The sequence below is a fragment of the Emys orbicularis genome, chromosome 4 (genome assembly GCF_028017835.1).
Source record: "Emys orbicularis isolate rEmyOrb1 chromosome 4, rEmyOrb1.hap1, whole genome shotgun sequence".
Lineage (NCBI taxonomy): Eukaryota > Metazoa > Chordata > Testudines > Emydidae > Emys > Emys orbicularis.
Window position 1 is genome coordinate 30,242,892 of NC_088686.1, and position 144,179 is coordinate 30,387,070.

General features: G+C 42.6%; 1 protein-coding gene across 1 annotated transcript; it reads left to right on the forward strand.

Annotated features, from left to right (window-relative positions):
* Positions 1–37,969: 37,969 nt before the first annotated feature.
* On the forward strand, positions 37,970–115,713 carry PRIMA1 (proline rich membrane anchor 1). The gene is made up of 4 exons (XM_065404456.1): positions 37,970–38,062; positions 46,751–46,901; positions 84,674–84,803; positions 115,617–115,713. Exons 1-4 carry the CDS (start codon positions 37,970–37,972, stop codon positions 115,711–115,713), a joined length of 471 nt encoding a protein of 156 aa, XP_065260528.1.
* Positions 115,714–144,179: the final 28,466 nt, after the last annotated feature.

The window sequence follows — 144,179 nt, forward strand, 5'->3', positions numbered from 1 at the left end:
TACTCAAGATAGTTAAGTCCAAAGCTGACTGTGAAGAGTTGCAAAAGGATCTCATTAAACTGGGTGACTGGGTGACAAAGTGGCAGATGAAATTCAATGTTGATATGTACAAAGTAATGCACATAGGAAAACATAATCCCAGCTATACATACACAATCATGGGGTCTAAATTAGTTGTTACCACTCAAGAAAGATCTTGGAGTCATCAAGGATAGTTCCCTGAAAATATCCACTTAATAGCAGCAGCAGTCAAAAAAGCAAACAGAATGGTAGGAACTATTAGGAAAGGGATAGATAATAAAACAGAAAATATCATAATGCCTCTATATAAATCCATGGTAGGCCTTCACCTTAAATACTGTGTGCAGTTGTGGTTGCCCCATCAAATGTGAGGGATCATTTGAAAACTCATAATTTGCTGATCATTATTGTCCTGGTAAAATGTGTGGCATCATTGTGTATAAAGTTATAAGATTCTACTCTATGATGTTACTAAGACATGTTCCAAACCTGGGGAGCAGTCACAAACCAGTTCCCCAGAGACAAAATCAAATGGACCATCACCTTATTAAGTGACCATTCTTTGGCAGGAAAGAGGGTGTGAGTGATAAATCCACATCTTGACGAAGAAACAGCTTGGGGTTCCAGTCCACACAGACTTTGTCTCCTGAATCTCAGCTGGAGATGCTTCCTCTTCTTTTAGAATAACTATAAGAAGGGAAAGCAGACCCCCAAATTATCTCCCCCTTTATCTCTACTCATGGCATCAACACTTGATGAACAAAGGAAGCATCTTTAGACTAGGGGAGGGATCCTGACTGAAAGAAATTCAGCCAGTATGATTGCCTGTAACATGTGGTAAGAGAGACCTTTGCTTTGAATTCACTTAGCTTGTTAGGTTAGGCATTAGTTGCATTTTGTTTTTATTTTCTTGTAACCAATTTGGATTCTTATGTCTCATTACTTGTAGTCACTTAAAAAAAATCTATCCTTCTGTAGTTAATAAACTTGTTTATTGTTTTATCTAAAACTGTGTGTTTGGATTGAAATGTTTGGGAAACTCTATTTGAGATAACAGGATTTGTGCATATCATTTTCTATTAATAAAATGACAGACTTCATATGAGCTTGTATTGTGCAGGAGAGGGCTGGGCAGTACAAGACGTACATTTCTGGGGGAAAGTCTGGGGCTGGGAATTTGCTGGTGTTGCTCTGCAGTGTAATTCATGAGTGGCTGGCTACAGCACTCATACAATATAATGGGGAGTAACTTACATGCTGGAAGCTATGTGAGAGCAGACCAGGAGTGGTAGTATAACAGCAAAGCAGTGTAAAAGGCACCCCAGGGTGGAGAACGGAGAGGTCACAGCTGTTCATCGGTCCAGATTGTCCCCTAGGTAATGTCACAATAGACAAGGTGATAGAGAAAACTGCAGGCACGCAGTAACTCTTCTGTGAGCTGCAGAGAGAGGGTGCATTCAGGGATGCTTAAGCCAGCTCATTTATTTGAGTTTCCTACCATCTGACCAGCTCCAGAGAAGCATGGGTCTCAGCTCCTTCTTTCATATTTAGGACCCAATCCAAAGCCAGTTTAAGTCAATAGAAGAACTCCCATTGACTTCAATGTGCTCTGAATCATGGCTTCAGCCTAGCCATCTTTGGGTCAGTGTGCAGCTGATTTACTCAGCCATATGGGGATTTCTTGCCTGTTGCTGTCAGGATTTAGCCCTTAATTTGCTCTCCTTCTCTTAGACAATCAACAGCATGGAGACAGTGAGGCTCGTTATACTGTTAATGCTGCACATATTTTTCTTTTAAAATTATTAACTTGGACTTCCCAACCTGACCTCATTGTTTCATTAAATTGTCTCTGACCTGGGCTCAGATTTCAGTTACACTTCAGTAAAACCTGGCATGGCGTCTAGGAGAGGACAGAACAGCAACCTGAGATGAAAGTGGCCAGTTAAAATACTTAACACCTCGACCGTGGCTCTTGTAGAGATCAGGGAAGGAGAAGGGATGAAGATGCAGACATAAGCATCATTGAAAAGGGAAACAGAACAACAGTACAAAGCTAGTACATTTAAAACAACCTGGGATCGCCCCCAATATTTTTAATAGTAGTTCCTTATATTTATACACTGCCTTTCCCAGAGCACTTTAGTTGCAATAATACAAGGCTGTTGAAATGCAGGCACCACTGGGGTGCAGATCTCAGCTAGCACACAGCATGTTGCAGAGGGGCAATTTTGGGTAAGGACACAGGCATTTTTCACAAAATGTGATGGATACTTTACAAAAAACCTTTCTGCTGTCTGTAGGGTGACCACGCATCCCGTTTTGGCCAGGACAGTCCCTTTTTAAGCCTGGTCCTGGCTGTCCCAACTTTTTTGGCAAACGTGGGCATTTGTCCCATTTGCTCTTGCCAACTTGATCAGTTGGGGCAAATGGGACAAATGCCAACTTTTGTCAAAAAAAGTGGGATGCAGAGGAATGTTCTGGGGGGCGAGCGGCAATGCCAGCCCCACACAGGGGGGAGGCAGGACTCGGGCAAGCAGCAATACCAGCTCCAGCCTTGCGCAGGGGGCAGGCAGGGCTCAGGCGAGCAGCGACACTAGCCCTGCATGGTGGGAGGGGAGGGTTCGGGCTAACCCCACACAGTATCCCGTTTTCCCTTTGAGAAATATGGTCACTCTAGCTGTGTGTGGACTTTAATGTCTCAGCCGATAACTCCACATATTAACCTGCATGGTAAATGTTTCGTAATCACAGCAGTGAAGCAAGAAATAAAGCTTTTTTTATAATTAGAAATAATAAATATAAAATCCCATCATACAGCATCAAGAAGTGGAAAAGAGCACAAGCCCAGTGTTTTTATTCCCTCTGCAGGTCACCTTTCAATGAAAGCATCTGGAACTTATGATGAAAGCCTTGTTCACTTTGATCTTTTAAAAGTCTTAGATAGTCAATGGGCAATATTTATTCCTGTCTTTAGTAGTGTTTGGAGGAGTTCAAAGAATTTGGACCCTTTCCCTCCACCGTTTTCAGGCATGTTTTTAACCCTGGACTATAAAGCCACCATCTCAAATGCAGACACCACATTCTGATCAGAGAATGTATTTACATCGCTAAGAGTCTGACAGTGCTCTGAAATGAGAGCGAGCTTGAAGCTCAGAGGCTACAAAGCATGACTGGTTTCATTGCAAGAGTGATGAAGGCCCCTAGAGACACATTGTATTTTGGTAAGAGAATTCTATCACCGATATGTTCCATGCAGGATTATGCTGAAATAGATCCATAGAACATGCTGACAGCATGTCTCAAGCAAGAGTGGAAGAAGGAGCATTCATTTCTATAAGAGGAGATCTAATTTTGGTTGCTCTCTTGTATATACAATACAAACCTTCATCCTAATCTAACACTTAGGTCCAGATCCTGGGCTCTATTGGCACTGCAGCTCTGTAAGAGGCGGTTAGAGCGGGTACTAAGCCATGTTTATGCTATATTTTTCATCCCAGAACCCTTGGGCCATTGAATTCAAGACAAGTTTTTGCCAGTCACTTTGCTGAATTCCAGAATCACACTAAACGAGGCACATTCAGCCATAAGAGGCCTGTGGTAGCAACTAATAACTACACCAATTAGGAATTAGATAGGGTGGTCTCATAAGGATCTGTGCTCTTTGAAGTTCTGGCTGCCACTGGAAAGATAAATAAATGCAAAGCATGTCATCGTAGCTAATAACTCCCTGAGATAGAGGTTACAATTATGTAATGAGAGTTAGCCTACATTTCAGCGATGACTTGCCATTAATTTTTCCTTTCTGAAAGGTCTTTTATGATTGGAAAAAGAAAAGAGGTGACAGAATAAAAGCGTATGACCTACCAGATTGCTTCATTAAGGTCAGCACTGACTAAGCACAGCTGGATTTCTTATTTATAACGAGCTGCTAATTCTTTGAAAAAAATAAATGATAAAGTACAGGCTATAGATAGTGCAAAAAGTTTCCTGAAACCTAGCAAAGTTCAAAGGACTAGAGTGAAACTTGGACCACACAGCTACGCAAGGGAGTAAGGACTGAGAACTTCCCTTTCACATGGGCCAGCCAGAGACATGAACCTTCGTCGGAGCGTAACTGGATATAGAAATGGGGCTGTGGGTGAAAAGGATGAGTCAGCTGTCATACATACGTGTGGAAATGCCACTGTGATTGCAACAGTCCGGTACCCTGAAGCACTTGCAAAGACCAAGCCAGGGATCTAAAAACCAAACCCACAGTGCAACCTGTATTAGCAGGCTGTGCTACTGTTTATTGTGACTCTGTTCCAGAGGAATGCAGGCTTTGTCTGGGTTGCATGAGAGAGGCACACCTGAGTCCAGACTGTCCTGTCACTCACTTGTCTGAGTTTTAAACTCCATTTACAACAGTAGAGCTACTCTGGATTTTCATCAGTGTACGTATGTGAGAGCAGAATCAAGTACCTGTTATTTAAAAATCATATACACTTGCCTGTAGGACCGGACCCATCCCTCCTTAAAAAACAATTTCTCTCTAATGAACTCAAAGATGTACAAATTAAGGGCCTAATCCCAAAACTCTTGAACCTTGAAGAATCCATTGAAATCAATAGGCCTGACCCACCATGATTTTACTTCAATATAACTATATTGAAGTCAGTGGAGTTACATTACAATGGCATAAAAATGGACTAATGAAGTGGTGAATCCAGCCCTATGAGTTGTGCAAAGATTTACTATCAGGCATAGATCTGTGAGTAAGCCCAGTATAGTCAGGGAGACTATTCCAGATAATAAGCACGTCTGGTAGCAAGTGTTTGCAGGTTGGTACTCTGGGCCTCATGTTTAGAGATATGCAAAGATAACCCAATGCTAATTTTTTTTAAATGAAGCTAAATATTACACAAGGCTTTCCACTGCCAGCAGATGACATCTACAGCAATTTGGCTTCAGAGAAACAACATTTAAGGTGGAAATTCTGCTGAGCACAGTCAGGAAAGGAAATGACAGCTGGTGCCTGAAAGGCTGGGAAGGGGGAACATGTTAAAAACATTGAAATGCTTTTCAAGGTTGTCAGCATAAGCATGAAATGAAAGTCAACTAACGAGACAGCCAGTGGCAGAGTCATTAATGTCAGTCACTAAATTCAAAGACTTAAGAAAGTACCCAGAAAATTAACAAGTCTGTGCTTTCATAATGCAATAGGAGTGAGCCAAGCTACTGACAAAGTGTTGGTTAAAACAGTTAGTGTGATGATCCACATGGAGGTTGATTTATACAAGGAAGATAAGACTGTAGTTTTCCTACTGCTGTTTCATTCTAAACTCCCTCTGTTACATGTCTCTTCTTCTGAAATTTAAGGGGGAAAAGTGAGTTGAATATGTCTGTGTGGACCTGACTGGAGCAGGAACAAACAGAAGAACCTGTCAGCTTTACACAGCACAAGAATTCCCCCAAGCTGACCTAGAAGGGCAGATTTATAGTCCCTTTGCACCACAGAAGAAGCACAAAACGACCGTATGTGGGCTGAGGCTTTGGGCCCTTATTTTAAAGAGAATTGCAAAGAACATCTGTAAAGCAATAACACTTCACATTTCTCTGGCACCTTTTCACCTGAGGCTGTCAAAGTGCTTTGGAAACTTTAATAAATTCAACCCCCATAAGAGAGATGATGACTAAGTATTAACCCCATTTTACAAGGGAAGAAACAAAGCAAAGACTTTGTTTTGCTCAGTGTCCAACCATCCAGGCTTTGGAATGAGTGGTTACTCCTAGGTTCTATCTCCAGCTTTAACCACTAGACCAAACTAACATGTAACTGATATTTCCCAGTATGAAAACATCTCTTGGTAATCCAATGTAACTTGTAAAATATACAGTCCATATGCATCTGACTGCTCTTGTATTTCATTACATGTTTTCAGTGAGAAATTTAAATGGGAGTTCATCATTTATAATGTTACATCATTGTGAGATTTTTTTAAAGTCAAATCTAATTAAATGACTGTCAACATCAAACAAGAGGTTTAACCTGTGATTCATCTAAGGGTTTTTCTCTGTCAGATTTGCAGTTACACATATTAAAAAAATTGATCCACTTACATACATTTTGCTGTCATTGAAGTTATACAGGTTATAAATTCTGAACAAATAGCTAGACCTTCAGCATAGCCATACCAATTTCAAAATGTCAATACTTAGGATGATCCTTCTTTTTTTACTGGTAATGAATTTATCTGTTCCCAGGACCCTGCCACTTTAATCTGTGAGATTCATCCTTCATGGCACACATATTTTATAGCTCATTAAGAGATTGTGTAACAGGAGTATTCGTTTTCTGAAAAGAATGATTTTGAAATCACTTTAACTGTACAGTATGAAAGACCCCTCAGTACCAGGGGAGTTCTCTTCTATAACCCTTCTTCTGGAAACAGCACAAATTCTATGGCCAAGATTTGATAAGTAATTCTGTGTGCCTCACTTGTTGGTGCCTTAGAGGGGTCTGATTTTCAGAGAATGGGTGCTCAACAAGTTGGGCTCTCCAATTATATTGTATGTATTTATGTGTACAGTCTGCATGTATACTGTGTAGCAGTTATAAAAATACACTCACATTCAGACTAGAGCTGGGCCTGAACTGAAGCCCCAGGACCAAACACTCCTGACCTTTGTGGGATTCCAGAATAGGAACCTGGATCCTCTTTCCTTCTTACCTTGAACAGAACCAAAACACCAGATTGAACACCCCTAAACTCTAGTGACGGATGGAATATAGATTTACATGTTATCTGAGAGTTGTTAAAACCTCCAGCTCCCCTACTGATTTCCTGGGGCATTGGTCCTCAGATGACTCAGGGGGAAGAGAGTTACCTATTGAATTACCAGGAGCATTTTCTGCAGCAGCCTGGGTTTTCCAGGCAGGTCATTCATCCAAATACTAACAAAGCCCAACCCTGCATCCCTGCTTAATCTGTGAGGTATACAAGGATCACATCACAGCAGAGGGTGACACTGCTGCAAACTGTGTATATGTTCATTGTATAACGAAGAGATCTTTGCATTATTTGAATCATTAACATTGTGTGTTCTTAGAAGATTCCATTGTCCCTTCATGCTTGGTGGCTAGCTGGGAGGTGATATGGGCACAGAGATAAAGCTGTTAAGATGAACTTGGGCTCAACTCTCAGTTCCATCCAAACTAAACACAGCATAGGATCTTGGGGGGAGAGAGAGGCACAGAGGGACGTTTATCACCTTTGTGCTTTTCCTGTTCTGGATCTGGCCTCTACCATAAATTACAGCAGCCTCAGATCTGATTTCTCTTAAAACTTCATTGACGATGGTTCCAAGGGACCTGTCCGGACACATACCTTTTACCCTAGTCACACTTCCCACACAAGGGGCCATGAAAGGGATGATGGCATAGAGCCATTTTGTCAGCTCTGTGCTACCTTCTATGACAGAAGCATTCACTGGTGGCCAAGTTTGCCAGAATACAGCTCGTTTCCACTGCCATAACGTCACAGACAATTGGGCCCTTTCGGTTAAGAGTCCACTTTGGATGTGCAGGCCAATATTTGTGCTTTTGAGTTCTTTTAGGAGTATATATAAAGTGATGGCTTTTTTCCATCCTTAGTTCTATTTTAACTTTTTTTTTTTTTGCCTATGATATATAGTCAGAGTTCACCTGATGAGATAGTACACAAGATTTATAAGAAAGCTGCTTTCCTGCCACATGATAATAAATTCTCCCTAATCCTGAATATATATTAGACATAGAGCAGGGCCTTCAACAAGTTTTATAGAGCATTAGTGTCAATGGTTTAAAGAGAATTGGAAAGGAAAAATAAAGTGCCATCAGCAAAGAAAAATGCAAATTGTTCACTGAAAGGAAGTTTGCCATGGGAGTTACATACGAAATAGACTTTTGGTTCAAAAGTCAACAAAATGCTAAACGCTGAAAAAGATAATATTGATCCAAAATATTCTAAAATAGCTGGATCCAAACAAAAGCTCAGGTAAGAGCCATTAATGAAATGAAAGCAAGACAAGATTTTCTCCAATTAAAAAAAACAAAACCCCACATACACTCAAGTACAGGAAAGAGCCTGTCTTTCCTTTAGCAGCAAGGGTGATTTGTAATGTGAATCTAGATGTGAATATAATATGTGTACCATTGGAACCCTTTGTGAGCGGACTCTCTTCTTGTGTAACAGTGCTGGATTTATGGTCCCCTAGTCCTTTCAGACTACTGGGCCTGAAAAAAGAGATCCTATTTTGTAGCAATTTCATATAGTGTCTCCTGTATCACTTTGCATAACTTTCTAAAGGATCTGATTAACCAAAATGCCCATGTAGTTCACTTCCTACATTTTTACCAATCAGTAGAGTATTAATAAGCTGCCAGGTGAGATTACAGAACCTCCTGTTGAGCTACCGAATGGAAACTGAGCAAGCTAAAAATATTTGGAGAGATTTATTTGATTTCTCCACATGACATCCTCTATAATCTATCATTTCGGCTCATGCTTATTCTGTTTTCCTCATGGTTTTATTTTAGAGGGAGGCTTTTCTTTCCGTACTTTTACTCTAAGCACATCTTGGAGCTGGAACCATCCTGAACCCCATGTTTAACAGATCATATGTTTATCAGTGTCTTTTTGCCATCTGATGATCCAGGAGACATTTCCAATCATGCTGCTGAAGACAAATGAGCTGAAATCAAAAATACGTAGGTGATGAACAAGTAAGGCTACAGGCTCCTATTTTGTGTGTGTATAATATGTATATGCATAAATGCTGGTACTAGGGGTTCTGGGGATGCTGCCGCACCCCCGTCTTGAAATGGTTTCCATGATATACAGGGTTTACAGTTTGGTTCAATGGCTCTCAGCAACCCCACTATAAAAACTGTTTCAGCCCCCCTGTGTATATGTACACGTACACACAACCCTAGCACACAGACTCATTCTTTCCTGACAAGCTGCAAGAGAAGACTCCTTCTACTTTGCTAACTTGCAGTGAAACAAATCTTTCATGTAATGGCTAATTAACTTAATCCCAACAGGTCTCCAGGACTAGACAGCTTTCTATGCAAGTGTCTTAAAACAAAATGAAACATGCCATTTTGGAGTAGTCATCAAAAGCAGTTGAATAAAATGGATGTCTGAGGATAAAACCAATACGTCTTCAGTATTTCAATATTCAAGACGGGAGACATGACAAGTTTAGGAAGTTACAAGCCATCAGGTTTCCATCATATCCTGCCTCCAAGTGGAAGTGATCAGTTAAGTTGTATTGAAAACTTGTTTATATGTAGCAGTCTAATAGGAAGCAATGTAGTATACTCAAAAACTGCAGATCCCTTTGATCTCTTCAGCTTTTGTATAAAGGCTATAACAGGGTTCAAAAAGAACTAGATAAATTCATGGAGGATAGGTCCGTCCATGGCTATTAGCCAGGATGGGCAGGGATGGTATCCCTAGCCTCTGTTTGCCAGAAACTGGGAATGGGCAACAGGGGATGGATCACCTGATCTATTCATTCTCTTTGGGGCATCTGGCATTGACCACTGTCGGAAGACAGGATACTGGGCTAGATGGACCTTTGGTCTTACCCTGTATGGCTGTTCTTATGTTCTTAAAGCAGTGGTTCTCAACCTATTTGCCATTCTGGACTGCATCCAATACTACCTCTATGTCTCTGAGGATGTCACATGGGCTTCAGCTCTGTACTGATTGGGCCACAGGTTAAGAACCACTGGTATAAAGACTTCCACATTAGATATAACAGCAGCCCCTGGAGTTGGTGAATGTCACACATACACTAAAAGCAACCATTTTGAAAAAGCATGTCCCTAGCTGCTCAAACCAGAAAAAAATGCAAAAGCAAAATACTTTTATAAACATGCAGCTAAAGGACAAAGCTCTGCTGAAAATGCAGTTTCTACAACAAATTAGTTTGTGGCAAAGAAATAATTTAGCACAGAGTGAATTTCAAAACGGATACTAGAGGTGAGTGTAACATAACCACAATAAACATATGCAATACTATTAGTAACTGTCTAATGGTAAAGTAAAAAATATTAGGATTATTCATGTAGCAAAGCCAGACTGGCATGTGTGTTTAAGGACAGATACCACACAGCAGACAGTGAAATGGTGGAATGGGAAGCTCCATATGTGCTCGGGTTAAAGTAAAGTCTGCAAATGCACATGATCAAGTAGGTGTATAACTTGTCTACTAAATAGGACATAAAGGATATCCTAAAAGAATGTTATGTAGGGTTTAATGGACTAAGATGCATTAAGGATAATACCTGACCTGATATAGGACCCATTAACATCAATGAGACTACTCATAATGCATCAAATTAAGCATGTGTGTAAGTTTTTCAGGATTGGGGCCTTAAATATTATCTATACATCAAGACATACATCCAGTAGTGGTGGTGGCAGTGTTTTACCACATCCATCCACCTAGAACCTGAGTGCCTGAGCATCTCTCATACGGTAAAGTTAAAGTGAATCATTTATTAACTTAAAAATAAGGGCTTGTCTACATTTACCAGGGGATCAATGCATTGGTGGTTGATTTAGCGGGTCTAGTGAAGTCCCGCTAAATCTACCGCAGATCGCTCTCCTGTCACCTCCTGTACTCCACCTGAACGAGAAGCACAAGGGGAGTCGACAGGAGTTGCTCCCGTTGACATAGCGTAGTGTGGACCCCGTGGTAAGTAGATCTAAGTACGTCAACTTCAGCTACATTATTCACATAGCTGAATTTGTGTAACTTAGATCGATCTCCCCATAGTGTAGTCAAGGCCTAAGTATTTGTATTAAAGTATTTTATAAAACTACATACTCCAAGAGCTTGTGTTTTGTGAGAACACAATGGCACAAGGTAAAATTGCAGGAGCCTCAGAACTAATAAAAATATTAAAAATATTATTACTAATAAAAAATAAAGGTAGTCCTAAATATTTGCATGCCATAGGGCATCCATTCACCTACTTATAAGTACCTCTGACTAGCCTGTTCTTGTGGTCTCCTAGCCACCAACACACACAGGCCATTTCCCTTTCATCCTGTATGCTTTTAATCTTCAGTTTCCAAGCACAAAAGAAAGAACCACACCCACCTTTTTTTTTAAATATCCTGGGACCAACACAGCTACAACACTGCAAAGAAGGAACCCTAGGTATACAGCAGACAGAGGCTTCCACACAACTCTCTCTCCTCTTCCCAGCTCCCTCTCTACGACCACTCTTTACCTCCCTGTTCCTCCCAATTATTGAGCCAATTGCCTCATTAGCCCAGCAATTGCCACCCAGGTATCAGTGATCCCAACAGAAACTGATTATTTGACTTCAGTTAAAACTGCAAACTTCCCAGTGCTGCAGCAACCGCAGATAGCCCCTGTCACATGGCATTTTGAAACTGGCATGACTGTGCTATTGGTCTAGTTATGTGTTCAGAATTATATTTTCTAGCTTCAGCTATGCAGATTACACACAGGACATAAAACATCAAGTAAAATTCTATACAGATAGGCTAAGATTTTCCCAAGTGACTAGTGTTTTGGGGTTCCTCCATTTTTGGGTTCTCAACCTGAGCCTAATTTTCAGAGGGCAGGTTCTCCGCACTTTCTGAAAATGAGGCATTCATAGATTCATAGATTCTAGGACTGGAAGGGACCTCGAGAGGTCATCGAGTCCAGTCCCCTGCCTGCATGGCAGGACCAAATACTGTCTAGACCATCCCTGATAGACACTTATCTAACCTACTCTTAAATATCTCCAGAGATGGAGATTCCACAACCTCCCTAGGCAATTTATTCCAGTGTTTAACCACCCTGACAGTTAGGAACTTTTTCCTAATGTCCAACCTAGACCTCCCTTGCTGCAGTTTGAGCCCATTGCTTCTTGTTCTATCCTTAGAGGCTAAGGTGAACAAGTTTTCTCCCTCCTCCTTATGACACCCTTTTAGATACCTGAAAACTGCTATCATGTCCTCTCTCAGTCTTCTCTTTTCCAAACTAAACAAACCCAATTCTTTCAGCCTTCCTTCATAGGTCATGTTCTCAAGACCTTTAATCATTCTTGTTGCTCTTCTCTGGACCCTTTCCAATTTCTCCACATCCTTCTTGAAATGCGGTGCCCAGAACTGGACACAATACTCCAGCTGAGGCCTAACCAGAGCAGAGTAGAGCGGAAGAATAACTTCTCGTGTCTTGCTCACAACACACCTGTTAATACATCCCAGAATCATGTTTGCTTTTTTTGCAACAGCATCACACTGTTGACTCATATTTAGCTTGTGGTCCACTATAACCCCTAGATCCCTTTCTGCCGTACTCCTTCCTAGACAGTCTCTTCCCATTCTGTATGTGTGAAACTGATTTTTTCTTCCTAAGTGAAGCACTTTGCATTTGTCTTTGTTAAACTTCATCCTGTTTAACTCAGACCATTTCTCCAATTTGTCCAGATCATTTTGAATTATGACCCTGTCCTCCAAAGCAGTTGCAATCCCTCCCAGTTTGGTATCATCCGCAAACTTAATAAGCGTACTTTCTATGCCAATATCTAAGTCGTTAATGAAGATATTGAACAGAGCCGGTCCCAAAACAGACCCCTGCGGAACCCCACTCGTTATGCCTTTCCAGCAGGATTGGGAACCATTAATAACAACTCTCTGAGTACGGTTTTCCAGCCAGTTATGCACCCACCTTATAGTAGCCCCATCTAAATTGTATTTGCCTAGTTTATCGATAAGAATATCATGCGAGACCATACCAAATGCCTTACTAAAGTCTAAGTATACCACATCCACAGCTTCTCTCTTATCCACAAGACTCGTTATCCTATCGAAGAAAGCTATCAGATTGGTTTGACATGATTTGTTCTTTACAAATCCATGCTGGCTGTTCCCTATCACCTTACCACCTTCCAAGTGTTTGCAGATGATTTCCTTAATTACTTGCTCCATTATCTTCCCTGGCACAGAAGTTAAACTAACTGGTCTGTAGTTTCCTGGGTTGTTTTTATTTCCCTTTTTATAGATGGGCACTATATTTGCCCTTTTCCAGTCTTCTGGAATCTCTCCCGTCTCCCATGATTTTCCAAAGATAATAGCTAGAGGCTCAGATACCTCCTCTATTAGCTCCTTGAGTATTCTAGGATGCATTTCATCAGGCCCTGGTGACTTGCAGGCATCTAACTTTTCTAAGTGATTTTTAACTTGTTCTTTTTTTATTTTATCTGCATTTTTAAGTTGTCTCAGGTTGGGCACTCAAAAATTGAGGAACCCCAAATCACTAGTTGCTTTTGAAAAAATTGGCCCTAATATATCAGACCCAGACATGTGGAAGATCAATCTTAGAGCAGTGTGACCAGTATTCCAATCCTGCTGGGAAAGGGTTAAGTTGTTTCTGCTGACTCACTGGCATAAGTGATTTATTACCATATCTTGATATAGGGGAGGTGAAGTGGCTTTCTGTGGAGAGAAGATTTTAGGTGTGGGGTGAGCAGTCCTAAAGGAGGACCTGTAGGAGCAACCAGGCTTGGGGAGAACTTTAAACTGTTTCTTATATTATCTTATTGTTGTTCTCCTTTGTAATGATGCCAAACCTCAGGAAAATAACCTCAGTGATTTTGAACTTGACATATTGTGACAGTGGTTGCAGAGCATGTTGGGAAAGGTACCTGCTTACACATGCCTACCCTTCCACCTAAAATGTTGGTGATATTGAATGAAAATGTGCACAGGGCCCTGCACAGATACAAGCTTCATTTGTTAATAATAGCCCTGGATTCTGAAATGAAAATCAGTAGGTGAGGAGACTGCATGACCAGGTTTCTGGGGATATCACATCTCCACACACTGTGCTCAATGCACTTTACTTTTTAAGTCCTAGCTTCACAGGAATTGATGCTAGGCAGAGACTAAAAGTGAACTTCTTAAGTGTTTAGACAAACTTAAAGAACCCAGAGCAAGCAGTAGGACATTTTGTTTCAAAAAGATTTATCTCTGCTGCGTTGCTAGAGCAATAAATATCCTGCAAATGAACTTCATATTCACTTATAAAATAAAATCCACATTAATCTCAACTACTGGAGACAACAATAAATTGAACAAAAGTGAATCAGAGCTGAGAGACTTTGAAAACAACCACTCCATCACAAAGGACATGCACCTGGCCAACTGTCACAACAATGTTGTTCATGTTCAGAAATTAAAAAGCCCTGGAGAATATTCTCTGTTAGGTCACATTTAACTGGTAGGATATAAAACTTCAGGGTTCTGCTGGCAGTGCCTGCCTGGAAGCAACTGTGGAGAATAACTATCAACATCTTCCACTCTGAGGAGATTTGTAGTAAAACTCAACCCTTTTGTCACCATGGGGCAAAAAAGTAAGTCACTGCAGGGAGGGAAGTGGAACATGGAGAAAGGAGCAGCAGATTTACCGTAAGTCCTTACAGTTCAATAAAATCCAGTGCGTTCATCCACTGTCTGCTGTATGAGTCATGGATATGTTTATGGTATGTGTGAGTTATGCTAGCTCTAGCTTTATGCAGCCAGCCTTTTGGGAGAATTACATTATTTAAGTCTTCTATAAATAACTGGCACTAAGTATCCTTTGTTGGGTAAAAGGTCAATACTGTTCAGCTGACGGCGAATGTTCAGTTTAGTCCAGAGAACCTCCAGCATAGCTAGACGGGTAGGGCTAAATTTGAATTTCTTTAAAACACACACAACCCCAATATAGTTGATGGATTTGCATTAGTATAAGCAAAAGCCGAATTTAGCTCTAAGATTTGGGGGGGGGGGGCAGGGAGGGCAAAGGTAGGAAGGAGAAAGAATGGAAAATACACTGATATTTTACAGGTCTTTAGTAATTATTTTTATATTAGATTATAAAACATGGGGACATCACTTTGCTGTTCTTAACTCAAAAGTATTCATTGAATGAGTCCCCATTTCAGAAAAGTACATAAGCACGTTGTGACCCTAAGAGCATCCCTATGCCAAAAGACAAGGGGATCCCTGGTATGTAGCAGTGAGTTTCGGCTGGCCTGACCCGCTCAGTGTACCCCAACTCACTATTGTTGTAATATGTTGTCATGGAGTGTGTGGGAGTCAGGGCCCTGTAGCCCCCACTTCTTGCGATTCACTGTGACTCTCAGCCAGCCAGTAAAACAGAAGGTTTATTAGATTACAGAAACACAGTCTAAAACAGAGCTTGTAGGTACAGAAAACAGGACCCTTCAAGTCAGGTCCCTCTTGGGGGGTGGAGATCCCAGACCCAGGTTCTGGGCCTCCCCCCCATGTCCCCAGCCAGCTCCAAACTGAAATTCCCTCCAGCAGCCTCACCCAGCCACACACCCCGGCTCCTCCTCCAGCCTTTGTCCAGTTTCCCAGGCAGAAGGTGTCACCTGGCCCCAACCCCCTCCTGGGCTCAAGTTACAAAGGGCAGCCACCATCCTTTACGTGCTGGCCATCAAGTGTCATCCCTCAGTGAAGTCACACCCTTATTTCCCATCACCATCTAGACAGTAAACTAGTAAAACTCCCATGTAACGTTACCAGGTTAAAACTCCCTATTCCCTACTCCGTCACATATGTGTCTAAAATGTGTCAGATAATGTGTCATTGGAAAAATTATGGTGTGATGGATGTACGGTCAACCCACAAAGGAGTATGCAGTTGTGCTGAAATTATAACTAAAATGGGGAAGTTGATAAACAGATTTTTTCCAGACAAAGGAAAGAGGCCAACACAATCAAATCAGGTGTGGCCAAATTCAGTGGGCTATTCATTTTTATTGGTGGTGGTGGGAAGTGATCCTTTGCACCCCCCCCCGAGTGACATAAATTACACTGACACTTACACTGTGTGGACAGCGTCATGTTGGTGGGAGAGCTTCTCCTGCCACTATAGCTACTGCCCCTCGTTGGGGTGGATTAATTATGTCGATGGGAGAATTCTCTCCCATTGGCATAGAGCAGCTACACAAGAGATCTTACAGTGGTGCAGGCTGACATAAGAAATGTGCATTAAAGCATATTATTACAGAGGAATGGGAGATAGGTTTTAAACACAAAAGTTCCCCCTGTCTGGGAGATTGTATGAAATTCAAATTACTGACAGAAAAGATCTGTGCGATACAAATGATAGAGTATAGGACCTCATGTCACAACGATAGAGATCTCCTTTCACAGTGGTGTAAATCTGGAGCAACTTAATTGAAGTCAGTGAAGTCACATGAGTATAAAACTGGTGTAAGTTAGATGAGTAGGTTGAGTCAATTTTTAGGTGGTTATAGAAATTAGTTTAAAATGTGATGAACTGCTTAAATTAATCATTAAGGGAAAGCGAAAACACCAGTCCTGCAAACACCTATTCATAAATGTAACCTATCACACATGAATTACCTCATTGAAACCAGTGAATCATGATAATTAAAATACTTTTGAAGAGCGGCGAGGGTTGAGGACTCTTGTGGCTAAATTTATCTGATCTGTAATCATGGTCCAAAAGCATAAAATGAAAGAACAAGATCTTTATATACAGAAAACAGTGCATCTCTCTCTCTCTCTATCCACCTCTCCTCCAGAACATATAGGAAAGTGTAGTATTAACATGATATGGTTGGGCAGGAGTAACATGCATTCTGAACATTAGTGTCCTCTGAGTTTCTGAGCAGATTTAGTGTGAAGTTGTGCCAACTCAAAACAACACAAAAATAGCATTTACAGTATTCAAGTGCAGGATAAGGGTACGGTAAGGACATTGGTGTTCTGGTAAGGACATAATCTGTGATTATTTTATTCAGTTATATGCTCTGAAAGTAATCACCCACAAAGCAGGAAATTAACCACTCTTTGTCTGACTAAGATCTCCCACAATGAAAATGAAGCACAGGGAATACTGTGCACTAGAATGGCTCCTAGTCTAAGATACCCTTCCAAAGGGAAGAGACCCTGCAAACAGCTCCGTGTGGCAGACCCAAGTGCTTCCATGGAGTCCCACTGAAAGCAATGGGACTCTGCATGGGTGCAGGGGTCTGCCTTGGGAGAGTTCATTGCAAGATCAGGTCCCAGTTATGGTCAGGTTCACAGCTCTAGTTTAGACAGGCATTCAGGGAACCAGTCATCTCCACTTCACTATGCCAGATTTACAACAGTGGATTCATCCTATTGAAAAACTGGTGCAACAGTGGAGAATCAAGCCCAGGATTTCTAATATACTCAATAAAGTTTCTATAGGCATAAAGAAATACATTTATGTCAGTCATTTCAAAACCTAGATGCTGTGTTGCTGTCATTATCATCCTATTTACTTAATGTGAACTGTAAAATAATTGCTACGGTGATGTCTAGACAAGCAGCATAATCTCCGAGCCAAATTAGGCTGATTTTTCCAAGGAAAGCTATTCTGACGTAAGATTACTTATAGATCTTATTAATACTAATGACAGCTGGTATGTTATATCCCTTTCCTCTCCTATTGTCTGTCTTGTCTGTTTAGTCTGTAGGCTCTTGGGACAGAGGCTGTCTATTATTCTCTGTTTGTACAGTGCCAAGCAGAATGAGGCTCCAATCTTGGTTGGTCCCTCAGCACTACTGTAATAAACTCAATTAACAATATTAGAAGGGCACATAAAGTTGCCATGTTAACTCTGGATTCAGAGAGAGCAAATTGGAAGCATCTGTTTGCAAATGGGGAAAAATTAGCTTTGGTGAACATTTTTGTGCCTACTTGCTAAAAATGACTAGGTGCCATCCATGTCTATGGATGCATCCATGTATATCCCAAGGGTTACTCCTCACCAAGTACTCAGCAAACTAGTCCATAATCACTTCTATAATTTAGTTTTAGATTCCACTGCAGCAGCAAAAGTCAAAAGGATTAAACCAGAAGGATGGTCTGTTGACTACAGAGAAATATTGTATGCAGATGTAGATTATTCATGGCTGAGTCACAAAAACATGTATTCACATTCCAAACCTGATAAATCTGTCATGATTTAAAGTGCTGACAATATAATGCTTTGCATTTATTTAACACCTTTTCATCAGAGGCTCTCCAAGTGCTTAGGATATACTGGGATGAATTCAGAATAATGGCAGTCTCAAAAGAGTGCTTCAAGGTGTATTGTACAGCATCAAACCTCAAATCGGCAGCTGAGGGTTGGGTGACACATCTGGGTATTAAAAGAAGAAATAACCTAAGGGGCATGATAAAAGTAAAGCTAGGTTTGGTGATCAATAAAATAAGATTGGATTTTGAAAGATGGGAACAGATTAAACTCTCTGTGAGGGAAAGTGAGCAATATAAAGATGAGCACTCTGCTAGATCATTCTCTCTCTACTAGAGAACATTCCAAAACTACACTTCAAAGTTTGGGTGTGTTTGGGTGGCATATGTAAAATATAACGGGATTGTCTTTAGTAAGGACCAAATGCTGCTGCTTTTACTCTCATTAAGTAGCACCTTAATCCCTGAGTAATTATAGGACCAGATTCTGCTACCTTTACCCTTCTTATTACTATTATTATTGTTGTTGTATGTATTTGTATCTCTAGAGCTAGGCATTGTACAAACACATGGAGCTGGATTGTGAACTCTTGACGTTGATGAGCAGTTATTCCTATGGGTTGTCCTGCTGACCTCAATGCGGCTATTTCTGTGATTCACAGCCCTGTGAATAAGGGGTTCACAATCTGGCCCTGAGTAAAAGACAATCCCTGCCCAAAGAGCTTACAGTGTAAGCGCTAGATTCTGACCCCTTCATTCACACTGAGGAGTGAGTACCTCACTCCACAGGTAATCCCGTTGCTCCGCCTACCCACATCTTCAGTCGGAGTCTATAGCAAAGCACAGCCCTGGCTCTCTGGATACCCTGAGCAAGTGGGCAGGTAGGTGTTAGAGTGGGTGAAGATGCCCACGTGTGAGGAGGGAAGGAAGCTGCACCCTTTAAGAGCTGCAGTATTTGCCTTCCCCTCTTTCCCATAGTGTATAAGGAGGAACTGTGATTCTCTGAGGTGTCTGGCCCTGGGGTGGAGCAGTTACACACAACCCCTTATTCGGGGCTGATCCAAAAAGCTCAGTCTATCCCTATGTAAGTTGTTACTCTCTTCTACAAAACATACTAATTTGTTAAGATAGCCCAGGGAAACGAACAGAGCAGGATCTGAACTTTTAAAAAATTAATAACACAATAGGGAGCAGATTGAACTGAACTGCTTTAAAACACTGAAGATCGGAGGCTTAGCTTCTTCTAGCAGAAGATATATTTTTAACATGCAAAAGACTCCAATGGCTGGTGCAGGGATCAAAGCCAAAGGTGTGTCAAAACTGTAGGATGGTGAATTCTCATTGATGGAGAGAGACTTGAAGTGGGAAGGTCCTAGTATTTACATACCTACTTCTATGAGGTACAGCCCGGAAAGTGATTTTGAGCTACTGTGACAATGTGTGATACGAGTGATGTTTCAGTCTGTGTAATTTATGTCTTGGTGCATGAGAACATCCAAAGCAGGGACCCAGTGTAAAGCAAAGTGTCTTTGCTTTTTTTCTTACACTTCTACATTTCCAAACACACTGTTGTCAAGCCGCGTCAAGAATGTAATTGGTGATAGGCACACTGTATCCTGTGTACATACACTGGGGCGTGCAAGTGCAATTGATCTGAAGGGTGAGAGGTGAACCTAGATTCACTGAAAACTCCCTTAAAACTATATGAAACATCTGGCTTGAACCACAATAACAAAAGCAATGGAATCCGTATATAAGGCTGGCGGTTTGTCTTACCTTTCAGCCTCTGTGCCCATCTGTTAGCATTAGCATAGAACTCACATATACTGCACTATGAGCCTAATCCAAAGCAAGGTGAGTCTTTCCATTGAATTCAATGGGCTTTGGATCAGGCCCACTATGTGCTGGTTTATAAAACCAGTCTGGGGACCCAGATTGCTCAGGCATTTGGCAGTGGGAGAAAGAACCTTTCACTTCTCCACCACTAGTTAAATATTTATAATATTTTATAACATAACAATGCTTTGAACTTCTGTAGCAGCTTTCATCCAGGGACCTCAAAGTGCTTTACAAACATTGATGAAGGAAGTCACACCTGAGGTAGGTAATTATTTAGATCCATGTCACAGACAGCAAAACGGGGAGAAAGAGGTTAGGTGAGTGAGTGAGTGAGAGAAAGAGAGAGAGAGAGTGTGTGTGTGTGTGTGCACGTGCACATCATTTTATAGAAGTCATATTAGTCCATAAATAATTATTTATTATTTATTACTGGTCTACAATTTTTGAGAAGTCGTCTGCTTCAGAGATAAAATGTGCTATTTATTATGTATTTTGATGTGCTGAATTCAAATATGACAATTAAAACAACTGATTGGCTACTGTTTCTAAGATATTTAAGTTTTTACATTTGATGTCTATGTATATTGTGTAGATAGTAGAGTTTTAATCATAAATTGTAAACCTAGGTCTTTTCATGTGTTTATGGTTGCTTTACATGATAATATTTCACCTGTCCTGTTTATGTAACACTTTAAAAATCAGCAAAAGGGTTATATAAATAAAATTTATTATGAAACAAAAGGCAAAAAACTATTATGTACATAGTTTAGTCCTATTCAGTATCTACTCGGTGCTTCTTGGCTTGTCTCTTGTATTCATTAAATGGAGCATCTCTTGTCACTGTCCAGCAATAGTCTGCAAGCATTGATGGGCTCCATTTGCCCTGATAGCGTTTCTCCATTGTTGCAATGTCCTGGTGAAATCGCTCGCCGTGCTCGTCGCTCACTGCTCTGCAGTTCGGTGGAAAAAAATATAGATGAGAGTGCAAAAAATGTATCTTTAGTGACATGTTGCAACCAAGGCTTTTGTATGCCTTGAGGAGGTTTTCCACCAACAACCTGTAGTTGTCTGCCTTGTTGTTTCCGAGAAAATTTATTGCCACTAACTGGAAGGCTTTCCATGCCGTCTTTTCCTTGCCACGCAGTGCATGGTCAAATGCATCATCTCGAAGAAGTTCACGAATCTGAGGACCAACAAAGACACCTTCCTTTATCTTAGCTTCACTTAACCTTGGAAATTTTCCACGGAGGTACTTGAAAGCTGCTTGTGTTTTGTCAATGGCCTTCACAAAGTTCTTCATCAGACCCAGCTTGATGTGTAAGGGTGGTAACAAAATCTTCCTTGATTCAATAAGTGGTGGATGCTGAACACTTTTCCTCCCAGGCTCCAATGACTGTCGGAGTGGCTAATCTTTCTTGATGTAGTGGGAATCTCTTGCACAACTATCTCATTCGCAGAGAAAACAGCAGTACTTTGTGTATCCAGTCTGCAGACCAAGCAAGAGAGCAACAACCTTCAAATCGCCACAAAGCTGCCACTGATGTTGGTCATAGTTTATGCACCTCAAAAGTTGTTTCATGTTGTCATAGGTTTCGTTCATATGGACTGCATGACCAACTGGAATTGATGGCAAAACATTGCCATTATGCAGTAAAACAGCTTTAAGACTCGTCTTCGATGAATCAATGAACAGTCTCCACTCATCTGGATCGTGAACGATGTTGAGGGCTGCCATCACACCATCGATGTTGTTGCAGGCTACAAGATCACCTTCCATGAAGAAGAATGGGACAAGATCCTTTTGACGGTCACGGAACATGGAAACCCTAACATCACCTGCCAGGAGATTCCACTGCTGTAGTCTGGAGCCCAACAGCTCTGCCTTACTCTTGGGTAGTTCCAAATCCCTGACAAGGTCATTCAGTTCACCTTGTGTTATGAGGTGTGGTTCAGAGGAGGAGGATGGGAGAAAATGTGGGTCCTGTGACATTGATGGTTCAGGACCAGAAGTTTCATCCTCTTCCTCGTCTGACTCAAGTGAGAATGATTCTGGTGCATCAGGAACCAGCAGTCCTTCTCCGTGGGGTACTGGGCGTATAGCTGATGGAATGTTTGGATAATGCACAGTCCACTTTTTCTTCTTTGACACACCTTTCCTAACTGGAGGCACCATGCAGAAGTAACAATTGCTGGTATGATCTGTTGGCTCTCTCCAAATCATTGGCACTGCAAAAGGCATAGATTTCCTTTTCCTGTTCAACCACTGGCAAAGATTTGTTGCACAAGTGTTGCAGCATATGTGTGGGGCCCACCTCTTGTCCTGATCTCCAATTTTGCAGCCAAAATAAAGGTGATAGGCTTTCTTAACCATAGTGGTTATACTGCGCTTTTGTGATGCAAAAGTCACTTCACCACAAACATAGCAGAAGTTATCTGCACTGTTCACACAAGTACGAGGCATCTCTGCTCACTTTGGCTAAACAGAAATGTGTCCCTTTGCAAAATCAAACACTGACAAATAAGAGAGCACGAAACTGTATGATTTCTAGAGCTGATATAGGGCAATTTGTTCAGCAGAGTGATGTAAGCTTCGTTATGATTGCATCATCCATGACTTCTAGGAATAACATGATGCAATTCATATCATGTATGACGCAATACCAGCTTCAGATTGCATCATTCATTGTTTTGCCTAAAAAGCAAGTACTGTCCAAACCCAGTCATAGATTTATTCATAGATCCAGTCAAAGATGTATTTTAGTCATTTCTGGTTTAAATTGAGATCCCTTCCCTTTATAACTCACTTATCCTCTGCCATTCCCAAGTCAAGGGTCGTATATACTGACCCAATAGCATATCTTGAAAACTAGAGCCAATCAACAATTTTAAGCATCATTTTCGTTCTCAGTGACCCAGAATTAGTAAAGTTTGACTACATTTATTTCAGAAGCATTTTGGCTGTAGAGCAGTGATCTTATTCTGAAATGCTACTGGCATGACTTCCCCTGAGCGAAGCAATAGTGATGGGGTTCTCGCTACTAACTGAAATGTAACGGATTAGACAGCCACGAAAGATAGTTTATATACTGAGAGAAGGGGCAGGACAAAAGGGAAACTCTGAGATATGGCCAAATATAGCCTTCTGTATGCTGGAAAATCTTTGGTATCTCTCTCCTTTCTCTTGAGATAAACACACAGACTCTGAGAAAATACCCTTGAAATGTTGATAATGGCCAACTGGATTGAAAAACATTCTGTTGTGTTGACATCGGCACCTTCAAATATATATCATGCAGTGACTTATAGAGAGGTAACACCTTGTGACAGCTTCCATTACTAACAGCTGGAAAACAGATGGGTCTCCCTTCCAGAATGCAGACAGAACTGTAATATATTTTCTGAATGGAACAGAAGTGCTAGATATTTCTGAGACAAAAGACAAAGGGAATGCCAGCTCTAAGGACCAAATGCAGCCCGGCTGCAGCAAGTTGGCACAATTGCTGCTGAAATCAGTGAAAGTTGTGTCTGGTTACATGGGGCTGAATTTGATGCTAAGAGTTTGATAATGTCAGATTATAGAGAAATATCATTCCCTTCCATGCCAAAACTTGTGGAAGGGGAAAAAGTGACTCAGTAAACTCAGTGTGGTTCCAGATGCATTTATCTCCTTGGGTCTGGAACTAGCAGCTATGTGGACGGAGGAAGCAGAGCAGTAGGTAGGTTTGTGGCTTTGGCCTGCTAACCACATACAGACCAAAAATACACAGGACAATCCCTTAGGATCTTGGGAATTCCAAATATTGTGCTGGTCTCCTCCACACTACTCCCACCTCTACCACCTTGCAGCATGGCTTGGTAATGAGCTGTGCTGCCAACAGTGGCCCAGCATTAGTTTTGTAATATCTTCCTGTTAGATACACAGTAATAACAGATCAATAGTCTGTTATAAGCTTGTAATGACGTATGACCCCAGCTATTTGGATATGTGGCTCTTAACTCTCACCCTGGATCCATGTAAAGTATTAACCATAGTTCTAGCTCAGCAACAAGATCAAACTTGTATTTATTTTTCTGCCATTAACAAACATCAAGCTACAATACTGTATATAATGTCACTCACCGCTGACTACAACAGATGTAATTTTGGTTGATCATGTTGTAATGGAAGCAACATAATGGGAGCTGATGCCACTGTCTAAACAAAAATACACGGTGGATTCTATGGCTATATGAAGAGAGACTAACTTAGGACTTGATTCTGCCCCCCTTCCTCACAATGAATAGTACCTTACTCCATGAGTAGTCCCATTGGAATCAGTGAGGATAGTCACAAAGTAAGATACTACTCAATATGGGTAAGAGTGGCAGAATTTGGCCTTTGATGTGTACATCTGGGCTAAGTGACAAATGAGGAAGTGATGGAGACATGATAGTTGCCTAAAGTAGTGTAGACACAAAGGCTGTGTCTACAGTTGGCTGGTGTTAACAACAGAGGGAACTGTTTGATAACATTCCCTGTATAGACAAGGCTACAGGCTCAATCTCCCTGCATAGCACCTTCCTCCATATCCAGATTTAGTGAAGTCAGTGGGAATAATTGTTTCATAAGATACTACTTAATAGGAGGGAGGATGGTAAAACTGAGTCTTAAGACGGAAGAGTCAGTTTCGGGTAGTAACAAGGAATGTGGTACTGGGACGAGAGTCAGAAAAGTAAAAACTAGAGTTAATGGCAGGACAAACATCTTGGCTGTGAGCTCTAATAGCCAGAATCCTTCACTTGAGACATTTAGAACTAACTGGGACACCGCACACAAGAATGCGTTCGAGGAAACAACACTGCATTGGCAGGGGATGGACTTGGTGATCCAATGGGTCTTTTCCATCTCTGGCTTCTAGGATTTATGAAAAAAAAAGCGCTTGTGTTGTTCTTAGTTCTCTTGTGCCTAACTTGGCAATTCTCGGAGGGTGATGTATGCACTCCTCCCCCGCCATGTCCGCAATGTATTGTTTTTATATTGTAGTCGTGCCTAGGGGCTCCATTCAAAGATCGGGGTCCCTCTGGGCTAGGCACTGTACACACACAATAAAATGATAGCCCCTGCCCGAAAGCACTTACACTAGAAGTATCAGATGAGAGACAACAGCCGGATACAACAAACTGGCAGGGGAGCACAAGGTAACAGAGATGGGCTTAGGACAGGGTTTGGGGTGAGACAGAATCTGCATACAGCACAATAGCGGCAGGCCACAGGGCTTTAGCCCAGCCTCTCTGCAACTGTCCAGCCACTGTCTCTACCTATAACCTGGAATAGCAGCCTCTGCCCTCAGGCAAATCAAACAGCTCAGCCCATTCTCTAGTGGTCGCCTGGAGATTGGCTTAATCAGACACAGAGCACAGCCTAGCTCTCTGGTGCACAGGCATGCAGCTGTCCCCTTCCTCCCTGCATTTGGCCATTTCTCTTGCAGCCCCACCACACTGAGTAGTTGTGGCGATTTTGCAGCATGGTGACTTTTGTGCAGACCTTTCATAATGGGAGGAATCCCACCCAGAGATAAATGTGCATGAGCTGTGGAAGAACTGCAGGAGACAGTGTATATACAATTGCAAGATGGGTGCAAAGCAATTTTGTAACCTTTTCTTTAATGGTAGTTAATATAGTGACACATTATTGCTCAGCAAGTCTTAGGCCAGAGGTCCCCAAACTGTGGGGCACGCCCCCCAGGGGGGCACAGAGGAACGTGCAGGGGGGGAGTAGCAAGGCCCAAGCCAGTCCCCACTGGGGACGGGGTGGGAGCACCACCCAGCCACACTCCTCCCCCAGCTCTGCTCCAGCCCCTGCCCCCAGCCCTGGCCCCAGCTCCCGGCCCACACCCCAGCCTCAGCCCCCGACTGTGGCCTGGCTGCAGCTTCCGCTCCTGGCCCCAGTCCCACCCCCAGCCTCAGCCCCCAGCTGTGGCTCCGCTCCCGGCCCAGCCCCAGTCCAGGCCCAATTACCCCTGTCTGCGCCCCCCTCAACCCCCGCATGGGAGCCGTAACCCCACTCCAGGCCCCAATTCCCACGGGGGAGGGGCGCGGACCGGAGCAAGGGGGTCATGATTGTGAAAAGTTTGGGGACCACTGTCTTAGGCTATGGCTACACAACAGCTTAAGTTGACATATGTCCTTCAGGGGTGTAAATTAGCCACCATCTTGCACCACATAACTTATGCCAATTTAAGTGCACCACTGCAGCTGTGCCGCTGTAAGCTCTCTAGTGTAGCCAGAGCCTTACTGAACACAATAGTCCTCTCCTTCTTCCATCCTGTAGCAAATTACTTCCTCTCGAAGCAGTCCGCTTGGTTTTCTGGAATAGATTTCAGTCGCTTTCTGCACACCTGTAACAGAAGTAACAATTCCCCAGCAATAAGTGGAGCCCTCCCATCTCATCTCTAACACAGAGACACACAGAACTAGGTATCAAAATGGAAGGATTGCTGTCCCCTGTTTTCAGGCATATGCTGTGAAATGAAACAAATGAAGAATGGTGAGAAATAATTTGCAACGCTGCCTTTCAATTGAGTGTTTGATTACTTTTATTAATTATTGAATAATTTCATACATTATTCAAGCTTTTCCTGTAGTTTATAGTATCATCAAAAAAAAACCCCTTACGTAGTGGAATCAATCAGCCACCACAATGTGTTCCTGCCTCCTGTATAAATGGTGTGGATGGATGTAGGCAGAAAGGGAGTCTTTTTCTGTGGTGAACCTCTATTCCACTGGCTATTATTTTTCTTGTTTATTTGTGTCTCGACCAGTTCTGTCTGAACAACTCTTCCTGGGTTATTCCCAGTAGTTCTCCTAACTTTGCTTAGCAGGAGTATGGTATATAATTAAAAGCAGTATAAATCAGACATATATAGATACAAACCAACCCCCCTCCTCACTCTTTCTCTGTGTATCTTTACAGGATTTTATTCCAGGACTCTCATCATTTTATCTGAGCACCCAGAGCCAAACACCCCCGCACATTTTGGAATCTGGCTATGAATCCAGATGTTTGGTTGGCCCCAATCACAATGATGGGCTGAGCTATTTATCCCTGAACTTTGCAGAAGGGGAGGGTATTTAAAATCTGGGTTCTAACTTTACAGGTTGGGCCCCTTCTCTAATAAAAATAGAAGTAACGTGTAAAGAAGACATGGACAGAAAGGGAAAGAAATGAATTATGAAATGGATTGTCTTTAAAACATAGTAATGAGAATGTTATTCTGTTTCCCAGAAGTATATGACTGTGCAAGGGACAAATGGATTTAACTTATTCCCATTTTGCTTCCTCCATTGTCTTTGGAGGACAGCTCACCATGGGAGCTGCTACTCCTACTTTTTCAATGGCCATGGCCATTATTTCTGCAACACATCTGAAAAGCGATCAAGCCAAGTAATCCCCCCTCTAGCTAATGGCAGGAACTTAGAGTACCAGGTAATTTGCTGTCTTTTGAGAGGAGAGGGCATCACTTTCACTTTTTTCATCCAATGCATGTTGAGTTCCAGATGAGAGAGTCGGATCCTAAGAATCCTTAGGGCCTGAGCCACATTCCTTCAATAAGCACTGGATTAGGCCCTCAGTGCTGCTGTCATGTCACATTAACAACCTTTAGACCAAATTCTCCACTAGATTCTAGATCACTCATAGCCATATGAAAGGAACCATCTCAAGTAGCTCAATCATATACATGCTGGTGATAGAAATCCCCCTGGCTTGTTTTGGAGAGGATTCTGACTCCTAGGGGGTCAGTGAAGAGACAGCCAGGAAAAGGATTTTATTGAAAAGTAAAACTAGAGACTTTGATTTCCTTTTAATGAGTTCTGCACCTGTGGCATCCGCAATCAAATGTGCAGAGCTTCTTGCATGATGCATGCAGGTGAAACTGAACAAAAAGGAGCCAGTGTTGCTGGGCCGTGTCGGTCCCTAGAGAGACGAGGTGGGTGAGATAATATCTTTTATTGGATCAACTTCTGTTGGTGAGAGAGACAAGCTTTCGAGCTACCCACAGCTCTTCCTCGGGTCTGGGAAAGGTACTCAGAGCATCACAGCTAAATACAAGGTCGAACCTTTCCCAGACCTGAAGAAGAGCTCTGTGTAAGCTCAAAAGCTTGTCTCTCTCACCAACAGAAGTTGGTCCAATAAAAGATATTATCTCACCCACCTTGTCTCTCAAAAAGGAGCCACATAGATCATTATCTATTCCTCTGCGAAAGGTGATTCCCTGTTCATGCTCAATGTCTGGACAGTTCTATTTGCACTGTCACATGATTAAGCTTACTCAGTCTTAGCCTTATCAGTTTCAATAATAATATAGCCAATGACCATCCTACTTTTATTTTTCACTTATAACAGCCTTAACTATAATTGACAAATGAAAGCTTTAACAGAGTGATGCAAAATAAACAAATAGGTATTTTTACTTAGGGCTGGGAAAGATTTAACTAACTGATGTTTAGTAAGTTATATCAGCTAATTACAGAATGTTCATAGCCAGAGGAATAAGTACAGGCCATTATGTACTATCAATTTTTAAAGCAGAGGTCTGCAATGTAATTGATTAGGAGTTCTGCCTGAAAATTAATGACATAATCTAGCCCTATGTTACTTTTATCTGATATCAGATCTTAGAGAGGGAACTGCAGATAGAGAGTGTGGTGTGTGTAAGCAGTGTATGTGTACAATCATTTACAAATGCAAACGGTGGGTATTCAATCCTAGAAAGTAAAAAGAGGCGAAAGTTGGGCAGGAACTAACACACAGAAAAGAAAGGCAGTATCACACTATACATTATCTTCTGGTTTGGAAGTAATTCAAGATATCGGGACTTCTTTGGGTGCTTTTAATAATTAATGGCACAATATTTTCCCTTTAATAAATAAAGAGCAATGATACTCTAATCGGATCCATTTGCTGAAGACAACAAATCGTGACAAACTACTGAAGGTGGACAAGCAGGATGCGTGTTTTTGCACTTAACCAAGCAGCATTTCATAACAACAAATCGGAAAATGCAAGACCACACTTACATGCAGTGTAGTCATAGCACAGTACATTTTTCACCATGAACATACACTTGCAGTGTCTTGTGATTTAACATACACACAGAGAAAAGAACACACGTATGAACACGAGCTATAGATTATGTCATGTAGCTTCATACATAGGTTCTGTTTTTATTCTCACTCAAACCAGTGTAGCTTCATTGACTTTGATTTCCATTAACATCATGATGCCCCAGGATTTATGTAGGGGGAAACCCATGAGAGGTTTAATTGAAAACCCTCATGTTAAAAATCGAACTCCAGTTCAAATATTCAATTAACTATTAATTTAAATCAATGAAAAATACAACAATCAGCTCTTTTAAAATTTTAATCAAGATCCTTACAACTTTGGGGATCTTATCCCTATATATTTGAACTAAGGGGAGCTACTGAATGCTCAGAACTTTAGAAAAAACCAGGTCATTTATTTAACTGCCTAAATATGACTCAGGAGTCTAACTTTAGGCATCCTTTTTTATATATATTTTTGGACACAGGCAGTGAAATACTTTGGGATCCTCTAGGTGAAAGCCCAAAAGAACTGAGATATTGTGGAGTTTGGAGACCTATAAATACCATAGATAAATAGATACATACATACATAGATCAAAAGACATTTTTAAAAATAATAGTAAGACCTTGTCTACACTAGAACTTACTTCGGTATAACTTACGTCGCTCAGGGATGTGAATAATCTACACCCCTGAACGACGTAAGTTATACTGACCTAAGCACTGGTGTAGACAGGGTTATGTTGGCAGGAGATGGAGTGGTGTTATTAAGCTGAGGGGAGGGCTCTCTCCCGTTAGTTTAAAGCGTCTTCACCAGAAGCGCTATAGTGGCCCTCCTGTACCACTGTAGGCTACATCGACACTAGAAGCACTAATGTGTTCCGTATCATTGGAAAGTTAGAAATAACAAAGCTAATGTTATATGTGACGTTCTCCTGATAGCATTGTTACAAGCTGGGTGAAACTTTGTTATGAGTTGAGTTAAAACCATATTGAGATTGGGTGTGAACGCACCCTTCAATTAACATAATGGTCACAATGAGTTAATCAAAAGCCCCCCCATCTAAGATAAAAGAGGTTGTGTACCCACACAGGAGTTTGGACAGAGTGGATGGAGGGCTTTTGCTGAGTACTGGGGGAGGGTGTGTGTGAGAGAGGTAAGGTGCAAGTAGGGTAGTACAGTATGGTACGTCGTACCACTAAGATATTTATAGCCGGTACTCCATACCAGAAAGACACAGGAGGAGTAGAACGTGGGACCGCTGGGTGGCCCCATGCCGTCAGCTCCTCCGGCGCGGTTGTACCACACCCAGCCCCGCCTCCAGCCCTTCCACACAGCTGCATCTCCTGTCTGGGATCTGTACAGCAACCCCACCGGAGGATGGGGCAGGGCTGGTGGCGGTACAGCTGTGCCAGGTGACCCCACGTTCTGCTCCTTTTGCTACTGTGGTTCTGGAGAGCCCTGCAGTTCAGAAGTCTCCAGCACAGCAGGAGGAGGACAGGGCCTCCCCCCATCCAGGTAGTGTGGGATAGATCATGGGGAGGGGACGGGGTGAGTGTGAGGGCCCCAGGCTGGTGGGGGGGGGAGGAGGAGTCACATGTGGGGGTCACGTGCCCCCCCTTTAGCTGGTGCCTCCCTTTGTGTACCTCCCATGAGTGCAGTGTACCGGTAAGAAATGAATTCTACTTGCACCCCTGGAGAGCAGGAAGGCAGAACACACAAAGACAGGCAACTGGAAGGAGTAGCTGACGGTATGGTGTCTGACTCTGGACAAAACTTGGGGAGAGGGTTTTGAGTGAGGGATTCAGGCTGTAAAAAATGAGTGTTCTTGGTGCTGTGAGAAAAGGAAGCTGTTCCTGCTATTTGATTCCATCACCTTTCAGAGACATGGGACTTTGTACATTCTTTGTAAATAAAATAAACTGTATCAAAGAAATACCTGAATGTCCCCAATTTCTACTCCCAACTGGAACATCCCCAGGGCCCCAAACAGTGACTAGCTTCTTGGCTTGAAAGGGGGCAACGATATTCTTGAAAAAGGAGATAGCTGTAAGACTGATGGAGAGACTATGCTATGGGGCATGACAAGGCTTTGAAATATCAATCATAATTTTCTTTGTTTGCTTGTGTATTCTTAATTTTTTCCCCCAGGTAGAAAATTAGGTATCTCAGTGGTTCAGGAAGAAGATAACTAAATTCTTCTTGAGTTCATTGGCATATGTCCATGTAAGTGTCCGGACTCACCCCGGCGGCGCCTCTTGCTGGTCGTCCAGGGAATTAGCTCTGCCAGCCTTGGAGCGCCCTCTTCAGGCCGGTGTCTCACCGCCACTGCTGGCTCCCGTGTCCCTACCGGACCCCAGTGCCCCTTTAACTGAGTACTGCCCCCCCGGCAGTACCCCCACAATTCTGGGTCTCCCCCTCCCAGGGGAATCCCCACCCACTATCCCCACTTTGCCTCAGAATATGGCTACTGCTAGTCACCATCTAGCCCCCGCTCACTGGGGCAGACTGCAGTGTACACGCCATTCATCACTGGCAAAGAGGGGTTTGGACCTGCTGCCTTTGCCTACACCAGGCTACCCCTCTGTAGCCCCAGTACCTGTCCTGGCCTTTATCAAGGCCTGTAGCCTGGGGGTTCTCCAGGCTGGAGCTCCCCAGCTCCTCTAGCCTTTCCCCAGCCCTGCTCCACTCTAGGTACCTTTCCCAGCTTCTAGGCAGCCAGGCCCTTCTCCCTCAACAAGCAGAGGGAGACTGTCTGTCTGCCCCTGGCTTCCCTGCCTTTATAGGGCCAGCTGAGTCTGTTTGGGGCGTGGCCCCAGCTGCAGCCACTTCCCCCAATCAGCTCAGCCTAAGAGCTGCTTTCTCCAGCCACAGCCCCCTCCCAGGGCTGTTTTTAACCCCTCTAGACCAGAGCGGGGTGACCACCCCGCTACAGTCCAGAAATATCGTTAGCAAGCAGTAGAATGTTAAATGGCAGCTTCCAAGTCTTGACTGACCACAAAGCCCTTCCTTGAGATGTGGTAACCTTCATTTTCTTTGATTCAGTCTCCACTCCAGCTAAAAGCTTGCTTGCTACATCAGAAGAGGTGGGGATAAAGTCACATAGGGGTAAATCCATAGTAGCTTTCATTATTTCCATGATATTACTCCAGATGTACAGCATTACAACTCTTGGACCGGGTCTCCAAAGCACTTTAATAATATCATAAAATCAGTCTATACTGAAAAAAAAATTATTCTTATGGATCATCATAACCAGAATGGCTACCTGGAATATAAGAATAGCAATAATTATTCTTATTACTAATCAGTGTTCCAGTTATTGTAATGTTCCCTGAATAGTCAGAAAAGCAGAATGTTACCATGACTATATTGTTTATCACTAAATGTTTATATAACCCAACAAGATAAACTAGTCTGATCAATGCTAATCAAACCAAGGACCTAAGTAAATATCCCACAAAACAGTCATTCAGGGTAACATTCTTCTCTGACTCTGGTGTAAATCTGGAGTAACTGTCAGTTTACCTGAAGTTGTTGCCAATTTATTTGGGTGTATCACAAGAGTAAAATATTTGTGGGGAAAAAGAACTAGGTGGCCTTCTTTATGACAGCCAAAGTAACACCGAAGGCCCAAGTTCAGGCTCTCTGACAGAAGCTGACTATACAGACGGCCTTTACATAGAACAGTACAGGCCAGGGCCTGAACAAAGCTAGGCTGTGCAATTCCCTGCCAAATACGGTCATGGGCCATGACCAGAGGAGGGAGGGGAAGGAAGCTATGCGAAAGGCCTTAGCAACATGATAACCGCTTGTTGATGGAAAAACATGATAACTGCTTATTGATGAAACATAGTAACGGCTTATATGAAGAAATTGCTTCTAGTAAAGGCCAGCTCCTCCTATAGTTCTAGCTACCTGCCACCAGCCAATCATATATCATCTTTGGGCGTCCTGTAATAACCCCCCCCGGAAAACAATATGTACCCTGACGAAAAACAACACCCCCGCTGGTGCCAAGTACCACCCATGTCAAAACCACCAAGAAACCCCCCACCCAATAGGCACCCAATTCTCGTAAATAATGAGGAAGCTACCAGGAAAAAGGGACAGACCCCTACTCTTATTTTTGCATAAATGACGTATTATTTGTACTATGCTTGTGGTTTGACGGAATAAAGTGTTGGTTTGTGTGTTCCTTTTGCTAGAAACATTTTCCTGAAAGAGATTAAACTTTTTGCAAACAAATCTTGTTTAGAATTCAAACCGCATTTCCATGGCACTTTTCAGGCTCACTTTGCCAACACTGAGCCAGAATCTGGAGCGATGTTGATTTATAGGTTCATAATGCCCAATGTTGCATGGTGCTAAGCACATGTTGCAGGAGAGGACTCATTAACTAATTCAACATCAAAACACCACTCTCAGGTATCTGGGTTTTTATACCCGCCATTTAACAGATAAGGAGACTGAGGCAGGGAGTTTAAGTTATTTGACCAAGGCCACAGAGGATGTCACTGTTAGACCAGAGATTACAATTCAAGAATTCTTGGTTACTGGTCCTGGGATCAAACCACTCAGCCATGCCTGTCTCTCAGTATACGTATAGTATCTCTACCACAGAAAATCACGCAGTCCTTCTTAATTTTGGCTCTGATTCAGCAGAACACTTAAATATGTGCTTAACATTAAACAAAAGGGTTTAATCATGTGCTTAAAATTAATTTAACTTAACTTTAAACATGTGCTTTTGTCCTTTGATGAGGTCACAATTCAGAAAAGCACTTAAGCGTGTACTTACTTATACACACTTAAAGTTAAACATTTTCTTAAGCTCTGCTAAATCAGGGTCTATAATTCTTTAACGACCCAATCATATCATTTATCTTTCTCACAGAGGTAAAATTCTGGGGCCCTATTCTCCCTCTGTAGAAAACCAGTAAATCCCCCTGGAGTTAATGGAGGACACTGGTATCATATGTGGAGAATGGGGTCCATACTCAGCACTTACACATGCTAAAATCCCATTCACTTTAATGGGAGATTTGCCTGAGTATAGACTGTAGGATTTGACTCACAGTTCGGCAGTTGATTTAAAATATTTGCAGTCCAGTGGTTTCATTAATGCCAAATTACCACCCCAAAGCAGAAAAGGTGCCAATCAGGTAGGTCAAAGTCAGCTCTTGGTTACAGTCGTGCCGCAACACCAACTGTGGCAGCTCTCATGGAACTGGGAGTAGAGTTTGGTCCACTGTGCTCTTAGTTCCCTGGTGTGTCTTTGGGCCAAAGGAACAACACATAGAGCTGGTACTTGGACAATTGATAATGGCAGGAGAATCCACAGTTCTTTTGACATTAAGTCACTGTAAACATGGAAAGAAAAGAAATCTGTGTTGTATTTTTTGGCTTACAATGCCTTAAGCCTTATCTCTCATTCTGTCAGGAACCAAGAACTATGTATACAGATGGTGCAATTTATTATGTTCTGTACTGTGATCAAGTGCTGAAATACCTTCAGGAAATCACCAGAAAGCCTGAAAAGCTTGCAGTCTCTTGTGACTCCAGCTCGGTAAAACTATAATTGAACAAGGACAATATATTAAGCACTGTATGTTATGCAGTAGACCTATGGAAAAGGAGTGCAGCTTTTTCAGCATCATTACAGAAAATATATTTATTGTACAATTGCTGACTGTATCCAAGGTCATCAGCTATGCATCTCTCTCTATTCTGCCCTCCCTCTCTCTCTCTCTCTCACACACACACACATTTACAAATAAATACGTAGTTCTATTGGGACAAATTCATCCTGGTCCATTAAGTTCACCTGCATTGTGTACATTTATAAGACGTTGCTGAGCTTGATTCCCTTCACACTTACACTAGTGTAAATCAGTGGTAAGTTCACTGAAGTCAGTGGAGTTACACCAATGTAATAGTGGTGTAAGGGAAGAATTCTAGCCCTTATTTGCAATGGCGTTGACATATTTTTATTCTTGCTTCACAAAGTGGAGTCATGAAACAGTAATTTTGCTTAACTAGGCTGAATTTCTGCCAGAAACGTAGAGAAAAAATTAATCTTGCATCCTTGCGCTCCCTCATTCAAACCTGTGTATAAAATACATAACTAGAGCTGGGCTTAAGACTTCACATCTGGAGCCCAAGCACTGCAATATTTGAGCTGTTCAGCTCCAGGATTTTGCTTTGGCCCATCATAAAGACAGCGACCATTTGCAAAATTTGGATCTGGATCCAGATTTGGATTTCAAGCACCCCACAGTCTGTGAGGTGTTCAGATGAGACATTTTGATTTAGGCCCATCTCTCTCCATAATTAGAAACAGAGTGTGACACTAAAAATTGACTCAAGCTATCGACGCAGCAAAAATATTTATTAGCGTGTTGACATATGATAAATCTAACTTACAGAAACAGCCACTATTCACAGGCCCTCCCGCAGCTTTGCTCATTAACAGGCTCACTAAAAAACAACCCATTTTCCTTTTTTATCTTTCCACTCTATTTCTTCTTTGTAAAGAGGCAAGACTGTGCCACCCTTACAATAAAGGATTCTTTATTCACTTCCCTGCACGCGCTCTTAAATGTTCCAATGTGCTTCATTATCACATAGAAACACAATAGAAATGAATGTCTCAAAGTGTCTTTCATTATTACATCTCACGAAACACCAAAAAAAAAAAAAAAAACCATACAGCAAATAATTCACTCACATGACAGGATAATCCCACACGCCAGGTTGAAAGAAATGTCGCTTCCCAGCAGAAGGCATCTGACTGAGATTTGTACCCTTTATGGCCCATCAAACCTTCAGGGCTCCAAGTCGCATGGCCGTCAGGGCGCTGACTATGTTTAAGGTTTGAGTGACTTTTTTACCCCTCTTGCTTGTCTTTGTTGCAATATTGGTTTTATTAATGTGCTTTTATCTTGGATAGGGAAGGCCCAGCCGTGGGAGTCAGGAAACCTGGGGTTCTACAACCACTGTTGTCACACACTTGCTGTGGGACCATCAACATGTCACTTAGGGCCTGACTTTCAGACGTGCTGAGCACCCAATAGCTCCCTTTGATTGCAATAGGAGCAGCAGGTGCTTAGCGCCTTTGAAAATCAGGCCAGTAACCTCTCTTGTCCTGTTTCCCTCTCTTTAAAATGGGGATGATGATACTTTCCTGACCCTGCTGGGGCGCACTGGGGCTAAATCCATTAATACTGTAAAGTGCTTTGAGATCCTCAGATGCCAGGTGCTGTAGAAACATTCATACTAATTGATTGTATTTTCTATAATTGTGTCTCCTATAGTAGCCACTTGTATAGAAATGAGTAAAACAATTAAACCTGCAAGTGTTCCTGGGCTTCACTTATTCCACTGAGGTGCCCCACGGGGGGCGCGGGGGGCGGTTGTTGGCAAAGCCACACTCGCCTCCCAAAACGCTGCTAACTTGCCTCCAGCAGCAATGGGGCGGGGGGGAGGAGGAGAGGGGAAGCTTGTCAGTTTCCAACCTGCAATGAACTTTTAATGAGTGTGGGAGAAAACCCCTGAGCCTCCCAAGAAGAAATCCCCGATCGAGTGTCATCAGCCGAGCCTAGGAGGGAAGAAAAAGCACCGAGCCAAGTGCCAAACACACAATGGGCTCGCTAGATGGATATGAAAAATCACTGCAGCAGCAGCAGGCAGGGGAGAGATTAAATTCACAGGCGAGCCAGGAGCCTCTGGCTTTGCTCTCTTATTCTCTCCCCCCCCCCCCCCCCCGCTTTTCCATGTGCAGCGCCTCTCCAGCCCTGTTGTCCTCCCTGCTCCCTCCCCATGGGCTCTGCACAGCCGACCTCTCTCTCTCTCTCTGCTGTTTCGTGGGGCTCTGGTGATGGACAGCTGAGGATCTGGTACCCAAAGGAACTGGCCAGGCACTAGACACCAACCCCACTACTTGCGGGAAGGGAGCTCTGTGCGGACCGGAGCAGTGGATCTCTTCGCTTTTGGGGAGGAGGGGGGCTAGAGGGAGCGGATTTCACAGCTGATTTCGCTTGGGCTCCTGGGCACCTTGTCTGGCACTTTTTCTTTGGGGAGCCTGCGGTTTTGTTGCAATTGCAGAGAGAGGAAGAGGGAGGGATTGCTCCGAGACTTGGACTATCCTCTGGGGCTTCGCATCCTACCTACAGCCATTGAGACCAAGTGGCATTTTGCAGGCTGGACCTCAGGTTCATTTTCGGGCGGTGGGCTGTTTTATTCCCTCCCTTGCCCTCCCTCCTCGGAGCCAGAGAGACACACACAGGACTGGCCGGGCTTTTTCTTTTCTTTCTTTCTTTTTTTTTTTTTTTTTTTGCTGGGCAAGCTCCTGTTCTGAGAAAGGAGCCCCTCACCTCCGCCCCCCCTCCTCCCGATGAGAGGCTGCTGGGCTCCAGGGATCCGGCTCAGCAGCGAGCGGAGGCAAAGCCAGGGGGCAGCCAGGCGGTGCACCAGCTGCTACTGATCCTGCTGCAAACTTTTCTACCTGCACCCAGTGCCCCGCCACAGCATGTAAAGGAAGCGCCAGCAGCGTCCTGCTTCACCTGAGACCCCGAGCCCAGCCCCCCGCCCGCCCCCAGGGTAAGAAGGAAAACAACCGCGAGCTGGGCGGTTGCCCTGCATGGCAGGAGCTGCGCTACGAGCATCACCAACACCCATTCTCCTGGGGAGGGGGGTCCCTGCCGCTGGCATGCCCGACGGGGAGGGGAGAAGGGGAAGCTGGGGGGGGGGGGTTGCGCTTCTTGCTGACCGGGGAAGCCAGGACTTGCTTGTAGCTGCGAAGCTTTCCAAAGGCCCCTTCCCCACCCCCCACCCACCCCTTTAGAAATAAAGTTGGGAAGATCTCGGGGAGGGAGGCACCGTGCTCTGCGGATGGGAGTGCGATCGGAAACGCCTTTGCTGTGCGCTCTCCCCCTGTTCAGTTACACAGGTCGTGAGCTGACGAGCCCCTTCGCCCAGAGGAGTGATGCTGATCAGAGAGCTGCTGCTGCTCCTCCACTGCTGCTGGCCTTCCCTGCTGCTGCACTGTGCCCTCCACCCCCTCTGGGGCGTCATCCAGGTAACTCCAACCTTGCCCCAGCCCCGGGCACTTTTAACCCAGAAGTTGGGTCGAAGGGGGCAGGCAGCACAGATGAACATCTGGCGTTATTTACTGATGCCCTGTGGCCGTAGCCCGGAGTGGGAGAAGGGAGAGGACTCTCTTGAGCTGGAAATAATCACTGCTGGTTGGGGTCCTGGGGCTTCCTGCCCCATACTCTCCTGGTGGGGTTTGGGAATAAGTGGTGTTTGATAGCTTCATCTCCTGGATTAGGGGAGTGTTTAGAGACAGATACATATTCCTGTACAGTTAAAAAAGATGAAATTAGAGATCACTGTCACCCAGAGCCCGAGAAAGAGACTCTAAGACTTCCTGTAAAATCCAGAGTGCCATTTAGATCTCTGAATGCTGCACTCCCGACACCTTTAAAGTCTGTCTGTCATTACTGCTGAAGATGGTTTTTAGTTTACAAGTCAAAATGGTGCATTTAGAACAACTTCTAATTGCTTGGGTTTGACTCAAAAGTGTTTGGTTTTAAATGGCTTTTTATATTTTTGGCATCTCAGACATACCCCACTTTTAAATTGTTTCCTTATTTTCATATACTTCTGAATATTTGAATGTGCTACAGAGAACTTCAGTGACCTCTCACAGTTCAGATGGACTTGCACAGCATGCACATGGTGATATATACAAATGTTAAACAACAATACTAGAGAGACAAGGTGGGTGAGGTAAAATCTTTTATTGGACCAACTTCTGTTGATGAGAGAGACAAGCTTTTGAGCTTACACAGAGCTCTTCTTCAGCTCACCTCACCGACAGACTTCTAATACCCTGGGACCAACACGGCTACAACACCACTTCAAAAAACAATACTGTCATTCATTACTTACAGCGATTTGTAAACTCATCCAGGGACATACTTTGTGTCCATCTCTGTCTGCAAAGAAACGATCACACTTTTGGTGCTGTCTTAATAATAAATATTAAAATTATATACATAGAGAGAGAGAGATGGAATGCACAGGTACGTGTATTTTATATGATGAGTGAAATCCTGGCCCCAGTGAAGTCAATAGGGACAACTCACACTCATTTCCATGGGGCCAGGATTTCTGCATGTATAAAATAGACTATGTATGTACACACAGAGAATTGTTCAGATTTTAATTTTTGCAAATTGTTGACTTTGGAAACTGATAGTCGTCCATGTAGCAGGGAGGAATAGCCCAATATATGTAGCTGTTGCTTGCCTAGTTATAATTCCAATTTCTTTCGATTACTGCTGATTACAGAGAGACATAGAGGCTTTTCTAGGGAGTCTAAGTGATCAACAGCCTTGTGTCTCTAGAACTCAAGTTGTTCTTTCTGAGCAAGATGTGGTTGATCTTTTTAAACATGTTGACAGTGAGAGGGTTTAGAGTGTAATTACTATAGGTGGCAATATGTACAAAACAAGGAACACATTGGGGAAGTGCTGAAAGCCTCATTCTGGTAATTTTTGGCATGGTGTCTGAAGTGTCTCTGAACTGAGAATTCGCTGGATAAAAGCTGAATCAGCTTTGTCCATTCGCAGCCTCTGACTGTTATGTGGTGTGACCTTGATTGTAATGTGGGGTGACCAGTGACCTTTCTGCAGATGGACTCAGAAAAAACAGCAGACTAAAATGGACAGTGATCTTCCAATTCAGGCAACCAGGAAACCAGCAAAGCTAACTAAAACACATCCCTTTGATATTTTACACTTTATTTATAATATATGTCTTCAAAGTAGTAATTGATGATCTAGCTGAGTACTGTTTCAGCACAGAGCAACTGCAGTTTCTTTTTTGGCGAAAACATAGCAAAGACTTAATGTCCTTTACTCTCTGTTCTAAACTTAGTGGACTCCGAAAGATTACACTGAGATTTTTTATTTGTTTTAACATTTGTCTCTTATAAGATTTGTGAGCTCTCCAACTGCCATAAATAATTTATTCATTCTGCTGACTGTCCGGCTCTAGAATTCAGATGGCTAAACTAGTTTCTGTAATTGAAAGTGTGCACATTTAAGGAAAATGCAATGATGTGACAAGAGCAGCATTTTGAAAACCATCTCCTTCAAAAGATCAGGCAGTCACCAAAATTTGCATGAGCACCCGTCATACAAGTCACTCAGGTGATTTAATTAAAAATAAATCAATAATATTTTAAATAGGTTGTGAAATAGGCAAACCAGAGTTGCCCAGCCTTCCTCTGCAATAATTTAGAAGTTCTACTGCCTGATGCTTGATTTATAACTGCAACATTTTTAGTGTTTTGTGTGAGTCCAGTCAATCAATCTGCTCATATTAGAGTTTTTACTTGCCCACCCCACCCAATGATAAAAGGTCATGCATGGAATAGCCAAGAGTGTCCTTAATGAGGCATGAGGTTTGCACATTCTTTGTATTCAACCTTAAACTGAGCCATGCATTATCCATATATGATCCTAGCTCTTTTACCAATACGAATTCCCTTCCATCACAGATTAGACTCAAAGGGAAAATCATCCCAGGTACAAGTTCTTATAAGTAAATGGGCCAAGATTTGGGGTCATATTCAACCCTGGTGTAACTTCATTTACTAAGAAGGGATGAATTTGATCCATAATCTTTAGCTAAATAAGCCGAGCCTCCTAACTTTGCCCAGACTAACTAGAATAATTCTGTAGCAACTTTTCTGTTTTTTCTGGAAATTAATGAAACACTCTCAGGAAAAAAGTAGGACATACCCAGAGACCCTGGATTCCATGAGCATGTTGTCAATACTGTTCCAGTTAGGTTACCCACACCTGAGGGAAGTGGAAGAGTTGCCAGAAATAGTGAATTGCAGTGGTGCAGGTCCAGTCCAAGTCCAAATTTTCCTCTATAGCATTTTCCAGACTTAACCTTTTCATGTGGTCCACACAGCTAAAAGTCTTTTCCAGGCCCTCACTGTTCTCTCACTGTCATGCCCCCTTTCTCTCTCCGTTCTGTTAATGATACCCATCTGACTTTCTCATTTATCTTCTGTTCCCATCACTCTCTTCGCTCTTCCTTGCATGCTGCTCCTTGCACATGGACTACTTTACCTGAACTAATCTGTCAGGGTATTACCTCTTCTCATTCCCTCCCCAAGACCTATTTCAAAACATCCACAAGAAATCAGCCAGATAAGGGTGGCTAGGTGAGGCGCAGTTGATGTTAATTTATTTAAAAAAAAACAAAATAAAACAAAAAACGCCAAACCTCACGATACTATTAAATGATTTGGAAGCATCAAGTTGTACACTTTGCTGGCCCATCTATTTGCCTGAATTATTACTGCTGCCCTGGTCCTCTCTCCCCTTAGCTTCCTGTTGTTTGCTTTGCTCAATTGTTGGGATTTGTCTTAAATGAGATTATAAGCATGTCAGGGCAGTGACCATGTTGTTCTATATATTTATTTGTAAAGAACCTAGCACCATTGGGCCCCAATTCTGCTTGAGGCCTTTGAGGGCCATCATAATACAAATAATTGAAAATAATAAATGGGCATCATAAATTAATGGGGACAAAATCTATCTCACTAATGTAAATCTAGAGCGACTCTGTTGTGACTTCAGTGGAGTTATTTTGGATTTACACCAATGGAAATGATATCAGATCGCTAGACAACTGTCATGACAGAAAGTTATTGTCACATCAAGTAGGCAGTAAGGGTTCTTGATTCTCTATTAGTCGATAGCACTTTTTTTTCGGTCAGACTATCATCCTTGCACTTGATTCAGAATGTCTCATAGAGACCATCAATTGGGGACTGCACTGTAATCCTCTATTCTCAAACGTGGAATCCATCCTGCATCATATAGCATGCAGATGAATTGCTGTGATCACGTATTGTCCCACTGAAGTCAGTGGGGCTCTGCACAGGTGCACCTTTGCACCCACGTGCTATGCAATGCAGGACTGGGGACAGACTTTCTGTAGAAAATCCTTGATTAAAAAGAAACAACCTCACAGACATGGACTTTATATAACTGACTATACAAGCAAGCGATTGCTTTCCAATTTGAATGTATTTATACCACTTTTTGTTTGCTTTTCCATGAATGTTTGTACAAACAGATTTTTATTTACCTGAGTATTAGGAAATGTCTGACCTTTATTCAAAATACATTCACATAAATTGTTCAAACAATTATGAATAATGAAAACATTAATAAAAATCAGCTCTGTCCATAGGTAATTTGAGAATGGAGAAAGGAGTAAATTCTTTGCTACTGATAGTTCACCTAGCTCTAAGTCCAGGCAACCTGAGAGGCCAACCTGACAAATTACTGAATGTATTGAGAAAACCAGATTCAAAACAAAAGAATTAATTTTTTTAGACAGGCCAATGAGACAAAACTTCTCAGCCATGTCCAGCAATAGGAAGTGTCACTGAAAGCTCAAAGGTCAAGGAAACAAATCCTGGTCAAAAGAGATCTACAGATCACTAGTGACCCCATGCAAAGACAATCTTTGGGTAATAAACTGAATGGAAGCCATACTGATATTTGTCTGAAAATTCCTTGTTTATGAAGTGTTTCTGAAGTTTTTCTGTGGCTAAGTTAACATTTGACAAAATGAACAAACAGTAAAGTTTGAGACAGGTCCGTAATTAGCAGAATCTTCCATAAAAGGTCTAGACTTTTTCAACATACCTTTCACTCCTGTCATCTTCTGTAAAGGCAGCTGACCTTGAATTGTACACATTAGATACAGAAAAAGATCTATTAGGTCATGTGTTTCATCAGTCTCTGCCAGGGCAGGATTGCTCCCTACAGTACATTTTCTACATTTAGGTTTAAAAGACTCAAGTAATGGCCTTTCATCAGAAGACTAATAGAAATCATCAGAAGTAAAGATTTTCCTGAGAATGAGCCAACATTTTTCATATTCTTTTTCTTAATTCTAATTACTCCTAGTTAATCCCCTTGTAATAATATTTAACTAATCCTCTCTTATTATAAGGCTTTCATTCCTCTCTGGTTAGTCCTCTTTCAGCAAACCTATACATCTTTAGTGTTTTTAAAGATCTTTCCCTTTAAGACAACCCCTTGAGTAAGGGTGAAATCTACAATGTTCATCATAATTACTGAAAATTTCCAGATGCTCTGCTGTGTGACAAAGCAGCCAAGGGAGTGAAAGCCCACCCCTTTGAATCTCAGCCATTTGCTGAGAATAAATCAGTGTGAGGAAACATAGCCAATATGGACTAAGGCATCAAAAAATACCCCAAAACCGAAACAGAAATAGGATGCTCCACTGGAGTATGGCTGGACACATATAGGGTTAATCTTGTCTGCAAAATAATTGAGAAAAATGTCCACTGGATTCTGAGGACATGCTATTACCAGTCCACTGTAAAACAGCCTCTGGGGATTTAAAAGGCAGTCAATAGTTCTAAAAATAGACAGAGCCTTTTGGCCTTGGCTGATATTAAATTAGAGTAATAAGTCAATCTAGCCTTCCCATACCATCACTATCATCGTATGTTTATACACAGGGCTTCTTCTAGGCTGTAAATGAAGAGTTTGCTCCGAATCCCTCTAGTGTTATTCTATCCCATCACTAGTCACCTCCATTTTCCCTGGCTCCCAAGTAATTTTAGTGACCTAAAGTAAGCACCAAATTAAATACCAGGACAAGGGACGATATAGTTATGAGTTGATAGCCTCCTTAGTTAGCTGCCAATGTGCATTGGAATGATATTGCCCCACAACCTCCCTGATGAGTATACATTTGATCACTACCAACCAAAGCCATGAAAGACCCCAGGTCACAGCCCAGCACAGGTCACTAGAGTTCAGCATTGTAGCAAGCTAGTGTTTTAACTACTGGGCTATTGCTGAAACCATCATTAATACAACAATACTATATATAAGCAGTGTAAGAATATTGAACATGACATATAGATTCTTCTGAGGCTTGTGAACTCTGGGAGCTCAATTTAAAGAGAAAAAGAAGCCTGCTTAGCAATCAGATTTATCACCAGCTCTGGAGGATTATACAGTTGAGTCACTTTGATTCATTACTGTTCAAAGAGTCCATGTAAGTCCCTGGAAACTTTTTGGGATGGTCTATAACTGTCTCTTTATTACTTCCTGATTGTAAGGGAGACAGTTGGAAAGTATTTGTGATTAAATCTGTTTTTTCCTATATTTGGTAATAGATTTTGATAAGCTGTTTAAGGTACTGAATCTTCTGAGGCGTGCTGTTTGGAGCCTCTCTCCAACTCATCACTTTTTCTTTTCCCTTTTGCACTCACTGCTGTTTGAGCTACAAAATACTATTTCCAAATAACCAAAGCCACAGGGTGTATTTAGGTACACAATGCTTGTGAACAGTCCTGTGTGCACCAGTGGTACATTTGTTAAAACTGCAGTTTTTGTATATGGTCAGAAATATATGAGTATAATGTATGTAACTTTAATGTGGCCAGAAGATGGCATAAACTACACTTTCCCTTTGCAAGGATCAATGCATTTTATTGTAATCAAATGACAGTTAATCAAAAATTACTAGATAGACCATTACTAATATTACTTCCACACAGTATCCTCTATAAAACCCTGGTTCAGTAAAGCACTCCTATTCAAGACTGCACTTGTGTACATGCTTAAGTCCTATTTACTTCACAGGGACTTAAGTATGTACTTAAGTGCTCTCCTAAATCAAGGTCTAAAAATGCATGTTAGACATTCTTTTTCTTAATTTCTGAGTCTTATCTCCTCAAAATAGGATCTTGCATAGATTCTTATTTTAAATAGGAGTTTAAATTAATTTCAAAAGAAGTTGACTTAGAGACCTCTAGAACTAAATACTCATTGGAAGCTATTGGGATGCTTGCATAATTTCACTTTTACCAGAGGTTCACCTCTCTTGCTTAATCTTTCTACATTTTCTGTGGTCTCAGATGAGTCATTTTAGGGTTCGTCGATATTTTTAAAGTTGATAATTGTGTAAATATTATATTACTATTGTAATGCATTACAACTAGTTGTCCTGACGTATCAAGATGCTGAGTATATTTTATACCAGGGGTCACCAAATTAAAAACATGAGGCAAATGATACCTACAGGACCCTACAATGGCCCATACCCACCTTTATCATTAGCATGTCACACAGGCTATGGGTCACAGCATGTGGTATTCCATCTTGATTGAAATGAGTGTGTGATTCATGTGGTCCTCAGATGGACAAAGTTTGGGCTGTCTTGTCTTATGTTTACAATAGACAGAAGTGAAAGGGCTAACACAATAGATTCTGGACATAAAGAAAAGGTAGTTTTCATAGTGTAGAAAAAGAGATCTAATTTGGCCCTCAGTTCTGCCATAAATCAATCACCATCCTGGCAAATCCCAACGGGACTTGGCCTCCTTGCAAATTGAGCACCATCTGGGTCAATCTCTGGCAAAGTTGCCTAAGGTGGTGTGGTTAGGGTGACCAGACAGCAAGTGTGAAAAATTGGGATGGGGATGGGGTGTAATAGGAGCCTATATAAGAAAAAGACCCAAAAATCGGGACTGTCCTTATAAAATCGGGACATCTGGTCACCCTAGGTGTGGTTGTATATTCAATTTATGTCCACCACTGGCAATATCTTGTCATGCCACCTAAGCTTTTGATGCCCACGTGATTGCTGGCTGTGTAGCAGCGTTCCTTGATATACACACTTAGGAATTCTTTGGTTTTCCATTCTTATAATATGCCCATACCAAGAAAGCTACCAAAACTGAAAAAGTACTGATGGAGGCAGTTGCTGGGTTTGGCTTGGAATAGCCTCATTTCTGATCTTGTTCAGCGACTTGATATGATGCAGCTGACAAAGACAATGAGAATAGAAAACCTCAAAACAGTGTTCTTCAGCCTTCCTCAGCACCCATATTTCACTTCTCTACAATAGAGTTGGTATAACTGTGGTTCTATAGGTCCGCAGCACTGTAGCCAGCTTGCTATCATGATGTACCCAGAGAGAACACAGAAGGGCCCAAAACATGGCAGCAGCTGCTGATATACAAGTGTCCAAATATTTCAAGCATCCTCTAGCACTGTCTGTGATGCTGCCCAAATATTTGACAGTTGCCATCTGTTCAATGTCCCACCCGAACAGGTTAGGTTGTAATCTGGAGATAGAGGCTGATTGATGGTAACAGCCAGGGAATTAGTTTTATCTGGATTAATAACCAACCAGATCAGCCATCAGCTGCAGTGATCTCACCAAACTAAGACAACAAGACAATTGAAGCAGAATGGCATTCAGCTCAATGCCACAGACAGTTGTCACCTCAAGCTTTCCATCAATCACTCAGTATCGATATTGAACAACAATGGTGACAGACCGCAGCCTTGCCGGACTCCCGAGGAGATAGGAAACCATGCCATGTGCGTGCCATTGACTTGAATGCAGCTTTCCGTTCCATTACAGAGCTCTTCTATCAATGACATTCTCTTCCCAAAGATGCCAAGTCACCTCATCAGAGCTCACAAATGTGCTTGTACTTGTTTTTTTAACCTACTTCTGCCATAAGGAAAAGGAACCTAATGCTGCCCACAGAAGCTAATGGGGTTGTGTGTGTGTGCCTGAGGGCAGAATTTGGCCCTAAGCATCTTGTAATGTTTATTAACTCTCTTTAGCTTGAGATACGTTTCCAGGAACTAATTCATATTTTTCTTTACAGATCATTCAAGGTGAACCACAGAAGTCATGTTCCAAGTCTGTAGCAGAGAAGGTTACGGAGAGTTGCCAGCAAATCTGCCAGTGTAGACCACCTCCTCCATTACCACCACCTCCACCACCCCCACCACCTCCTAGGTTGCTTGTGGTCCCAAGTAAGTAAAGATTGGTACTACTGCCATATGTCAGAGGGAGGAGTGGAAAATGGGGGGCATTTGGACAGATGGAAAGTGAAAAAGTGCGAGAGAGGGCACAATTAAACTTGGTTGTAATTTTTCACGTAGTGAATGGGAAAAAATGTTCTCGGTAAAAGTAGAAATGTATTTTCTGATCAATTAATAATGTTCTGCTTTTGTAGAGGATCCAGAGAAAATTCTTCCCCTCATTAAGCTTTGTGTTCCCTTGCGCTAAATGACTCACTAATGACCTAGCCTCAGGGAATGTAGTCCCCACCTGGTTTTCTATATTTTCCCCTTGTTTGCATGATCATTTTAAAATATTGTATGAGTCACTTGTTACTGGGTCTGCAGCTTAGAGATCTTTAGGTAGCTTCCCTTACGTACACCACAAAAAATCAGTCTCCATGAATAAGCTGAAAGCCAAACAATATGACTAGAGTTAGTTTTTGCTCAATTGAAGTCAATAGAGCTATGCCAGTTTAAACCAGCTGTCGGCTTGGCCTGTTTGTAACTTGATTATTTAAAAGTACAGTAACGGTGAGAGACATGTCAAGAATGAAAAGCCCAAGCAAGCAGACTGTGCTCTCAGCCATATATATATATATATATATATATGAAGCACGGAAACACAAAATACATATCCCCAGCCCCACCCAACTGGTGCATACAAACTCCAAGTAAATGGGAGGAAATGCGTACATTTTACCAGGCCCCGGTCACAAGGCCATCACTGTGAGGGGAAAAAAAATCAAGCTAAATTGTGGATGCTTGAGTTGGACTAAATGTTATTTATATAATCTTGGTGAGTATGTTTGTACTTTTCTCTCTCTCTGTGTGGGTTGGGATGGAGGCTTGTGTTATGAGTTTGCCCTAGGCCCAGTGAAATGTTGCTCATGCACACCCATTATGCCATTGCTATTACAAGCTATAGGCAGGAGTAGTAGTTGGAGGCCACTTCTCCCATGACATACAGGTTTGTGGATCTAGAGTTAGCCAAAAGAGATTAGAAGCATTATGTTGACCTTCATCAGTGGGCAACCCCTCAAATCGCAGTTGGAGATAAAGTATGGCTCCAACAGAATACCTTGACTCTACCCAGCCTTCAAGGAAGTTAGATTACTGATATCTTGTCCAATTCTGGGTGATCCAGTAGATCAGCCCTGTGGCCTTCAAACTCCAACTGCCTAGGGCGATGAAAATGCACCCGGTATTTTACATCTACTTGCTGAAAAATTACACTGACCACTCCTCCCTCGGACGAGTACAACTGCCATCTCCACCCATCGTAGTCCAGGGGCCGGAGGAATATCTAGTGAAGCAGATCTAGGCCTCCAAAATTCTTTCGAGGAAAGCTCATGTACTCTGTTGATTAGGAGGGTTATGGTCCAGCTGATCGTTCATGGGAGCCCGCCAAAAATATACATGCACCTGACCTGCTTCAAGAATTTCATTGGTCACACCCTCATAAACTTGGCTCAAAGACACCTGGTAGGCATCTTTTGAAGAGGGGGTAATTTAATGAGTCATTTTTGAGCCTAACGAGTGCTCTCTGAGCCTTAGCCTGATGAGCCATCCCTGAGTATGATTATCTCAGGGCTCCACATCAATCAACTAGGGCTCAGCCAATCCACAGGCAAAGGTCTATCCAGGTGACCCCAAGGCCAGGGATATAGGCTCCCTATAAGAGCAGCCACACCAGTCTGCTGGTGAGGTAGCAACATTGAGGAGTATCCCCTGCCGCTTGGTGGCTCTGACAGACTGCTCCTGTTCCAGCTGCTTCCTGCTCCAGCCTTGTTCCAACCCCACTCTTGGTTCCTGATTCCTGCTCTGCCCCAGGCTCTGGTCCCTGGCCCAACCACTAGGCCTGACCATCCACTTCTCAGTTCTGACACCAAGAAGTTCCGAGGCAGCACCAGGAAGCAGACTCTCCTTGCAGTGTAGTTCCCTTGAAAGGTGGAGGCACGGTTAGCCCCACAAGACAGGTACTATGTTGACTGGCCTAGGTGAACAATGTGGAGGAAAATCCCTTGTGGCATCCCCAAGCTCCTTCATGGGTTTTCTCCATATAAAGGCTGTTTTAGGGCCTTTGCAGCAATGTTTAGATTCTCCTCCTAGATGCTTCTAGTTCCTTCAGAAAGGAGTTCCATATTCCAGAGTATCTATCTAATTTGCTTATATTTTTGCAAATTAGTCTCTCCAAAAAGGCAACCTGCACTATTAATTCCTACCATTGCCTTTAATAAACTCCCTGGGAGGTCAGTGTTGCAATGTACATCTATTACCCTTCAAGTTATTACCTGAAGGGAAATGTAACCATTTTGTAGTGTCTCTTGACTATTTATCACTCAATTTATCAATCCCCAAAGGTTCTAATGGTGCCTTACTTCCCAAATCCCTCTTCTAATGCAAAGAAGACCAACTCTTGCATATGGGGGTGAGAAGGCATTCACTGAACATTTGAAGAAGGGTATTTCATAAGTTTATTACTGCAGAGGAGAAAAGGAGCAGAATTTTCCAGTGTATCTTCAGCTAGGAGAGTGTCTTCTATCTCTGCCATGCCACAGGAGTCTAAGGCAACAAAATAATAGTGCTTTGAACCCTTGGAAAATATACTGTGTACTGACAACTTGATCTCCCTTTTTCAAGGTTTTAAATATCAGGAAGAATCTTTGTCAGCATTCAAGAAGACACTGTGTACATTTATACTGACCCTGTTTCCCTGAGCGACCTAACCCCAAATGACTAATTTTTTTTAACAAGTTATTGTGTTTTAAATGTATCAAAAAAATAAATTGCACATCCCATTCCCTAGTACATTTTAGACTAGCAAAAGACTAAACCAAAACCTTAAGTGCCATGAATTAACATAAGTGTCCAGCAATCCCTCTATTGCAACAGTGTGCAAGTATTCTTGTTAAATATCAGTGTTATGGATGTTTCCTCTAAACAACTGTAGTGCCCCCTCTCCACCCGGTTACCTTTTTTAATGCCAATCTGCTTACAGGTGTTGATGGACAGGTCTGGGTTTTTCTGGATCCCGCCACCCACTTAGCAGGGTGTATTTTCTTTTTTTTCCTATGAATTTATTTGGCGGTGCCTTCACCCCCCTCGCTCCTTCCTGGCAGGGTTACCAGAGCAGCTTGGGAAGAAAATTTTAATTACAGGGTAATTCCCACTTACTTGCCAGATAGTTGGAGACTTCCAAGAAATAATACAAACACATACAATATATTCAACACAATAATTATATTAAACAGGAGACAAATATGACATAAGGTAAAACACTATTTTTAGGGTCACTGGTGCCCATGCTGATAATACCCGTGACTTTCCCCAGTCACGTGACCTGACGTAGCAAATATAAGATTAGTGTCCCATTGGTACATGTACTTTGTTGGGGTCCTTGATGATTTATGGCCACAAAATTCTTCTCCACAGTGGTCAAGCAGTGTGGCTGACTGGGTTCAGTACAGCCCAAAGGACTCACAAGTAGGAGGAGGTGGTAAGTCCCTCCATAGGTTTAATATGCAGCAGGTTATAAAATCCCCAAACCCTTACTCCCTGGCTTGAGGACACAGTTCAGGGAGTAGGGGGTCCCCAAAACAAGTTCCCTGACTAACTTAAAGATGGTGCACTCACAAACTCCATGAATGATCGTCAGGTTCAGAGATGACTCTGGACTCCTCAGTCACTGATCTCTACTGACAGGGATCCTTTTCAGACAGGAGTCAGGCTGCTTCTGGTCCCAGGATTTCCCCTCACCACCAAGGGGTGCAGGGCTCAAGGTGCAGATTACACAACTATACTAAAATCCAAACTGTAGTTTTCTAGCCCAGCATCCAGACACATTCACAGCAGGCAGCAGCCCTGGACTAGCAGCCAGAGCAGAGCTAACCATGTGGTGACTGGTTTCACCTAGGGAGCTGGAGGGCTAACTCAGCCTGGCTGGGGACATTTCCCAGCAAAACTCTACAAATTGGGAGCCATCAGTGGAGAGGGAAAAGCCCAGCTGAGGGATCTTGCTTTCAGGTCCCTAAAGGAACCCTGCATGCAGGCCTAGGACTCACCAGCTCCCCCACACAGCTAGGCCTACCCTTGCCCGGGCTGGCTCCAGGCTGACTCAAAAATGGCTTCTCCCCTTTTGTGAGCGCCCTGGGAAGGGCATCTCACTCCCTATTGGTTGCTGGGCAGACTCTGAGTCTGCCGTGGCTCCCCCTCCCTACCAGGGACAGTGTGCCTCTCCCTGAGCAGCCAGCAGACAGAGCCCCAGGAATCTAGGTAATCTCCTTGGGGGTTACACAACATTCAGGGGGAGAGGACAGTATAGGGACAGGACAGGCTGTTATTAAATGGTTGATGCTAGAATTGCACAGTGTGCAATCACTGTGAAATCATTAAAGTTGAAAGACTAGAGAGGCCTCAGCAAGAAGCATCAGCCCAGGGAGATTACAAGATCTTTATGTTTACAAGATAACGAGTCTGAACCCTGAGGCACTTTGAAAAGATTTAGGTCCTGATTCTCAAAGCTCTTTATCAAGCTTCCCACGCAAAGGCCACAAACTGCTAGATACAATTCTTAAAAGCACTTTGCAGTAGAACTATTAGTTGCTAGAGGTTTAAGTAACTCCCAAATCATTCTAAAATTGCAATTGTGATTTGAGACTACTTGTGAAAGTTCAGTAAGTACTAAGTTATTTGTACATCCAGTTATTGTGGGCCTTGAATGTCCTTATGATGGTTAATAGTAGGAGTGTTTAAGGGGATGATATGAGCATTAGATTTTCATTTAGTGTCTGTTTAGACATTTGGATATCAAATCAATGTGGCAAATGTTGAGCTCCGCCTACCATTTTCTTATTGAATAATTACATTACAAACTGACTGCACAAAACCTATAGTTAAACGTAGTGACCAAATGTCAGACATAATTACAGGCAAATGTTGTATTTTCTCTAATGGAGTAATGATCAGCTAATTCCCTCCACAGAAAATCAGGGCAAGGTTTCTAGCACAGCTTTACAGACCCAAACAGTTAAGATAATTCAGATAATGTTCACTGAGCAGAAACTAAAACACACCTTTCGGCAGTCCTTGAATATTGTGGAAGCATGGAAGATTCTCAGTGATGCATTGCTGCAAAGATAACACTTCATTTGAGATGCTGGGGGAAGAATTCACAAATCGAGGATCAAGGCTTTAAGTCCCAGCTGCTACAAAATGCTCAATGAAGTCAATGGGAGTTTTTCTTGAGTAAAACTGACTAAAAAACAAGGTTGTTGTAGTAATCAGGGTGGTCCCAGGATATTAGAGAGACAAGGTGGGTGAGGTAATATCTTTTATTGGACCAACTTCTGTTGGTGAGAGAGACAAGCTTTTGAGCTTACACAGAGCTCGTGTTCATGTTTGGAGAAGTGCTCTGTGTAGCTCGGAAGCTTGTTTCTCTCACAACAGAAGTTGGTCCAATAAAAGATATTACCTCACCCACCTTGTCTCGCTAAAAAGCAAGGTTCACATTGTGATTGACTCCTGCAAGAGTGCGCAAGGAAGAGAAAGGGGGCAAAAAGGCTCTTTGTTCTCTTTGCACCCCTTATTCAGCATCAGCAACATCTACTGTTCCTCGTCTAGCTACCCCCAAAAGGGGTGGCACAGTATCACCACCACACCTGCCCCAGTAGTAGAGCCAGACAGCCCTATAAGGGAGTGTGAGTGTATTGGTTTGGCTGATGTTCAGTTAGTTAAACACCCACTAGTTAACAATTAGCTGAAATAATTGCTAATGTGTGAACTGAAATCATGTATGCCAGCGACTGATTTGTTGACACTTGCATGTGCATAAATGGTTAGCTCTTTACAGCTCATGAACTCAGCAAGAGTCTGTCCCAAGCTCTCAGTTGAGATAACAATACCATCAACTCAGTGCAAAGCCAAAATGAATTACATCATTGCAGGGGACTCCACATCTCTAGGCTATAATTGTACTATTTTGTTTTTCAACAGGAAATCTTTCCCTTTCTCTCTGGAACCCCTGGAGTTGAATTTCCGGCCACAATAATGGGTCTAATTTACTAATGAGTTGAGCTAGTGAAAATGCTATTAAAAAAAAACAAACAACCACAAACCCTTCTAGAAATGGAGCAGCTTTTTCGCATCTGTGTCAGCCCAAACACATAGTTCAGTTTGTGAAAGCTTGCACGGTTCATTCAGTGGGCCTTTAGGAAGGCTAAATAGATTTGGCACATCAGTACAGATTGTCACAATATGCATTTGTAGCCCAGGTGGATCTGAAGGGCAACTCTTAGGCTGAACCCCCTCCAGCGTCGGAGGAAGTTTCAATGCAGAGCTACAGCTAAATGTTGTACTTTGGGCTGCTCAGTCATTTATAGCATAATCCTTCTTACTAGTCATTTCCTGTAGAGAAAAACTGCAAGATGAAATCTAAATTACTGTGAGGCAAAAGACTGAGGAACAGTTTGGTTTATGCTTTTCCACCTGCCTAAGTCCTCGCAGAGGCCTCTGATGGGAGATAGTCCTCCGGGGGCTGGGAGGGATATTGCAATTGCAGAAACAAGTTCAATCTCCTCCCTGCTGGAGGACCCAGTTGGGACTCCTGCATCTGCAAAAGCAGGAGGTGCTGCGGAGGGAAAAGGCCTGCTTAGGGCAGTCAAGTAAGTAATGATCCAGCATATGCCCTGAGCAGCCACCTACAGAGCCTTAAAAAGAACAGGAGTACTTGTGGCACCTTAGAGACTAACAAATTTATTTGAGCATAAGCTTTCGTGGGCTACAGCCCACTTCATCGGATGCTGTAGCGCACGAAAGCTTATGCTCAAATAAATTTGTTAGTCTCTAAGGTGCCACAAGTACTCCTGTTCTTTTTGCGGATGCAGACTAACACGGCTGCTACTCTGAAACCTACAGAGCCTTAACTTTCAACTAATGACAGGTTTCAGAGTAGCAGCCGTGTTAGTCTGTATCCTCAAAAATAACAGGAGTACTTGTGGCACCTTAGAGACTAACAAATTTATTAGAGCATAAGCTTTCGTGGGCTACAACCCACTTCTTCGGATGCATATAGAGTGAAACATATATTGAGGAGATATATATACACACATACAGAGAGCATGAACAGGTGGGAGTTGTCTTACCAAGTCTGAGAGGCCAATTAAGTAAGAGAGGAGGAAAAAAAAAAAAAAAAAACTTTTGAAGTGATAATCAAGATAGCCCAGTACAGACAGTTTGATAAGAAGCAAGTGTGAGAATACTTACAAGGGGAGATAGATTCAATGTTTGTAATGGCTCAGCCATTCCCAATCCCTATTTAGCCCTGAGTTGATTGTGTCTAGTTTGCATATCAATTCCAGCTCAGCAGTCTCTCCTTGGAGTCTGTTTTTGAAGTTTTTCTGTTTTAAGATAGCCACCCGCAGGTCTGTCAAAGAATGGCCAGACAGGTTAAAGTGTTCTCCCACTGGTTTTTGAGTATTATGATTCCTGATGTCAGATTTGTGTCCATTAATTCTTTTGCGTAGAGACTGTCTGGTTTGGCCAATGTACATGGCAGAGGGGCATTGCTGGCACATGATGGCATATATCACATTGGTAGATGTGCAGGTGAACGAGCCCCTGATGGTATAGCTGATGTGATTAGGCCCTATGATGGTGTCACCTGAATAGATATGTGGACAGAGTTGGCATCGGGCTTTGTTACAAGGATAGGTTCCTGGGTCAGTGTTTTTGTTCAGTGATGTGTGGTTGCTGGTGAGTATTTGCTTTAGGTTGGGGGGTTGTCTGTAAGCGAGGACAGGTCTGTCTCCCAAGATCTGTGAGAGTAAAGGATCATCTTTCAGGATAGGTTGTAGATCTCTGATGATGCGCTGGAGAGGTTTTAGTTGGGGGCTGAAGGTGACAGCTAGTGGTGTTCTGTTATTTTCTTTGTTGGCCCTGTCTTGTAGGAGGTGACTTCTGGGTACTCGTCTGGCTCTGTCAATCTGTTTTTTCACTTCAGCAGGTGGGTATTGTAGTTTTAAGAATGCTTGATAGAGATCTTGTAGGTGCTTGTCTCTATCTGAGGGATTGGAGCAAATGCGGTTATATCTTAGAGCTTGGCTGTAGACAATGGATCGTGTGGTGTGTCCTGGATGGAAGCTGGAGGCATGTAGGTAAGTGTAGCGGTCAGTAGGTTTCCGGTACAGGGTGGTATTTATGTGACCATCGCTTATTAGCACAGTAGTGTCCAGGAAATGGACCGCTTGTGTGGATTGATCTAGGCTGAGGTTGATGGTGGGATGGAAATTATTGAAATCATGGTGGAATTCCTCAAGGGCTTCTTTTCCATGGGTCCAGATGATGAAGATGTCATCAATGTAGCGCAAGTAGAGTAGGGGCGTTAGGGGACGAGAGCTAAGGAAGCGTTGTTCTAAGTCAGCCATAAAAATGTTGGCATACTGTGGGGCCATGCGGGTACCCATAGCAGTGCCGCTGACTTGAAGGTATATATTGTCCCCAAATGTGAAATAGTTGTGGGTGAGGACAAAGTCACAGAGTTCAGCCACCAGGTTAGCTGTGACATTATCGGGGATACTGTTCCTGATAGCTTGTAGTCCATCTGTGTGTGGAATATTGGTGTAGAGGGCTTCTACGTCCATAGTGGCCAGGATGGTGTTTTCTGGGAGATCACCGATGGATTCTAGTTTCCTCAGGAAGTCAGTAGTATCTCGAAGATAGCTAGGAGTGCTGGTAGCGTAGGGTCTGAGGAGAGAGTCCACATTCAACTAAAGCTTCCTTTCCCCAGTGAAACACCAAGGTCCCAGTGTCCATCATCTCTTAGGGAGAATCCCTCTGGAGTGCAGGGGAATTCACCTCCCTACACAGCTTGGGTGAATCTGACTCCATAGTTATTCTGACCATAACCATATTGTTTTCAATAGTGTCATTAAAATATTAAACCTTGCCCAGCAAAATTCTGATTTTAATGAACAGTTTTAAGCAGTTTTGAGCTAGAGGCTAATTTGATATAAGAGCATGTATCAGGGAAATCTTGGTCTCCAGAGCTTTCAACCTGTCCGCTTCCACCAGCACTATATTCACTTAACACTGAATATTTTCTTTTGCAAACTATACTTCTAGCTAGAGATGGTCCAAGGTGATTGCATTGGCATCTGGTTCAAGTTTAGGCTAGTGATTGAAGTTTGGTTGACACGTTACGATTCAGCTTTAGATTCAGTTGTGAGTTTGTCTACATGAACAATTAGTATGCGCTAAGCTGGGGTGTAAATCCACCTCACACTAGCCTGTCACACACTAACTGCCTGTGTGGACCCTGCTGCAATGCACTGAAGGTTCCCTAGTGTGCCTCGATCTACTTCTGTTTCAAAGCAGGGTAGATCAAAGCACACTAGGGGAACTTCTAGTGCGTGACAGCAGGATCCACATGGACAGTTAGTGTACAGTAGGCTAGCACAGGGTAGGTTTATACCCCAGCTTCCCATGTATTACTTGTTCGTATAGACAAGCCCTGGGACAAAAACTTGTCACATTTTTTACTTGGGTGAAAAATACATCATTATTTATTGCATTATTGATCTTAAGTGCATGGCGGATGATAGAAAAAGCAGAGAGTACAACTATATATTTTGAAAAAATCCCAGGTGAACAATATTAAAAATATGGAGTGTGCCTTTAAAACAGCAAAGGATAGTGGGAATACTTTTTCCATACAAAAAGCCCTCAAAAGGTTCAGATTCAAATTCTTCTCTCACTTACAGGGATGTGAATGCAGAATATCTTGTACTGGAATACACTCAGAATCACATCACTGAAGTTGGAGTACATTTGGTGTGGATTTACACTGGTATAAACAGAGTGGAAATTTTTGTCTTCAGGCTTTACTTTGGGTTAAGCCTAAAACTGGAAACACTAGGCTGAAAGCTGCTCTATACTGCAAACAGGCAGTGATACAGATCAGCCTATGGAAAGTCTGGTACAGAGGCCTGAGACTGTCGAGCAAAAATGGCATATTAAATAAAACCTGAGCACCACCACATATTTGGGTTACAGAAAAATACTATTTTACAAGTGTTTTAGAATTTTAAAAAATGTTTTTAGCATCAAACTTTGGTATCCTTCCACCTGTAAAGGCAGGTGCCTTAGTTACTATGAGTCCAACTGTATAGGACACAGAAGAAGTTATAAATACCTCTAAAGTTGACCCATACTGGCTTTTTCATACATAAAAATGCCATGAATTCGAAGTCCTTTATTTGAGGATCTTCGAGGGCTAGAAGTTGGGTCTCATTTGGAAGATGCAAAGTTTTCCCCTCAGTAGCATAAGGCTCCCTTTCTATCCTTGCAGGGCTATAAAATATTAGACTTTAAAATCATGACATTTTATGTATAGAACAGCTGTCTCAGGCCCAGGACAGAATGCTGCTAATCCTCACCTCAGCAGGAGGAAATTCCATATTTGGTGGAGAAAGAGGAAAGATTTCTCAGGCAGGTGGATTCAGAATAAAAGGCAGCAGCTTGAACTGTTCAGGCGTTTGGGATTTTCTGCTGAATCCTAGGGAGATGGATTAGTGGGCAGGCAGCAGATGAGGCCATGAAAGGTACATGACAGTACATTTATCATGTGGTTCTGCAATTGATCATGAGGCTAACATCTCCACTTTTATGGAGTATGGTTTGTGTAATCCGATCTAACTATCTCTCTGTCCAAAAGCCTTGTTAGGTCATGTTGTCCATCACCTTCCCTGTTCAGGATTGTTCGGTACAGTAGATTTTGAAGTGTTTTGTCCAGTCCACTTTATAATTAGTCAAGTGACAAGTTGCCCTCTCCTTTACAGCTATTAGGATCTTATAGACGATTTTTTAAAATCTTTGGTGGCAGCTAAATCCATATTAATAAAAATTATTTTATCTTGAAAATGCAGCTTTTTATAAATTTTATGTTATTCACCTCCATTTCACTGTAGCTATTGACTTCTCTACAGTTCTGAGCCAGAGCCCCAAGACTGATAAGCTTTCTAAATAATTCACTGTGATTTATTATGACTCATATAAAGGAGAGGCAGTGTAGTACACTAGGAGTCGGGAAACTTGGGTTCTGTATTTGGTTCTTCCACTGCCTTGCTGTATGATCCTGGGCAAGTAATTTAACCTGTCTGTGACTGCTTTTCCATCTGTAAAACAGGGATATTTATCCACTTTTGTAAACTTTTGTTCTGACGCATATGGATGACAAGGACTAAGGATTGTTATTAGAAGGCTCAATCCGGCACTTTTGCGAAAAACAAGGAGTAGCTGGCACACAATGCACTGACTATTCAGTGCAGTATTTAGTATCAAAATGCAGGTCGCATAGGCTTGGTCCACACTGGGGTGGGGGATCGATCTAGGAAATGCAACGAGAATAGCGTAGCTGAAGTCGACGTTTCCTAGATCGAACTAAGTTTACTTACTGCAGGTCCACACGGTGCAGGCAAGCTCCCCCGTCGACAGCGCTTCCTCCTCTCGGCGAGCAGGAGTTCCGCAGTCGACGGGGGAGCGCTTCTGGGATCGATTTATCGCGTCCAGATGAGATGCGATAAATCGATCCCAGAAGATCGCTCTCTACTCGCCGAATCAGGCGGGTAGTGTGGACCTAGCCATAGACATGTAGCAAGAAAGAGGATGTGGCATTTGGACTTCCTGGGGGAGGAGACCTTCAGCTTGTGGTAATGATCAGTTTCTTCTACATACGATGCAGAGACAGCCAATCACCTACTGGTAGTTTGTACAGGAACACTTTGTACAGACAATTGCCTCTAGCAATAGTGCCAAGGCAACAGGAGGTCACATCTTCCCATAGCACCTGGCAGGGAAAGGAGCGTGCATCAGAGGGTATGGGGATTAGAAGACTGGAAGGGATGTCCCTGTATTTATCTAAGGTACTTATATTGCCCCAATTACCATAGTACTTGAGCACCTCACAATCTTTAATGTATTTATCCTTACAACACACCTGCTATTCTCCTCATTTTACAGATGGGGAATTGAGGCCCAGAGAGACTAAGGCCAACTTTTAAAGGTATTTAGACACCTAACAATGCAGATAGTGGGATTTTCAAGGGGATTTTGAAACCAGTGGGAGTGAGGACCCTCGGTGCTTTTGAAAATCACACTAAATGCCTAACTGAATCTTTAGGCAAATAATACATTTAAAAGCTGGCCCTACATAATTTGTCCAAGGTCATACAGGAGGTCTGTGGCAATACAGGGACTTGAACCAGGGTTTTCAAAGTCCCAGGCTAGCATGTAAACCACCGGAACACAGCACTGTGTTTTGGAGGTTGTTCATTACTGAGCAATGCCTATTACTGCAATTCACAGTCTGGAGTAAGTGTTCTGGGCCGGAGTAGCCATTGTGCACACCTGATTGCATGATACAGGGAGCAAGAGGCCTACTATCTTCACCCATGCCTTTTGCTAGCTGCACAGCAAAACTCAGTTGCTCCTGAAGAGTGAGTTCAGAGCTCCACTTCAGACCTTCCCGCTGTTTTGTTACAGTAAATTGTACACAAAGCCCCAGCGTCCTGGTTATGCAATTGCTTTTGCCTCATAATTGGGCTGAATTGGGTCTGTAGCGTGGGGTGCTGATTTCTGGTACCGCTATACAGTGTAAGAAAAACAAAGACGTCATTGAACTACAGCAAGCGATGCAGGTCTCTAAAAACTTCCAGAGGTCTAATCTCTAGTCTATGTATAAATGCAAATGGATATGTGTGTGTGTGGGGGGGTAATATGTATACATGCTAAAGTGAGAAAGATCTCTAGGAAAGCACCTCTCCTGTCAGCAGTGATCTCTAATTTGGAGATGAACCTCTGTCTCTTCCATTATTGTTCTTATTCTTTCATATTTGTTAAGTGCCACGGTGTCTAGTGCTGTGCAGAAAACAGAGACCCTTCCCTAGGGAGCTTACCTGCAGTCTAAAAATATGTCTCCACACAATTGATTTGTATCAAGAAGCCTACTTCTAAAAAGCCACTTCCTGTCTTAAAATTGTTCCTGTCTATAATGAGGTCTCAGTCCAATTCACAGTGGACAGGTGGCATGCCATGGAAACCACCAAAACAGCTGGCACTAATTTTTACCCTTGTTAGCAGCCTCACCAGAGAGGCCCAGGACTGAAAATAGCAGGGAGATTGAACTATCCTCTCACCGAGGTGATCCCCAGGCAGAGCTAGGGCACACTGTCAGGACAACGTTGGGAAACTTGAACTACAGTTACCCATGCAGTACTGGTTCTGTGAACAGTGAGGATCAGCCTCCCAGGCTGTCAGTCTGGCACCTTTCACATGCGTTAAATTTATCCTTTAAAAAATTGTGTGTGCACCTCTGTGTATCGTTGTGTTTATTTTTAGATCCTGCCTAGGGGACTTGTGCTGACAAAAATAGAACTGGGAAAATATATAAATACAACTGTTTGCTGAATAGTGACTTATTAACATGTTACCACAAGTTTTTAGGAAGCAAAGAGCCAAAATTACAATCGCATGCTTAGTTAGAAGGTTTTAATGGCTCTTCTTCAGTATGCTCTTCTCACTTCTGTGGCGTGAACAATGCCCATAGTTTGATGGGATCACAGGATAATACCAGCCATTGATTCTCAGTAGTGAAGAGGGGTATATGCATTTTCCTAGTATGTGACTTGCCATTTAAATGTGAGAATGTGTATGCGTGCAATGAAGTGGATGGCACTGTATGTGCTACCTCATGTACTATATCTCAGTTGTTTTACTGTTCTAAAGCACTGAGAATTACTGTCCCTGGGTCAGCAATGTGGTACTGTTCTTCTGCATTAATACTGTTACCCAACTATTGTGTTTACCTAATAGTTAAGTGCCAGGAAAGTCAGAAAAATAAGGAAAAAAAGAGTTTATTAAGAGTAATAATACTTAACCCAGGCAGGTACATAGATCAATAGAAAGCACTTACACAATGGGGTGAACATCATTTATCCTCATTTTACAAATGGGGAAAATAATAAGAATACCTACCTCTTCTATCGTGCCTTTGATCAGTAGCTCTCAAAGCATTCTACAGCAGAGATAAGTATCATTATCTCCATTCTACAGATGGGGAAATTGAGACACAGAGAGGCAGAACTGGAAATAGAACCCAGGTAACTTGAGTCCAGTACTCTATCCACTAGGCCATGCTGCCTAAGTAGTGAGAGATTAAAGTTTGCATTTTCAAACTTGGGGGCTAAAGTTAAGTTCCTATACCCATATTCAGGCACTAAAATAAAAATGTCATTAATTTTTCAGGTTCCTGCATGCCCTGAACTCCCGGAAACGAGGCCACTTTTATTTACTTGCCTGAATTCAAATTTAAGAGCAAAACATCAGGCATTTTTGGCCTGATTTTGAAGGGCCCTGGATACCTGCTGGTCTGATTGACTTCCATGAGAGCTGCTGGGTTTTCAGCACTTCTGAAAATCAGGCAGCCAAGTTGGAAATTTTGGTCTAAATAACTTGATTACACAGCAAGTCAATGACAGAGCAGATAACAAAACACTAATCTGATTCCCACAGCCTACACATTGGACCAACCTGTCCCTTCTCTGCTGTACCGTGTACCAAACATAGTGTCACCACTGCATTACTCCAGTTTTACACTGATGCAACCATGATGGAAAACTGGGTAATGCAGTGATGAATCAGGCCCATAGTCTTCATGAGACTTAGGGCTAGTCTACACTGGTAACGCTTTAACATGGCTTGTGTGGTCGCGGTGCAGCACTGGGAGAGAGCTCTCCCCTGGGAGAGTGCTCTCCCAGTGCTCTAAAAAAACCACCTCCACAAGGGGCGTAGCTACCAGTGCTGGGAGCACGGCTCCCAACGCTGGGGCACTGTCTACACTGGCGCTTTACAGCGTTGAAACTTGCTGCGCTCAGGGGGGTGTTTTTTCACACCCCTGAGCAAGAAAGTTGTAGCGCTGTAAATTGCCAGTGTAGACAAGCCCTTACTAAAGCTATTGTATTTCTGTGATGAGGCAACTGAATCCTGGCTCTGAACTTTGCTGATGTACATTCTAATTTGTTCGGGACAGCAATCAGTAGGGAGTGATCTAATCAGGATAAAAGCCAAGGTGGTCCAGTTGCTGAGAGAGAATTTGATGGATAGGTATGTACTATTCTCAGTGAGAGCCTGCTGATTAGGAAAGTGTCTGATGGAGGAAGATCTGGGGGTGATAGCTGATAGTGAACTCAACATGAACATCCATTGTGAAATTGCCGAAGATAAATGCCATAGCGGAATATAAACACAGAAGTATAATATTATGTGACCCTCCCTAAAAGTCACTTCTTCCATGAGGCCTATATTCCATAGTATTTCCCCAAACAATTTTGCTGGAAAATGGCCTTCACTCCACTCTCCCCACAAATCACCTCAAAACCAGCAAAATTACCCATCAAACCCCAGAACTGGAAACTAACAAGAGACATGGGGCCATATTCAGCTACTCTTAAGTACACTGAGTAACACCTTACTCCTCAACTAGTCCCTCTAATTTCAATCACTACCCAACATGAGTAAGGGAGGCAGAGTCTGACCCTTACATTGTAAGCTCCTCGGTACTATACTGTCCGTATTGTAATACATTCAGAAGGACAAAAGATAATCTGAACAGAAATAAAACTCTTACTCTCCAGTAATTCTAAAACAGATTAAATAGTCACCATAATTGCCTAGCACCAGACCCACCATACATAAGGCAAGGCAACACATTACTTCTTTCTGTCTGGTCTAGGCATTTATACTATGATCACTGTCATGGTATCAGAGTCCCTATTTGGATCAGAGGCCTGGCATCTAAGCCCCAAGTCAGTAGAAGTTTTCTGCCTCCACTCCTGTAATGTAATTATGGATAAATACAATGTTTGCATCTCCATGACAAGGTGAGGCAGTGAGGTTCAGCATATAGGACACTGGCTGTGAGTCAGAAGACATTGGATCTGTTTCCTTGTTTTGCTTCTAACCTGCTGAATGACTTTGGGCAAGTCATATTACCTCTCTGTACCTCCGTTATCTCCTCTGTAAAATGGGGCTAATGATCCTTAACCTTTGTTTGTAGAGGGCTTTCAGATCTACAGATGAAAAGCGCTATACAAGAGCTAACCATATATCACAGCAATATGGGGGTTTACTGAAATGTATGGTTAAACCTGAATCCAAACATCTTTGGGATTCGTCAACCTCTAGAATACAGTTTTTAGTAGTTTCCATGTCTCTGCACTCCCCCCGTTCAGGCTACTACATGCATCTGCCACTCTTCACCCAATACTTACAGTCCCACTTCTTCCAATCTTATGCTGAACCATTCACCCCCTTCCTTGCTGTTTGCAATACTCCTGCAGAACCACTCCTTTCAGACCCCTCTTGCAAGCTCTACTTCCTGGAACTAAGCATGTTCCTCACTTGAAAATATTTTTAGAAAGAAAAAATAAAAGCCAAAGAAAAAAGGGAAAACGGAGAGTGTAGAAAAACATCTACAGTTCAAAGTCACTGGGATAGGACTTTCTCAAGCATCATCCCCATGGGGCAGGGGCAAGGCCCTTGGGGGAAGAGGCGGGGAAAGGGCGGGGCATTGGGGGTCCAGTTACCAGCAATTAGAAAGGTGGCAGCTCTAAGCACAGTGTAACAAACAGAAGTATCTCCTGCAAATTTCCACCAATTGTATTTAAACAAGCATTACCAGGACATTTCCTGGTCAAGAAATCAGGCTGTAAATCTCACCAGGACAGACTTTCTGGTGAACTTGTCACTATTTCTTGGCTATGGTTGGGTTGGATATATAGTATGAATAGTCCATCTCATGGGATTTCTGATTTGGCTTCAGTCCAAATCTACAGAAAGTTCAGAGGTGTGTGATAAAGTAAAGAAAGAAAAATGAACTTTTTTGAATCTCACAAAAGTTTGGTTTTGGTTGGGTTCAAATTTTGGGATAACTTTAGTCTGCTTCTTATTTTATCTGAACTTGTTTGTTGCAAAGCTCACCCAGTAGCATCCATATCCCAGAGATGAGCACAGCTGGCAGGATGATGATGGCATGGTGATATTTCCGGTTTGCAGGATTCCTCTGGGCTGGCTGCTTCCCCAACTGCCATGTTCTTGATCATATAATCTTGGGGAAGGGCTCAAGTGGAGCAGAGTTATGACACTATGATGTTGAGGATTCACAATTGCCGAAATCCTTGCCAAGATGTTAAGACATGGTTCAGTGGATATGAACCTGTCTGGTGTGGACTTTTATTTTATTATCTTTTATTGACCCTTACCTCCAAGCCTACTTTATATTCCTGTGCCAGGCGCATCAAATCCGTCCTTCATGTTAATAATGACAGACACTCAAGAATGGCTTTTTGTTTTAAATCTGTCTTTTGTCTGCACAACTTGCCCATCTCACTGTATTGGGGATATTTTATCATTTGATTCAGGAGAGCAGATTCTCTTGCAGTCAAAGGTCTTTCAGAAATGTCATATTTTATTGAGCCCATTGACCTTGAGGCATCTCTTAATATTATTGTAGTGTTCAGAGCTGTCTTTTGCTATGATTCTGTTTCTTAGAGTGAGAACACTAGGAACCGAAGAGATCTAATCCTGACTCTTGACACCCCATAGTTCTGACTTCCACTCACTCCCCTTTTGAACTTGGACTTGTTATTTAAATATCCCTTGCCTCAGTTTCCCCATCTGTAAAATGGGGATTGATAGTATCTGCATCATACTGATATCATTAGGATTAATTAGCTAGTGTTTTCAAAATGGTTTGAAGAGAAATACTATGGGTTATTATTGCCATTTGCAAGTTGTATCCAAGGGCAATCGCCTGCCAGGCTGTGAAGAGGATTGTAATCTAACAAACCTGGCTGAGCACCTTGTGCCATTATCAGCATCACCTTTAGTATTCAATCTGATGTGATTCTGCATGTCTCTCTTGGCAGATCAAGTGTCACCCAATGTATTCTTAGGGGGAAAGAACTGTGAAGTGAAGTTGATGAGGTGACACCCTGGACCTGCCAGAAAGACACTGAAGCACATCCATTAATATTTTATTACTCGTATCTTAAAAATGGATAATCTTAAACGTACATTTAAATGCTTACATCCGAAATATTTTTCTTCAACTTTTCAGCCCACATAAAAACACTTTTGGCAAGAAAAGAAAAATAACAAGGAGAAAGAGAAAGTACCTCTCAAATATACTGTAGGTAGGACAAAACCTTACTAAATCCTCTGGGGTCATTCAGAATGGCACAGAAGCTACAAAACTATTGACAGTAGTTTGATACACACACACACACACACACACACACACACACACACACACACACACACACTGGGGGGGAAGGGGGTTCCCCTCAATGAGCACACTTAACTCTAAGATTAATAGGCTTTTTATTTGTTTGTTGAAGAAACAATGGAGTCCACTCTGTTTGTGTGTGTTTGGAGGGGGTTAGCCTTAAAACATATAGGTATATATGTATATTTTGAAAACTTTTAGCATTGCTTTCCATGGCCTGCTTTGGTTTGGAAGGGAATGTTTACTTGAGCTTTGATTTAGCCCAGTATTATCCTTCTTTAAAAGGACTGTGAGATCTTATGAATTAAACAGTTTAGGCTCAGGGGTTCCAAAGCAAAACATGGGTAATATTCCTGCTGTCACAAATTATTTTGAAAAGTAACACTTGAAGATCTGTATTTGTAACAAATTTCATTCCAGTGCACTTTGTGAAAGGTTTTTTCCCCCCATGTTGGCTGACTTTCTCTGTAAGAGCAAATTTGGATACATACTGCATGTTCTTATTACATCAACTTTCCAACCACATTTCTAAATGTTTCCATATAACGAAATACAATAAACAACTCAAGGACTCTTGAGCTAACATTGAGTCACAGAACGTATTATAACATTGCCATTATTACAAGAGGTTAAATAAACCCAAATAAAAAACCTGAATCTGAACAGCCCAGATCTTTGAGGAAGTTCAGGTTTAGATCCAGAGCTGAACTTTGCAGCTTGGAACCAGTTCTGCAAATGTTTATACGCCACCTGTCAAGGCTGTATCCCCACTTTGAACTTTAGGGTACAAATGTAGGGGCCTGCATGAAAACTTCTAAGCTTATCTACCAGCTTAGCTCTGGTCCGCTGCCACCATCTTAAGAATTCCCTCCCTGGGAAGCCTTGAGAAACCTTTCACCAATTCCCTGGTGAATACAGATCCAAACTGCTTGGATCTTAAACAAGGAGAAATTGACCCTTCCCCCCTCCTTCCTTTCACCAACTCCTGGTGAATACAGATCCAAACCCCCTTTGGATCTTAAAACAAGGAGAAATCAATCAGGTTCTTAAAAAGAAGGCTTTTAATTAAAGCAAAAGGTAAAAATCATCTCTGCAAAATCAGTATGGAAAATAACTTTACAGGGTAATCAAACTTAAAGAGCTCAGAGGAATCCCCTCTGTCTTAGGTTCAAAGTATAGCAAACAAGATAAGCACTCTGGTAAAAGGTACATTTACAAGTTGAGAAAACAAAGTAAATCTAAGACGCCTTGCCTGGCTTTTACTTACAATTTTGAAATAAGAGAGACTTGTTTAGAAAGATGGGGAGAACCTGGATTGATGTCTGGTCCCTCTCAGCCCCAAGAGCGAACAACCCCTCAAACAAAGGACACACACAAAAGCCTTTCCCCCCCCAAGATTTGAAAGTATCCTGTCCCCTTATTGGTCCCTGGGGTCAGGTGTCAGCCAGGTTACCCGAGCTTCTTAACCCTTTACAGGTAAAAGGATTTGGAGTCTCTGGCTAGGAGGGATCTCAGCACTGTACACAGGAGAGCTGTCACCCTTCCCTTTATAGTTATGACACGCCCCCCAAATCACAGATAGTGTTGGACGTTTGGTTCCACACTGGCTGTGATTTCTTTCCTGGAGCTCTAGGAGAAAACAGAGTTAATAAGACACATGTACCTTTAGACATACTACTGATTATATAAAAACTAACAATATGTTTCATTACAAGAACAATTGTTAACCAGTTAACTCTGGGAAACTTTCCCGGGAGAGTGCATCAGCCACTTTGTTAGAAGCTCCCGAAATGTGTTGTATTTCAAAATCAAAATCTTGGAGAGCTAAACTCCACCGAAGAAGTTTTTTGTTATTTCCCTTGGCGGTATGAAGCCACTGTAGCGCAGCATGGTCTATTTGTAGTTGGAACCGCCGTCCCCAAACATATGGGCGTAGCTTTTCCAGCGCGTACACAATGGCGTAGCATTCCTTTTCGCTGATTGACCAGTGGCTTTCCCTCTCAGACAGTTTCTTGCTGAGAAACACGACAGGATGGAATTCTTGATCCGGTCCTTCCTGCATTAAAACTGCTCCCACGCCTCGCTCGGACGCATCTGTGGTTACTAGGAACGGTTCGTCAAAGTCTGGGGCCCTTAGCACAGGGTCAGACATGAGTGTTGCCTTAAGCTGGTTAAAGGCCTTTTGACACTTATCAGTCCACTGAACTGCATTTGGCTGTTTCTTTCTGGTTAGGTCTGTCAGCGGGGCGGCGATTTGGCTGTAGTGTGGTACAAATCGCCTATAATATCCGGCCAAGCCTAAGAAGGATTGGACCTGTTTCTTTGACTTTGGAATCGGCCACTTTTGGATAGCATCCACTTTGGCCTGTAGGGGATTTATAGTTCCTTGACCCACCTGGTGCCCCAGGTACGTCACTCTGTTTTGGCCTATTTGACACTTTTTAGCCTTAACAGTTAGTCCTGCCTGCCGGATGCGCTCGAAGACTTTTTTCAGGTGCTCCAGGTGTTCTGTCCATGAATCAGAAAAAATGGCCACATCATCGAGGTAGGCAACTGCAGATTCTCCCAATCCTGCTAGGAGACCATCTACAAGTCTTTGGAAGGTGGCGGGTGCATTTCGCAACCCGAAAGGGAGTACATTGAATTCATACACCCCTGCCTGGGTGACGAAGGCTGACCTTTCCTTAGCGGGTTCATCTAGTGGTACTTGCCAGTACCCTTTGGTTAAGTCTAAAGTAGAGATGAATTGGGCATGTCCCAATTTTTCCAATAGCTCATCTGTGCGTGGCATTGGATAGTTGTCAGGATGAGTTACAGCATTTAGCTTACGGTAGTCCACGCAAAAGCGTATTTCCCCATCTGGTTTGGGAACTAGAACCACTGGAGATGCCCATGCACTGGTAGAGGGGCGGATTATACCCATCTGTAGCATGTCCTGGATCTCCCTTTGTATAGCCGCTTGGGCATGAGGTGACTCCCGGTAGGGTGGGGTTCTAATTGGGTGAGCATTACCTGTGTCAATGGAGTGGTATGCCCGTTCGGTCCGTCCTGGAGTGGCTGAGAAAATCGGTGCAAAGCTTGTGCACAGCTCCTTTATCTGCTGTCGCTGCAGACGTCCCAGGGTCGTGGAGAGGTTCACCTCTTCCACGCCACCATTCCTTTTTCCTTCATAGTAGACACCTGCAGGCCACTCCGCGTCATCAGTTTCCTGGGCTGTAAACTGGCAAACGTTTAATTCTCTAGAATAAAAGGGCTTAAGAGAATTAACATGGTATACCTTAGGCTTTATGTTGGAGGTGGGGGAGGCTATGAGATAGTTAACAGCTCCTAGGCGCTCCTGGACCGTGAATGGTCCTTCCCACGACGCTTCCATTTTATGGGCCTGGAGCGCCTTTAAGACCATGACTTGGTCTCCTACTTTGAAGGACTGTTCTCTGGAATGTTTATCATACCAGGCCTTTTGCTCTTCCTGAGCATCCTTTAGGTTTTCTTTAGCAAGGGCTAAAGAGTGTCGGAGGGTGTTTTGTAGGTTGCTTACAAAGTCTAGAATGTTAGTTCCTGGAGAAGGCGTAAACCCCTCCCATTGCTGCTTCACCAACTGTAATGGCCCCTTAACCTCGCGGCCATACACAAGTTCAAATGGTGAAAACCCTAAACTGGGATGTGGTACAGCCCTGTAGGCAAAAAGCAACTGCTGCAACACTAGGTCCCAATCATTGGAGTGTTCATTTACGAATTTACGTATCATGGCCCCCAAAGTTCCATTAAACCTCTCCACCAGACCATTGGTTTGATGGTGATGAGGGGTGGCAACCAAGTGATTCACCCCATGAGCTTTCCACAGGTTTTTCATGTTCCCTGCCAGGAAATTAGTTCCCGAATCTGTAAGTATGTCGGAGGGCCACCCTACCCTGGCAAAAATGTCTGCTAATGCCTGGCACACACTTTTAGCCTTGGTGTTGCTTAAGGGTACAGCTTCCGGCCATCGGGTAGCAAAATCCATGAAAGTCAGTACGTACTGCTTTCCTCTGGGTGTCTTCTTTGGGAAAGGACCCAGAATATCCACAGCTACTCGCTGAAATGGGACCTCAATTATGGGTAGTGGCTGGAGAGGGGCTTTAACCTGATCTTGGGGCTTTCCCACTCGTTGGCACACCTCACAAGACCGGACATAATTAGCAACGTCCTTGCCCATTCCCTCCCAGTGGAAGGACTTCCCCAACCGGTCTTTGGTTCTGTTCACCCCAGAATGGCCACTGGGATGATCATGGGCTAAGCTCAAGAGCTTTACCCGATACTTAGTGGGAACTACCAACTGTCTTTGAGGATGCCAGTCTTCCTGGTGCCCACCAGAAAGAGTCTCCTTGTATAAAAGTCCTTTTTCTACAACAAACCGGGATCGGTTAGAAGAGCTGAGAGGCGGTGGGGTGCTCCGTGCCGCCGCCCAAGCTTTTTGAAGGCTGTCATCTGCTTCCTGCTCGGCCTGGAACTGTTCCCTTGATGCTGGAGACATCAGTTCCTCCTTGGACTGTGGACTGAGGCTTGGTCCCTCTGGAAGCGATGCAGGTGCTGGGGCTGTTTCCATTGACTGTGAACCGCTGTCCGCTGGTGCACTATGTGGTATTTCAGGCTCTGGCTGAGCCTCTTGGGTAGGGTTATCTGCTGCTTCCACCAGTTCAGACTCGCTGGTGCCCTCTGGCATTGGAGTTGTAGACGGGCTTGCAAGCGCTTGACTCAGTGCTGGCAATGGTTCTGGTGCTGGTTGCGTTGCCAGTTCCGGTTTTGGGACTGGCTTTGGCTGGGTCTCTGGGTTTGGATCCACTACGGCTGTTGCAGTCGTTGGCAGGGGATCCGGTTCCACCACCTGTGTTTGGGTCTCCGGTAACACAGACGGGGCCCTGGTGGACGGCTCAGGAACAGGGATGGGGGTGAAAGCTTGCTTAGCCTGGCTGCGGGTGACTATTCCCACCCTCTTGGCTAGCTTCACGTGGTTGGCCAAGTCTTCCCCCAGCAGCATGGGAATGGGATAATTGTCATAGACTGCAAAAGTCCACATTCCTGACCAGCCCTTGTACTGGACATGCAACTGGGCTGTAGGCAAGGTTACAGACTGTGACACGAAGGGTTGAATTGTCACTGTAGCCTCAGGGTTGATGAGTTTGGGGTCCACTAGGGATTGGTGGATAGTTGACACTTGTGCCCCAGTGTCCCTCCAAGCGATAACCTTCTTTCCGCCCACTCTCAAGGTTTCCCTTCGCTCCGAGGGTATGAGAGAGGCATCTGGGTCTGGGTTTCTTTGGTGTGATTGGGGTGTAATGAACTGTAATCGGTTGGGGTTCTTGGGGCAGTGAGCCTTTATATGCCCCAGTTCATTACATTTAAAACATCGCCCTGCTAAGGTATCACCGGGGCGATGTTGGTTGCTGGAGACTGTTGTGGTGGGGTGAGAAGGCGTCTGGGGTTTCCCTTGGGATGTGGGTGGGGTCTTGGGTTGTCCCCGGTGATAAGGTTTTGTTTCGGCTTGCCCCTTCTGATATTCGCTCCAACTGCTACTAGCTTTTTTCTTTTCTGTCACCTCCACCCATTTGGCTCCAATCTCCCCCGCCTCAGTTACAGTTTTGGGCTTCCCATCTAGGATGTACCTTTCTATTTCCTCAGGAACACCCTCTAAAAACTGCTCCATTTTTACTAGGGAAAGCAGATCTTCCAAAGATTTAACATTTGCTCCTGATACCCAGGCATCACAATTTTTGTCAATGTGATAGGCATGCCGGGTAAATGACACATCTGGTTTCCACCTTAGGGCTCTGAACCGCCGACGGGCATGCTCGGGTGTTAGCCCCATTCTGAGTCTGGCCTTGTTTTTAAAAAGTTCATAACTGTTCATGTGTTCCTTAGGCATTTCAGCCGCCACTTCTGCTAAGGGTCCACTGAGCTGCGGCCTCAGCTCTACCATGTACTGGGTTGGAGGGATGTCGTATCCAAGGCAGGCCCTTTCAAAATTTTCTAAGAAGGCCTCAGTATCATCGCCTGCCTTGTAGGTGGGGAATTTCCTGGGATGGGAAGTGGTACCTGGAGAGGAGTTGTTAGGATGGTCTGATGCACCCTGCCTAGTCCTTGCTGCTTCCAGTTCCATCTCTTTTTCTTTCAGCTCCATCTCTCTTTTATGGGCCTCCTGTTTGGCTTTTTCTTCTCTTTCATGGGCCTCCTGTTTGGCTTTTTCCAGCTCCATTTCTCTCTTGTGGGCCTCCTCTTTGGCTTTCTCTTCTCTGTCTCTCAGCTCCATCTCTCTCTTGTGGGCCCCCTCTTTGGCTTTCTCTTCTCTGTCTCTCAGCTCTATCTCTTTTTCTTTCAGCTCCATAGCTCTCTTGTGGGCCTCCTCTTTAGCTTTTTCTTCTTTGGTAGTCATTTTCCTGGTTTTCTCGTGCTGGGTCACACCCCTCTGCAGTTGACTGAAACTGGGATGTACTTAGCTCAGGCTCCTGCTGAGTGCTGCTGAGTTAACAGAGAGTTTCTAACTAGCTACTTCCGAGGATGTAAAAAAGAAAAAAAACACAATTCAGCTTGTAAATTATCTTTACCAGTTGTTTGCTCATTAATTGAACCCTTCTCTTAACAAAGGACCTTGTTAAAAAAAACTTAACACCTCTGCCTTCAGGCAAGGAGAGATAAGATATGCATCTACCTTCAGCTCTGCTTTCCAAGCAGCTAGAAGGAAAAAAAAATCTTACTGGCTTTTGGGTTTAAAACGATCCCACTGCTGTGCCACCATGTCAAGGCTGTATCCCCACTTTGAACTTTAGGGTACAAATGTAGGGGCCTGCATGAAAACTTCTAAGCTTATCTACCAGCTTAGCTCTGGTCCGCTGCCACCATCTTAAGAATTCCCTCCCTGGGAAGCCTTGAGAAACCTTTCACCAATTCCCTGGTGAATACAGATCCAAACTGCTTGGATCTTAAACAAGGAGAAATTGACCCTTCCCCCCTCCTTCCTTTCACCAACTCCTGGTGAATACAGATCCAAACCCCCTTTGGATCTTAAAACAAGGAGAAATCAATCAGGTTCTTAAAAAGAAGGCTTTTAATTAAAGCAAAAGGTAAAAATCATCTCTGCAAAATCAGTATGGAAAATAACTTTACAGGGTAATCAAACTTAAAGAGCTCAGAGGAATCCCCTCTGTCTTAGGTTCAAAGTATAGCAAACAAGATAAGCACTCTGGTAAAAGGTACATTTACAAGTTGAGAAAACAAAGTAAATCTAAGACGCCTTGCCTGGCTTTTACTTACAATTTTGAAATAAGAGAGACTTGTTTAGAAAGATGGGGAGAACCTGGATTGATGTCTGGTCCCTCTCAGCCCCAAGAGCAAACAACCCCTCAAACAAAGGACACACACAAAACCTTTCCCCCCCCCAAGATTTGAAAGTATCCTGTCCCCTTATTGGTCCCTGGGGTCAGGTGTCAGCCAGGTTACCTGAGCTTCTTAACCCTTTACAGGTAAAAGGATTTGGAGTCTCTGGCTAGGAGGGATCTCAGCACTGTACACAGGAGAGCTGTCACCCTTCCCTTTATAGTTATGACACCACCTCTGGAAATATGAACTATTCTGGGCCTGATCCGCAGCTGATATAAGTCAGCATGGCTTAATGGAGCTATGCCAGTTTACGCCAGCTGAGGATCAGGCCCTTTATTCTTAGACACTCAGGGCCTGACTCTCATTTATACCTAGGCTAATTTACCTAGGCCTACTTCAGGCCATTTTATACTGCTAGAGTGGTATGCAGCGGTCTAAGGCCTGATCGACACTAGGAATTTACATCAGTATAACTACCTCTCTCAGGGTAGTGAGAGACATAGCTATACCAACCTAACCCCAGTGTGGACAGTGCTAGCCACCACCTCTCTCAGGAGAGTGAGAGACATAGCTATACCAACCTAACCCCAGTGTGGACAGTGCTAGCCACCACCTCTCAGGGAGGTGGATTATCAACACCAACAGGAGAACCCCTCCCGTTGGCATAGGTAGTGTCTACAGGGAAGCACTACTGCAGCGCAGCTGCACTGGAGCAGCAGCCAGAGATGACTGGTACCTGCTGATAGTGGCAGGGCATGATTTAAAGGTTTGCCCCCCCAACAGCTTGAGTCACACACCCCAGGCATGCCCCTCCCCTTACCCTCAGCAGCCCCTCCCTTCAGCTCCCAGCTGTTTGCTGCTGCCTCTCCCCGCCACCACAGCTTTCAGCTTGCCAGCTCCAGGAGCTGCCACACAAAGAGGGGGGCCACCCGGCAAACCTTGGCAGAAATCTGGGGAGGCACGTGACCCCGCATGCCCCGCCCCACCTGTCGCCTCTGGAAGCAGTGCCTCTGTATCGCTTTATACCCGAAGTATAAATGAGAATCAGACTTGGTCCTGAATTCAGCTTTTTTAACAGCAGAATTTGAATGGTAAACATTTACCCAGGGGAGTTCTCCTTCTCTTTTGTGCTTTCTTACATCAACAAATTACATTTATAGGACCTAGATCCCAAAGCCCACTGAAGTCAATGGGAGTCTTTCCATTGTGCTCAATGGTTCAGGCTCTTACAATTTAATCCTGATCTCACCTCAGTTTTACTAAATATAACACCACCAAGACAAGTTCGGTATTCATTCACACCAGCGTACATTGGAGTAACCCCATTCATAGAAACGGAATTACAGCAGATCTGCAATAAAAAAAACAAATTTAGCTCATGACTTCAGTAGAATTATTTCTGATTTACACCAGTATAACTGGGAGCAGAAATTTGGAAAGTGTGTCAGGAAACCATAGGATAAACACTATGGCTGACATTTTCCACTCTGGTTTCTGATTTCATGAGACCAGTTTTGTGTGTGCAACTTTCATGCATGTGCCAACAGGACAGCTGGGCAGACAAATGAACAATTTGCATGCAAATATGTGGGATTTGCACACATGCAAAATGGTGTGCACCCACTTGGTTGGTGCAGTCTGCTGCACATATACAAATGGGAGCACCCAATCACCATGCAGCTGTAGAGAGTGCAGCCCTATAAAATGATCAGCAATTGAACAGGTATAAACATTAGCAGATGTGGTTCCTTTAAACTAGTTTTAAATGTCAGCATGGCTTGAACATTTTGAAAGGTAATAGGAAGTGCAAATTAACAGAAAAGTGCAAGACAGAGCAATTTAACAGAAAAGTATGGCACCCACTGTCATGAGATTATAATCTGGTCAGATTAAATTATCAATTGATTATAGTTTTATTGAGTACATAAGAGTGTATGATCAGAAGGCATCATTTATATATGCTGGCCTATATCTATTCAAGGATCTGAAAGTCAGTAGAAGTTCTTCCAGCCTGTTCAAGGCTAAACTTTATAGGAAGCCAGTGTAAGGAGTTTAGAATGAGATTGAGTCACTGAGCCAGCCAGGCACAGCTGTAAAGATACGAATTGCAACATTCTAGATAAACAGAATCCTTGAGCTAATTTGATCAGAAGACACACAAAGTAAAAGAATGACAGTAATTCAGCCTTGAGAAGGTAAGGACACTCACTAGGGATTCTAAATCGTTCTTACTGAGCAACAGTGTCAGCCTGGCAATATTTTGTAAATTATGTAGAGAGCTGCATTAGTAATGGAACCACAATGCATGTCCATTAGTAAATCTGAGGTCAAGATGATACAGAGTTTAAGGCTTTGACCATGTACAGTATGAGCTAAACTCATCTTTGTATTTCAAGGGACGGGTATTGTTGTTGGTGTCTATGTATGTATACACGTTATTTTGCACTCATATGGCTCATTTTGTCAGAATACAAGTTGTGCTATATAAATAACCCTCACAACTAGAGAGAAGTCTAAACTAGAACCCTGGACCCTTCGTCCCTGACCACTTAAACTTCCCCAGACTTCAGATCTGAATGTTGTGGCTCTGTCATATCTTTAGTCCAAAGCCCCTGTGGAGTAGGTGAAATGCAAGAGGGGGGCATGAGGAGCCTGAGCTAAATCTAAGGACACAAACTCCCTTCCCCTCCCCAAATTTTAGGTTGGGAAAGGGGGTTCTGAATTCAAACCAGGATTCCACTTTCACAATTGTCCCCTTTCACTATCATTAGATGAACCAACCCTCCCCACCCCCCAGAACAGTCTCGAATTTCAGTGTTCAAAATCCACCTTTCTGTACATCACTTCTCCTAATATCCCTGTGATTTGACACAGGGCCATAGATTCTGACACGTCAGGATCTGTCAATCATATTTAAAACTCCCTCAGTTATCACATTCATCAGTTATCTGACCTTCTTCAGTCCATCGCATTAAGACAATCCCTGTTGTAAGGTACTGTTTATTCCACTTCACAGACAGGGATACCATGGAACAGACAGATGATGTGAATTGACCAAGACTATTTGGCAATATGGCAGTAAAACCAACAAGGGATTTCAACCCCCTGCTCTATACTGGCAATGGGGAAATACATTTCCTCCATCCCACACCAGGTCCCTTTCAGTTCCAACCTGCCTAAGAAAACATTCCAGTTCCTTAGAGGCAAATGAAAGTGACTTTTAAACAAAATATACACAGTATAATTCAAAGCATATTAATTCAAAGCATATGGCCAAACCTGGCCATCTTTACTCAGACAATAGAAGTTCTGCAGGCATAAAGACTGCATGATTCAGCCCGTAGTGAATGTACACTGCTAAAAACATGCAAATTTTCCTTAGAGATGACTATTCTAGCACCCTTGACTTTTCTGTAAGAGCAAAATAAAAACAAGAGTAAAACAACAATCAGTTCTGATTTATACTAAAAGCATTCTTCCTCTTTAAGGGATGGAGTCATTTTTGTTGTAAAGAGGTGAGAGAGGCTACATTCATCCTTTATACATCATGTCAGTGCACAACTGCCAGTTGTTTGGGTCTGATCCTGTAAAAAGATCCACATGCACGCACCTGTAGTCCTGGGAGCATCTCATGGGACTCTGTGTGGGAATGATGTTAGTGCATGTGGATCTGTTTTCAGGATCAGACCCATCTTGTGTTTTATTGGGATAGCTGTGTCCTCAGAACATGAGCAATAGAACTGACAGGCAGAGAATAAGCAGTGTTCTGATTCAGTGACTTCCTCCATTAGCCTTGCGTATGAGTATGACAGTTGTGCAGTGCTGGAATGGAGTACAGTACAGCTTCAAAGTCATGTACTCCTCTGCATCACACTCACATGAAACATAGTATTCCTTCCTTCCTTCCTTAAAGTTTGATTACATTACATTCACATTTAGTGCACATTCCCACACTCAAACATAATTAGCTTACAGTGAATACAATATAACCCTCATGCAAAACAAATAACAGGAGCATTAGAGTTACAAAACCTAAGCATTATAAAGTAATAGTAATGACCAGTTAGGGTAATTTTTATAAATATTCCGTTAGCCTCACAACTACCTACATTCCATTAGGGACAGTATTAGCATGTGACAATTTACCCATACACAATTACTTTAACTCTGACCCAGAAGACATGTCTACAAACTGTTCCAATGCTGTGGCGGGATGTTCTACTCCTAGCAGTTTAGCAAAGATTTGAGGAGGTCATAAATCAACTCTGAGATTTGTTAAGTGAAAATTGAAACTTCATTGTGATTGTGTGGAAATTTCCTTTCCAAAGACAACCTTCAACTTCTAATAATCACAGAAAAGTTTGAGACCTGACCATTCACACTAACATTCTGTAGCTGGGTTAGTCTTCCATGGTGTGTTAATTTTTGGTGGGAGCCAAATGAATACAAATACTCACCGGCTGGGAGTATAAAATTAGAACTGGAGCTGAGGCTTGGAACGTTTCCTTGCAGTGTTCTACAAAAAGAGTTGCAAGGATAATTTGGTCAAGCAAGGAACTTGTGTGTGCTTTTTCTGACAGTGAACTATTTTGCGCAGTTCCTTTGATCTAATTGTACTTATTTTTATAAGCTTGTTTTCTTAAGGCCAGATCCAGTTACACCAGTGTAAATCTGAGGTAATACCACTGAGTCAGTGCGTTTACTTTGGATTTATGCTGCTGTAACTGAGAACAGAATTTGGCCCATGAAGAATAAACCTAATAATACTTTGTATTTCATATATTCATAGATTTTAAAGCCATAAGGGACCATTGTTATCATCTAGTGTAGAGGTGGGCAAACTATGGCCCAGGTGTCACATCCGGCCCTTCAGACGTTTAAATCCGGCCCTTCAGCTCCCGCCAGGAAGCAGGGTCTGGGGTTGGCCCCGCTCCAGCTGGGGAGCGGGGTTGGGGTCTTGCCCCACTCCACACATTTCCCAGAAGCAGCGGCACGTCCCCTCCTCCGGCTCCTACACGTAGGGGCAGCCAGGGGGCTCCGCACGCTGCCCCCACCCCAAGCGCTGCCCCTGCAGCTCCCATTGGCTGGGAACCACAGCCAATGGGAGCTGCAGGGGCGGTGCCTGCGGACAGGGCAGTGCACAGAGCCACCTGGCTGTGCCTCTGCATAGGAGCCAGAGGGGGGACATGCCGCTGTTTCTGGAAGCTGCTTGAGGTAAGCGCCACCTGGAGCCTGCCCCCCCTCCCACCCTCCGAACCCCTCGGTCCCAGCCCAGAGCACCCTTCTGAACCTCCAACCCCTCATCCACAGCCCCACCCCAGAGCCCACACCCCCAGCCGGAGCCCTCCCGCTCCCCAACTCCCAATTTCGTGAGCATTCATGGTCTGCCATACAATTTCCATACCCAGATGTGGTCCTCAGGCCAAAAAGTTTGCCCACCCTTGATCTAGTGTGACCACAGGCCACAGGACTTCATTGAATTAATTCCTGCTTCAAGTCCAATAGCTATGGTTGAACTAAAGCATATCTTTTAGAAAGAAACCCAATCTTGGTTTAAAAATTTCCAGTGATGGAGAAGCTATGGCAAGTTGTTCCAATGGTTAAATACCCTCACTGGTAAACATTTGTGTCTTATTTCTAGTCTGAGTTTGTCTAGCTTCAGCTTCCACCCATTTGATCTTATTATACCTTCATCTGCTAGATTGGACAAGTCCTCTTAAAAATGTCTTGTTCCAATGTAGGTACTTATAGACTGATCAAATCACTCCTTAACCTTCTCTTTGCTAAGCTAAACAGATGGAATTCCTTGACTCTCTCCCTATAAGGCATGTTTTCTAATCCTTTAAGAATTCTCATGACTCTCCTCTGAACCCTCTCTAAGTTTTCAATATCTTTCTTGAATTGTGGACATCACAACTGGACATAGTATTCCAGTAGCCATTACATCCGTGCCAGATACAGAGGTAATATAACCTCCCTACCTCTACTCGGTATTCCTGTTTATCCATCTAGGGATCATGTTAACCCTTTTAGCCACAGCTTTGCACTGGGAACTCATGTTCAGATGATTATCCATCATGACCCACAAGTCAAGAGTCACTGCTTCCCAAGGTAGAGCCTGCCATCCTGTAAGTATGACTTACATTCTTTGTTCCTAGATGTCTGACTTTACAATTGACTGTATTGAAACACATTTTGTTTGCCTGTCCCCTCCCTCTGCCCACCCCCACCGAAGCCCAGAGGCCTCCCTCCCTCACCAGCCCCTCCCCCCCAATCCTGGGCTGCCCAAGCGCCTCCAGCCTCCGAGCGCTGGGCGGGCGGCACATGCCCCTCTCCCCACAACCCGAGTGCCAGGCGGGCAGCATGCGCCGCCCCCCCCCCAACCCCACCCCAGAGCGCTGGGCGGGCATTTTCCATCCTATGATTTGTGGTTTGAATGACAAAGGCAGTTGTCATTCACAGCTGATGATCTGACCCATAGATGATGGTTCTAGTTCCTCTTTCACACCAGTATGACTCCAATGACTAATTCACACTGTTGGGACTATGAGGAGAATCAGGTCCAATGTGCAGAGTGACTGAATACAACTTGGGAGAGTATCACAAGTCTCTTGACTTATTTTGCATTGGTGAATGGCAGGACCTACAACAATGAGTGTTTTAGCTAATTCTGGATAGTAATGAGCCACTTTATATAATTTGAAGTGATTCTCTGTCCACTCAAGAATCAAAGATACTGTGGAGATTTTGAGTGTTATATTAATTAGAGATGAGCCTGAGCCACAAAGTCCAGATCCAGATTCAGATCCAAACTTTCAGGTCTTTGGACCTGAGCTTTTGGGACCAGCAAAGTTTAGGATCCTGATTCTGATTTAATGTAAAATGACATGAGAGGAGAATCAGGCCCATAAATTCCCCTGTAGTTAATGGAGTTCCATCAGCATGAGACCAATATGGGTACATCTACACAGCGAGTGTCAAGCCATGGCAGCAAGTCACAGAGTCCAGGTGGACAGACTTGGGCTCATGGGGGCACAAGCTGCTGCTCTAAAGATGGCTGTGTAGGTGCTGCAGCTCGGGCTGGAGCTCACCCCTCTCCCTTGGCTTCGGTGCCTGAGCTCCAGCCAGAGCCTCAACATCTACGCCGTTATTTTTAGCGTGGTAGCGGAAGCCCAGGTCTGTCGACCCGGGCTCCGAGACGCATTGCCACGGGCTGCAGCTCACTGTGTAGACGTGCCCTATGCGATCCTACTCAGGCACCTTTCTCACAGTTTTAGGGTGTTTGGCTCCAAGTTTTTGTTCAGACTACCTCTAATATTTGGCCAGATTCAGCTCCCAGTTAGAGCAGTGTAAATGTGAAGAGACTGTACTGAGTCACATGAAGTCTTTTCACATATGCACCAGTGTGAGAACAGCATTTGGCTCACTGATTCTTTTAATGACAAAATAAACCATATAAGTTAGTTCAAATAATAGATATCGCTTATTTTTATGATTAATTTGAAAGTGCTGGTAGGAATTAGGTAGCAATAATTTGAATTAATCATATACCTTACTGGGTTCTAAACTAACTGTAATGGCTCAGAAAAAGTCCTTTGCTCAATGAAGACCTTTGCTCAGTGTGCAAAAAAACCTCAAACAAAAACCTCAAACACATAAGGAATGAGATGCAGAATAATAGTGAAAACAGTACAGTGTAATTACCTGAATCAGTAAGCACGCCCTCATCTGGAATGCTGCATTCAGTTCTGTTCACCCCATCTCAAAAAGGATATAGCAGAAACAGCAGAGGCCATTCAGAAATGGACAATGAGAATGATTAGAGACATGGAAAAAAACTCTCTCATGAAGAGACACTGTAAAGATTGGGACTGCTTACCTTAGGAAGGAGACAAATAAGAAGGCAACATGATTAAGAGATACAAAGTAATGAATGTTCCCTCTAATTTTTTACATCCATGTGCAGAATGAATTTTGTTATGTGCACCAATATGGAGGTGATGTGTGGGAGGAGTGGGGGGCCAACAGGTTGGGAGTGTGGGAGGGGGTTCAGGACTGGGGCAGAGGGTTGAGGTGCGGGGTGGGTGAGGGCTCTGGCTGGGGGTGCGGACTCTGGGGTGGGGCTGGGGATGAGGGGTTTGGGGCGTAGGAGAGGGTGTGGACTCTGGGGTGGGGCTGGGAATGAGGGGCTTGGGGTGCAGGCTGCCCCAGGGCTGCGACAGGGAGAGAGGACTCCCCCCAGCCTTCTTTCACCACAGCAGCCCAGGGCTGAGGAAGAGGTGCCTCTCCCAGGCTGCAGCCGCTCCGGGGCTGGGGCTGAGGGAGAGGCAAGTCTCCCTGTCCGCGCGGCCTTTGATAGCCTGGAGGAAACTTAGGTGAAAAGGTAGATCAGGAATTTCTATTCGGCCTTCCTCATAATAAAAGAAGGGGATGAGACTTTCAATGAAATTGAAAGGTGGCAAATTCAAAACTGATGAAATACTTTTTCACACAACAACATTCAGCTGGCCTGTGACAGTTAGCCTGAGGAAGGATGAGTAGGATGCTAGTCTTAGACTCTGGAGACCTGGATTCACTTCCCTGCTCCACCAGAGACTTTGGGCAAGTTACTTGGGGATAAGAGTACTGCTCTACCTTACAAGGTTGTAGTGAGGATAAACATATTAAAGATTGTGAGGTGCTTAAATGCTACAGTAACAGGAGTCATATAAATACCTAATCTAGATAGACAATATCATTGAGGCCAAGAGCTTAGCAGAAAAGGATTGGACATTTTTAAGGAGAACCAGAATTGTAATAGTAAGGATTAAAAAATAAAATCCAAAGAATTTTGGAAGGGATATAAGCTCTCATGCCTCAGGGCATAAATTGACCTCTAACTAATAACAGAGACTAGGAAGAAGCTTACTTTTGTGGATGTCCTGCAGGGTTTCTTGCACGTTCCTCTGAATCATCTGGGGCTGGCCACTGTCAGAGAAAGGGAATCAGACTAGATGAACCAGTGGTCTTCTCCATTATGGCAGTTCCTATCATTCTTATCATCAATAAATATATGAAGATGATGATTCACTCAGTGTTGGCAGTAATATTCACTATCTCATCTCCTCTTCTGTATTTTGCCATATTAAAAAATAGTACTATAGTGGAACCACCAAGATGTGTGTTGGATGGGCACTTGGCTAAGCTGTGTTGCCACATTTTCATATTGCTGGATCCCCTCTCCCTATTATTTGTTACCCTCACTCATCATGTCACATCTAAAAGCCAAATCCTGCCCCCCTTTTTCATGTTGTGTAGCATTTACTGAGTTCTGTGGGACTGCTTACATCAGCAAGTACTGCATAGTGGTGGCAGAATGGGGCCCTTAGATTGTAAGCTCCTTCAGGCTGAGACCTTGCGATGTCTTCTTTGAAATGCCCAGTCCACTCTGGGCTGCGATAAATAATAAATAATATTAAAAATAGTTTACAAATATTTGAAGCTGATTCCCGCCCCATCTCATGACACAACTCCCATGTTCACTGCTTAGTGAGAACTAGTTCCATAGTAATAAAATAGAAATTCAACTGCTGAGGACATGAGCTGAAAGATGCATGATATAGTAGACTCAGTGCAGGGCTGGGAACCCTGGGCTCTTCAAGTTACTTAAACTGAGGAGAAAACTCTGAGTTTTCTCTTCTGTTAAACAGAGATGATATTTACCTATCTCACAGTTAATATTTGTGAAGTATTTTGAAGATGAAAGTGCTATGCATTAATATTAATGGAGAACTGTTGTCTGTGGTAAGGGTAGCACTTCCTCAATGGCACCAGTTGATGAACTGACCAGTAGAGTTACCAGCCAGCCAGAGGTGAAAGTAAACCAGTACGGGCCAGTACGGCGTACCGGCAAGAGCCGGTAGGCCATGCCGGACTGGACCGGCTTCCCCAGGCTGGCGCTTTAAAGGGCTGCCCGAGCCCTGCTGCCTACCCGGGGGCTCAGGCAACAGGGCTCGGGTGGCGCTTTAAAGGGTTGGTAGCTCCAGGGGTGATTTAAAGGCCCCGGAACTCCCAGCCGCAGCCGGAGCCCCGGGGCCTTTAAATCTGGATTTAAAGTCCCCGCCTCTTCCGGTTAAGGCCCCACCTCTTCCAGTTGAGGCCACACCCCCGCTCAGGAATTCGGCATACCGGTAAGTCCTTTAAGTTACTTTCACCCCTGCAGCCGGCTGACTTTATCATTTTGATTTCTTTGTTACACCTAGTGTCTTTCTTACGAATCTCTGTGCAGCCCTCTTAGGATGAATGTGCCCAGCTGTCCTACAGATCATGTCATTGCAAAAAATCTGATCACAAAGTTTTGAGGGAAGGGTTTGATCCACATTTGTAAAAATGTCAGTGACTGATATAATATTAGGCTCAGAGAGTGAAATGCACCAGATCAAATCAGCACATTCAAAAGACATTAAGAAGTGTCTGATGCTACGTTTTGTTGAGTTGTTTATTTAACTGAACAATGGAAACCTAGATGTTCCCATTGACTGATGCACTGCTAGTATTTATTTATGGAAACATGAATTATAATCTTGGTCAGGTCACAAGGGCAATGAGTTCAATGGTCTCTTCCTAGTCCCAGCTGTGTTGGCACAGGGGATGTCATAGATACGTAGCTTCCAAAGCCAGAAAGGACAACTGTGATCATCTTGTCTGACCTCCTGTATAGCACAGGCCATAGAACTTCCCCAAAATAATTTCTAGAGCAGATCTTTTAGAAAAATGTCCAATCCTGATTTCATCATTTGCTGCCCTATAGATAGTTTGAAGGATTTCACTTTTATTAGTAGATGTCGGTAAACACAGATTTCACCATATCACCAACTGTCGGAAAAATATTTCCATCAATAATAGTCAAAATTTTCAGATCAGAAAAATAAGAAAAAGGCTATTTGGGAATTTAGAGTTTGTTTTAAAGATATTTACTTGGATATTTTGACATGTGATGTTGACAATTTGTGTTTTAATGACCACTTTTTGAATCTCAACGTCTACTATAATTAAACAGTGATTGTCTAACATGCCCATAATTTCCCACAACTGTGAACAACTGAAATTGATAAAAATCAGAAACAATTATTAAAACCCACAATTTTGTGCCATTGTGAAAATTTACATTGATAAAAATTGAAAAAAATGCTTAAAAATAAACATTGATGTCTGTCACAATTAATTGTTAAAAAAATCGAATTCTGCCAAGCCTACCTATAGACCTTCAGCGTGTTGCTATCCTCTCAAGCCACAAGGGAAACAAATGTGCCGCAGAGGTTTATCTCTGAGTTAAATGTCTCCCATGATTACTCCTGGTGCAGTTTATTCTTGCTGTGGGCAGTGCCTATGGGCACAATCTAGCCCTTAGAAATAAATACACTTTTCTTCTTTTAATTTATATTTTCATAAGCACTGCATAAATTAATGGATATTAATTAAATGCATTAAAAAAGTGACAGTACAGTAGAAAAATGTTTTTTGAGTAAAGTCCTCTAAAAGCTATTAGTAACTGTAATACAATTCCTGCATTCTTTTAAACTAATTCACCATCCTCCATCCAAGGTTAATATGATAGCAGCTCCATCCCTGATTGTAGGTACTGCTACTTCTCCCAGATAAACCTTTCCTAATTTTGTTTAAAAGCCTGAACTTATCAGCATGATGTTTCTCTATAAAACTAAAACTGATCCTGCCATAGATGGGCAATCACCAAGAGAAAAGACATTGCTCTCTGGCAGCAGAGCTGTACCTTTCCCTTTGTATCTGAAGGCAATGTGGTGGATGATGGAGCATCACAAAGAACTGTGGCCAGCACTTGATGACTTGCTGCACCACGTGGTTCTCAAGCAATATCCATCCAGTACACAGCAAGTAGAGTTTACTGCTCAGAAAACTGGTCCCAGATGTGAAATAACCTCTTTGTACATGTCTCCGGCCCTGGTGCAGTTCTATATTCAGGCTGAATGAAGCCTATCTGATTATAAACTACTTATCCGGGGGAACTCATGTATGTTTTTCACATTATCTTTTACAGCTCCCAAGTCTACCTTTTGCCCCACTGAAGAGACCTGGTGGCCAGGCCTGGTTATAATCATTGCCGTATGCTGCGCCACACTAGTGTTCCTCTTTGTAGTTGTCATCATTTGCTACAAAGCCATAAAAAGGTAAGACTGGGGGCACCCTGATTGTGCCTAGGGCAGATCAACTCCTCAAAGTGCTTTTAGATATTTGGCTGCCATCTTGCGTCCTGGTTTTCTTTCCCTAATGCATCCTGTAACATCACTGCAGTTAATAGCCTGTCCGTGTTTTCATTATAAAGCCAGTTTTTATAACCTGACTCTTTTCCTGTGTAAACGATGAAGTTCAAAGCACAAATATTCAGTCCTGAGAATGATTAAAATCTGTGAAGTTCAGATTTGAATGGGAACTTCCTCCATAGTTTGGGTGTTGGGATATGTATCTAGGTTTTGGTTTGGCCCAGCATAGAAGTAGGAGCCAGCTGTCATGTTCAGATCTGGATCCAAGTCCTGTTCAGATTTTCCCCACAATTCAAAGGTGTTCAGATTTGAGGTTACTGTCCACCACTAATAATAATAACAATCGCTTAGACAGATACAGTACCCTGCAACCCAAACCCTAAGATACTTCATTTGGGGCTCTTAAACTATCCCTAATTCAGGGTTCCAAATTGTCACCTGGAGACCCAAATGCAGAACTGGGTGTCCTAATTTAATTCCATGTACACACTGTGTGTAGCAATCACTTCAGTTGCTACTAGTACAACCTGTCTCTACCATGCCAGCTGCCACTGGTACAGACTAGGTCTAGTTGGAAAACAAAAAAACCACCCCCCGCCCACCTGAAAAAAATCACTTTTGTCTCATTTTCCAAGGAAAATGTGGAGTTTTTGGTGAAAAAATCAAAAGTTGAAAAATTTTGGCCAAAACCTTCTGGTTTAAAACCAAAAATTTAGATTCAGAAATGCCTTCATGGTGCCTCCCGCTCCTGCTTTCCTCTATGGGCTAGACTCCCAGGCTGGATTATGTTTCCCATGGTAACCCTCTTACTGAGCTATCACAGTGCCTCAGTGTAGTCACTGGCCATGGACATATGATCTGTCTGGGAGACCCAGCCCATAGAGAAGAATGGGAGCATGAAGCATTACAACAGCATTTCTGAATGGGGATTTTTTGTTTTTTGGCTGAAAACTGAAAAAAAAGTTTTTATACTTTTTGACAAAAGTAGAAGTTTTCTGCAGAAAGAAGATGCTTTTGTGAGATATTTCATTTAGTCAGAAACCCAATGTTCCATCAAAAACAGATGAAAAATCAGCCCAGGTACAGACATCTCAATGTTGGAACATTGTACATGTTTTAAGAGCATCCACAAAACCTATCCAGCGGATCAGGACAAGAAATGAAATAATGTAACCACTTGCAGCCAAAGGGAGGATTCACAGGGCAGAATTAAATGTTCTGGAGCTAACTTACTTTATTAGTGAGTATACAGAAATCAACTTTTCTTTTTATAGTTTAGCCAAAACCTGTATTTTTATCAGTTTCAAGGATTTTTAAAACTTCCAGCTTAAATAGCTGAACTGTTTTAAAATGAGAATTTGCAGAGGACTGGATGGCTAATGGAATTGATAATTGGTAAAAAGTTTTGCATCGTTCTAACTCAACCTCAATAGACTGAAAGCTATTAGTCTCTCATGACTGTTCAGTGGCTTCATGAGAAATGCATTGGTGGTCTCAGTCCAGTTCTAGTGGATAGGTGTCCATGTCACACAAACATCCATTGCATTGGGCTAGATAATGCTAAATATTCTGTTAATGATTACTGGCAGAAACTCTGCGGTTATAAAATACACTCAAGGCAGAAGCAACTCCCCAGCTCTACATTCACCAAGCAAGGGATCTCTCTTCAGAGCAGTTATCTTCTGCTGGCTGGGAAGGTGTAGAAAAGATGTTCACGGAACTGAGGGCTTGTCTACATTTAGAGTGCTGTTCTGGTGCAGCCACACCTCTGTAGTGCTTAGTGAAGGTGCTACCTACGTCAACTGGAGAGCTTCTCCATCAGTGTAGGTACTCCACCTCCCCGAGAGGCGGTAGCTATGTCAATGGGAGGCGGTAGCTATGTCAACGGGAGAAGCCCTCCCATCAACATAACACTATCTACACTGGGTTAGGTCAGTATAACTGCCTCACTCAGGGATGTGGATTTTCCATGCCCCTGAGGCCTGAGCAACAGTTATACTGACATAAGTTTGTAGTGTAGACCAAGCCTGAGTTCAGAGCTGCTGCGTGCCTCCAGAAGGTCAGTGGAAAGCCTATGGGGCATCTTGTTGCAGGGAAGAACAATATAGCTACCAGTTAAAGACAGCCTAAACAGGAAGAACTGACAGGCGTTTTCACTTCTCTGAGCCAAATGCTAATTTAGCTGCTGAGTCTTATGTTGATGATTACATTATTGACAAACACTAAGCTGAGAACTGCTCAAAGTGGGGATGAATGTCTATAAAAGAGAATCTCATTAACTGAAATGGGGTATTTTTCAGAGTAACTAGAGCATTTGTCCTCCGCAATGAATCCTTTCAGTAAAGTTATTTTGAATGGATGCCCTAGAGCTGTTGGCAATATTCCCAAAGAGTTGTTGCCTTGATCCTTTTTGAGGAATATTTATTGGTAAGCCCTAGGAAATGAGACAAAATATGACCTGAAGAGTTCTGTGGAGCTCGAAAGCTTGTCCCTTCCACCAACAGAAGTTGGTCCAGTAAAAGATATTACTTTCAACATGGAGAATCATCTGTTATGATTAAACAGCTTGTTTTTTGGAAAGTCTGAGAAATCCCCAACTTTATTTCCTGTTCCTGTTTCCATTACTCTCATCTGTCCAGAGAAAGATAGGAGAAACACAATATTTTGGGGTATGCAAAAGGAAGTTAAGGGAATGACCCTAGGTGGCTCTCTGAGGCAGGTCCCATTCTAATATGTTCTCTGTTCCTAGCAGTGTCTTTTCAGTCCGTAGTGACACTTTATAAATGTGCTTTGTCTTGGTCTTTGTGTTATGAAAAGCATGCTACTTGCCTTTCGAAAGCTGCTAGTCCCTCCAAACCTCCCTCCTCACTCTATATCATTATTCATCTTCCGTTACTCTTCACTTGGCACCTTCTTTAACATCACACCCTATACGTGGAACTGAAGCCCACTTCTTGTGCACCAACCAATCTCATTCCCATACACACCTGTCTTCATGAAGCCTTCCAACACTGGCGCAGTCTGCTTCCTTTCTCATTTGACCAATGTATCCTATATTTCTGTGGCTAAATTAGATTGTGAATTCACTGGGGCATGAACCCCCTCTCTTCACACAGAGGCACAGAAATCAGAACCACTCCAGTTCCAATCCTTGCTCTGACACTGACTTTCTCTGTAGGCTTGGATGAGCGACAAGAGGCTAGTGGTGCCCTAGGCTCTCTGAGTTGAATGGGAGTAGCTGTGGAGTGGAGAAGTTACCCTATGAGTTTCTAAGCAGTGCATGTCGGTGTGACCGCTACATGAGCGCTCTCCACTCCATGCCTGACTGGTACAGAGGAAACCATGGTTATGGCCCTCCCTCCTCATGCCAGTTCAGGCAGCTAGAGCCTGTACTGGTACTAAGAGAGAGCACGACCTTTGTTCCCTGTCACAGTGTAGCTGATCCCTCTACAGTCAAGTTGGGAAAAGCAGAGGCTCCTTGTACTGTTTCTCCTTGTGCACCTGGGCTGGGATTCGGAACAATCTGGTCCTTAACATCTCAGTTTCCTCATCTGTAGAACAGGCATAAGAAAATTTACCTACTTCCCGGGGGTGTCATGGGGATGCATTACCTGAAGCTTATTAAAGTATTTGAAGGGTACATGTGTCAAGTATTTTATTATAATTTCATATGTTCTTTAAAATCTTGCACATGCTTATGGCACTCTAGCGTTCCTAGATTGTTAGCTCTTTGGCAGAGGGGTCATGTTTGTAAAACACCAGGAAGAGTAGAATCTTGGTCCTGATTGGGGCATCTAGGCATTACGGCAATATAAATATGGGGCTTGGCTACACTTGCAGATGTAGAGAGCTGGGAGTTAAACCAGCCTTCGGAAACCGTAGCAGGGAAAGCACTGCCGTGTGTTTACACTGTCAGCTGCAAGTGCACTGGCGTGGCCACATTAGCAACTCTTGCAATGCCACAAAGATCAGTGCATTGTGGTAGCTATCCCAGTGTGCAAGTGGCTGCAGCGTGCTTTTCAAATGGGGGAGGAGGGTGGAGTGTGACAGGGAGTGTGTTGTGTGTATGTGGGGGGAGGGAGAGTGTGTTTTGGGGGGGCAGAGAGTGTGTCAGCATGCTGTCTTGTAAGTTCAGAGAGCAGCAGACCCCCTCCCCCCGCCTCTCTCTCTCACATACACTCACAGCAGCAGCATTCCACAATAATGGTTTGCTTTGCCCTGGAGTAGATAAGCATGCCGGCTGTCAGAAACAGAGCTTTGAAAGGGGATAGCCGCATGCCTGCAACCAAGTTCAAAACAATGACCAGAGTGGCCACTTGACGTCAGGGGATTATGGGATGTTTCCGGAAGCCAATCACAGCGCAGTAATGCAACACATTGTCCACACTGACACCCAGGTGTTTCACCCAGCGCACAGCAAGCTTTATGCGTCTCGTGGAGGTGGATTACCAGCTCTCCAGCTGCAGAGTCCAGGTGCTCTACGTGCCTTGCCAGTGTGGACACCTCAGGAGTTAGGACACCCGGGACTGATTTAATGCACTCTAACTTGCAAGTGTAGCCAAGCCCATGGACCACTACTACTATTATACGCTAATAAGTCTTGCCATTGTAACGCCGACAGACCCCGGTTGTCAGCAGGCAGGACTGAACCTTTTAGCTAAGGCTGTAGAGCAGACTCGTTTAATTCTCTCGCTTTCTAAGTGGTCTGGGTACCACTAGATGGGACAGAACACCACACCCAGGAGGTGTGTGGGTTACACCATCACCATACATTCCTTGTTTTGTGCAATTAGCACAAAATTAAAAAATTCTAGCTAGCCCATCAGTTACAGAAAAAAAAAGTCTACATAAAAAACATCCACAGCAATTTAACCTCTGATTCCTTAAAAGAAAAGCCTATTTGGCATGAGATCAGTCGCCACAGTGGAGCACAATATGAATTAAAAATACAGATTTATATTTCCCTCAAAGTGTGAATAAGGGAAAAGTCAGTGGCAGACCCACTAGTGTCGCTGTGCCAGTGGACATTGTTCCAAGTAATCTTACTGCAAGAACCTTCTGGAAACTTGGGTTCACATTTGGTTGGGCCCACAAGTGAAGTGAGTTGTACAGCCTTCACCATCAATGGTTGCTATGTCATGTTTGTCTGTACCAGGCAGTTTGACATGGTTAGCAGTATTCGTGCTAAGAGGAAGCTGAGCAATGAAATAACAGGAGTCAGATGGGTCTCAGGTGCAGTAAGAGTTAAAAGTTATTTGCAGGAAAGCTTGGACAGAGATTTATTTGCACAGCGCTTGGTTCTACTGTATTAGTCCCTCACTTTCATAAGAATCAAATTTAAAGCAGAAAAAAAGAAGAAAAATCCTGTTGTATTGAGACTTAAATCTCATTTGGTGGTTTCAAAGGGCCAGATTCAATCAAACTCAGTCTGGTGTCTGCATGTTTCTGTGAGGAGAAGCGGGGGAGTGACCATTCTCAATGCAACAGTAACTCAACAACATTTTTACTGAATCTGGATCAAAACTGCATCTCTTGGTTTTGTTTTATTTTTAATGCTGGAAGTTCATGAGAGTATCAGCTTTCACTTTACAATTCACAACATACAATACAGTGTATTAGTGTTTTTAATGTGAAAAATTATTGCCAGAGCCAAATCTGCATGTTGCTGTCTCACCCTCTTGGCTTCCATTAAAATCAGTGGAGTTACACCAGTATAACCAGTATATCTTCCTTGATGTAAGGAAGATTGTAAACAGTTCCTCTGTTTTCATTTCTAATAGCAAAGTGTATCAATCAGCTTTAATGCTTAGAACACCAGCGAGATGTGCCAGACAAATTATATGCTTAAAAAGACATGCTAGATAAATTATATGCTTAGAAGGCTATATATGCGACAGATTTCCAAAGGAGCCGCAAAACAGCCTCAAAAATTGTGAGTGCAGATTGGATTTCTTGCACATAGTTTTTCACAGCTTAGTTGTGCACCTGAGAAATTTATATTTGTGCATGCAAATAGTATTTGTGCATGCAAATTGTGATGTTCAACACCTAATGACTGGCTGTCAGTACTCTATCTGTATATGCACGTATTCTTGGCATGCACTGAGCCAGGGCCGGCTCTAGGATTTTTGCCGCCCAAAGCAAAAACAATTTTGGCCGCCCCCGCCCCCCGTTTTTTAATTACCCCCCCCCTGCCCCAACTCCGCCCCTTCCCCAAATCCCCAGCCCTGCCTCCTCCCCCCAGGCTCTCAAGCCTAGGAGGGAGGGAGGGAGGGGGAACAGCGGCGCGCGAAATGACTGTTTCGCGCGCCGCGGCCGCTCGGGATCTCCCCCTCCCTCCCAGGTTTGAGAGCTTGGGAGGGAGGGGGAGACTCCGAGTGGCTGCGGCGCAGGCGCCGCTTCTCCCCCTCCCTCCCAGGCTCTCAAGCCTGGGAGGGAGGGCAAGTAGCGGCGCGCGAGCGGCAGCGGAGGTGACCTAGAGCGGCCGGGGCACATTTTTAGGGGCGGCATTCTGGCGCCGGCCATGCCGCCCCTAAAAATGTGCTGGTTTTGCTGGTGCCTAGAGCCGGCCCTGCACTGAGCACCAGGAGAGCTCACACACTGATGTGTCATGTTTGTAATGAGGTTATATATTTTATGGCAGCACCCTCATATTTTAGACAGAAAGGACACCTCAGGAATGTTAAGTTGCTATTACTGTATTTTTATTTTGTTGCTGACAGAGTGGTAGATACTTTTTTTAATGAAAGATATTTATCATCTGAAGTTATTCAATGGCACATTAAAATTATTTAAGAACTGGCCAAATTTAAGGACTGGCCCTTACGTACCAAGAGCAGCCATAACCTGTAACATCTTTCATTCAGGAATTTCTAAGAATGTACAGAACACTAGTTTGAACTCAGAACAATACATGTAGTAGATGTTATTCTATGCGTTTTGCTGATGGAGATACTGAGGCACAGAGCATTTACGAGACTAGCTAGTCACACAGCCAGTTATTATTAGTGATGTATTATAACAGCTGTACCAGCATATCTGAGAAAATGAACAGTTCAAATTCAAAAACATTTGTAGTTATTTTTCTAGTATGTCTCTGTAAAGTACTGTCACTCCTTCCCTTTCCCTTGAATGGGTGCATCCTGTTTAATAAATGCAGATGAGTCAAGAAAAATCAGTAAATAGCTTAGGATGCAGGGAGAGGGAGAATGGACATTTGACCCTCCTGGAATTACTCAAATTGCTGGTTGAACTCAAGATAATTCAATGTGAGCTTGTTGTCTAAGCAATACTATGTGCAGGGGCGGCTCCAGGCACCAGCACAGCAAGCGCGTGCCAGGGGCGGCAAGCCGCGGGGGGCAGCCTGCTGGTCGCTGTGAGGGCGGCAGGCAGGCGGCTTTCGGCGGAGCGCCTGCAGGAGGTCTGCTGGTCCCGCGGCTTCAGCGGCAATTCGGCGGTGGGGACGCCGATGGCGTGACACCGGCGGGCCTCCCGCAGGCACGACGCGTGACCAGCAGACCGCCCACAGGAGCGCCACCAAAAGCCAGCTGCCTGCCATGCTTGGGGCGGCAAAAAACATAGAGCCGCCCCTGACTATGTGGCCCACATCCTCAATTGGTGTAAATCAATGTAATTTCAATGAACTCAGTGGAGCTATGCCCATTTAAATCAGCTGAGGATCTTGTTGTCTCTTAAACTCATTTCTACGTTCCCTTACAATGTAAGCACCTAGATCATAGTACAACAGTAAGATGGGGGGAGGGGAAGGGGGGAAATAGACAGGTAAGGAGGATTAAATGTTGTTTGGTAAGTAAACAGATGAGATGAGGGAGGGAGGGTGATGCATTACATAATCCTATTTCTGTAACTCACTACTATGTCATTGTCTTACTATAAGAGGACTAAGATATTTATATAAAAATTAAAAAAAATACTCCTGACTTCTTATGTAAAGTTAAGAGACAGCAGCTGTCTCCTGAGACATGAAGAGAATAGCCAACCTGAACATCTCAAGTCTCTGTGCCATTGGATGCTTCAGGTATTGGATTTTCTAGAAGATTATTTCAGATTATTTTTCTATGTGTGAAAAGTCTGTATTAAAAATCTACAGCACATCCTCACTCTCTGAGATGACCTTTCAGCAGCCCATTTTGCCCAAGGAAGTGACTTCTCGGGTCTGCTGGATTTGTGGTAGGATGAATAACTCTGTTCTCAATTGTATATCAAAGGGTTTGCGGACAAAAAATACTCTTGCTAAGTCAGCAGGAAAAAACAGGCCCATATTGGTTAACAATTTCACATAACAGATGTTTTGCTCATTCTTGTAACTTTGCTAAGCTACAACATGTTACATATACGCTCCATAGCACAGGGGAAAGATACTGTAAATACTTACATATGCATTTCCTTAAATAACTGGCACATTCACCTTCAAATCATATTCTAATAGAGGAAAACACTATGTTGAAATAAAGTGACTGGTCAGATTTAAAATGACAAACAAGAAAATTCATAAATTAGGTATTCCAGAGGGTCTAATATCCAACATATGACATTAAATACCTTGCATGCTGCAGTACCCAGGCCTAACAGGGTGGCTTCAGGATGTACTAAATAATCAAGGGAACCTTGAACTGCCTTTCTACATTTAGCTAAATGAACCAGTGGTACTCACAGGAAAAACACTGCTTATTATGGGTTGGACTGAGTAAATGACATAGACTGGGGGCAGCACGTATTCTCTTGGTAGAGGCAGAATGTATTCTAAAGTGCAATGGAAAAAATATGTATTATCTATTAGAATAGCTTTTAGTAGGTTGATGAGAGGGTTAAAATTAATCAACAATGTGGCCAATGCAGGAATATCATTAGTCAAGGTGTGGAAAAAGCTCAAGCTAACTCATCTAGCTAGAAGACTGGGACATAGGACTGTGATGATGGAGATTGTGTCAGCAAAAGACAAACCCTTTATAAAAGCAGCTTCAATGTACACTGCCACCCAGAACCCCATTTCCAGGACCCAAAACCAGGTCCCTCCAACATGGAAGGGAGTCCCATAGAAAATGCAGTTCCTCAAGGAGTAGTGCTTTGACTCAGAGATGAATTTGGAAGGGAAAGGAAGTGGAAAAGGAATTTGGAAGGATTTCGAAGTGGCCAGAAAATCAAAAAACCAGGAAGTCCTAGAAAACATATTATAGCCTGAGTACCTCAAGTTTTTCCACACAAAGTTCATCTATAATTTTATGGTCATCATAAATGGATTGGCTGAGTGCTCTGCCATCTTTAATCACAGCACAAAGGCCAATGCATGTGTTGCTTGGCTTGTATTTCTAAGCACACCACTTTGGATTTAGTCTCCTCTTGCACCTGGGAGTGAGGTTTGTGGTGGACCCACTGATCACATACTAAATATTCTGAACAACTGGTCTTACTCTCGGCATGAAACCTCATGCAGTGTCATTTTTACCTGTGAAGAAGTGTGAGAAAGACAAGGTAATTTTGGTAATATCTTTTATTGGACCAACTTCTACTGGCAGAAGGGACAAGCTTTCAAGCTACTCAGAGCTCTTCCCCAGGTCACTTGTTGTTGTGTTATTTCATTTTGACCAAAATTTACTGAACCTGAATGTAACCAAATTGAATTAAAATTGAGTATTGTCTAAAAAGAAAATTATCCTTACTTCCAGCAATCCATGAAATTTGGCTATTAAAACACCTCGGACCCACATCTTTGCTAACCCAACCTACGTTTATCATATTTCACGTGCAGACACATTAATTCCACTGTGAATAAGAGTGGTGGAATCCAACCCTTAATTTACATAAAAGCTGTGTGTGAGGGGGACTGGATATCTCAGGGCATTGAGTAATGGTATAAATACCTTTTAGCTCTAAGTTGCAAGTTCAGGTCCAGCCTGTGGGCTCTACTGTGCAATGACTTCCATGTGATTACTTGCGAGAGTAAGTGTTGCATAACCAAGCACTAAAGGCCTAATCCAAATCCCACTGGACTCAATGAGACCATTCCATTGACTTCAATGGCACAACGGGGTCTTAGTCTGCACGAACTGAAAGTTGGTGCCATCTGACGGCTGTTTAATGGTCTATGTGACATGAGTTTGGTAGTCCTGGTAGATAAGTGACTGTCTCATCAAAAATCACTGCTACCACTTGTTAGCAGTTTCATTGGACAGATTAAGGATTGAATGGGCATAGCAAATGAAAAATCCTTTCACCCCTACAGATGGTAGAGTTTGAAGCACATCAGCAGTCCTGTGTGGGAAAGTTGGCTCTGCTGCTGCCCGCACAGTATCTGTTCTGTGGATCAGCACTGGACTTTGTCCTCCAGGACTGTCAGTCTGGAATTTGTATAAACACTTCATTTGTGCATAGCTATTAAGGGGGGGGGGAGAGTAGGCTCCATCTTCTGTCTCCTTTAAGATTACACAAATTTACACAAACATGCTGATGAGAAGAAAGAGTGCTGCCATAAAAAGGAAAATGTCACTTTTTTTCCCCATAACCCAGAATGACAGAACATTACAGAAAGCCTTTCTTGGTTTCTGTAACATCAGAGGAATGCCCCACATATCGCACAATTGATTTTCCATTAAAATGTTGTTCAGTCGTTGACTTTTAATTTACAGCATATTGACTGAGAAGCCAATAGAAATCTATAGACCATTATGGTCAGTTCTGTGGCTCATTAACTTTGTGCCATTAGCACTAAAGAATATGACATTTTTCACTGTACTGTGCAGTTGTACATTAGATGAGGATATAGGAATGTGTAGAACTCTGTGTCTACCCAGCATCCTTATAAGAAAATGCTGCAGGACTCGATGGTACTTGGCCCAAATGCAGAAGGACCAATACCGTAAGATTAGGATGTGATGCTCAACTTAAGCTAGTTCTATGCTGGTGTAACTATGTTGGCTTCACTGGAATCACAGTAGATTCCACTTATTATGAATGCCGCAGTTGCCAGCAAAAAGTTGCCATTATCCAGCAGCTGCCGATAAGCAGAAGGTAAGTTTGCGGGGCTGAAGCCAGGAAAGGAAATGCTGGGACATGGCTTCTCTGCGCCTCACAAACCTGCCTGCAGTCAGGGCAGCAGTGGGGAGTGGGGCCGCAGCCCAGATGCCAGGGCTTTCCCCAGGGAGGGGAGGCTGTGGGCAGGGGGGCAGTAGGGGAGTGGGAGCCTGCGGAGCTGCATGGCACCACTCCCTACAGGCTGGGAGGGTGACTGTGAGCAGGGCAGCAGTGAGAAGAGCAGCTCCATGAGCACCCCTGCTTGCCATGGAAAGCCCTGGCATCCCATCTGCAGCCCTGACTGCAGCATCCCTTCCCAGCCTGTGGAGTTGGGACTCCAGCTGGGGCTCCCCCGTTAGGCGGTGATATGAGCGAACCAGACCCTTACCTCCTGTGTGGTTCCCAGGCGCAGAAAATTTGCAGTTGCAGCGACAGAAGGAAGCTCTGCCAAGTGCTCACGTTCCAGCACTTCCTTCCCTGGCTGGAGCCCTGCAAACTTGCCTGCAGCTGAGGCCTTTTTTCTAAAGAAAAGTTCTCAATAAGCCACATGCCGATGCCAGTATCAAAATCCCATGAAAATTAAGGACAATGAAATGGGATTGGGTCCCAGCAAAATGTTGCTATTACTCAGAAGTTGTTAATATCATGGTTGCTATTAAGTGGTATCCACTGTATTCCCAATTTGCACCTGTGTAGTTAAGTGGAGACTCAGGATCATAGTAATGTTTTGAGGATAATAGGTAGTGTTGCCAACTCTCATAATTTTACCTGAGGACCACAAATGGTGTTTTTTCTTAAAGCCCCAGCTCCTGGAGTCATGTTAATACATGGGACTAGTGGCTTGCTTTTTTTTTTTAAAGTAAGTTTGTAGCCCTCATGATTGTGGATAAAACCTTGAAATCATGACATGCGTGTACCCTAAAGACTCCAAAATCGGAAGGCAAATAAGACCCCAATATGTTATTTTTGTAATAATCTCATTTTAAGCCAATCTCAGGCATTTTGGGGGCTTGATGATTTTTGAACACTTGGGGTTGAGAGTACTGGCACAGCTGAGTGCCTGAGATACACTCAGCACAGTTTGTAGGAAGAGCCAAGATGGCGTTTAACCTGATCTTTCCCTGATCCTGGGTTCAGTCCAGTCCCTGGTATGATTACAGCAGACTCAGAGCTACTCTTCATTACAGGCAGGATCCTGCTCCAGCAGTCACTGGATCTGATCACTGAGATGCTGGGGTACCCTAGACTTACTTTCTTTCTCCCAGGAATACTCCTTGACATGGGAAGAGCATGACACAGAATAATGACTTTGGTTCTCCACCACCCAGGGATTCCCCTTAAACAAAGGAATCTTGAGAGAGCCACTTAAGCCGGTTTAATAGCTGGGGTTTTTGCCACTGAAGAGGTACAGAACATCTGGAATGGAGCCAGTGAGGCCTGATTTCTCAAGGGCCTGAGCAACTGCAGCTCCCACTGGTTTCAACTGAAGATGTGGATGCTTAGAACGTCTGAAAATCAGGACCACACTGTAGAATACCATGGGCCTGAATTTCCTCTCGGTGATGCTGCTTTTACATCTGCGCAGCTCTGTTGACTACAGTGAGGTCCTGTGCTTTTTACAAGGGCAGGAATACAGTCATATTTGCAAGGACACTAGGATCCTCTTAATTTACACATATCCCAGTTTAAACCAAAATGTGCTGATAAAGAGCCCAATGGCATCGTTTAGGGACAGTCCCTAGGAATGGGTGGTAAGGAGCCGCACTACCCAAAGGGGAACACAGCCTCTGCAGGCCTACTGTTACAGCCCTTTATAGGATCAACTTACTATACTCCCCCCTATGCTGCTGACCGGTTATACTGGCCAGTGCATAAGGTGTGTGAAGCCAGAGTGTCACCTCATGCCCACTGTTCCTTTGGGAGCACCAAGAGAAAAGGAGCCCATGTGATCCCCAAAGCACAAAGGCTGCAATTCTGCCTGGCCATTATATGGGTTGTGGAATTATGATGATTTGGAACCCACAACAACCATCAAATTGTACAGTAGCTACCTATGTAGCCACATGATCTTATTTTTGTTACCACATCTTCCTTCCCCTCTACAGTATGTACTCCTAACTATTTTACAGTGTTACTGTATTGCTAGCAGCTGATAGTTCTCTCCTCAGGAGCAATCCTGGACAAGACGAGTAGACGTGCTGTATTGGCAGAATTGTGGGTGGAGGGAGCTTGAGTGTGCTAACATTTGCCATGATTCTCCATACACTTATATCAGTTTTACACTAGTATCACTCCATTGCGTTACATATATTTATTCCCGATTTACATTGGTATATGCAACTGCAGAATCAGCTCCATTTTGTCTGGCTCTGAAGAGCAGGGTATTAAATGCCCATGTCAAAAAGCATTTGTGGAGCTTCACTGTCCTTATAATATCACACAACAGCCACACTTCACGCTAAATCCCTGTGATGGGGTAAAGTGCTAACAAAAGGAGTAAAGACTCTGGAACCAACTGTGTGTTAGCCAGAAAAAAGGCAAGAATGGAAAAAAGGTCATTTCCCATTCTGGGCCTTTGCAATAAACTAATCATGTGAAGTGGCTCAGATAGGGAAATAATGGAGTTCCTCTCTTTGATGTCTGCTTTTTGAGGCAGCGGTATGAAGGATGGCCATTTTCTTAGGAAACAATAACAGAAAGCTAAGCCCAGCTTGCTGCTCATTAGCTGTGACATGAAGAACCCTGTGCCCCTCCCACTTGTATCTATTCTAACAGCATTATGATTGAGTGCAGCCAAATTCTTCCACACACATTGTCTACTATGCTGGTCTATAAACATTTTAAGTGGGTTTAGTGCTGTTGAAAAATGAAGTCTGAAATCCCTTAAAGACTGAAGCTCTCTCCAATCACAGAAACAGCACAGCAGATTATAAATTCTTTGGAGCCACGACTGTTTTTGTTATGTGTTAGTACAGTGCTTAGCACACTGGTGCTCCTAGGTGCTACACTATACAAATAAGTAATAATAAAATAATAATAATAATAATTAATAATAAAGGGCATTGGAACTGCAGGGTTCACCACACTACCCCTTGCCAAAGTGTTTTATTTCTGATCTGAAAGAAACAACTCTGTATGTGAGATGGAAGCAAAATCTCTGTGTTTATTCAGTCCTCTGCCTTTCTGCTCAGGCTGTCAGGAAGGGTCTAAGTAGAGAGAAAAGGTGTGAAGTAGACATATAAGCACTGAAAAGGCAACTCATTTATACAGACCCCCAAACAACTGCCAGCCCCAAACTCTGGATACCCACCTGGGCTTGATTCAGGTCAGTAGCCTAGAAGTTCACAGATTGTCCAGCTGTTAATCCTTCAAACTCCCAATAATCTTTCTACACTACGGGCTACATTTTGCACTCAGTCACAGTGATGTAAATCCACAGGTACACCACTGGCTCCAAAGGAGTTAGTCCAGATTTACACCAGACTAGGTGAGAGCAGACTCTAGATTCATAGCAGGACCGGCTCCAGGCACCAGCGTAGCAAGCAGGTGCTTGGGGCGGCCAACGGAAAGGGGTGGCACGTACGGCTCTTTGGCAGCAATTCGGCGGCAGGTCCCTCAGTCCCTCTCGGAGCTGAGCGCGGCTTTTTTTGGGGGGGGGGGCGCATGGGGCAGCAAAAACACTGGAGCCAGCCCTGATTCATGGGCCCAGTTCTCTTCCCATACTGATGTAAATGAGAAGTAACTCATTTATATCAGACTGCCTAGGGAGGTTGTGGAAGCTCCTTCACTGGAGGTTTTCAAAAGGAGGCTGGATAGCCATCTGTCTTGGATGGTTTAGACACAACAAATTCTGCATTTTGGAAGGGGTTAGGCTAGATGACCCTTACGGTCCCTTCTAACCCTATGGTTCTATGATTCTAACTCCATGGAAGTCAATGGAGTTCCACTGTTATAAAGCTGGTATAAGAGTGAGTTTGCTCCCAAAATGCCAAGTATTCCTCCTGGTCCGAAACACTGACTTATTTAACAAGCTTAAATTCTCTCCTTCCTTGTTTTTGTTTTTAGTTTCCTTGCAGATTGGCACTGGTTTGTACTAAGTCCTTCCTGAAGAAAACTATTGACTTCAGTGGGAATTTTTGCTTGAAGAAGGACTGAGTAAACCCTGAATAAGGGCTTTACTGTCGTAGTGTTGCCATCAGTCCTTTATGGCCATGGGAATATAGAAAGATCCTGCCCCTGTAGACAGCACTGGGATGGCAGCAGTTGGGGAAGGCAGAGTGTTACACTTTTTAAGATGCAGCAAGGTCTGATCTTTAGCTCATTCCTAACTGAGATTGTGGAAGCATTATACCACAGGCAGGCATAGTGCCTCCAGACAATGCCATCTGGTCACTGTACTTCGTTCCCATTCCCAGCACAACTGTGATCCTTGAGGTACAATTTAGTTCTGTATTTCTTAGAGATGTAGGCTTCTGGATGCACATATGTAACTCCCGTGGCATTCCATTGCCCACTGAGAAGGGACCAGGCCCTGGGAAACGTAGGCAATGAGCTGATTGATGCGTTTGGTCCATAAAGAGGAGCAAAGGTCCAGAACTTAAATACTAATGACTATTTTCTGTACAGAGTGACCACAAGTCCCTGTAGTTTCCACCCTTTCAAAAATAAAAATAAATCACTTTTTTGAAAAAGAAAAGAAAAGAACAACAAAGTGCTAATCCCACTTATAAATAGCCTTTACTGTGCTTACTTTCACTGAGCAGAAAAAACCTGTTCTCAAAGCTTGTACAACCTACATTTTCATGTGCCCCACCCACATAAATCCAAGAAATGAGCAAAGCACTAATTAATACTGATAAGTTGTAATGGTCTGTGTAATGCTTATTTTTCAGATTTAATTAGTAAATGTTTGTCAAGCACTTTGAAGATGAAAAGCACTGTATAATTACTAAATAATAAATAACAGTAGCAGTCGCTCAATCTGTACTGAAAGGGGCTGGAAAATGTTACAGGAACAGAATGAGAAGGGTTCTCATTTTTGGCTTCTAGCCACATTTTTGCATTTGCATTCTAATGCATAATGTAATGGAGTTTCCATATTACTGACACGTATGATGCAAATGCAAAATTGTCAGTACCTTCAAGTTGGCGTGTGTGTGTGCACCTATTGTTGTGCATACAACTGATCGCACCCACAAAACCTACGTTTGCCTGCAGAGGTCAGGGAGTTAGGAACCTGCTATGGCTGTGTGGGTATGTGTAACAGGGTGGTCTGCCCTTCAAGGGCCAGGAAGTCTGGGGCCAGCCATCCCTGTTCAGTTATCAGCCCCAGCTTAGAAGGGGTCAGGTGATCCCTATTAAGGGCTACAAGAGCCCAGTGAGCAGAGCTGAAGGAGAGAGATGGGTTCCAGCAGTATACCCTGGAGCAGGGCTGATGTCTCCTCCTTCCAGCACTGAGATAAGCAAGGGGGAACGCCTCTGGGAGCTGTAGCACAGGATTGGCAGAGGAACTGCTTTTATTTTGATGTTTCGCCTAAGTTTTAATGATTTAATGTTGATAAATGCAAAGTAATGCACATTGGAAAGCATAATCCCAACTATACATATAAAATGATGGGGTCTAAATTAGCTGTTACCACTCAAGCAGGGGCGGATTAACAAATTTGCCGCCCCAGGCGGTCAAAAAATTGCCGCCCCCCCCCCCCCCCTCGCCAGCTCACCTCTGCTCCCCCGCGGCAAGCCGGGGAGGGAGGGGGGAGAAGGGGAGTTGTGGCGCGCTCGGGGGATGGCAGCAGTGGAGCAGGGGTGAGCCGGGGCAGGGAGTGGTTCCCTCCCCCCCCCCCCCAAGCGTTACTCCCCGTGCCCGCCGGCCCCAGCTCACCTCCGCTATCCCCCAAATGCGCCGCTACTCGCTTCTCCTTCCTCCCTCCCAGCGCTTTCGCGTGGCAAGCCTGGGAGGGAGGGGGGAGAAGGGGAGTTGCGGTGCACTCGGGGGATGGCGGCGGCGGTGGAGCAGAGGTGAGCTGGGGCGGGCCGTGGAGCGGTTCCTGGCCCCCCGTTACTCCCCGTGCCCGCCGGCCCTAGCTCACCTCTGCTCCGCCTCCTCCGAGCGCGCTGCAACTCGCTTCTCCCTCCCTCCCAGCGCAGCAAGCCTGGGAGGGAGGTGGAAGGCGGGAAGCGCGGCGCGCCTGGGGGAGGAGGCGGGCCAGGGATTTGGGGAAGGGGCGGAGTTGGGGAGGGGACAAGAGCAAATTTGCCGCCCCGGCAAATTTGCCACCCTAGGCCTAGGCCTTGTTGGCCTAGGCGAGAATACGCCGCTGCACTCAAGAAAGAGATCTTGAGTTATTGTGGATGGTTCTCTGAAAACATCCACTCAATGTTCAGCGACAGTCAAAAAAGCAAACAGAATGCTGGGAATAATTAATAAAGGGACAGATAATAGGACAGAAAATATCATGTTGCCTCTATATAAATCCATGGCATGCCCACATCTTGAATACTGCATGCAGATGTGGTCGCCCCATCTCAAAAAAGATATATTGGAATTGGAAAAGGTTCAGAAAAGGACAACAAAAATGATTAGGGTTATGGAACAGCTTCCGTAAGAGGAGAGATTAATAAGACTGGGACTTTTCAGCTTGGAAAAAAGACAGCTAAGGGGAGATATGACTGAGGTCTATAAAATCATGACTAGTGTAGAGAAAGTAGATAAGGAAGTGTTGTTTACTACTTCTCATAACACAAGAACTAGGGGTCACCAAATGAAATTAATAGGCAGCAGGTTTAAAACAAATAAAAGGAAGGTATCAGAGGGGTAGCCGTGTTAGTCTGGATCTGTAAAAAGCAACAGAGGGTCCTGTGGCACCTTTAAGACTAACAGATAATAAAAGGAAAAACACAACGCACTGTCAACCTGTGGAATTCCTTGCCAGGGGATGTTGTGAAGGCCAAGACCATAACAGAGTTCAAAAAAGAACTAGATAAATTCATGGAAGATAGGTCCATCAATGGCTATTAGCCAGGATGGGCAGGAATGGTGTCCCCAGCCTCTGTTTGCCAGAAGCTGAGAATGAGCGACAGGGGATGGATCACTTGATGATTACCTGTTCTGTTCATTTCCTCTGGGGCACCTGCAGGGCTGGCTCCAGGCACCAGCTAAGGAAGCAGGTGCTTGGGGCGGCCAATACCAAGGGGCAGCACATCCGGGTCTTCGGCGGCAATTCGGCGGCGGGTCCCTCAGTCCCTCTCGGAGCAAAGGACCTGCCGCCAAATTGCCGCCGAAGAGTGGAGCGGCGCAATCGCGCTGCTGCTGCCTTTTTTTTTTTGCCGCTTGGGGCGGCAGAAAACCTGGAGCCGGCCCTGGGCACCTGGCACTGTCCACTGTCGGAAGACAGGATACTGGGCTAGATGGACCTTTGATCTGACCCAGTATGGCCATTCTTATGTTCTTATATTTGAAGAATCAAACTGTGTCCAGAAACAGGCTTAGGCATGGCAATGAGTCCTGGGCTGGGGAGACTGGCCACTAGTCCTGCCCGGTGCAAAACAGTGAGTACACACAATCAGAATCTGGGGTTGGGCTTGTTTTCTCGTAAAGCCTCTTCCACCACTACATGCACACCATGGCTCCAACTTTAGTGAGCCCCGCTGTCAATTCTGCCTCCAGTATTGCAGATGAAACACCCAATTTGTGCTTGTCTGCCCCACGGGATCTTGCACATGGGGAACACCAAAAACTCTTTTCTGGTACCACTCCTGTTCAACGTGTATGCAAGACTATTAGGGGAGATGGTGCCTTCAGTATGCAGATGTCAGCCAGCTCTACATCTCTAGTTCATAAGATCCAGATAGTGCAGTTAAGTGATTCATCCAATGTCTGGCTGAGATTAGGGATCGGATGAGGCTTAGGTAGCTGACAATCAGCTTCATTAAGACTGAAGATGTTACAGGGAGTTTTCTTCATTACATTCCTGCTCCAATCAGACTTGCCACAAGCTATATTGCACCAGCATGAATGAAAACCCTCATTGCTAATTAATAGTTGAAGAAACTGGCAGAGTAAAGGATTTGAGAAGGAAGGATGAGCTTATGATTAAGGCATGGCACTGAGACTCAGAAGATTTGGGTGGAATTCTTTGCTTTACCACACGTTTCCTATCTACCCTGGGACAAGTACCTTAATCTCGCCGTCCCTTCTTTGTTAAATGTGGGACAACAATTGTCTATTTGAATTGTCTCAGCTTTTTAGGGCAGGATCTGTCTTTTATGTCAAGTGCCTACCACATTGGGGTCCTGATCTCAGTTAGGTTGTCCAGGTGCTACCATACAGCGATAATAATGACTTGCCCATGGTCACATCAGAAGTCTATAGCAGAGCTGAAAATAGAATCCAGGTCTCCTGTGCCCTAGTCACAAGATCATCTTTCTTCCCAGTAATGGGTGGTTGTTTTGCCCAGCCTTTTCCAAAAGGATAAATAAAATTGCAGTGTGGGATCCCTTTAGCTTTCAGTATTGTTTGTGAGGCTTACATTTCATTTCTGTTCCAGAGAGGCTGCCCTTCCTTAGGCACATAGTATAGCATAATTCACTGCGCAAGCTTATTTCATTCAGATTCCCTTAGCAGAGAATTCTGATTTCTTTTATTTAGTGGCTTTTTACCATGTGGGAACGGTCAACAAACTGAGTTCATTTTTTACCTTAGGCCCATTCAGTTATTCTCTACTGTCAAAAAAATCTATCAAAGATGTGTTCTGCACTGGAAACAACTGAGGGATAATGCTGTATATCAAATCTCTCTAGTCAGAAATTACTTTCTACGTTCTCTTTAGAGGGTTTTTTTTAATTAGGAGGTGAAAGGAGTGGGGTAGGATTAGGTTGGGTTGCTATGAGTATTTTTTTTAATGAAATTGGCTTTATTAAGTAGTCCAGTATTACGACAATGCCTCCTTTCTTTCTAAAGGCTGGTATCCTGTGGACAATAAGCAAAGAACAGAAGTTAAATCACTAGTTTTAAAGGGGGAATACTTAGTGGTAGTAGGAAATATGATTGAATTATCTCTGGCTGTCTGGTCCAGATTGTGCTGTTATACCACACTAAATTCTGATCAACTCCATTGAAGTCTGTGGAGTTACTCTTGATTTACAATGGTGTGAGAATAAGCTCCCCACCCCTTTAATTTCTTTTAGGTTTCAGAAATGTTATTTGTAATCTAAACAGGCCAGATCTTCCCTTCAGGCGCACCCATTGATTTCAGTGGACTGGACTAGGTAAATCTGAGAAGGAAGAGCTTAGACAATCACATTTTAGACTCTCTGACACCTTTGAACACAAGGTCGGGGAACTTGTAAATGCTGATGAACAGCTGAAGAGCAGCTCAGCTAAGAGTATTTTGTTCCCTGAGAGAGCCCCTGGGTGAAGGCAGCATATTCAGTCTTTGCACAGGAAGGGGAGATTTGGCCACTACTGAAGAGTGTGATGCATCCAAAAGTGGAAATAACCCACAAGCTTTCAGGGCCTGCTAAAATTTACCAAAGAAATTGGCCAGCTAAGAACATCCTTCAGAGAGAGCAGAGGTCAGTGTGAAATGCTGGCGATTTGAAAATGTGTGAACAAGGCTCTAGGGTTCAAACAGAGTAGAAGCCTGACCTAAGAAATAAGGCAGGTGGGGCCTAATCCAAAACCCATTGATGCCAGTGTGACTTGCAATGGTATGAAAATGTGTTTCCTCACAGCCTAATAGAATAGGGGCATGCAATTCTGAAAGTCCTTTTTTTTAATTTAATCTGTGAGAGATAGAAAAGATGTGGACACATAAAATGTGTGCTGCTTTTCCTCTGTAAATCCGATCTGTCACACAAAGGCTGGGGCAAGGTCAGGGCGGTGAAAGGCCAGCTGAAATGAGATCTCTCTTTAACAATTTGGAAGATGGTTTTGAACAAGAATATCAGTTACCCACCAGACACACCTGACCTCTCTGAATGGGGAGTTTTGGGGCCAAGCAGGTGTGTAACTGTAGCTCAAGCACAATATGCTAACATGACTCACAGACCTAAATAAGGAAGATTCTGCATAACTATCTTCTAGATTTTTACACATAAATTTGCTGTTGGCTGAATAAATGAACCTTGAACAGAGAGTATTGTTGTCTTCAGAGGGCCTGATCTGCTCTGTTATGCTGCGGTAAATTGGGAATGAAGTTATAAATTAATGGAATTAAAGCAGAACCTCAATTTTACAAATACCAATCTTACGAACAATCAGTTATATGAAGCATTTTGGGGGGGAACAAAATGTCACATGGGAAAAGTGATGGCGAAGAACAAGTCAACATCTTTTCACATTCTGATGTCTTTGGTGCATTAGAAATTGATTTGCCATGGTTTGAACAAAAATAAAGTGATGCTGCGTACCATACTGTAATTTATGCACCCTACCTATCATCATGCTGAGATATTCAATTTTATGAATTCCTTCATCCCCAATTAGTTTGTAAAATAGGGGTATTACTGTACACTGAAAAATTGAGATCAGAATCAGTGTAAATATTACCTACAGACTACCTTCTGGAATATAACGTGTATACCAATTTCACTAGTTAGGGTGAGAATGTGATCATCTTCCTTAAGATTCCATTGATGGAACTGATTCTCCTCTTACTTACACCAGTGTAACTCTACTGACTTTAGTAAAGTCACTCCTGATTTCCACTGATATTACAGAAGAGAATCAGGCCAAATGTATCTTCATTAATGACTCAAGTGTGGTGAGCTCTGAAATCAGATTTAAACAAGATAAAATTTATAAAATTATAGACAAATTCTCCTGTACACAAAGACCCCCTTTCACTATTCTGGCAGTTTAAAGGTGCTTTAAAGTGAGTGTATATTACTTTTATGCCCTGTTTGAAAGCCCCTTTTACACTGCCAGAGGGTGTAAAGGGGCCTTAATGTAAGTAACTCAGAACTCAAGCCACATGGTCCAAAACAGAATGTAGTTGAAATGTACACCCATCTAAATCATACAGATAATTTCATAGATTCATAGAAGTTGTAGGACTGGAAAGGATCTCAGTAGGTCATCTAATCCAGTCCCCTGCACTCCAGGCAGGACTATGTAATAACTAGACCATTCCTGACAGGTGTGTGTCTAACCTGCTCTTTAAAATCTCCAATTATGGAGATTCCACAAGCTCCCTAGGCAATTTTTTCCAGTGCTTAACTACCCAGAGAGTTAGGAAGTTTTTCTTAATGTCCAACCTAAACCTCCCTTGCTGCAATTTAAGCCCATTGCTTCTTGTCCTATCCTCAGAGGTTAACAAGAACAACTTTTCTCACTCCTCCTTGTAACAACTTTTTATGTACTTGAAAACTGTTCTTGTGTCCCCCTCAGTCTTCTCTTCTCCAGACTAAACAAACCAAATTTTTTCAATCTTTCTTTATAGACCATCCATTCTTTTCTATTTTCATTCTAATTTGAGAGTAAACTAACAGGGTGATATATTGCAATGATATATATTGGGACAACATTATTTTTTAGGTACAGAATCCTAAATCTCTAGAACATCTTGGCTAGCATAATTGGGAAACTGGACTGCTTGGAATATGTACAAAAGCCTTGGGAAATTCAGAAGATTGGACACTGACAAAAAACTGAACAGTACTGAGCGTGCTTCTGAAACTTGCACAGCTACAGGTGCCTTTTATGGCAATTGTAGAGCATTTTCTTTGAAAGTGGGAGGTGATTAAGCCAGTAACCACTTCCTATGAGTAATTAATGGTATGACTGTTGCACCTTAAGACCTTAGTTGTTGATCTGTGGATGCATATTGCTGGCACCTAAGTGATGATTAACTATAACATTTAATAAAAAGATGTTAGTGTTTTATAAAATCTCCTTCACACGTGGCTTGATTTCTCTCTAAAGACCTTCACAAAGTCTGCAGTCTCATGTAACACAACCCTGTGTATATACAGTGCAGTATTTTTACATGGTGGAATTGTTCATGTTCCAGAATTTCACAAATGCTGCATTAGTGGCAGACTTGTGTGTGTGCATCTGTCTCACTAAAGTATAATTCTCTGCATGAAATACCCTATCCCCTTGCCACATCTACCTAATCAGAAGCTTTTGGCATAAGACCTGTTATAACACGTCCAGAAGTGTTCTACAGAGCCTGCAGCATTGATGATGTCTTAGAGTCAGCAGAGAGGTGGTAAAGTTATAGTACATCTGCCCTTCTCGTTCCTTGGCATCAGCTGTTCCAAAGAGAAACTCCCTGTAAGGCCACTGAATGCCTGAAGCTTCAAGATCGAGACATTTATTGGAAAAGAAATTCCAGCAGCACAGATGAAATCTGACTCCCCGAAGCTTTCTAAGCTACCAAACATACTAGTAAGAGAGCCAAATCCTGAAGTCAATGAGATAATTTACCGAGAATTACTGGCAATATTTAAATGGAGATTGGATTTGTTTTTTTAGAAAAAGATATGCTCCTAAAAAAGGAGTTAGTTGGGGGAAGGTCCCTGGCCTGCGTTATATAGGAAGTCAGACTAGATTATCACACTGGTCCCTTCTGGCCTTGGAATCTATGAAGTTCTCAGTAAAAGTGAGGTATTAGCTTTTGTGTATCAGCACTGCCCTCCACTGGAAGGAAGTTCAAACCTGCTCTCATATATGTGGTGGTTTTCCTCTAGTGGCTGGAGGCCTAAAAAGCAAGTAAGTAAAAAAACCTTTCCTCCCAGTTTTACTCCACAGTCCCAGATTTCCATATCATATCCCAAGAACTTTTAAAATATTCTGGTTTTTTTTTTTAATTTCTTCAATCAGAATCTTCAGTTTTTTTTATAAACTACAAATTAATGATAGTACTGATATAAAATATTTTGTGCAGCCTCTTTTACGCTCATCACATAGCACGTGTGTGTTTCACACCAACCATTATTCAAGGCCTAAGCTCACACATTGCAAGATGAGTGTGGTGAGTTAGTGAGCCAGTCTGGTCAGTGCAAGCCTCCTGCTTTAGCCCCTGGAGATGGAGGGGAAATAGAGGGCAGGTACCTGCCAGTTCTCTGTCATCAGAACCAGAGAGAGAAAATGCAGCATGGGCGCAGGAGCTGAGGTCAGTCTTTTTTGGATCTGCTCTTTTGCTCCCGGTGGAGCTTTCTGATTCCCATGAAACAGATCAAAAGAAGAAGCCAGAATGTGGATCACTTGAGTATTTCATAATTTTGAAAAATGTTGCCAGAAAAGTATCTTTAAAAAAAAAATTGAAATATGGTTGCCCTACATGTAAGTCCTAATACTACTACAGCTGGCACAAGTTCCTTTAGCTGTAATGGAAGAGATCTGAGATTTTTGCAGCTGAAGGTTCTAGGTCAGGGATTGGCATCCTTTGGCCCACGGCCCGCCAGGGTAAGCACCCTGGTGGACCGGGCCGGTTTGTTTACCTGCCATGTCTGCAGGTTCGGCCGATCATGGCTCCCACTGGCCGTGGTTCACCGCTCCAGGCCAATAGGGGCTGCAGGAAGCCGCGGTCAGCACATCCCTCAGCCCGCGCCATTTCCCACAGCCCCCATTGGCCTGGAGTGGTGAGCCTGCAGACGCGGCAGGTAAACAAATCAGCCCAGCCCGCCAGTGGCTTTCCCTGGCGGGCCGCGGGCCAAAGGTTGCCGATCCCTATTCTAGGTTTTACTGTTGTCACAGAAAATAATTCTCTTTGGTGCAGTAAAGTTATTTCATCAGCTGGTCCTGTAATTCACAGATCATTTTTATAAAGAAAATTCACTTCTCACCATCAGTCATTATCAGTTCATGCACATTGGATGATTGCTTTCACATCCAGCACTCAAACTGTTTGTCTTTGCTGAAATTTAGATGGCTTCCCTTTTGTTTTCTTTAAACTTCTTATAAATGTACAGGTCAGTGATATGTAATGAGAGAGATTGACCAATAAAAGTAACATCATTAAATAATGGTATAATACTTATTCCTCCATTCCTGTCCTGCTTCTGCTAAATCAGGACGTTTTAAAGCAGGCCCATAACAAAATTGTCAGCTTGTCTAGACTTGCAGCATAGCAATCGAAGAAGTGAATGGCTTTATTTTGCATAATTCCAATGAAAGTCAATTATTTTTATCTTTTTCTCTCTAAATCAAGGTAGGAAGTTTTAATTCTTTGAAGTGCTTGTATATAAATAATCATTTAATTTCCTGATATTGTCTCTTTCCTTACTTTTCCATTTGATGCCTGACAGATAACACAGAGATTCTGATGAGAAGGTGGAGACACATTCCTTAAAGAAAGAAAGAAATGTGTAACTGGGAAACACAGGAGAAACAGACAACCCAGAATTACAATTTCCAATTCTAGTTTATATGGGCTACCTGTAGAATTGTTCTCTTCAGACTTGTATTTATCTACTCCATTTCTTCCCCCTATGGCATATAATTTTATTTAGAGAGACCCGGAAAAAATTGCAAATTAGAGACTTGATTCTTTCCTTTATACCAATGTCTGTTGCTAGTAACTTCATCGAAGTTAGCAACTCCACCAGTTTTTTTTGCTGTGAGGAGAATTAAGTCCAATGCACATTTCTGTGTTATTAATAGCACCTTTATTGTTAGTATTGAAAGAAAATGAACAATTGTATGTACTTTTCACTATTGGGGCTGTTTGTTTACTTTTTCCATTCCATTCACTTCGGCCATTGATAGCAGACTTTTGGGGGATTTTTGGGGTCTATAGACTTCACTGTTCACTTGCTATGTGCTAGCACAATGCTCATCTGGGCTTGGTTTTCTAACACTGCAGAGGAATGTTCAATCCCTTGGCCTTCTCTCCTCTTGGCAGCAGTTTTCATTTAGGGCCTGATCCTCGAGTTCGCTCTGCCCTCTTTGTACAGCACCAATGGCACAAAGGGTATGGTGCTGACAGCTTGGGATTCCACTGGCAAGGGGAAGCCTTGCCAGGTTTACTCCACCAGTTCCTGGCCCAAAGCCCACATGGGGGTTCAAATATGGAGTTTGCTTTTCTCCAACTATCCTGGGCCAACAGAACAGCCCCTAAATGGGTCATTATTGAGGTTGCTTGAATTTGTTATATGGACTGAAATGACACGCCAGCTGCCTCCAGGGTTGAGTGGAGGGGTGGAAGAAAGGTAGCAGAAAGCCACTTACGCTGGCTCTTACTTTTATCCACGCCTCTCAAAGGAAAAAGAGAGAATATTTCTATTTATATTAAATAGTTTTTTAAGCAACCATATTTTGGAATGGTGGCACATTGAAATACTACTGCATTTTTTTACTCCTGTATGCTGAACTCAACAGAAATAAAACCTGCTTTCACTTCACAGAGGCACTGAAAACTCCATTTTTGTGTTTCTATAGTAAAAAAAATTTTTTTTGAAGTATTAGGGGGATACTGAATTTTAGAGCCTGATCCTTTTAGCTGCTGTGAATTCCACACATGGAGCCTCTTCAGCATGGGGCCCGGAGATGCTTCAATGTACAGAGAGACACTAACTCCCATTCAGGCTGCTGAACATCTCACAGGTTTGGGCCCTACATTTGTAATTGACATGTCGCCATTCTGAACTAAACTTTTATTCCCATTTCTAGGTGGTCCCAGCCTCTTGAAGTTTTAATAAACCTACTTGTGGCAAATATTACAAGGCATGATAATCTCTTGTTTAAATTAATTATCCACTGATCTTTTATTCTTTTTGGCCAGCAGGTCTTACACACCCATTCAAAATCATGTCACAATGAGATAAATAGGGCCAGACCATCCTCTGTGTAAAATCAAGATAGCTCTACTGGAGACAGTGACTGGAGCTATGCCAAATGCACACCAGCTGAGGATCTGGCCTAAGGGGTTTTGTAAAACAGGCAAACTATTTTCACTAGTTAGCTGAGATCAAGAGCCCAAAATGCTTTTCTTTTAAGAAATTTGCTGAAGAAAGAACATAAAAATGCCACTTGCACTGCATTGTTGTGGTTGCATTTCAGTGTTGCAGAGAGCTAGCACAGAAGAGGATGTATATTTATCTGACAAACATGATTTACCATTCAATGTTAAGCTTTTATTTAACATTAGGTTCTATAAACATGTGAAGTGTATCAATTAAATGGCTGTTCTGATGCTCTCTTGATTTTAGGATACATGCACATTAAAGCGTACATGGTGGAGAGGTTATTATGGACTCTGACTTTGAAGCACCATTACACGCATGTACTGGGAGCCATAGTCACCTGCTTTAAGCTATGCAGAGCTGCATGTACATTTCATTTGAAACTGTTCTCTATGAAGAGTACACTGATCGATTTGCTATACATCAACGTTCTGTGTGTAGTAAATTGCACTTTAAAGAGATGCAAACCACTTGTTAGAGAACCGCCTGTTTCTCCTGCCACTGAGTGAGTATCATGGATGTGAAGAGTTCCCCACTTACACTCTCACTAATTCTGGAGCACCTATCCCATGAAAAGTAGTACTGAGGTGGCAATGTGTAAATAACAGTGCTGTAGCACAGGGATACTCAGACTTCAGTGGTCTAGGAGCCAAATTAGCATCAACATTACCCAAAAGAGCCACAGTAGTGTGAATTCATGGCTTCAGTTACTATTTTTATATATTATTCTCACAACAAAATGACTGACCAAGTATTATTTTATCAACTACAATTGGTTAATAACATAGTAAAAGCATCCTGATTGGTTAATAACTTAGATTGATTAATAATTAAATCACACAGAGTTTTAATATCATGTGCTGCAAAGAGTATAATATAACAGTTGTGGCTCATGAGCCTCAGTCTGAGTATCACTGGTCTAGAACATCATCTTAAAGGTGATTCAAAGAGTTTTATACAGAGCGAGGTGAGGAACAGACAATCTTATCAGACACTAAACGGGATAAAAGTATTCCCCCTATAGCATGCTATTAAAAAAATGGAATCTCATTGAATACCAGGATCTCAATGAAGCTAATATCTAGAAAAACAAGAGCCCATGATCTTAGGCCTCATATATAATGGCAGTTTAAGTATTGTAGGAAAAGGATGATAGCATTTAACACACACAGGGTCAAATTAATCAATCTGGTAAATTCGTGTAACTTCATTAAGTCAATGGAATTACACTGGTGTAATTAAGAGGAGAATTTGATGCATACAATTCATATACCTGCAATACATTTGAGAATACATTTCCTGAATTTGTGAACCATACCACTCCTCCATACCTGAACAAAAATATAATTCTGAAATGTATACGTCTCAAATTGCTATATCATTGATATTCAATAATATAGCTGTTTTGCTTTACTAATGTTAACCCTAAAGCAGTGATGAGGCAAAATAGGATGCCATGAGTGGAGAAAGCCATCATGACTTTGATACCATCCCATTCCATTATTTTCAAGCTCTTCGAAACACAATGTTTAAGTGTGTATTAGGGCCAGTCATAGGGTGTCTCTGTAGACCTCTCTGTTCTACTGATGTTGGAGAGGCCTCACCCACTGGAAGGTAGGTCTTTCTGAATTTCCCAATGAAAGTTTTAAGATGGATAGGCCAGCTCTATATAGGCGTCACACTTAAAAAAAGAAACTAGGGAAGAGCGGGGATAGTGAACATGAGATGGTATGAAGGAGAACAGAAAGCAAAAAGGGAGGAAAAGAGAAATAGGGAGATGATGAAAAGGAGGAAAGAGAATGGAGAGGCAAAAGAGTCTGAAAAAAGAGAGCTTCAAAAAAGGAAGTAATACAGAGAAAAGGAGAAACAATAGAGAAAACTAGAAGAAAAAGACCCATGTAGCAGTGAAGAAAGATGCAGAAGGCAGAAAAAGAGAGAGAATGCATTCAGAGAAAAGTAGAAAGGTGTTAGACATAAAAAGATGAATGAAAGAAAATGATGGGGAATAGATAAGATAGAAAGATGGTCAAAATTCTCCCATTTTTCAACAACTATAGGGCTGAATTTCAGATTTTGAAATTTTTACAAAATTGAATATTGAAAAAATTAGGATTTAAAAATAATTCACAACATTGTTCCTCTGTTTCTAATAGGAAGGAGAGAGGAAGAGCAAAAAGGTCTGGCACCATTCAGTTCTTCATTCCTCTTCTCAGAGAGATGACAGATGGGTTGGGTGCTTTTTAATATAACTAAATATAGGTATAGAATATAACTAAATAATATAATAATATAACTAAATATAGGTATAGAACCAGAGCAAATGTGTTTCAATTACAGACAAGTGTGCACATAATCACCAAAAAAGAGCTCAACAAAGCTTTGTAATTTTCCCTTCCAATACTATTGACTCTAACAGCTGGAACCACAATTAATATTAACAAGCCTTATCTCAGCAGCTAGGAAATGCAAAAAGGTGCTGTGTACATTATTACTGGAACAAATTTGTTGTCTTGTAATCAGTCATCATAAACCCTTCAACTAACTTTTTTCCCCGTTGAACCTGTACTGTATTGAATTGTTTTGGTATTAATAATTTATTTCTGGTGCTTTACCTTGCAAAACCATCTCAAAACAATACCAGATACTTTAATGGTATATTATGTTTGCTCCTCTAGTCTTCTTGGCCATACAAAACAAGTAGAAGTGCCTTAAGCTAAAGGCCAACATCTTTATGAAAACCACTAGTGCTTTTGCCCTTGCCGTATGATGTACCTTTTACATTCATGTTTACATGAAGGGTATACCACTTTGGAGGAGAGGATTCGTGGGGGAGGTAGGATGCATCACAGATGGTTATGGTACATTATGGGAAATGTTCAGATATGAAACTTGTGCTCAAGTCTATCTCTGCAGGGACCCTTTGAAATATAGAACAGTGATGTGTTTGCTCAGTGGTTGTTTCAGTTACTTATCGGTAGAGATTTCTACCCCTACAGCACATTTCTGGAAGTGCGCCACTACCAGAGCTGAAGGTTGTAGACTGTTACCAACTAATGACAGTAGTAAAAAGAGTGGCAGGTTCAACTGTTAGCCTGACCGGACGGAATGGATCACAGTATGCACAGCTTTTCACCTTCAAGTCACTGGTTCAAATCGAACCCATTTTGTTACTAACTGAAAACTGTCACATTATGACTGTTCAGTGGGTTATGTGAAATGAGGTGAAATTCAGTTCCTCGTGGACCTGTTTCTCCATCATCACAGTTTGCATTACTTGGTCCTTTCAAGAGAGAGGCCAAGGACTGAACAAGCACGGAGACAGAGCTACTTTCTCAACCCAAGATGCGCTCTCTCCAGGACAAATTTGAAGCACTATGGTGGCGGGGGTATGAGAAAACTTGCAATGCCCCTACTCAGGACGTACTGCTTGCTAGCTAAATCATGAATTCTTTTTCCAAAGGCTGTCTTTCCAGCAAGCAAATTCACTCACATATTTAAATACTGATTGGGACTGAAAAGCCAAAGAGTCTATGATACGACATAAGTAACTGAATCAACATGTTCTAGGGAGAGCAGAAGGTTGGAGGAAAACAATATCTGATTTGACCTATATTCAGAAAGGGGTAAAATAAAACATTTTGTTGTCTAGAAAACATTCTAATTATTAGCCTAGGACATTTCTGAAATGTCCTTGTTTTCAGTCTGTATTCATAATGAAGATGTTTTTCTGTCCTTTCTTCTTCCCTTTCCCATTTGTCCTTGAACTTGTGATCACCCAAGGAAACCACTGAGAAAAGAAGAGAATGGAACAAGTAGAGCTGAATATGCAATGACGTCCTCCCAGAACAACAAAACAGTTGATAATGCAGTAGTATAATCCCCAGGACCCCCACAAGACATGGGAGGTGTTAAACTTTAAAAGCACACACACAAAGTATGCAAGGTGGGTGAAATAAGGAAATGAAAGGAGCTCTGTGGCCATGGACTTCATTTCGGGAATAGTGCACGTATCAGTTATTCAGAGAAGAAAAGCAGACTGCTCTTCAGCCTTGCTGATTGTCAAAGGGAAGATAAACTTGCCAATCAGGGCTACCCAGAAAAAAGACCTCACAAAGGCATAATCACTGCATGCCACATCTGTTGAAAGCAACATCATGATGCCTCCAGCTTCTGTTTTTCCCCCCTCTCTTTATTTTTGATTGTCCACAAAGAGCTGCTTAAATAGGGTCCTTTGATGTGAAGGTGATATGTCAGAGTTGCAGCAACTTATTATAAATGGGTCTGAGATTCAGAGGGTGGAAGTCTTCACCTGCATGCTTCCCCAGCTCGTGCAGTGTTTTCTTTTACAAGCTAGAAGCTTCATAGTCTCAATTAACTATTATTTTGTTATGAGAAGGAAAAGGGTTTCCATTAATCCACCAAGCAACCAAAAATTGCATGAATTTGTGAGTTAACCCAGGAAATACAGCTGCAGTCTGGTGACTATGCAATTTCCATGGCTGAAGACTTTTCGAACAAAAGAAGTCAAAGTATGATCATTGGCAATTAGCATAGTTTATTAAAGATAAGATAAAATTAAAGGTGATTTGAACACTTACTTCATAATCAACCTCTATTTTCCCCTGCATATCCTTTATTTCCTAGCCTTAAACAAGTTCTAGATTTCTCCTCCTCGTGACGTTCTGCACATTTACTGTATTTGCACCACACAGATCCATCAGAGAATCCCTCTAGAAAGGATTTTGTTTACAGTTTGGAGTGAATATTTGGGCTTGACCATGTTGAAAGGACTAGCAGCACTGGAAACTGAAGTCCTCCTTATCTATCCACTGATCAGCTGCTGGGGCAGAAAACAAGTGTCATTTCCCGAAGGTTTCTCATTTCCTGAGCTGGCCCACCAAGGACTTTGTAGGCCTGACTTAGAGGACTATTTACTAGTGACTAGTAAATCGGTGTGCCCGTGTTAGCTCAGTCCTCTGCATTTCCTGAGCAGAGACTGCCAATTGTGCCAAATTCTATGTGATAGCTTTGTGTTGTACCTTTTTGTGACATGGATTGCAGATTATTAAAAGTGAAGCTGAATCCACCAGACTCATTTCACTTAGGATCTCAGGTTAGACTTAATCAGTAATCCCCTAGGGTAAAGGCCAGTGTTTAGTCTACAGTATTGCCCACGCCAACCTTCTGACATAGGATGTTTGGAAATTTTATTTTTGTCATTCAATTTGTAGGTCTCCATTTATCACTATACTGAAAGTAGCAATGCAGTGAAAAGAAAGTTATACCACACTCTGGCTTCTCATCTTGCTGTCAAGCTTCAATAATACTTCGTCTCTGTGTCTTTGAAAAACTCAAACAAGCCATTGCAGTCTCATTAAATAAAGTAACTGCACGTTGGCATTAAGCACTTCAGTACTGAAACATGTTGATATTTTCAGTTTTACATAAGGACGGGCCTGAGTTGCAAAGCTTGGATCTGAATTTCGAACACCCCATTGTTTGAGGCTTTTCCATGTCTCATGGTTTAGTCTTTGGATAGTTATGGAGAAGCTGTGAAATTTGGATTCTAAAGCCCTTCCCCAGTAAAGTTCCGGGGTACTCAGGTCAAGAGTTTTGGTTCAGACCCATCTCTAGTTTTCTATTACCTAATGAATGGATAGGGTATATGTAAATATATGTATCCTTTCACTGACAAAACAAAATGCTGCTATATACTGTTGTTGAGGAATCTGTGGAGTTATGTGATTATTTTTTCAGCCTGTCATCCCTATATAGCAATTTAGGTACATGAATATTATTTTTTAAATGTCAAGTCTTTCTTGAAGTGGAGTGAATGCAACTGTAAAGTGTGAAAAGAAATAAGTAACCCTTCACCTCAAGAACATGATCATATATTTCCCTGCTGTATTTATATTGTATGCTTGCACAAAATACACTGATATGTTTTTAGGTGGAATTAACAACAACAGAATTTACAATTTGAATCCACTGTTCCAAATATTCATTGCCTAAGGCAATTATCCCCTAAATACTATAATAAAAACATGTTACTGTCTTTCCAGGGTTTCTCAATCCATAAGATTATTTTGGTGTAGTTACTTATGTTTTGTCTTTTTTATTTTTTAAATTTTTTTCGTATAACTGTGCCATAGTTTGAGACTGGTTGCATGCATAGCTGAGAGTATATAGTATGATCATGGTCCAGACTCCCGATTAGCACCTTATCTTAATGCTCGCTGATTTTCTTTATTTCCTAGTAAAGCTTTAAAGACATGCTCTGTAAGGCCAAGATTACAAAGGGGTTTGCAGATCACTACGTCTATTAAAATGTATGTTTTTGCAAAAAATCTAAGCACAGACCATATGGGCTTAATCCTAATCTCATTGATTTCAATGGAAAGAGAATCTGACCCATGATTTAAGATATAATCAAAATGTAACCCATGCTCCCTAAACTATTTACAGTGGAATGTGTGACCTAAACAGTGAACACAAAATGGGGAGGCAGCATGTTTCAATGGAAAGAGCACTGGACAGGGACTCTGGAGACCTGGGTTTTATTGTCAGTTGTGCCACGGACCTGCTGTATAATTTTTGGCAAGTCACTTTGCCTCTCTGTGCCTCAGTTTCCCCCAGGGGAATAATGGTACTTGCCTTCCTTGCGACAGTGGCTTGAGATATATAATGACAAGCACGATATAGGAGCTAAGTAGGAGCCAGATTTGTGGACAGTTTCAATAAGCATACTAAGGCACATGACTTGTAAATTGTTGTTCACCATAATATTGATCCCTTATTGCTGAATGCTTTTTAAATGCATTGAAGTGCACAAACAAATCTAAAATTCTTTCATTGTTTGCTGGCCAAGTTAGGACAGCAACAGTTAAAATAAGCAATTTATCCTCTCTGCTTTACCAAAGAGACTTTACTCTGAACATTCATGGATCATGCTTTTGGAATAGGTAGAAAATTCTGCAGGGATAATTCTGCTTTTAGAATCCTGACTTCCTCACATGCAGTCGAATACATTGCCGCAAAATTTAAGGGGATCTTGAGAGGGGCACTGGGAGAAATATACTGGAAGCAGATTCCAATCTTCAGAAAAGAGAGTCCAGTGAGGTAATGCCTTGGGGGACAACTTCTGAAGCTTTCTGATGAGTTCAGGGTTTTGTTTAAGACTGCAAAGCTTCAATAAAAGGGGCTTGTGTGCTCCCTTATTACACATTTAATTAAATATAAAAGGAATATAGCAGTCTTGAGAGATAAGTGTTGCACTTTAACAGTGACCCTGGAGAGCAGGAATTGGTGATTCAAAATAGAAATTCACAGGATTTAAAGTGTATTTTTAGTCTCTAAAATGATAAAGTGTTGAAAGGCCCTGTATAGCTAGATACACCAGATGAGGATCTGGCTCATGATGGGAAGTCAGGGTGATTTACACTAGCTGAGGATCTGGCTCAGAGTTATGAGTTTCTAGATTTGCATTCCTCTGTTACCAAGACAAGACTTTCCTTAGTGACTATAGCTTTAACCCCTAATCATGGTCAGACTTGCACATAAACTACCTGAATATTTGATGTCTGAGACAATGGATTAACTACGATTTCTCTTTTTAAATCTAATTTTAAATAAATATTTGCAATTCGAGGACTCCTAGCTGAGACCAGCTCTAAAGGTTCTGATCCTGCAAAGCGCTGAGCATCCAACCCTCACCGACATCAAGAGAGTTGAAAGTGCTTAGTCCCTTGCGAACTCAGACACAATACACACATGAGTAGCATAGAGCCCAGACCCTGCTTAGAAGCTGCAAAAACAGACTATAAAGGACAAACAGTTCTACTAGGTTTAAGGTATAGATTATACATGTACAGACCTGATTCTTCACAGCCTTACACTGTGTGTTGTCCTTTACACTCTACAACGTGGGTAGAAACCTATTGTTCTGATTTGGTGGCATTTTACACTCACTTTGTAGAGGTATAAATTACTATACATAGTGTAAGGCAATGGAAAAATCAGACCTATTATAAATATATATATTTACAATACTCCCTGCATCTGTACAAACAAAAATATGATTTTATACTGCAAAGATAATGTGTTAAAATTAATGCATGAATGTACATATTCTGAGATCTGCCTTCTTGACTGTGTACCACATGTACAGAAGAAAACAAATATTGTTTATGGGAAATCTGTATCAGTGGTAAATGACTAAAGAGAAAAAAAAATCAGAATTAATGTTGTCATGTTTCTCAAACAAGCCATTAATGTATATTTAGAATTTAAGGATATTGCTCAATAAGTATGTTCTGTACCAAAAACTGTGTTGCATATACAGATTGTGCAGTACCCTATTTAAAAAGGCACCATAATTAATTTTTATTTTAAATAAAAATGTACTTATAAGAGTTTCCTGGGTCTTGTCATTTGAGTAGCTGAGAATCTATATGCATCAAAGGGAAACAGAAAAACAGAATGAAATAAGTACGTTTTTAAGGGCTTTTCTAATGTCACCTGTATTAACTACAATTGTTTAAAAACATAGTGCCTTATGATTTCAAAACAAATTGTGGCTATTGTCCACATCCTGTATTTAGCGGAGTTCCAGTTACATCCTCTTCACCAGAGCTTCCTAGCCAGGGATACATGCACTGCATCAGCCAAAATCTATTTGTAGTCTCGATACCAGATGCTTAGTACTGAAATCACCCTCTCTTGCCTTAATGATGAACCCACAGTACGACTTCTGTGCTGGACTTCACCTTTCAACTCTACACACTCTAATCCCCAACAGATCTTAGACTAAGAGGCTGCAGGATGCATACGAATGGGAACCAGGAACTTGTTACGTTTTTGGTTTCAGGGAAAAGTGGTGAAGAAGTAACTTTTTGGTAGAGCCAAGCAATGAAACTAGTAAAATATTGCAGCTGCCCAAAAAGGGTTAAAAGCACCTGGCATTTTCTATCTATTAGGCTCAATGGTATCATATATGGGGGAAAATATGAATAAATTCAACTGAATTTCTCTAACTTGCCTAATAAAAAAAATGAGGAGTCCTTGTGGCACCTTAGAGACTAACAAATTTAATTGGGCATAAGCTTTCGTTAGTCTCTAAGGTGCCACAAGGACTCCTCGGTTTTTTTTTTTTGCTGATACAGACTAACACGGAAACCACTGAAACTTGCCTAATAAAAATACTGCTTATCTTGAGAGTATGTTATTTACCCATCACACCATTATCAATTTATAAGTGTATCAGCATAACTTAACATTTTAACACTCATAACAGTGAAAGGAAAAGTTCTGCCAAGTTTGGACCAATGCTCCAATGGAACTACATCAACTTATCCCAGCTCAGAACCTGGCCCTTTGTATGGAAGCATAGGGACTTATCTTCAAATATATAAGGGTCTTGGCTGATTTTAATGCCCAAGAGAAGATTCTTGTGCAGTACAAAAATGTATAATAGCAGGCTTACTTCACGCTTAATAGCTTTCGATGGCTCTTTGAAGATGATTTCATACTCCAGTTTAATTAAAGAACTTTCTGAATTGAAAAAAAACAAATCCAATATTGATGCAAATTCTTGATTGCAATTTAATAAGTTTAGCAATAAATCATATCATATTATACAGCTGTGATAAAGCACCACTATTTGCACCCTATACTGCAGTAAACTTTGTACAAAATATGCCTTGTGAGGTAGCATTTGACAACTAATAACTCACTGATCAATAATATCGTGGTGAAATGTATGTAGCAACTTTATATGTAAAGTTGTAAATTCCCACTGTATGATGGAGGGGGAAATAATAGGGAAATAAGTTAAAAATTACTTAAACAAGTTTGGTGACTTCAAGTCACCAGGGTCTGCTGAAATGCATCCTAGAATATTCAAGGAACTGACTGAGGAGATAAGTGAGCCAATAGTGATTATCTTCAAAAACCTCATGGAAGACGGGAGATGTTCCAGAGGACTTGGAAGGGGGCAAATATGGTGCCAATTTACAAAAAGGGGAGTAAGGACAACTCAGGGAATTACAGACCAGTCAGCTTACTTTCAGTATCCAGAAAGATAATGGAGCAAATAATCAAGCAATCAATTTGCCAACCCCTAGAAGATAATAAGGTGATAAGTAACAGCATGGATTTGTCAAGAACAAGTTGTGTCAAACTAACCGAATAATTGTCTTTGCCAGGGTAACAAGCCTTGTGGATAGGGTGGAAGTGGTAGATGTGGTATAGCTTGACTTTAGTAAGTCTTTTGATTCTGTCTTACATGACCTTCTCATAAACAAACTAGGGAAATACAACTGTCCTAGATATAGCTGCTATAAGCTGGGGGCATAACTGTTTGGAAAACTGTTCCAAGAGAGTAGTCATCAGTGGTTTACAGTCAAGCTGGAAGGGCATATCGAGCAGGGTCCTGCAAGGATCTATCTGAAATAAATAGGATGACATTCAATAAGGACAAATGCAAAGTACTCCATTTAGGAAGGAACAATCAACTGCACGCAGAGGCGCTGACTTTCTGAGTTCCCGGGGGGTGCTCGACACCCACTCCACCCTTTCCCCCAAGCCCTCGCCCCCACCCCGCCTCTTTCTGCCCCTGCTCCTCCTCCTCCTCCCCCCCCCCCCCTCCAGCACCTCCTGCACACTACTGAACAGCTGATCACGAGCAGGTGGGAGATGCTGGGGGAGAGGGGGAGGGTGCTGATGAGTGGCTATGGCACACATACAAAATGGGAAAGACTGCCTAGGAAGGAGTACTGCAGAAAGGGAGGGTTATAGTGCATCACAAGCTAAACATGAGTCAACAGTATAACACTTGCAAAAAACAAAAACAAAACAAAAAAAACATCATTGTGGGATGTATTAGCAGGAGTGTTGTAAGCAAGACATAAATAATTGTTCCACTCTATTCTGCACTGCTTAGGCCTCAACTGGAGCACCGTGTCCACATTTCAGGAAAGATGTGGACAAATTGGAGAAAGTCTAGAGAAGAGAAACAAAAATGACTAAAGCTCTAGAAAACATGACCTATCAGGAAAGATTGAAAAAATTGCATTTGCTTACTCAGGAGAAGGGAAGACAGAGGGAGACATTAAAACAGTTTTCAAGTACATAAAAGGTTGTTACAAGGAGGGAGAAAAATTGTTCTCCTTAACCTCAGAGGATAGGACAAGAAGAAAGGGCTTAAATTGCAGCAAGGGTGGTTTAGGTTGGACATTAGGAAAAATGTCCTGTTATGGAGATAAGCACTGGAACAAATTGCCTAGGGAAAGTGTGGAACCTCCATCATTGGAGGTTTTTAAGAACAGCTTAGACAAACACCTGTCAGGGATGATCTAGTTATTACATAGTACTGCCATGAGTGCTGGGGACTGGACTAGATGACCTCTTTGAGGTCCTTTCCAGTCTTACGCTTGTATGATTCTATGATGTTATTAGCACATGTTCACAAAAGTTGTTAAACAGGCCTATCCTAAACAAAGGAATGTGTGTTGAAGTCAATGGGAGTTTTGCCATTTACTTCAATAGGGCCAGGACATCATCCAAAGAGTGTTAAACCACTTGTAGAGAGGAGGTGAAATCTCAGCCTTCATGAAATTAAAGGCAAAATTCCCATTTTGAGATTTTGCCCCAGACCTATTAAAAATGAATATTCTAGGCATAAAACTGCATGAACTGTCTGATTGTGGCTTGCCTCTTTGATCATGCAAGTTTCCTGGCCACCCACCTTTCTGGTTTCTCCTTGCACATCACCTAGACCCATGTACCTCCTCTCTCCAACTCTCTCTCCCTGCCATTTTGCCTTGTGCCCTATCATCCTACAACACTTCCCCCGCTTTATCGAGCTGTTCTAGCTTTCTTTATCTTGCTGTTGCAATCCACTTGATTTCTTCTCCTTCCCAGATTTTTTTTTTTTATTAAAATTCAAGGGTGATGAAAGGGCTAAAGTTACAATCTGATTTGAGGAAATTGGACAAACTGAAGTCAGGAAATGCAGAGTTAAGCTTGGCTGAAAACAGGAGGAGAAAAAAAAAAGGAAAACAAATTGAGCAACTGACAAGAACATAAAATAGAAACCCCTTGTGAACTAGTATGTTCATTGCTAGTTTTCACTAAGGCTAGGTCTACACTACCCGCCTGAATCGGCGGGTAGAAATCGATCTCTCGGGGATCGAATTATCGCGTCTCGTTGGGACGCGACAATCGATCCCCGAATCGACGCTCTTACTCCACCAGCGGAGGTGGGAGTAAGCGCCGTCGACAGGGAGCCGCGGAGGTCGATTTTGCCGCCGTCCTCACAGCGGGGTAAGTTGGCTCTGATACGTCGAATTCAGCTATGCTATTCGCGTAGCTGAATTTGCGTATCTTAAATCGACCCCCCCGTAGTGAAGACCTGCCCTAAGACACTGTCCTTACAGCACATTGTACGCCCAGACTTAATATCTTACATGCTGCTAGCACATTTAAATGTGTCAATAATATGGAAAATAATGCTTTTTCTGGTATAAGAACCTGGGGATTGTGAAATGTGAGGCACTCAACTGAAAGCAAATTAAAGGACTGGCACCTCCCCCTCCACTCAGGTGAGAAAGGAAGTGGCCTATATTGTCAAGAATATACACATCCATGTCAGAAGCCTTTGCACTCAAAGGGGATAAAGATGTAACCACAGGAGAGCCCCACTGCAGCTTCCAGAGGCAAAGAAAAGATCTCTGATACATCGCCACACCTCCCAGTCTGGGTGAAGAAGAAACATTGATGCTGTAGTATTGAAGAGGAGTCCCTGGTATGAACAGGTGGTGATTCTGGAGAACAGTCACTAAAAAGGTAAGCCACAGTTATAGCAAAACTACAAAAAGTTAACATTCAAAAATTCATTATTCTTTAGTTTGCCCAGGTTAGTAAAAAAAAGTCAATCCATAATTGTCACTCGTTTGATCAATTGCCTAGACTTTTAATGATTTGGTCAAATGTACGAGCGAAATGATCATTTAACCAAAGGAGTGAAAATTTCAGACTTCTAATAAAATTACTAGTAGACTAGAATGAGCCAAATCAATATATAGTATAAATATGCTTAGATTACTGCAGAGGAGAATTTGACTCAATACTTGTAACAAAGTTTCTGAGCATAACTGAAAGCATTCATAAATAATAAAGGAAATGGCAAGTCAAATCATCCCCAGAAAGACTTGTGGTGTGCCTCGTCTCTATCGGCCAGTCACTGGGAACCAAGCTTTCTGTGTGATACCAATGGAATAACCAGGTTACTGTGTTTTAATGTTGTTCAGAGACAGAAAGAGTTATAATGAGTGGTATTGCAGTGTATTATGTGATTTTGGTTCTCTCTGCATAATCATGATCAAGTGCATTTCAGTGGTTTCATTTGGAGACAAGTTCTGCTGAGGACCCCAGCATTTTAATGGAAGATGTCCACTACAATTACTTTTTAAACTACAACTTCCTTTGTGTCTGACAGATACTTTAAAGTGGTCACACTTGGAAAGGACAGGGGGCATGGTCTTAAAAAAAAAAAAAAAAAAAAAGAGAGAGAATTATGGGGTATTAATAAATTGCTGGAATTCGTTAGTTTAAATGTTCTTCTGACCACCAAAAATATTTCTCCTATACACATATCAGGTCTTTTATTTAACAAGCATCATATCTGGCATCTTAATATCCTTTCTATGGCTATTATGCCTTTAATAGCCATTTTTGTTCCATAAAAATTATCTAATTTCAAACTAATGCAACAGCTGCCCTTAAAGGTGACCCAAATCTAATTAACTGTTAGTATTCAAGACAAATACTAAGTATAAAAAAATCTAGTGTGTTACAAACTTTTTATTCTGTGTCATATTTAAAGAGCAACATTCATTGTCAGATTTAGAAACCTCTCCCATCTCCTTAGAAAGCACCATATCAAGTTCCTATTCTGGACCTCAGCACAGGTTGAAATAAAGATTAATGATTCTCTTTAGTGTTACAAATAAGACTCATTACATTAGCAAGAAGGAGAGCACATCAGTCTGATTTTGTGACACTGCCCTGCCATCATATGAAAATGAACAAGTCTTTACGTGGAGACTGAGAATTCTGTGCTGGTACCACACTCAGGCTATGTCTACACTACAAATTTAAGTCGACTTAATTTATGTTGATGATCATCCACCACTGTAATTAAACTGTTTTTGCATGGTGGAGAAGCAAGTGGCAATCGCTGTGTGGAAGCTGACAACTCCAGACTGCTACCGATCAGTCACCAACCAGTTTGGAGTTGGGAACTCCACCATGGGAGTTGCAGTGATGCAAGCGTGCAGGACCATTAATCGCCTCGTCCTACGAAGGACTATGACTCTGAGCAATGTACACTCCCACTGTTTTGTTGACGAAAGCTGCCTTTTGTCAACACAACTGTGTAATGTAGACATGGCCTCAGTCTCAGGAGGGAAGGTGCCAGAGTATTTACTCCTCAGCCTTTTACTATTGACTGATTCATATACCACTTAACTGCAGCAGGAACTTCTTACACAAAGAGCTAAATTATGACTCGTGGGAGCCAAAAGGTGTGTAACGGGGCAGAGGGCCAGCAGCACACAAAGATGGGGGAGGGAGGCAGTATGTGAAAGGTGTAGCACTGGAGGGAAATGCATCTTAGGTCTAGTCTACATTAGAAAAGGTTTGCTGGTATAGCTATGCCAGCAAACCTCCTACTGTAGACAGCTTCTGACAGCAAAAAATATGCTTTGGCTGTAAAGCTTATACCAGTTCTCTGTCTGAAATAAGCTCTCTCAGCAAAAGCATTTTGTTGGTATAACTGTTTATACTAGGACTTTTGCCAATATACAAATATCGCATATGTATGTTACCCCGACCGACATTTTTATCATGGCAAAAGTTTCTAGTGAGAACTCCCTTCAGTGCAGCCAGTGTGCAGGGGGAACAGGGTCATACTCATATCTAGGATTCATTTCCCCCTCCATTAGCAATTTAAAATGGAAGCTGAGTCAGACTTTTAGCTTCTACAGCTGTGTATGAATAGTAGTGCTAGAATATACCAGTCCTGTTATGACTGACACATGCCACACCTTCTTTCTGCTGTTAGTTTCTTTAACCTATACGCCTTTAGTGGGACTGGATAAGGGGTATTTATGAATGTCTGTATATATAATATATTATCTGTGACCTGTCTAGAGAAAGGAAGGCTAATTGTAAAAAGGAGCTGGCTGGTTTGCTTTCACATTACCTGATAGAAGTATGATGAACTAGGTTTTGTGCCTGGTAATAAGACTTCAAGTGGAACTGTGGGTGCATTTCTCTTTAAATGGTAGAAGTTCAGCGTCACTCCTTCCCCCCGCCCCCCAGAAATGCTTTCAGTATTTAAGGTTTCATTTAACACAAACATAGTCAGAAGCGAATAGAGAGTGAAAAGAAAAGCAGCAGAATGGCACACACGTCCAAGTGAATGAGCCTGTGAGCTAGAGACAGCCTTTCCCATTTGGGTTTGTAATTTGAGGATAATTCAATTAGACATTTCAAGCAATTTAAACATTCATGCATTGTCCAGTATCAAAGCCTGAACTGTTTCAGCAGCAAACTAGACCTGACAGCATTAGCAGGCCAAGTAAAAATCCCAGTGTTTAAAATCCCAGAAAAGCCCTTACTTAATCAATGCCTCCTGGGGGAAAAAATGCAAAGGACAGTGTGAAGTGTATATTCCGATTAGTGGGTTCACACCTCATTTGCAGTCATCTGCTTAATAGAATACTTCAAGGGCTTGTATCTTCTCTTCAGAGGGAGATTAAAATACAAATGCACCCGACAGCCCATCTGTTATACCTCTAATGATAGCAGCAAGGCAGGCATTTAGAAAACAAAACGGAATGGACTTGCAGCAGCTCATTAAAGGCCTGATTCTTCTTACTGTTGAGTGTTTTACCAAAGCACCTAAGAATTGAGATCAAGGCTCGACTGCACTGTTCATACACATAGCAGGAGAAAGTCCCTGCCCTGAAGAGCCTACAGTCTAAACAGACAAAGAAAAGATGGAGGCGAGGAGGTATTATCACACTCATTTTACAGGCAGGAAATTGAGGCACAGAGATTAAGTGACTTGCTCAAGGTCACTCAGGAAGTCTGTAACAAAGCAAGGATTAAACCCAGAACTCCAAAGTCCTAGTCCAGTGCTTGAGCCAAAGAAAACATCCTTCCTTTCTGCAAACCTCAGTCATATTGAGTAGCACTTCAGTGGAATTATTTGTACAGTAGAACCTCCGAGTTATGAACACCACAGGAATGGAGGTTGTTCGGAACTCTGAAATGTTTGTAACTCTGAACAAAACATTATGGTTGTTCTTCAAAAGTTTACAACTGAACATTAATATAGACAGCTTTGAAACTTTACCCTGCAGAAGAAAAATGCTGCTTTTAACCCTCTTAATTTAAATGAAACAAACATAGAAACAGATCCTTTACCTTGGCCAAAAAAAAATAAATTAATTATTTATTTAGTTTTGGTCTCTGCCGCTGCCTGATTGCGTACTTCTGGTTTCAAATGAGGTGTGTGGTTGACAGGTCAGTTTGTAATTCTGAGGTTCTACTGTCTGAATAATTCAACCTAAGAATTGCTGAATTCAAGACTTAAGTTGTTCACAGAAAACAAAGATGGCAGCAGCTTGCACAATAACTTCTGCACAAAAACACTGAAAGAAGTCAAGCAACACACAACACGTGGTGCTACTGGCAAGATGGACAAAAGAGTTGGTATTTCAAAATAAGCACATCAATTACTGATCAGTTGGCACTGTTGATGAAAAAACTCTGCATGTAAAACTTCCTTAATGAGTGTGGATGTTTTTGTCTATTCAACTATTAGCTAAGCATCATGCTCAACAACAAAATCAATAACATGACAGAATTTAAAGCCACGAGGATTTGAGTCCTTATTTTCTTAAAATATAGCATCGCCTACAACCTCTGAGGCCTTGGCTACACTTGGGACTTCCCAGCGCTGCCGTGGCAGCGCTGTGAAGCGCGAGTGTAGTCGTGCCGCCAACGCTGCGAGAGCTCTCTCGCAGCGCTGTATGTACTCCAGCTCTCTGAGGGGAGTAGCTTGCAGCGCTGCGAGCGAGCGTGCAGCGCTGCAGGCTCTGATTACACTGGCACTTTACAGCGCTGTACTCGCTGCGCTCAGGGGGGGCGTTTTCACACCCCTGAGCGCAGCAAGTTGCAGCACTGTACAGCGCCAGTGTAGCCAAGGCCTGAATTTAGCTGAAGAGAAGCTATTTGTCTCCTCCACAACACAGCTGTACTGGGAGCACAAGGTCATGTTAACCTATTGACTAGCTGGCTGCCAGGCAAAATCCTCTTCTGGTGGACTCAACCTTTGGCTGAACAAAAAGTCATTCATTTTGGCTAAGGTCATTTGGAGACAAGGCTGATAAAAGCATCTTGGATTCTTAAGGCCCAATTCTTGGGTTGGCTATATCCCCTTTGAGTTGTTCCACTGATGCAAAACAGGTTGTCAACCCAGCAGATCTTGCTAACTGGGAATTTCCCTAGCAGAGAATGTACATACAGAAACTGTCAAGGATGTACAATACTCGCACCCATTTTGCTCTAAGAATTATTATGCTGGACCAAGTTAAGATGAATGATCAAGACACTAAACTAAATAAATTTTACTTATATACACACACGTGCATGCATGCTGTTGGTAATATCGCCTAGAGTTAATGTTGCCCAACACATTTCATCATAATACCCTGTTTTCAGTTGCTTATTACTTTGCCAAATTTAAACTGTTTGGGTGTCTGCCTCAGGCTGCTAAAATGAAGCAGCCATTTCTGAGAATGAGATTGGGGGAAAATACATTGTTTTGCCCATGTTAAAATAATTCTTACAACCATTTCATTTAAAATTCTGTAAAATTCCATGCTTTGGAGAAGGGACTTGAAATTTGGCAGGTAGGTCAGCTGGGTGTCAGGGATGTCTTTTGCTGCCCTGAGAAAAAATATCCAAATCTGGCTACATTGTAAACCTCTGAGAAGTTGTAGTTTGCACGCCCTAAGTAGACACTCGTAGGAATTTGGCAGCAAAGTTCTCTGAAGATTCCATCTGAAATGAGCATGCTCCATCCCCTCACCTCCTATCTGAGACCAGACTGCCCATGCACTATCTAATGATCTCAAAGTGTTTTGCCCACACAAGTGAAATATTACATGACTGGTGTTATGGGTACAAAAGTAACCCAATTTTTTAGATGGATAAGATTAAGCCACTGAGGTTAGTGGCTTGTCCAAATTCAAATAGCACGTGGATATACAAACACAACCCAGGAACTTCAACCACAACACCAGTAACATCTCAGTAACATTTGTGTCTTTCACTGACTAAAACAATGAGTGTAATAAACTGTTGTTTACCTACTCCCTTTTAATGTATTACCACAGCAATAGTTACGGACGCTAAAAGATTTATTGCTGCTGTCTTCTCCCTGCTGGTAAAGTTTTGGGTGCACAGGCTATGATAAAAGGCAGTGAATATTTCTTTTTAAAAAAAAAAAAACTATTTCTCTTCCCTGTCCCCTAATCTTGACACAAGGAAATGCCAGCAGTGGTCCAGGGTGAACAGCAGCTACTCTCATTAACTACCCACTGCTCTGGGTTTTTATGAGCAACTGCTCTGACCAGCAGACCCCTTAACTCAATTCATCAATGGGCTTAAAATAAAGGAATTTTAAAAATTAAGTAGCATACAGCCTAACAAATGCTATTATCATACATGTACATAGCATTTTTCATCTTGATGAAGTGGCCAGTTTTTGCTATCTGCTCTAGATGTGTGCAAGAGTGGACTAGACTCAAAACACCCCTTCCTTGCCTTGCCCCTCTGTGCAGCAGCTATATATAATTACAATCCCTGTCTCTGATAATTAAGCATAATCTTAGGCAGAGTACTATGTATATTATATATACACACATACATAGCAGAAATTGCACACTCCCTTGTAGACCTACACAGATTCTGAGGAGTGGGAGGCAAGTATTTCTAAAATTCCACAACATATAAAATATCATTTAGATTATCTCAAATCTGTCAAAGCAAGTCCCTTCCCATGCCCCTGATCACTATAGTAGAATCTTGCCTCATTTGGTTCTACTTTAAAAGTCGCTGTGTTAAAACAGCCTCTTAGGGCTCCGTATTTGTCTGTTACTGACTCCATAAGTTATGGACCATAACAAATTTGTTCAGTTTACAAGATTTCCCCCCGCCTCGTAACTGCCAGCCCTGCAAACCCAATCTGAACTCTGATAGAGAGAATTGCCCTGATTGTGCAAAATTGAAGTGAATGAGGTTCTACATTGGTGCAGGAGTCCACCTTTGAGATGCAAATTGCAGGATCGATCCCTCTGTTCTTTTCTTCTCACACATCAGCTGTAATACAGATTCTGGGGACCAGAGTAGGTCCTCAGTTACACTTGTGCAACCCCAATGTTTTGAGATTATGGCCTCCGTGACCCAAATGCATTCAATGGGTTTATCCTGGTAGAACTGATTGGAATTTAGTAAACAATTCCATAGCTGATGCATGAGAAGGGACAGAATTAATATAGCTCTCATAGCTGTGTGGGCTCTGCTGGACTAAAAGCGGTAGGAAACAGTATAGGTTTATTTTATTGACTTTAGTGACTATGAATTCACTAAACATATTGGTGGAGTAAAATAGTGCCATTTTACAGTGTTACCTTTCAAAGTAAAGCCATACTTTGAAAACTTTAATTCACCACCAAAATCCTTCAATTATGTACTGCAGAAATAGTAAACACATCCATCATACATTTGGGTGATGTTTGACTTCCAACATTTGCTTTGAAAAATAGTTTTAATTTATTATAATGATTTCTTGTGACATAATCCCATTTATTTGTATTACAGTACACCTGGATGCTCTAACCAAGATCAGGGCCCCACTGTGCTAGGCATGCTATACACACACACACACACACACACACACACACACACACACACACACACACACACACACACACACACACACACACACACACACACACACACACACCAGTTCCTGCCCCACAGAGCTTAATGTCTAAGTAGACAAGGGGCAAGAGACTGGAAGCACTAATATGCCTCTTATACAGATGGGGTACTTAGGTACAGTATGGAGAAAGGAATGGTTTTCAGAATGTGTTTTTCTGCTATAACGAAAGCAGAATAACTGTGCTGAAAGAACGCATGCACACCACTTTGCTTACGCCAGCTTAATATGCTTACCTTGTGAATCACTGCATCCAGCCAGCTTTGCATTTTTTTGAAACAAACACAGGATTCTGGGCAGATAGCTCATGGCACCGTGTTCCACCATTCTATGCATTCTGGAATTTTTTTGAGGTGCATTGTGGGATGCCTACCAGAACCTACTGGAATTCTGGGACTTGGGATCAACCTAAAACTCCCATGATTCCTATCCTGGTATCCCATAATTCATCTGGTTTTCACAAGTCCAGTGCCATTTTCAAACTGCTCTTAGCCAGCATAGTTGGGTGCCACAATCCTGATAGCCATTAATATGAACAGGATGCTCCACATGGATTGGTAGTCATGCAGCTGGGTGGCTTTGGATGGGTTAGGAGACAGGCACAGCAATGCCACAGTGATACAGGGAGAGGAGAAGGAGGAGGACATCAAGCAGTCACTTCTACAGAATGTTTTCCTGGAGTCGCTTCACTGAGTGAAATGCTTCTGGGATTGGCCAACTAGCACCAACTGGTGGGACAGGATAGTGAGGCAGATCTGGGATGATTAGCAGTGGCAACAGAACTTCAGGAGACAGAAGGCACCTTTCCTTGAGATCTGTGCAGAGCTCACCCTGGAACTGCGGTGGTGGAACAACAACATGAGAGTTCCCCTTGCCATTTGGAAGTTCACCACCCCCAGTGGCATTTTGATGTTGGTAGATCATCTGACAAGACTGCTGTCATGGACATCTGCATTGTTATTGAGAGGGTGTTGCTGGGCCAAGTCATAAAGTAGATAATTTATGGATTTGCATAGTTGGGGTTCCCAGATTGTAGAGGCCATTGATGAGATCCATGTGATTATTCTTTGCCCCCATACCAGACAGAAAGTGGTATTTCTCCATCATGCACCAAAATCTGGTTGATCACCTTGGAAGGTTCACCAATATTAACGTGACTGATCCAGGTGTGAAGCAATGCAGTGTGGGGAAGCAGTGGATGACTGCTAGAAGAAAAATAGTTAATCCAAAATACAGATGCAGCCACACAAACCTTATGCCCCCCCCCACCCCCCTCACAAAAATACCCTCATTCCTGAACAGGATTATTATTATTATTCAAAAGCAGATTAATTAATGTAGGATGGGATGCCAGATAATTAAATAGAACTTGTATGTGTAGACACAAGACAATTCATCTTGAAAAAAAACTAAACTGGGGGGGAGGGGGAAGCTTTCCCATGTAGACAAGGTCTTTATGATTTGTTCAAGATCACACAAGTAGTTTACACCAGAGCTGGGCGTTGAATCCAGAATTCTAGTCCAGTTCTTGATCCACAAGACCATCCTTTCTGTCTGCTAAACTGAGTACTTATAAACGAACATAAAAATATAGATATCATGAACAGACTTTTTAAAATCTGTACAGTGAAAATCCATTTTATTTTTGAGTGATCAAAGTTTCCTACAGCTGTAGGACTCTTTTCCAAAATTTTTTTTTTTTTGGAGCAGTTTGTCACATCATGCAGAATACTTTGAACCTATCTGCCTCAAAAGCAACCTAGTGTATCCTCTGTTCAAGCTGACTGGCCACATGCCATAGACAAGAATGACCTGGGATGCCGAAAAAGCAAACTCATCTATTCTGATAGCTGCAATCTGTCAATGTCTTCTGAGTTCAGTATGTGCTGGAGAGATACGCCTTTATCTATGGAAACTGAGCAGCTGAAAGACACTTCTGAAAGTACAGTGGTATTCAACTACATTTTCTGGTGGGCTGGCTAAAGCAAATGTCCAAATCTTGGTTAGCCAAAGGGCACTTTCTGGGGTCAAAGGGCTCTTCAGGTGTTTGCTTTCTAATGAAAGCATGTCAATTACTGATCATTGTATATGTTGCATAAGCATCTGATTAAGCACCTGATTAAAAATAGTTTACCACTGTGGGTTAAAATGTATCAGTCTAGCTCCAATGTGTTTAAATGTACATGAAAAGTTTCTGAATTAAAACACAGGTGAAGTCCATTTATCTAAATGGCAGGATATCAGATACTCTCAGATAACTAGACATTTGGACAGAGGGAAGTGATATTTTTAACTGCAGTTTCACACTGAAATTTTGTTCAGTCACTGACCATGCTGACAGACCACCTTGGTGTGTTGAAGTTCTATACCCAGCTGAAGTGGAAACGTTCAGTACTTTCATTCTATGCTCTTCCTTACTGCTGCATCATCTCCAACCTGACATTAAGCCCTCCTCACCACATCATTTTTGTTTGACTTTTTCAAACTTTGTTTTGCTGAATTTTGTGCCTGAATAAAGAGTTCTCTGCCATTTGATATATTAAATACAAGCTTAATTCTTCCAGATAATTTACTAGAGAAGTGGCAGCGAATAGAGAGAAAGTCCTTGTCTGTAATAATATTTACCTCTTGTTACTAGTGAGCAAAGTGGCACTTTTTGCTTTGTGCTAGCTTGTTAAAGTCTGGCTTCAGTGAAGTGACTGCTATACAAAGGCAGCTCTCCAGAGGCTTGTTTGTCAGCATGTTTGAGCATCATTCTACGTGACTTTCATAACTGCGAATTGGGATTTGCATGTATAAGACTTGGGCTTGCATGTGTGTGCCAGTGTTGTGCCCTTACTGAGACAGCACTGAGGAAAAGAAGATCTTTATGGTTTGCAGAGGACTCAGCACCCAGCTCACAAAACGGTCTGTGCTGCAGACTTGAGGAGACTCTGATTAAACTGATTATTTTCATCCTGGTCTCCATCACACCTTTCAACTATCCACTCAACTTGGCACACAGCACACTTTGGAGTAGAACACAGTGCAATGTTTTTACTAGTGGTGCTACTTCTGCCAGTCATGCCACAAGGCCCTCCCAATTTGTCCAGCATTTAAGGTACTCCATCCATTACTGGAAAGCAAGTCTTGCCTAGCTATAGCCAGAGTCCCTGTTGCCTCAAACACTGCACTGGCTTTCTCAAATATGATACTCAATGGAGTGGGGGAAACAACAGAAAATGTGGAAATGGCAGAAGTGCTAAATGACTATTTTGATTTGGTTTTTACCAAAAAGGTTAGTAGCAATTAGACATCTAACATAGTGAATGCCAGTGAAAATGAGGTAAGATCAGAGGCTAAAATGGGAGGGGGGGGGGGAAAGAGTTAAAAATTACTTAGACAAGTTAGATGTCTTCAAGTCACCAGGGCCTGACAAAATACATCCTAGAATACTCAAGGAGCTGACTGAGGAGATATGAGCTATTAGTGATTATCTTCGAAAAGTCATGGAAGACAGGAGAGATTCCAGAGGACTGAAAAAGGGAAAATATAGTGCCAACGTATAAAAAAAGGAAATAAGGATAACCCAGGGAATTATACACCACTCAGTTTAACTTCTGTACCCAGAAAGATAATGGACCAAATAATTAAACAATCAACTTACAAACACCTAGAAGATAATAAGGTGATAAGTAACAGTCAGCATGGATTTGTCAGGAACAAACTGTCAAATTTAATAGGTTTCTTTGACAGGGTAAGAAGCCGTATGGATAGGCGGGAAAGCAGTAGATGTGGTATATCTTGACTTCAGTAATTCTTTTGACACTGCTCACGTGACCTTTTCATAAACAAACTAGAGAAATACAACCTAGATGGAACTACTATAAGGTGGGTAATATAAACTGGTTTGAAAAACAGTTCCCAGAGAGTGGTCATCAGTGGTTCACAGTCAAGCTGGAAGGGCATATCGAGTGGGATCCTGTAGGGATCAATTCTGTGTCCAGTTCTGTTCAATATCTTCATCAGTGATTTAGATAATGGCATAGAGAGGACTCTTATAAAGTTTGTGTATACCACCAAGCTGGGAGGGGTTGCAAGTGCTTTGGAAGATAGGATTAAAGTTCAAAATGAGCTGAAGCAAATTGGATGAAATTCAATAAGGACAAATGCAAAGTACTCTACTAAGGAAAGATCAGTTACACTCATACAAAATGTGAAATGACCGTCTGGGAAGGACTATTGAAGACAGGGATCTGGGAGTCATGTGGATCACAAACTAAAATGAGTCAGTCAACAGCAAAAAAGCAACCATCGTTTTGGGATATATTAGCAGGAGTGTTGTGAGCATGACCTGAGAAGTAATTCTTCCGCTCTACTCTGCATTGATTAGGCCTCAACAGGGGGTATTGTGTCCAGTTTGGGGTGCCACATTTCAGGAAAGATGTGAACAAATTGGAGAAAGTCCAGAGAAGAGCAATAAAAATTATTTTAAAAGTGTAGAAAACATGACCCATGAGGGAAGCCTGAAAAAATTGGGTTTAGTCAGGAGAAGAGAAGACAGGGGGGAACATGATAATAGGTTTCAAGTACATAAAAGATTGTTACAAGGAGGAAGGAGAAAAAAAATGTTCTCTTCAACCTCTGAGGATAGGACAAGAAGCAATAGGCTTAAATTGCAACAAGGGCAGTTTAGGTTGGACATTAGGAAAAACTTCCTAATTGTCAGGGTGGTTAAGCACTGGAATAAATTGCCCAGGGAGGTTTTGGAATCTCCATTGTTGGAGATTTAAGAGCAGGTTAGACAAATACAATACAACCTGCCTCAGAAAAATCTTCCATATATCTTTTGGCCCAGAACAATCTCAAATCAAGATCCATTGACACAGTGCAGCCAAGAGGATCTGAGCACCATCATTGCCGTTGGAGATAGATCAGTCATGTGCTTCAGATGGAAACTGATTCCACCACCGGAGTAGCAATAAGATAGACACCTGAAGGCAAGCAAAAAATGAGGCCACCTGAAAACATAGTGAAGAGCTGTGGAAGCCGACCTGAAAAGCCTGGGGTACAGCTGGGGAACCATTGAAAGACTTGCCAGTAACAGAGAGGAGGAGCTTCATCACTGCCCTAAATGCAGGAGGCATAATACCTGTCAGGGATGGTCAAGATAATACTTGTCCTGCCATAAGTGCAGGGAACTGGACTAGATGACCTCTTGACATCCCTTCCAGTCCTATGATTCTTTTGTAAAACCTACTTCCTGCCCATCCAGCATTAGCAGTATCTGTAACGGACATCTCCCTACACCAGCTTCAGTGGACTTAGCCTTATAGTTAGGGTAACCTCAGGCAGTTAATTTGTGGCAATTAGTTCAGGACTCACCCAACACTTTCACCAGTATCAGAAGGTTTTATTCAAGTGGAATGGCTGTTGTGAGATTCACAGGCACAATAAGTGTTTCAATACCCATTGAACATCTCCCATTTGGTCAAAGTAGCTCTGAGGTTAGAGCCTTCTGCTCTGTCAAACAGAGAACATCATTGGTATCAAGACGTTACAGTGATAGACATATTATAAACACATAAAATAGAGGAGCCATTCTTTTTATCCCATTTCCAAGTCATGCATTTCATCGGACAGAAGACATAATGGAGAATTTGGCATCCTACTCTAAAACAGTTTCATTCAAAGCATTAAATATTTACTAATTGATTCTCTCTCCAGTGCCCCATTTCTCTTTGCATTTCTTCCTTTCCACCACACCCTCCTTGCTGCTACAATTCGTGTACCAAACATGGGGTGCTCAGCATGTGGCCTATGGGTAGCTGGTGAAGTTATTATACAGCGGGTGAGCAATTCTCCCTTTTACCCCAGATTTCTCAGATGGCTCATCACATGCTGGGATCTTTCATTCCCATGGGGCCTCATTCCTTTAATAAAGATGAAAGTAGCTCTAACAATCTGCTCCCTTTTCTACAAATTGCATGAGATCCTCAGTGTAAGTTAACACAGTGAATTTCACTCATTTGCACCATCTGAGGCCTTGGTTCAAGTTGCTCATCTGGCTCTCAGCTGAGACAAGTTTGGGCCCCTGCTACTCTGCGTGGTGGAAGTGTAGAAATTTGTGCTTTTGCACAGCACTAAGCCTTCCCTGTAAAGCTTGAGAATGTTCTCCCAGCTCCCAAAGCATTTTATTACCTTATCTCCATTATTTAAACAAATGCAGAGCACTTCTCCAGACAGGTTCCAGGGCGCCACTTTATCAACATTAATGCAGTAACCACCCTTTATCCACTGGATCCAACTTCTCCTTAAAAATCAATCACTGACTAATTTAAGTTCTGTAGATAATGGAATTTACATGCTACACAGTACTAGATGTACCATCCCCTTCATTCGATCCCTTTCAGTTATGTTTCACTGCTTTGTTTTATTTTTATTATGAAGTCATCTTGCCACTTGCCATTTTAGTTTATTTTTAAATATCCTGTTTGAGGAGCCGGGAGTGATCGGCTTAAAGGATCCAGGCTGTTTTACACATTTGATGAGTAACTCAGAAGCACTAACTCAAATGAATGGAGCAGTTGCAGCAATCCAGCCTTTGTGAATAATAACCTGAATAATTTGGCACCATTGTTTTGCTTTCCCAGATGTCTCAGGAAACCAGCAGTTCACAGAGATAAAATCAAGCCCTTCACTCTAAAGAGGCTGGGTCCTCCAGAATACAGATGAGGGAGACTTAGAAAAAAATTACAAGGAAGGTGCCTGAAGATAGTTGGGGTTTGCAAGATAAAGGAAAGCAAACAAACAGAGTCCTCCTAGATTTTTATCTTTGTATTTTCAAAGATCCAGTAACCTCTTGCATTTATCACATTTGGAAGATTGATTCGCTAAAAGTGATATTAAGAATGCACAGTCTGCCTTTGTGACTATCATTTGATTATAAATCCAGACATGAGGACATTATCTGTGCTGTAGGGCTCGTAGAAACATGACAGATCTTCCCTCCAGTGAATTTATGGCGCTCTGACTTTCTTGGAGCGCTGGCAGCACATTGCACACGCTGCTTGCTGAGAGACAGAGATGGAATGCGAATGGAGAATGGGAGGCCTGTTATTCAGCTTTGCTGAGTCAAAAATTCAAATAAAAAGGGCTTCTGCTGAGAAAAAAAAATCACATTTAATTAGTAGAGAATAAAATGAATGTGCTGAATAAAATAAGACCGAGCTATTGCAGATAGAAAATTGGATTAATCTGTCTGGGAACTGTATGACTGAGTATTAATAAGTATACTGAGCACTTACATAGCACTTTTTGGGCAAAGGTCAACCCCACTGTAAGCTTGCACTGAAGCCAATGGGAGTGCAACAGATTGAAACCATCAAAATTGATGCAAAATGGTTATTCATAATAATGAGTCGCTTCTAATGTATATTATTTAAATTATTGCTCTCTTAGATTCTAAGGCCAGAAGGGACTATTGTAATCATCCAGTCTTAACTCTTGTATAGCACAGGCAATAGAAATTCCCCCCCAAAAATTCCTAGAGTGCATCTTTTAGAAAACATCAAGTCTTGATTTAAAAATTGTGGATTCTCCATCATTGACAATGACCTTGGTCAATTGTTCCAATGATTAATTACTCTCACTGTTAAAAATTTACACATTAGTTCAAGTCTGAATTTGTCTAGCTTCAACTTCCAGCCATTGGATGTTATAGCTTTCTCTGCTAGACGGAAGTTTTTCATCCTGCCCTTGTGGCTGCCTGCTGGGAGAGGAGGGGAGGGAGCGCGGGAGGGGAGTGGGTAGGAGAGACCCATGCAGCCAGCTCCGTCTGCTGCAGGTGCCGTCCCCTGCAGCTCCCATTGGCTGGGGGAGAGGGACAGAGATACCATCGCTAGTTACCGGGCAGATTCAGCCATGGAGGAAGCATCACTAGTCACTTGGCAGAGTCAGCCAGGACGGCATGAATGACATCATTGGCCGACTGGGAGGATTTGAGGACTGGTACTAAGGTAAATTGAGCTTGAGACACCTGATGTAGGGCCAACAACTGATCCCTGTGCGACCTCACTGGAAATAAACAGGGAAACATCATTGAGGGGGTTACAGTTACATTTTGAGACCTATACGTTACACATTAAATGAATTAAAAACTGGTTATCATGTTAATTTTATATCATTCTATTTTTTAAATCAAAACATCATGTGGTACCAAGTCAAACACCTTACTGAAGTCTACATATATTGTTAACAATGTTACATTTATTAACCAAACTTGTAATCTTGTTTAACTTGATATAGGTTTTTGTTTGTTTGTTTTTTTAAATCGGACAGGATCTATTTTCATAGAATATCAGGGTTGGAAGGGACCTCAGGAGGTCATCTAGTCCAACCCCCTGATCAAAGCAGGACCAATTCCCAACTAAATCATCCCAGCCAAGGCTATGTCAAGCCTGACCTTAAAAACCTCTAAGGAAGGAGATTCCACCACCTCCCTAGGTAACCTATTCCAGTGCTTCACCACCCTAATCAGGGCTGACTCCAGGCCCCAGCCTAGCAAGCAGGTGCCTGGGGCGGCCAATGAAGAGCGGGTTGGCACGTCCAGCCATTCGGCGGCGGGGCCGTCACTCCCTCTCGGAGCGAACGACCTGCCGCCGAATTGCCACTGTAGAATGAAGCGGCGGTAGAGCTGTCGCCGCTTGCGATCACAGCTTTTCTCCCCTCTTCCCCCCCCCCCCCCCCCCGCTTGGGGCGGCAAAAACGCTAGAGCCAGCCCTGACCCTAATATCCAACCTAAACCTCCCCCACTGCAACTTGAGACCATTACTCCTTGTTCTGTCATCTGGTACCACTAAGAACAGTCTAGATCCATCCTTTTTGGAACCCCCTTTCAGGTAGTTGAAAGCAGCTATCAAATCCCCCCTCATTCTTCTCTTCTGCAGACTAAACAATCCCAGTTCCCTCAGCCTCTCCTCATCAGTCATGTGCTCCAGCCCCCTAATCATTTTTGTTGCCCTCCGCTGGACTCTTTCCAATTTTTCCACATCCTTCTTGTAGTGTGGGGTCCAAAACTGAACACAATACTCCAGATGAGGCCTCACCAATGTCGAATAGAGGGGAATGATCACGTCCCTCGATTTGCTGGCAATGCCCCTACTTATACAGCCCAAAATGTCAGCCTTCTTGGCAACAAGGGCACACTGTTGACTCTTATCCAGCTTCTTGTCCACTGTAACCCCTAGGTCCTTTTCTGCAGAACTGCTGCCTAGCCATTCGGTCCCTAGTCTGTAGCAGTGTATGGGATTCTTCCATCCCAAGTGCAGGACTCTGCACTTGTCCTTGTTGAACCTCATCAGGTTTCTTTTGGCCCAATCCTCTAATTTGTCTAGGTCCCTCTGTATACTATCCCTACCCTCCAGTGTATCTACCACTCCTCCCAGTTTAGTGTCATCTGCAAGCTTGCTGAGAGTGCAGTCCACACCATCCTCCAGATCATTAATGAAGATATTGAACAAAACTGGCCCCAGGACTGACCCTTGGGGCACTCTGCTTGATACTGGCTGCCAACTAGACATGGAGCCATTGATCACTACCCGTTGAGTCCGATGATCTAGCCAGCTTTCTATCCACCTTACAGTCCATTCATCCAGCCCATACTTCTTTAACTTGCCAGCATAAACTTAGGCTGATTTTCATTAATTACATTACCCTTCTTTAGTTCTTTATTAATCAATTCCCATATCAGCTGCTCCATTATCTTGCCTGGGATTGATGTCAGGCAAACAGGCTTATCCTTAACTCGACTAGCCATAGATTTTTCTGTCGGTCTTTTGGCTTCCCTTATCAATTTTCTACAATTCCTAACTTCTGATTTATAGTATCAACTTCCTCTTTCCTCCATTTCTTATATATTTGTTTTTAACAGTTGCCGTCACTTCCCCTTTAAATCAAGCTTTTTTTAAAAAAAACATCACAACTTTCTCCTTCAGTTGTGGGATTGTGGCTTTTGGGGCATCTAATAAGGTGTTCTTAAATGATTCCCAATTTTATTTTATTTTTTAAATTCTTCGTCCTAACTGATTTGGCTCAATTACGTTCAGCTTTGTGAAATTGACTGTTATAGCACCTAGTATACACACACATTACTGGTCTGGACTTGATTACATTTATAATGTGCAAGCAGAATAAAGTCATGATTACAGTCCCAGTTTTAGGCCCCCACTACCGAAAGGAGGTGGACAAATTGGAGAGAGTCCAGCGGAGGGCAACGAAAATGATCAGGGGGCTGGGGCACATAACTTACGAGGAGAAGCTGAGGGAACTGGGCTTGTTTAGTCTGCAGCGGAGAAGAGTGATGGGGGATTTGATAGCAGCCTTCAACTAGCTGAAGGTGGGGTTCCAAAGAGGATGGAGCTTGGCATAGATGCCACCTGCCCCTTCTGCTTGGTGGGTGCTCGACCTCCCCCAACCCTGATCCCACCCCTGCCCTGCCTCTTCCCACCCCTGCACTGCCCTTGCCCCACCCCTATTCCACCCCCCTTCCCCCAAGTCCCCACCTTTTCTCCACCTCCTCCACTGAGCACGCCGCATCCCCACTCCTCCCCCTCCCTCATGGAAAGTCCTAAGCGCTGCCAAACAGCTGTTAGGCAACAGGTGCTGGGAGGGGGAGGATCTTTCCTAAATAGTTCATAACTATTGATTTTAACATTCCAATTGTGCAAATCCCACCAGGTTTATTTATTTATATATAACAGCACACACACACACACACACACACACACAGTGGATGGGGCCCATATAACACAGAGCTGATATGCGGCTCACAATGGTAAATAAGTTGAGAACCATTGAACCATAAACCCACATTATAGTACACAAGTCCTATGACAGCTATTTTTGTGCATGTTCAAGGCCTTGCCTTTTTTTTTTTTTTTTTAAAAAGATAGTTTCTCTCTTTTAATTTCCAGAGTTAAAGAGAAACAGGGCAGATAGGACCTCTGAAATACAGTCCTAACTTTCACAGACCGGGGGAAAGCCTTTCAAACATTTAATCTTGTAATGTAGTCATATGTGTAAATAACGTTTCGAATGGCCTTCTGTAGTAGTTCTAGTTGGCGTACTTTTTAGAGTAGGACTACACTACCCAGATCCTTAAGAAGTGGAGGTAGTCAATATTTTTGGAGTGTAAAAATTAACAGGGGTTGCTGCTTAACAGCAAACTTCAATGCCACCATTTTTTATTAAAAAAAAAAAAAAAGTCCTCCTATCTACAAGGATAATCTAGGTTAGCTGTTCTTTTGATCCATAGGCAAGCTTCTTTATAACACTATACTCTGCATCCTCCTTTTGGAGGTTGATATTTTATTTTTATCACTAGAACACCTACACTGCAAACCAATATCAAGGTCCTATTCTGCTAGGTGCTGTACATGCACTGTCAAGGCTGATTCCCCACTCGAGTGCAGAAGGTGGGGGCCCGCAAGGATTTTAAAAATTAATACTGGCCACTCCAGGCTTGTATTAAACTCCCAAGGTTACAGCTTTTCTCTGACCTTGGATGGGTAGATGCTGCCACCACCCAAGTGCAAAAACCCCTTTTGGAACCCAGGAAGGCGCACTTGGGAATTCCTTCCTATGGGGTACCCTCAAGCCCTTTCACCTCCCCCTCCAGGGAAGAGCTGAGAAAGAAGAAAAAGGAAATCAGCTGTTTTCACTAGCTAATTAAACATCCACAAACCTCTTAGGGACACAAAAATTCAATCCTGTTCTTAAAAAAGGTATTTTCTTTTTGTTTTTAATAAAATTTACATCTGGAATTTAGGCTTTTTGCTAGGTTTAAAAAAAAAAAAACAATTACAAGGATTAAGCATCAAGATAGCTCTCGAGATCCAGCTTAAAGGCTACAAACAAAACAAAAGCACTTGGGGTTAACAAAGGAGTCCACAAGCCATAAAGAAATAAGAGATAAACCTAATCACGTCTTCCTAGACATTTCCTGATCTACTTACATATCTGGGGTTTCAAGTGATTAGTTTCTAGGTATGATCTGGTGATTTTCCATACCTGGCCCAAAGCTTTTTACAGCATAGTTCCAGCCCTGTCCCCTCTCTCTGGAGAACAACAGACAAAGGGGTAGTCTCCCCCCCATTTAAAAAAAGTTCTAGCCTTCCCATTGGCTCTTTTGGTCAGGTGCCCACTCCCTTCCTTTTACCTATGGACTGTACCTGTAAAGGGTTAAAGCAAGTAGAGAACAGCTACTAACAGTGCTTTTATAGCTAACTGGC

Coding starts and splice junctions, on each gene's coding strand:
- PRIMA1 (XM_065404456.1), top strand. CDS start 37,970: ATGCTGATCAGAGAGCTGCTGCTGCTCCTCCACTGCTGCTGGCCTTCC. Junction 38,063..46,750: donor CCCTCTGGGGCGTCATCCAG/GTAACTCCAACC, acceptor TTTTCTTTACAG/ATCATTCAAGGTGAACCACA. Junction 46,902..84,673: donor TAGGTTGCTTGTGGTCCCAA/GTAAGTAAAGAT, acceptor TATCTTTTACAG/CTCCCAAGTCTACCTTTTGC.